This window comes from Grus americana, chromosome 11, assembly GCF_028858705.1.
Source record: "Grus americana isolate bGruAme1 chromosome 11, bGruAme1.mat, whole genome shotgun sequence".
NCBI classification, from domain to species: Eukaryota; Metazoa; Chordata; class Aves; order Gruiformes; family Gruidae; genus Grus; species Grus americana.
Window position 1 is genome coordinate 11827685 of NC_072862.1, and position 138813 is coordinate 11966497.

At 41.5% G+C, this 138813-nt stretch overlaps 4 protein-coding genes and 1 long non-coding RNA gene across 9 annotated transcripts; 3 read left to right on the forward strand and 2 right to left on the reverse strand.

Moving 5' to 3' along the window:
• Positions 1 to 2883: 2883 nt before the first annotated feature.
• On the reverse strand, positions 2884 to 56929 carry LOC129211560 (netrin-4-like). 3 transcript variants are annotated; one of them, XR_008578863.1, is made up of 11 exons: positions 55808 to 56929; positions 48399 to 48940; positions 35919 to 36182; positions 20194 to 20320; positions 19470 to 19658; positions 11546 to 11759; positions 10634 to 10770; positions 9558 to 9626; positions 8239 to 8409; positions 7645 to 7753; positions 5591 to 5623 (listed from the first exon to the last, which is right to left on the reverse strand). XR_008578863.1 is itself a non-coding variant. In XM_054838839.1 (10 exons), exons 1-10 carry the CDS (start codon positions 55872 to 55874, stop codon positions 5083 to 5085), a joined length of 1917 nt encoding a protein of 638 aa, XP_054694814.1. In that variant the 5' UTR covers positions 55875 to 56925; the 3' UTR covers positions 2884 to 5082. The 3 variants fall into 3 exon arrangements, 2 of the variants coding, with proteins under 2 accessions (XP_054694814.1, XP_054694815.1); XM_054838839.1 differs by lacking the exons at positions 5591 to 5623; positions 7645 to 7753 and adding an exon at positions 2884 to 5219 and having other exon boundaries at positions 55808 to 56925; XM_054838840.1 differs by lacking the exon at positions 5591 to 5623 and having other exon boundaries at positions 7234 to 7753.
• Positions 56930 to 57071: 142 nt separating this feature from the next.
• Positions 57072 to 58664, forward strand: LOC129211561 (uncharacterized). Of its 2 annotated transcripts, none has more exons than XR_008578864.1 (3): positions 57072 to 57240; positions 57583 to 57720; positions 58495 to 58664. It is a non-coding gene; the product is annotated as an uncharacterized LOC129211561 (long non-coding RNA). The 2 variants fall into 2 exon arrangements; XR_008578865.1 differs by having other exon boundaries at positions 58532 to 58633.
• A 690-nt stretch (positions 58665 to 59354) lies between these two features.
• On the forward strand, positions 59355 to 102645 carry UROC1 (urocanate hydratase 1). Its single transcript, XM_054837624.1, has 20 exons — positions 59355 to 59648; positions 66388 to 66518; positions 69235 to 69328; positions 70431 to 70490; positions 73618 to 73746; positions 74414 to 74475; positions 75435 to 75501; positions 76098 to 76241; positions 79997 to 80085; positions 80568 to 80630; positions 81329 to 81508; positions 82994 to 83091; positions 83346 to 83418; positions 84695 to 84816; positions 89416 to 89486; positions 90422 to 90520; positions 92233 to 92332; positions 95205 to 95286; positions 100257 to 100356; positions 102398 to 102645. The coding sequence occupies exons 1-20, from the start codon at positions 59523 to 59525 to the stop codon at positions 102536 to 102538; spliced, it is 2031 nt and encodes a 676-aa protein (XP_054693599.1). The 5' UTR covers positions 59355 to 59522; the 3' UTR covers positions 102539 to 102645.
• A 3259-nt stretch (positions 102646 to 105904) lies between these two features.
• ZXDC (ZXD family zinc finger C) lies at positions 105905 to 119805 on the forward strand. The gene is given in 12 exon segments (XM_054837620.1): positions 105905 to 107367; positions 107369 to 107600; positions 107603 to 108202; positions 108719 to 108871; positions 109832 to 109910; positions 110019 to 110149; positions 111079 to 111249; positions 111807 to 112492; positions 113192 to 113276; positions 115012 to 115184; positions 116459 to 116560; positions 117612 to 119805. Coding segments are annotated over 12 exon segments (2757 nt in total). The 5' UTR covers positions 105905 to 107109; the 3' UTR covers positions 117699 to 119805.
• A 154-nt stretch (positions 119806 to 119959) lies between these two features.
• On the reverse strand, positions 119960 to 134499 carry CFAP100 (cilia and flagella associated protein 100). 2 transcript variants are annotated; one of them, XM_054837623.1, is made up of 15 exons: positions 134119 to 134499; positions 131785 to 131871; positions 131312 to 131418; positions 129745 to 129937; positions 129034 to 129101; positions 128254 to 128417; positions 127538 to 127618; positions 126729 to 126910; positions 126488 to 126650; positions 125292 to 125340; positions 124568 to 124719; positions 123617 to 123752; positions 122936 to 123138; positions 121314 to 121407; positions 119960 to 120498 (listed from the first exon to the last, which is right to left on the reverse strand). In XM_054837623.1, exons 1-15 carry the CDS (start codon positions 134300 to 134302, stop codon positions 120385 to 120387), a joined length of 1977 nt encoding a protein of 658 aa, XP_054693598.1. In that variant the 5' UTR covers positions 134303 to 134499; the 3' UTR covers positions 119960 to 120384. The 2 variants fall into 2 exon arrangements, with proteins under 2 accessions (XP_054693598.1, XP_054693596.1); XM_054837621.1 differs by having other exon boundaries at positions 126488 to 126910.
• Positions 134500 to 138813: the final 4314 nt, after the last annotated feature.

The window sequence follows — 138813 nt, forward strand, 5'->3', positions numbered from 1 at the left end:
CTGTATCTGATGACAGGTCCAGTTGATTTGTTTATTTCTGAATGTGACAAGTTCCTTATGCCTCCCTGGAAGGTGAAAGCATCCCCTCATAATGCACTCATTCCCTTCATAGGGTGCTATGTGGGAGAGGGGCGTTTGGTTTCTACATCTGTGGTTTCTGACCTTTTTCTTACTGTTATCAGTGTTGCTGCCTCCATCCTGTTCCTTTTCCTTTCTATTTTGTCCCCTTCTCATATGCCCCCAAATACTAGTATTGCTTCCTTTTCCCCTACAGCCAGTCATGTTTCTCCTTACAGGTATTGGCTCTCTTCCCTTACCTGGCCCAAGGTGCTGTTTTTCTTTCTCCTTGCAGCATAAAGAACCTAAACTAATTAACTAGGTTGGATCCAGCTGATTTTCTTCCAATTTGGCCCTGCATAGAACAAGCAAAGGTTGGCAGAATTGTACAGTTGGATGCTATGCTTGTTAGCATTTCCCATGCTGTGTGTGAAGCTGCTGATTTAGAATTAGTCCAGTTGATAACCATTATGTTTTTATATTGGGAGTGTGTACAGGTGTTATTAGTGCGTGTTACCTGCACAGTTAACAATTGAAATATCCTCAGTGCTTGTGATTTTTCTCATAAAGGTCACGATACAAATGAATTGGAGTTAACATTTTCTGAGCTAGACTCATGATTTTTCAAATGCAGAAGAGCCGAGGGCCTGAGAATCTGGGCTAGAAGAACTTGTACTGTACATTGTCCTATGTTACTTGTCATGAAAACACATAAAGCTACTATCTAGTACCAATATACAGGGACAGTTTTTAAGACTCAGACCAGTGCATTTGAAAGTGGTACATCATCATGTTTCTTATCAGTAGAAAAATAACATTTATCATGGTTGCCTTATTAGCTAAATGCTTTTCTCCATTTGCCTGACTCTGTGCTAACACTATCAAAGCAATAACCTGATGTTTGGAATGTTTGTGGTTTATTAACTTAAAAAGACTTAATGTGCATGTGGTTTGAGGATTGCATGGTTTACATTTTTAAAAGTAGATCCCAAACCTCACATCAATATAAATGTCTGAGTATTTTTAATTGAAGTTTTAAGTACAAAAAAAGTGCTACAACACGTAACAACACACTAACTTTTCTGGATCTGGGGGACTTGAAGGAGCACATCATGTGAATTATATCAATTCAAAGAAAGCTTACTTCAAGCAGCATGGAAAAATTATGAGACATGGTAAATGCTACAGAGAGAGAAAACTTATTCTTCATAGCAGTGAGCCACTCTCAGAAGAGCAGTGCACAAAGGTTGTGCATAGGTACGTTTTCCTTCTTAGCTGCTTGCCAAGAGCAGAAGCTGGAGAAGCATTAGTAGCAGTATGTTGGTACACTGGAGTTAGGGCTCACAATGGCTGTTTAATGAACTACTTTAATGCTTTAAGGGTCCACATTGCCAGAATGATCATGTATTAATGGGCACATGTGCTGCACAGCTGTTAGAGCTACTTTGACTCCAGCAATCCTGAGTTTGCTGCTATATCTGTGAAAAGTTACATGTGCTTCTGCTTCAAACTATCACCTGCCCTATTACATATTTTCCACAGTTTTCCAGGCTTCTTCTCCTATGGGTAAAGGCTTTTATTTCATCCTTATGCAGGATTTCCAAGTGATACATCCTTGCTACTGCTTGTAGCACTTTATCTGTTTGGGTGCTGTAGGGTTGTTCATGTGGCCATTTTAGACAGGTCCCATTTTAGACACACTAAAAGAAGTTGTCCAGCCACTTCTGTACTGGGCAAATGCATACTTTTTTCCATGTTTGTATTCTTTGTATTGCTGTGCTACCTAAGACACACAGTCACAGAGAGGATCACAAGGTATGTGATATTGTACACAGGACTATAAAACAACTCTTTTTTGGTACAGGAATACTGTACCTTCTGTGGTAGTTCTTTTAATTTACTATGTATGACCTTGTTTGCTTGTTCTGAGGAATATGTAACAGCTTCTACTAGGAAGACGGTCGTCATCTTGCACTGTCTCATGCTTATCTTCATTTCAGATACCAGTACACAAGAAAATAACTTTTTTCCTTTCCAAAGTTTCATGGTGATCAGTTTAAACTTTCTGATCTCTTCTTTAATCAATAGTTGTTCTATCTATGCAGTTCATTTCTATTTAGATAGATAGAATTTATTTTCAGACTGGCTACCTGGATTGTAGCTCTGCAGAACAAAGATACTGCACATAGTAGCACTGCATGAGTTGGAACTCTTATTTTTCTTTGTGAACTCAGAGATACCTGATTAGCAGAAGTAGTGATACTAATAAAAAGTCAACTTGCAGTGTTAACTCACCCTAACGTGTTTTCATTTTTCACTTTCAAATTAAATACCTGCTACTCTGTAGACCAAAACCATTGAATGCAAGCTAGTAGTAGGAACAAAATGTGCAATGTTTTGAGCTAATGGAGTGAAGTAAACTTAGCTATACTGGTACCAGCGAGTAAATTAGAGATTCAAAAAGAATAGGAAATTAGGAGGAAGAGAAGAAATTAGCTGTGTAGTGCAAGCTCCACATGTATTACATACATACACTTCAGAGAAAAGTGTATCACCTACTTCTGAGATATCTGAAATGTGTGATATATCGATGACTATCTTGTTTGCATACAACAGTGTTTGCATTTGGTAGTCATTAATCACTGTATTATAGTAGGCCCCAAAAGAACACACCAGGATATCAATATTCTTGTTGCAAATAGTATTTCTACTAGTAGCAGCTAGAAATGCTTATAAATGACCATGTTAAAAAATAACTTTCATCCACAGAAAGGAACTATGCAGACGTTTACCCTCCCCATAAAATCACCAATCTGGTACAAAAAGTGGAATATGGGAGTTTGCTTTAATACAGTACTAACTATAAACCAAAATGGAATATGATTACCATTAAATAAGATTGCCTGCAGGTAAAATGGCCTCAGTTGAAAAGCATGTGCCTTAGCTTAGTTCTAAACCTACACTTGATTTTTCATTTATTGAGAGGCCCTTTGAGAACAGACTGTAAATTCATGTACACATCTTTATTGATATTTGAAAGAGAACTAGTCAATCTTTTTGTTGTGAGATGATTTCTGGAGACAGTAAAGAAAGCAGTTGCTATGCTCCTAATTTCTGTAAGCTGACATTTCAAATTAAGCCAAATTCCTTGGTTAGAAAGTGTTTTATTGCATTAATTAAGTGGCTTGTTGGAGATGCCACACTGTTGGATACCACTTTAGGTAACAGCAAATAAATAATGAAGTGAAAGAGGGAAAGCAATGACAATGGAGGAGGGGAGACTTCCTGAAACTGGGAGAGGAAGAAACACTGTTTATGCACTGTTGGGAGAAAAGTGAGGCTTTTATTTTGTAAATACCTGCCTGTCATCCATTTCCAAATGAGCTGAGGATTTTTCTGCTGTTAAAACCAATATGAAGTTAAAAGGAAAACAGCAACAAATGGAATGAAAGAAGCTGGTTTTTCAGGTTCCCAGTGATAAAGAGAACAAACTGATGGCCAAGGCTGTAAACTGGGACTTCCATCATTCTGCATTTAGTATTAGTTTTTTCTAGATACTCCATGTACCAGTAAGACAGTGCTAAATGAAGATATCTCCCCTTTCCTGAGACCATTAAAAATTATAAAATATACAGAAATATGCAAAAGTAGCATGTGTGCATGTTTTTCTCTGTAACCCCCGAAAGAGTGGACTGACTCAGTATAATTTTTGCTTTACTTGAAGAGGGAATGTGCTCCAACCAGCTTCATTTGATTGTGAGCCCTTAAAAGGGGGATGCAGCTCTTAAGTTACAATTTCCTTAAAATGCGTTAGGGAATGATTTAAGTAGCTACCTCAATTATTGTAGGGTAAAATTGATTTAGAAAGAATGCTTTTGCAGATCAGATTTATTTTTATCTAGAGTGCAGATTTTATAACTCCTCTACTTCTCTGGAGGGAAAAATAAACCTCAGGCACAATGGGAAGGAAGCCTAGCTTCAGTATCTTCACCTGAAGTGTGACTGAGAGAAATAAAGCAGAATCAAAGCACTAAGTGCAATCAAATGCCCATGGTTTTAGGCACAGTTCAAATAGCCAGGTTGCTTTCACAGGAACTAAAGCTACCTCATTTAATACACAGTCCAGCCAATCCATTTACCCTCTCCTGCTTCTGCCTTGTAGCTTTTGTAGTGTTACAATCTCAGCATTAGAGCTGCTGCTAGTTGCTCACATGTATTGGCTCTTTCCTAGCAATAAGGCTTTTTAGTGGTAATTGCTGTGAAGCCTTTATGGTGTTACAGATTCAAGTACTACAGCAAAGCGCAAAATGACCTTGGAGAGCAAGGGTTGGATTTGGAATCAAGTTTGAGCCAATGTGATTTCTGCAGGAGACCTCAGTGCTAAGTATTGATGATAGCAACAGACATCTATAAAGGCCCTTGTCCCAACATAAGTCACGATAGTTGGTTTCTGTTCAGCAATGGGATAATGCTGCCTTCTAGGAAGCAACCCATTGTATTGACACAATTGCAGTCTGATGTTAAATCAATCTGAGCTCTTTTAAATAAGTATTATTTGTCATGCTTGTTTAGTATTATGCCACTTGTAAAGCTGAAAGAAATTGCTGCCTGTTAGTAGTCACTTATAAAGAAAACTACACCCAAGTAATGAATGCATTATGTAAGCAGCTTATACATATTAATATCAGGCTCTGACCTTAAGTATGGAAACACTAATCCATACCTTTAGTTTTGCCTTGCAAAATGATTCTCTGGATGTGTGGAATCAGGCTCAAATGAAGAACTGACTTGTAACCTATGTATGATGCACTAGTTAATTTGTATGATAAGGTTGTGCATTTTTTGAGGAAAAAGTAGTCGTGTCCCAAGTTTCCTGTCTAAGCACATGAAAGGAAAAAGGATAGTAAGTCTGCTCTCAGCACTCCAGCTAGGAGCATGTTGAATGGAAATGCATGAACTAACTACACCTTTCACTGCAGTGTTACTAAAAGGTGAAGTTTAGCACTGTAACTTCTGAAGCAGAAATTATTTGCACCCAGTTCGAAGAATATCTGATACTTGTTTTCCCAAATACGCTTTCCAGGGTTTCACCAGGCTGTTCATGTTCACAAGGAGTTTGCTGGTCCTAGAGTCCTCCTGGCCTGCTATAAGATAGTCAGTGCCTAGTTTAAAAAAAAAAAGAAAAAAAAAAAAAAAGGAAAAACTTCAGTCAAATAGAAGAAAACAGAATTTAATGTGTAATTTCTCTATTTCATAAGTATCTGGCATGTAGCATCTTAGCCAGCTTCATCCAGTTTATGCATGTGCCATCTTCTGTGTATACATACTTCCAGTGTGACTCCTGGGCACACAGGTTCAATGCTGTCATATGATTATGCTCAGGAATTACAACTACAAATTGATTTAGTTCCAGTGGCCTTACCACTTACAAATTCAACACCTCCATGTGCAGATCACCAGGTTTGAGTCTGCTCTGTCTGACCTTTGTTTTAAGCCATTGTAACTCCGTGAGCTTCAGTAGCATTAATCCTGGCTTGTGTAGGTATGATGAGTAGCAGAATTCAACCTGAACAGATGTGGAAGCTGGTATTCATATATGAAAGTAGTAAGCCAGATTTCCTAGATTATATTCTTAAGATACAGGTAGCAGGGCCTCAAAAATGAGGTCTGTTAACAAACAAGTGAGTAACTACATGTGGAAACAAGAAACAAGCACTATGAATAAAATCTTGTCATTGCCTTAGTAGATGTATAAATACTCTTTGTATTGTATTAACTGTAATAAGTAAAATTCCCTCATTGATCAGAATAGAGATACATACAATAGAGATAGAGAAACAGAGAGGCACCCATGGCAAGTTGTGTAAGGTTCTGCACACAGATCCGCAAGGATCTAGTGGCTGCTACTTATGCCTTTGTCCCCTCCTTCTTGAAAATTGTGTGCTGGGAAGCGACTGCTAATGCTTGTATAGAAAGGAGGGTAAAGGTGAGTGTAAAAGCCCCAAGAAGAGAGAAAAAGTAAGGTTTCCACCATGAGTCAGGGCATACTGTGATCTTTGGGCGGGGGTTCTGTCAAGCAATATGTTGAAATCTGCAGAACTACAGTAACTGGGACCAGTCCATAGCTTTAATTTATATCAAGGCAATGGCATAACATCTATATCTCTAACATCTAAATTTCCGAGCCGTATGTCTTCAGCCCTATGTTTCTGAAGAGGTGCAATGTAAAGATAGGAGGTACAAAGAAGGATAAAAATGTCCTGTGATATTTTCCCTTGTCAAATATCTGTGGGATCAGATGTACTCTCATAATATTTAAGCAATATGTTTTATTCACATCTGATTCAGGGCTCCCAGAGTTTTGCAGGGAGCACTGGTAAATAATTATGCACAACTGTGCCACTGGAGTTTAAAGTAAAGGAAAACACCTTATTCATTTGAACTACATTAAGGCAAAAAATTTGTGTGAATTCAAGAACTACCCCCAAAAAGAGAGCTGAGGATCCATATTATGCTTCAATGCAAATTCAGATGCAACTCTTTCACTTGATACAGACAATGGAAGACAAAATTCATTTCTGAGACAGTATGGGTCATTTTGCCGTAACAGGAAAAATTCATACTGAGTTTAATTTGACACAGCCTTTCCTAAAACAGCTGTCTCTTCTATGTGGCTAATATCAGCTGAGAACTCATCTTAAAGGTTAGAGTAAACCTTACATTTTAAGTGAAGCACAAGGAATTCCTTTCACTCTGGATATTTTTTAATCTATTCAGAGGAAAAAAACCTGGGGTAATTTTTCTATCAGATGCTGCTTTTAGAATGATGACAAGTCACCATTTTCTGTGGCATAGGGTTGAATAGTGAAACATGATTCCCAGCATACACTACCGGTCACCCTAATGACATCCTAAGTCTTTGTCTTATTGGGATTTGATCCCAGGACATGGTCCCAAAGACTTGGAACTTCCAGTGATATGAAGAAAAACTATGAGTAATCAAAATCTGTCAGAATTAGACACCCAGCATCTACTTAGTGATATGGTTTAGCAGTGGACTTGGCAGTGTTAGGTTTACAGTTGGACTCCATGATCTTAAAGGTCTTTTCCAACCTAAATGATTCTATGATTCTACTTGAAAAAAAAAATAGAATCCAGGCTCAAATTTGCAGGATTCTGAGATTTACCCAGAGATTTTAGCTGTTGTTCGAGGAAACTTACTTCTCTCTATGGTCCACTGAGTTGTATTGCAGGACAGGCAGCAATAGGGAGGGTTGAATTGAGGAATGTATCTGCTCAGCCACTGACATTACTCAGCACTAGTATGGAAGCTTTGCAGTCTACAGTGTGATGTTCCTGCCTGCAACAGAGCTGGGGAGAAAGCTGCTGCTGCTTTCCACTACCCTACTTCTCCACTCCACTGCTGCATGGAGATTCCCATCATTAAAAATGAAGAAACGTGGATCATTCTGATAGAATGTGGTTAGGGAGCAAACCTAGAGACGTATCCTAAACTGGTTATAAAAAGAGGGGCTTTATTTACTTAAAAGATGATTTCTCTAATTATTAAAGATTTTCCTGTCTTACTTGGTTTGAAGTTAAATTCATTTGGGTTTATGCCCTCCACTCTTGATTGGTTTCCAGTATGCTGCAGGTTGTCAGCTTTAGTCTCTGATGAAACAAACCATTGAGTGCACTAGAATTTCCAGTAGAAGAAAGAAGGAAGTCTTACTTTTCAATATTTGAAACCATTACAAAGGCACAGAAGTAGTTAGATTCCCTCCACTTTTCAAAATTTTTATAATAATGTCTAGTTTTTCCAAAAAGAAGTAAAGCATGATATGAGAATACAGAGTAAGGAAGAAAACACTTTGAACATAAAAATACAGGATTTTTTTTTTTCCTTGCAAATATTCTTCTAGTCACAAATATTCTGGAAAAGTCACTGAAAGTAAAACATTTCCAGGAGGTTTGGGCTTTTTGGTAAAACTTTGTTCTCTCATAAGAAAATGCTTTTTACTGCAGCTGTCTATTGACTCCCTCTTTGGTATGGACGAATCAAAGGACTCTGCTCCAGAAAGACTGATGGGAAGCGTTCAGTAGCCATAGCTAATGTTCGTAATGAATTGTCAGCACTGTTTACAGGGGAAGGAAAATACCTGGTAAGCATTTTGTCCTTACCAGGATTGAGAATAGGACATGTACATCCCCTGTTGGTCCAGGATTCTGGGTAAATGCTTCTGTTGCTCCGAGCAATTTTCACCTTGCCCGATTTCAGGACCTTCTTCACTTTCACAACTACTTCTGCGTGGGTCCCTTTGTCGTGAGCTGATAGGATTCTTGCTTTTATCACTGCCAGAAAACATATCAAGATAGAGACCAACAATGAATTTCTAAATGAAATTTGTTTTATGCTGCTATAAGGTAGAATTTTAACACCTTGAAAGAAGACATGAAAAAACACTGCAGTTGTACAGAAAGTGTATTCCAATGCTTGTCCACTTCAGTCATGGTTCTTCTAAATAAATTTGGAGAAGAAAAACTAGATTTTTCTATTGAAGTAGTTAACTGATCCTTTCACCATGTTATTTAGCAACTACTTTTTAATGGGCTGATGTCAAACGCTTGGAAATCATAGGAAGCACTTGTGTATATGCACAGGAAAGGTAGAAAAAGCAGATCAGCAGCTAACAGTCTGACTTTAAGTGCACTGATTCTAGGCTTTATATTTTGCAGTTTGAAAACTTGTGTTGAGCTTTAACATTGGCCTCTCAAAAATTTTGTTTGGTGGGAAGGGACTGTCTGCTCTACAGGAAGGAAGTCAGGAAGTTTCCCATCAGACTGCAGGCATGTCACATGGCTAAAATTCCATGATTGCACAACAAACCAGAAAAAAGCATTTTTGTTTTGTGGCCCAACATCTGGTTGCCATGATAAATTTCTGTTCCTTTAATTTAATAGGATCCTGTAACTTTTTGGCAGGGTAGTCTCATCTAGATTGGTCCCACAAGCAGGCTTTGTTGTGTCGTGACACAAGCACATCAAACCTTTGGATCCCAGAGCTTTCCTTTCTTGCATCATGTGATGGCATGAACTAGTTGTTCATAAATAACAATATTAAATACATTCTTGGTAAACAAGTATGGCCATTTGAACCTGCATAATGAGTGCAAAACCAGTGGTGGTTTAGACGCAAGGTTTTTATCATTTATTCGTGATGTAGAGGCCAGCCATTCCACTGAGTTACAATTCTAGCACACTCTGCTGTAAACAGGGAAGCTAACTGGGTGGGAAGGAGACACCACGGAACCTTGCATGAAAAATGCTATTCAGTTCTGATCAGAAGTTGGACATGTCACTAGACGAAAAAAGCAGAAGAAATCCTACCTCTTATTTCATGACTTAGCCAGTCCTGTCATTCTTCATAGCTATCAGCTAATAACTTGCATAGGGAGAACATTGTGAAATTATCATACCTTGAGGGCATGTTCCCCACTTACCATAAGCATATTTCATTTGGCAGAAGTCAGTGACGCTTCCAAGCACCTTTTCTTTGCACACACACTTTTCTAGCAGGGGAACCGCAGAACACAAGGGGTTGGAGAAAAGCCAGGACACGAGAGACAAAAGAAAAGAAAATGATACTCAGTTATAAAGTTATACGTATATAGCTCCCATAATCTGGATACTCCTTAAGAGTAAGTTTGAGAGTGAGCTCAGTTTCTTGAAATCTGTTTCTTGTTAGATGATACAATAATTGTCTGAAATCTGATCAGTACTGTCAAGTAAAATGCAGTCCTCATGGGGTCTATTGTACAGTTAATAAACTAACAAAGAGATTTGTAAGAATCAGATCCAGGTGTAAATCATGTAAGTAATAATACCCTTGTTTGATCCCATAAGCTAAGAAATGTTGATCCTTGCTGGTATTAAGGTAATATCCCCCTCAGAAAAGTCAAGATATGCAATAGGTGGCACTATTACCTCTGGGTCTTACAAAGCCATTGCTGCTGGTAAGCGCTGGCCTTCATACACGGCAAGCAAACCTGAGAACTATTTAAGTATTAAAGGCTCCACCTCATTCCATAAGCCTACTTACTTTGTAACTTTACCTGGATACAGTATACTTTCCTTTCTCTCCTGAGCTGTTGTGCCAGGAGGAATATCTTACTCCTAAAATCACTTGCATTCCACCCCAGAGGTGATGCATTTCTGTGATGGCTGACATGATCTTTTCACAGATAGCATTTGAGGTTCTGAACAGCAACTGAATGCTTGAGAAGGAGCTGTGTAAAATCATAAGCATTGTGACTATAATTACGACAACAAAAGGAGAGTATTTTTTCCACACAATCTTATTCAAACTTGCCAATTTCCAAACCCAAAGTTGGATGGTACAGTTGGTTTGAAAAATAATAATGTACGTGTAATGATAACCTATATAGTTCAGATTAGCAGGTGTTGCCAGCAGATGAGGGACAGACAGAGATGAGTGGGGGAATTTAAGTCAGGGTGGAGAGAAGAAAGAACTGGCACTGATTGAAGTTACTAAATGTTCCCAGACTCTGGGCTGTACCTGGGTGCCTCAGTGCAGAAAATCCCTGCTCATGGTCATTCCATTTCCACTCCTCTTCGCTCTCGTTGGTTGGCATTTGCACAAGGTCAGGGATTCGTCCCCCAATGGGGATGTTAAAGAAAGGCTCATTGTCATAGCTGGGGGATACATAAAACAAAAGACTCTGTTAGGACACGAGATGGGTGGGAAGCAGGTGTTTGTAGCATGGGGCTGTTTCCAGACAGATGAGCTTGCTTTCTCCAGGTTGGGAATGCAAATAAGAGCAAGACGTGCCATATAGAGAGATCACAAGACCTAGGCTTTTATTTAGGCATTAACACTGCTGACTTAGTGTTTTTAAGTAACTATGTATTGGGCCTTTTTTGCTTTTGTTTGTTTGTTTTTACTGAATTAAGTAACTCAAAGTTAGTGACCACTTTTTGACATCACTAGGAACTGAGGACCCTTGCAGGACCCATAAAACTGCAAATCACTCAGCAAATCATAGGATTTCTGTACTGATTAATGCACACTTGGGGTACAGATGCCTGCCCTCTAGAAACAAGAGGGAGACCTTGTAATGTACCCTGGGCACAGATGAGAGGCAAGCTCTCCAAAATCTTCCATCTATTTCCAAGGCAAACAGGTATATTCAAACATGCTGTACATATTTCCACAGAGTTGTAGAGTTGCCTATTATTACTGCAAAAAGTCATCGTGTCAAGATTGCCTTGGATAATAGAATGGGCTTAAAAGTGTGTCAGCCACCAAATGGAATCTAAGAAACCTTTTATGATTTACAGCCACCTTTTCAAACAATCATGCACCCTCCAGCATCCTCCAATTACTGTCATTGCTGCAGTATTTCAGTTAATCTTTGTTTCATTTCACAGAATCCCATCTCAAAATGAACCCAAAGGAGGGCTTCTTTACCCATTGAAACAGTTTCCAGTACGTTGGTCGCAGTCTCTGGCACAGTCACAAGGGCGACAGCCATTTTCTCCAAAGCCCCAGTAGCCCATGAGACATCTATCGCAGTTGGGGCCCGCCACACCTGGCTTGCAGTAGCAGAATCCCGTCTTGGGGTGGCATCGCCAGCTTCTGCTGAAAGTTGCGTTGGCTGAACCCATTGGCTGGCAGGCGCAAGCTATGGAGATACGTTAAGAGGTGACTGAGATTATGTGCCCAGGGGTCATTGGGTTAAGTGACATTTTTGCAAGGCTGATAGACTTGTGCTCTCTTCTTTATGCTCAGTAGTTTTAAGTCAGAACTGGTAAACATTGCATTGTCAGCCTACACCTGCAATATTCTTTTTGTTTCTTTTTAACTTATTAAGCACAGCAAAACAAGTAGAACTGGGACCCACTTAATTGTGAAAGTCAGTTCTCGCTACTACACAAATCTTGACCATACAGGGTTTTGAAGTGGTGGCAGAAAACCTCCACTGTGTGTTTATTTTTAAAGGGGCTTGCAGGTGATTCACTTTTAAAGTGTTTTGCAAAAAGATTCACTAGCATGGACGAGGGAAAAAGTTATAGCTATTGCCTACATTGTCTTTCCTGTGAAAACAGAGATCACAAACCTACTGTTTCCTCTGGGGCTAGATGTGGCTTGTGCAGGTGGTTCAGATGACCTGAAACATTTTTTTGATTTCTGCCTCCAGAGAGTCCACAAATTTCCTTCAGTGTGAGTTCTAAGGGACACATCTCACCATGCAGTACTGTATGTATGTAAGGAAGCTGATGAAATTTTTGTACAAATACATGAGCAGATTTGTTTTAAGGAAGCGGACTGAATGAGAGAAAATCTCTAACCTCAATAGACATATTTTACATGTAGATGGAGATGAGCAAATAGGAGGAAAACCCCCCAGATCTTTCTCATGCTATTGCCAGTTTGACACCAGCCTGGCTACTCAAGGCAACGTGGCAGTAACACAGTTATAGCTCCTGTGGACAACTCTGCCTTCACAGACAATAAATTGTCATAATCCCACACCACCAGTACATTCCCAATGTGACAGCATCAGAGAGTGAGGCAGAAAGTAATATACCGATAGTGCAAAGCCAACACAGTTGACTCCTCTCCATCAGGGCAGAGGCTAGCTGAGATGGCCAAGCCTTGTGCCAACAGCTCTGCAGAGGTAAAATACAAGCAATAAACTTATCCACTCATTTCTGATATTCAAACAAGTTTGATTAAAGTAGGAACTGAGCTGAACTCCAAGCCTTCATATTTCAGCTCTTTTTTGCATCAACAAAGCAGCGTGCCCTGGCTTTTGCTTGTAGCAGAGACTGAAAAGGAAATGCATCACTACATCCATCTGGAAGAGGGCAGAAATTAAAATCTTGTGGCTAAGACCTGCTTTAACAGAGATTTTCAGTTAAATGTTGAACACCCAAGGTGTTTAGATAGCTTGGATCAGAGGCCAGCCTTTTGGATCCTTATCTGAACTGAACATGATCTCCAAAGCTTTTGAAGTTTGCCCATCATTGCTTCTAATCAAACTACTTTTCTTCATGAGCTCACAGATAAGAGACCAAATGAACACTCTGATTCCACACATCATTTCCAAGGGAAGGGGCAAGTATATGACTATGAAGAGTATTAACTATAGCAAGGACAGATTCACATTCATCTGCAACCTCATATTTGGTGCTCAAGAAAAGAAAATATCTTTCGAAAATAGTACGAGAAAAAGGGTGAGCTATTTTGTTTAAAGGGCATTTCTCTTATGATCTGCTTACTACATAGTTATTTTTTTCACCATGCTCTGTGTTCTTTATGCCAATATTTTTAATAATATTATTACACTCTGCTGTAGACACATCTCAGTCCGTTGTTTTCAAGGGACACTAGCACAATAGCCTAAGGACAGAAAATAAGCGTGCTGTCATGGGCAATGTACTCAACACAATGAGCTGGTTGGCGGATGGCAGCAGGCTCGCCTGTTTGCCACAAAGCAGTCTTGACTTTGGGAGCAAACCCAGGGATTTTGCTGTCAGTTCTGGAGAGCAGGTGTAACAATGAAGTGCTCATTAGCACTGACAGTTTCAAAGGCAAGTTCTGATTTGTTGCTGCTCAACTTGAATTATTTTTGCCCAGATTTTTTCAGGGCTGACTACATCACCCTAAAAGAAAAGACACTTAGTTCCACCCATCACTGGAAAAAAAAAAAGGGATGTCAGATTTGGGGATAAGGAGGGGAAACACATGTTTCCTCTACTGCAGACAGGTTTGAGCCACAAGTAGTAAGTTGCCAACATCTGGGTTGGCTTGAATCCAGGTTTCTGATTTCACTGTAATATCTCTGTATATAGGATCTACCTGTGGAGTTTTCACCTTAAATTTCTTATATTTCTGCAACTGCTGGGTCCGTCTTTATTCCTATCTTATTTCTGGTTTTCAGGTTTCCTCAGTTAGGGTCACAGAACAGATGGGTAAATCACTAACATCATTAAACTACCTATCACCAACTGAGACTAGATTCTGATTCAGGAAGGTGGGACTTTCTCCCATCCTATCCCTAAGGGAAAGTATGACAGGACAGTGAGTGACAGCATTGGCAGAAGCTGATGAGGAAGTAGGAAAAAAGTCCTTTTTTTTTTTTTCTTCTTCTTTCTCCATTTTGGGGCTACAGTTCAAGAAAACTAATGTTCCCAAATGAGAAACTGGGACAGCTTCTGGTAGATCAGAAAGCAAGCTGAACCAATAAACGTACAACACTTTCAGATGAGTTATACAAGTGGTTTGCAAATGCTTTACTCAGTCTGTGTTTATTTAGCATTTCAGCTTGGGTGTGTACATTGTCTGGCTTCCAGAGTATTATGGCCAAAATCCCAGATGTGCATCTAAGGTAACTCCCAAAATAAGAGCCCACATGTCACATGCTGAAGGGGCAGCTGTTGATGACTGGGTTTTATCTGTTTAATAGTACTACAGATCTGCAGATAAACCTCACAATTAAAGAAACATAAAAACAAGTTTCCAAAACCTCACCTTTTTACATTTCCCAATATTTGACAACACAGCATCTTTCCCTGCTGATTTTTGCTTCTTTTCTCTTGGCAAACCTAGTTTTCTCTCCATCCGCCTCCCTGTCTAACAAAACAGCAGCCGACATGACAATGGCCTTGTTTGTCAAAGGCATCGTCAATTATGTTAGGGACGGTGTGCAGACAGTTCTGGCTCAGAGATGGCTGGTTTATTTGGGTTCTCCCCTTGACAGCAGCGTAATGAAAAATTTCATCATGGTACTTTAGAATTGGCTATCAGTCATAATGTATCACAAAGCATCCTTTTGTCTTTTAGTCTCACTCCTATACTAAGTTGGTTTTGTCAGAAACTACCGTAAAAAGGAGTAGACAAGGAATAATGAAAAATGAATAATTCATACAGCAGTCTTCACTCAAGTCCCCAGTAAATCTGTCTGCCCTCAGCACAGCTGTCTCTCCCATGTAATTAGACACAGATGTAAAATATAATACTGGTTGTAACAGTATGGTCCCAACTTATAGGAAAATAGCAAGTCCTCCAAGTAATTCAGTAGACTTTGAGGTATCTTGCCTTAAACTTATGTCTAATAATACTGCATAAGATATAGCTATGAGCAGACTCTGGCTATTTGATGAAAAACAGGCAAATGAAAAAAAATCAGAGACTGTTGAATCTGAAATATACATGTGCATCTTCAGAGCATATGACCAAATCAGGGCAATTTTTAAAGCGTGTCAGATGTGGGGATTGACTCAGGCAATGATGTTTCTTAAATGAAGGAAGTAAGATAGACAGCTGCGTGTGTGGTCAGGGCTGATTAAGACAGACTTTGAACCAAGATGTGATCAGGCCTTTGTGATATTACAATTAAAAGTTCACTCCCTCTGCTCAGAAGTAAAAGGATGAGAAGCAGAGCTTTTCAGAGTATGGGGGGGATGTATGCGCATCTGGGCACATTTTAATTTTCAACCCTTGTGCTTAGAGTAAAAAAGCTTGTTTTCCTGGAGACCCTTTTTAATGGGTCTACATGCCTGCATTTTTTTTAAGCTGACCAAAGGGTGAATACAAAAGATGGTGCCATTTCACAAGGATCCCTTAAGCCTCCAAATAAGCCACAGGAAAGAGCCAAGGATACAGCAGCTTTTCCAACCATTGGTTAGCAAACGATTAGGCTTCCGAGTCAAAGCTCCCATACATGTCTATATCCAAACTACTTAATCCTGTGTTGTCACCCCAAATAACAGGCAGGTGTGTGCCTTGCTCTGGGGCTCTTTACCACCCCACTTTTTTTTCTTTTTACATATAGATCTAAGCAGTGTCAAAACAAGGTTCTGCAGACTACCTGGCTTTCATTCATCCCCAGCTGCTAGGAACAGGAGAAGCAAAAAGATCAGAGGCTGGCTACCTCTGAGACAAAAAGGAATAGCAGATTCACACTTTCATGTCAAATCTCAACAGATTTTTTTTTTTCAAGGGAATGTCTTTGCAGTCTCACATTGGAGCGTCAGCAAAGGGTGGTTTGGATAGTGCCAGGACATCCAATTGTTATACAACTTTTTTCTCCTAGCAGTGATTAAGAGAGAATGCTGTTCATTATTATGACTAATGCTTAAAGACTCTTTCTGGGCCTGGGCAGTGTCCTGTTAATTTTCTGGGAGCCTGAGGGGGATGTCACAGCTGAACCTAGACTTTGCTCTGGATGGCAGAGCACTCTTCAAGCGTGCTTTTTCAAAGGGATTAGTACAGCATTTCATTCAGCTTTTTCATCAGATTTCCTTTCCCAGCTCAGTATCTACTGTACACAAGGGTCAAGTTTTGATCTCCCATTGAGGGTTGTGTCGTCCCCTCCTCCCGCCCCTGAGTTCAAAATGGGAAGCTGAAGACCAGGTTGCTCTCACCAAAATCATCCACTAAGTCTGCTGTTTGCAGTTTATTACTGCTTTTCAGCACTAGCCCAGTGGGTGGGTTTTTCATTTAGTGTTGTTAGTCTGGCACTCTTTGCATGGTTTTCTCAAAGTGAGATGATGCCTTGGAATTGGTACATTTAAATCCTCACAAACATGCTAATCCAGAAGTGGCAGCTCTTCAATTTATGATCAGTAGGCTGAGGTATGAAAGTAATGTACCTGGTGGTCTAATTGTCTAATTTCTTACATATTAGCAATGCTCAAAACAGTAAGTGTTTTTTACTGAGTAACCAGAGCTGTTTTTAGGGTTGTGCAACCTGAACATTTGCTCAGACCACACCAGATTAAGTTTAATAGCAAATACAAGTTTTGCAACCTGAAGGATGGAGAAGAGGGCTTCTATCTTACATCCTGCATGAGGCCTTTCAGTTTAATATCAGCTCTAGGCACAAAGAGCTGATGATGGTCCTGGAGGTGAAATCTTCCTTCTATCAAACTGAGTCTGTTCTAACCAAAACAACTCTGCCTGTCTGCACTGCTGTTTCTGGTTTTGCTGTCACTGATATCCAAAGTAATGAGATGTTCCCTGAAAATTCTCTGCAGACGTACCACATAACATGAAGGCACTTATACACTGCCTGCAAACCACATAGGGAGGTGTTTGAGGATAGGTTCTTTCATCATACAAAACACTACCCTATTAAGGTAATTTGTTAAGTGTCATTGTGGAAATTCTCCTCCTCACCTTAAATAAAAGGGAAAAGGCACAAACTAACCACCCCCTTCCCATGTTTCTCTTAACTCTGTAGTTATATCTGCAGTGTCCCTTCTATTTTCATACAGGTACAAGCATCGTGCACACATCAGTCTGCTGTAAAAGCTGAGGCTCTCTAGCGTGAGCTGCAACACCCTTTCCTTATATCTTGATATGACAAGCGTTCATGCATGCCTTTACATGCTTGTAAAAGGTCCCATTGACTTGAATCATGCAAGGCTTACCTATTTGCAATAATGCTGAATCAAACCCATTAGATTTTTCTCAACCAACAGAAACTCTAGTGCAGGCTAGTGATCCAGAATTCCTCTTAAGTCAAGGAAGAGAAATAGATATCCTCTAGAGGGCAATTCAGCTCATCTGTCTCAGGCATCTATGTTAGACTGCAACAAATCATTCCCTAGAGGTCTCACTGTTTCTCCACTGGCTGTACAGGGAGCCTAGAAAAGACATACAACTTTCCAGTGGCTAAAGCAGGATGAGAGCTATCTAGGCCTAAGCATGCAAGTCAGAGTGGAAACAATTGCATTTGGGAGGCCTTCTGCTGACAGCAGCATGTTCCCAGGTGATAAGAACATTATTGTGCTTGACTGGCACGATAGGAATAAAGCTCTTTCAGCAAGGTAAATTTCTGAACAGTTTTTCTTTTCCTATGCAGAACATTGGCAGGAGGTACTGAAAGGCCTGTAACCAGACCAGACAAAAGAGGCAGAGGTAGACTCAAGGTCTGATTTCATCCAGGCAGACTGTTCTAGGGTTTCCGCACAGATAGGCTGTATTTTCAAACAATGATTTTTCCTTTTCACTGCTCTCCAGTGCTCCTTGACTTTTGTGGTTATCTAATATTACACACGATGTTGGTGACCATCACCCTGCTGTTAAATACAAGAGTTTATACACAGATTCTTTCAGGTACTATGAGATTGAAAACTAATCTTCTGGCACAACAATTTATTCTCATTACAATATTTCCCTGTAGCAAATCTGCTCAGAGTAGAGACAGGACTAGAAAGGGGCCACCGTAGAACACAATGGGATACATGGTGAGTTAGATAAGCTCACTCCCAGCCCTGTCTGCTGATCAGTGTTCTGTGATGAACGTTGCGAAATCAAAAAGGAGTTGTGTGGAAGCAGTCTGCGATGGCACTAAGATCCAGTGGAAAGAATACAAAAAGAGCAAAACCATAAGATGTGTTGTGCACAGAAAGTTTAAGCAATATCAGAGGCCATACAGTCCTAGGGAGAAGAGCGTTTGTGAGGAATCTTGATGAAGACGATCAAAGGGTCAGTAAAGTTTCAAAAGCACATGATGCCAATAGGCATGAGTATAGATGACAGAGGATGAAGTTCTCTCTGCTGTCAACTGATGTCTGAGCTATGGGGAAGGAAAACTATCCAAAGGGAGAAATGAAATTATGTACGTTGTTGGAAACAGCAACCTCCCAAACAGATGCCAGATGGAATCAGATGTGTGAAGCCTGGCAGGACACTTAGGAAATGTTTACACTAAGCAAGGGAGATTTGGACTACGTTCCAGACTGGCTGGGTGCAAGCTACCATGATCCAGAGGTTGTACACCCGTATTAGTGCCTCTTCCTAACACATCCTGCTGAAGTGTTAATGAGGGAATTAATTTGGGCAGAGCACCTCATAATACAGCTGTAGAATCCAGAGATAAGTCTGAGTGAGCTCTGATCTATTTGTTCTAAGTGAATATGCATGGTCTCATGCTTCCTACGCCTCCTGCAGCCATTATTTTATATATATTTATGTGCACAAACGTTGCACAATCAAATGGAATTCAACAATAGCTTACGCACAGGCACACAGTCTTGAGAGATGCAGAAAAAACACAGCTAAATAAAGTGTGCCTCAAGAAAAAAAGGAACCATATTATTTCAAATGCAAGTACAAAAAGAATGTACCTTTCCCCAGAAGGCAATGCACTTGGAGAACTGTAGCAGTTATCACAAAAAAGTGTGATACCAGGGGGAGAAACAGGCACAGAAAATCAGGAAGATGACCTTTGATCAGAAAGCTGTAGGTTAGGAACAGAATACAAAGAAAGGACAGTAGTACTCATGAGTTACTTCTACAGGAGTTAGATTTCTTTCTTTTAATCATTTTTTAATGCTTCTTCCACCATTTGTCTTCAATACACATAACAATGGTCACTTACGTTTGCAGACCTCTGTAGAAGACATGGGCTTCCCTCTGTCTCGGTAATACCCTGGTTTGCACCTTTGACACCGATGTCCCTCTGTGTTGTGCTTGCAGTTGTCACAGACTCCACCACTGCGCTTTCCTGATGCCAGCCAAACACTCAGGTCAAAATGGCAGCTGTCAGCATGGCTGTGACAGCGGCACTCTGGTGGGAAACAGGAGAATATATTTCAGGCTTATATAAATGATATGGCAATGCTATTCAAATGGTATCATTTTCCTACTGTGAATCAGAGGAAACACCCGAATGTAACACATTTCGTCTGCCTGTAATCCTTGATTTTCATAAAAACTAGAAATTGCAACACAGAGTGAGGGTCCCAGCAGGGTCCGAGAATCTTGGGTGGTTGTGAGCTGTGTGGTGTTCTTACAGTAACACAAACCAATCTGATGGTATCGGAAGCCCTGCACAAAACCCTGGCATGCTAAAACACGAGGGGACAGAGCTGCACGAAGAACAGATTTCTGCCATGTAAATTCCACTTCCCAAAAGCCAAAATGGGTCAGCTGCAGTAAAACACACATACCGAAGTTTTCCATCAATGACCAGCAGTTTATCCCCAGTTTCTGTAATGGCATCATTAGTGCAAATCAACAGAAGTCTTTGTTAGGGAACTTTGCCCACTGCATGGTGAGCGCTCATCCTGGAAGCCTGGATCAGTAAACTCCCTTCCACTTACTTCTGCATTCATTTGGTGCCCCTGTTTTTCCATCTCCTGGCTTCCAAGGCTGATCATTGTATAGCGGTGCACATTTCTCACAGTGCTCCCCTGCTGTGTTGTGTCTACACACACACGTCCCATGGACCTGTCAGGGGAAAGAGAATACATTCAAATAGCTACAAGCAAGAACACAGCAAAGTGCCCAACAGCCTCACGAGGAGCTGGGACTTCTCCTGCATGACTCCCACACAGCTGCCTGGCTCTCTTAGGAAACCCACAGAGCCTGGAGCTGAAAGCATAGCCCCATCTCTTCACATAGTCACTAATGATGTAGATTTTTCCTATCTTCCAGTTTAAACATATGTGGCAACAATATCTTTTTAATTCTCTACTTGCCTATTTTACTACTACGTTAATCAACAGCCTCTAGGCTATTTAAATGGGTACACCAACACAGCTTACTTTGCTTTACAAGTTCAGGGCAAGAGCACGCAAAGAGCCTGAGCGGGCAGCGTCAAATACACTCCCAGCTAGCAGAGTTGAGTCACAGGACAGCACAGTCTAACAGAGGATGCTAGACCCTGTCTTATTTGACATTAACAGCAGTCTGGAAGGGAGAATAAATTTAGGCCAATGAAACCACCATGAGTTACTAAGTTATAAATTGTTAAAAGAATGAGCAAGTAATCCTGGACCTCCTAGCACAGTTTAAAATGTAGAAAAATATTAAACCAGGAAAAATACTAACCAGCATACCCACAGAAAAACAATCCAAACCACACATTCTGTGAAAGGAAAGCACAGATGTTTGAAGAGACTTAGATGCAGTAGGCACCAACCTACCAACTCACATATGAATATGCAAGGAATGGGTTAGCAGAAAAGGCCCAGTAAAAATTTGGACTGCATAACTAAGACCATTGTAACTCCAAGTGGATGGGAAAATGTAGTTGCAATACTGTGTTAAGTTTTGAACATCTTATTACCAGATAAATAAGAAATTGGAAGATGTTCAACAAAAATGAGCAAAAGCTGGCATGGCTGACGAATGGGGCTGATCTACAAGCACTAAGCATATAAACCCACCTAAGCTAGGAAAAAACAGTTTATGAAATATTTGAGGGGGAAAAAATGTGCAAAATCTTGACTAAAACTGGCTGAATAGTAGAGTTCTCTGTGATTGTTTGCTTGAAAAATTACTTGAGAAAAAGAACTTGCCTCCTTTGTACTTATCTGCCTTCATTGGAACACAATAACAAATTTTAATCATGAAAATATTCTGTTCTCAAGTCAGTTCGCACACCAGAAATATAATAGCCAGTTCCACCATAGGCTAATTTGGTGCACAAGATTCTGTCATATCAAGCTAGATCCAAGAAGTGCTTTACAGGAGCTGTTTTGTTGGTGGGTTTTTTGTTGGTTTGGGTTGGTTTTGTAGGGTTTGTTTGTGGGTTTTGGGGGTGGTTTTTTTTACTAAGAAAAAGGATTCCAGTATCTGTTTGCAATGCCTCTGAGAAAGGATTCCCCTGAGAAATTCAGCATAGAGAATAGGATGCACAGAAATCAGGGACTAGACCCCTCTCCCTCTGTGCACTGTTGAGGATGCTAAGCTCTGTAACCACGGTCACAGCTCTTGTCCACTGCATGTTATACAAAAAGCAGAGGCTGAGATTTCATTTTGACTGCGGTGTGAATTGAATCTAATCCTTTAATCTCACCACTAATGTGCGTTATGTTTCTCCATAGTCTTTCCTGAAAGTCAGACTCCCCCTTTGCTGTCCCTCCCTTCCCCCATCTCACATCACAGGTAGCTTGGAATTGAGAGAAATGTTCAGAAGACCAGTTGCATGAATGCACTCCCCTGCCCCCAAACCCATCTCCCTGCAGCAATTTGCTCTCCACTCTTCTGATTTCTAATCCTCCCAGAGCAGATATGTCATGTTGCTAGCAAAGGGGATAGGCTGCAGCTGATGCCATTACCCCTCTACAGCCAGCTGGCAGATTTGCTGCTGCACAGAGCAGTTGGCTGCCTCCTCACGGAAGACTGAACACAGACTTCAGGGTATGCATTTCTGTCAGAGCTCAGCACCAGTAAACCTCAGGAGGATACAGCACGTAGCACATTATGTGATGCCTCTCCAGACCCTTGTACAAGAAAGTTGTCTGTGTTCAAAGCACTAAATAGGATGACAAATGACAGAAACAAAGACAACAATACTAATAAGCAACAGTGTCGAGCTTCTCTCTATTGATGTTTGGCTCTTCAGGCTTTAAGTTCCCCCCTGTGGACACAGGGACTGCTTTTCAGAAGCCATAGAACAGAGAAAAGGACTAGGGAAAGACAACATGAGCCTGACCCAGAACTGTAGATTTTAGTGTCCCCAAACTTTAGACTAGCTGAACTTTACAGCTCATTCCAAAATGAATCAGAAGCAAAATCTTGAATTCATGCTTAGGAAAATGCTGATGTATTTCAATGCAAAATTTGTAAGTTGGCCCATTGGGTTGTGTAGAAATATACACAAACTGTGCATTCATTATATTAAAAAATTACATGAAAGAAATGCTGAGATTGTACAGTTGGGAAATGGCAGGATTAAACCATGCAATCTTGATTTAGCCTTGAATGACATGATCAAATATTCTCTATTCCACAGGACCCTGTGCTTACAGCACACAGCACAGATGGTGTGAACACTCATGAACAATTATTCATAAAGTAAACAGAAAAATTCAGCAAGAAAAGAAGAGTCCGGTTGTTCTTTGGAGATAAGTAGATGTGTTAGTTTGCTCATCGCCCACTGGTTTGTTGCAAACTGTAGTTTGTGGAGGCTATCTAGGAATGGCATGTTGTGAGTAGGACAGAGGCATAAAGGAAGCTTCCTGCCTGTGATCCCTGCTATTGAACATTTTACCAAATATATGTGGAAGGATGACTGGCTTAGACAAAGAGTTGAAAAGCCAAGCAGTCAGCAGACAGGAGAGCCACTGAGCAGGGAGAAGTAAACAGTGGAGCTGGCACGGAACTTTTTTAGGAAGTGTTAGGTCTGAGCAACATTTTTTGTATAGGTTTAAGAACAAGAAGAGAATTGATGAGTGTTGAGGCAAAGGTAAAGTATAATGGAAGAGAAAGTAAGTCTGCCATGTGTTACCTGTGGATGGTTCTCATGGAAGATTTTCTCAGACAGCATTCATACTGAAAACAGCTAAGAGGAGTGCAACATGAGGTGACATTGAAGTACAGAAAGGAGTTGCATAGGAGAAGAGAGCAAACAGCTTAAACAGAACACACACAAGAACGGTGATTCATGGATATAAGCGGTAATTGCAGAAAGACTGGTTAACACAGGAGAAACTGAGCTGTGAAAGAGACCTGTTACACCTAAGTGTGAGTTAAAATAAGGGTAGGTGAGGTGGCTGCAAGTAACAAGAGAAAAAACAATTTGATCTGTTAGAGAGGAAGAAATAGGAGAGGCAGTCAGAGACCAAAGACTAGGAAGGAACAAGAATGAAATACAGGAAGCTGTCAGATAAAATAGGAGATGATAGGATATCTGCTTAGGGAAGGGAATATGTGAGAGTCACACCCAACAAGGAGAGCAGGCATGTCCCTGACTTGTTATTCGCTGCTGGAGTAAGTCCACATCTCTCCCACAAGAGTAGGTCCAAAAAAAGGTAGAAGATCATGCTCTCTACCAAATCCAAGACCTCAGGATGCACTAGATCTCACTGGAACACAAAGATAAATATGCAAACATAGAGAAAATAATCAGAAGAGTACAGATTCAGGGGAACTACATCAATATTTTTCCATGCCCTAGAAAACAAAGTCAGAGTTGCAAGGCAATGATGATTAAGGAGACAATTGTCAGGGACCAATTGCTCACTAAGGGGGCACCATCCTGAGCACAGTAGACAGATAACAGAGCTGGTACCATAGTCCTTTGATAGCCCCAGACACAGCAAGGGGATGAACCAGCAAGAGACAGGCCCAGAAACAAGCCTGTGATATGAATTCAAAGTCCATCCAGGAGGCACAATAGGAGACAAGGTACAACACCTGTGAGGGGATCCACCAGGAGGGAAGTTACCTACAGCATAAGCCCAAGGTCCATCCAGGAGGCACAGCCAGAGGCATGTCTACAGGAGAGCTCAAATAAAGGCTGATAACCCAGGGCTGTGCTTAAATGGAGCCCCCCAGCCAATGGATGGAGGAGTAGGAGTCCCAGGTGGGGCTGGTCAAGGCTGTTAAAGTCCTTTTAGTGCCTTCAGGACCCTGATAATAATTCTCTGATTGGCACTGGATTAATGTAATTGGAAGCTTTAGGATATCTGACTACTATGAGGCATCTAAGGAAAAAATACTCCAGCTTTCTAGATTTGGAGCTGGCAATCCAGGTGGAGGGAGCTTGAAAGTAAGGTGCGAGGAACAGAGGCTTACATGAGATTTATGCTATCAATTGGGAAACCTAGCCAGCTTTCAGCTAAAGCCTGATTAGTTTATGACAGGCATTTATATGAATACATATAAATGTATTGTTACAGCAGGAGAAAGATTGAGATCCAGTAGATTTCTGTCTCACATCTCTCATATTTCACTTTATCCTCAATGTTCAATATGTGACACTGCATCACTCGACATATACTGATCCTTAGATTCAAAAGTATTTAGGCCTGTACGGGCTTTTCCACAGTGCTCATTGCTGCAATAACTGAGTACTTCTGAAATATTAAGGAATTTATTTTTATGACACCTCCCTTCACCTGCTTCTCCTCATTACTGTGATAACTCTAGTTTTCTCCAAGGATCATTCCCATTCATTGGAGCATCATTGTATTGAGAGTTCAGTTACTCTGACAACTTTTTTTGAAACTGGATGGTGCCTTCCAAAGTTATGGTGGGGAATGGATTGGAGAAATAGATGCACTGGCAGGCAAGCAGACTGTGTGATCATATAAACCTCCCCATTTCATAAAACCTGTCTGAAGTACTATGTGTATAACCTGTAATAGTTTGTATTCTTGTGGTCCTGCTTTCTGAGTGCATTCAGTCAGGGTTACTCATTTCACTAATGCATGCTATGAGCTTTGAAAGATGAAAACTGTTACTTTAAATACTGACATTCTGTCTGCATCAGGCTTCCAGTTTTCTAATCAGCTTTTGCAAAGCCTATAGGCTGGCATACTTGCTGGTAGAGGATATTGTTAGTCCGGGAAAGGAACAAAAATGTTATGCTATACTCTCAATCACCATCATACTGGCTTTAATGGCCACTTGAAAGCAAGCTCTGCTTTTGTGTTTTGGTATAGCAGCTATATTCTCAGGCTGTGGTCTCATGATATAACATCTTTGGGGGCAATCTGGATTTGAGACATTTCTGCTTTCCTTACTACTCCTTTCTATGTTATCACCTTCTGCATCATGCCCTGAGTCATGTGTAAATCAGGCTGTGAAACAAAACCATGTTAAAAAAAAGTTAAAACCGCTTTCTTTGTCCCTTGGCACTAGTATTTTTAATCTGGATTAATTCCCTCATCTGCCTCACAGTATAGTCGTGCTGTTACAAGTCTGGTATTGCTGCCAAAAGCTTTGATTTGTACATATACCACCTGAGCAGCTTTGAATCAGGACATAGAGGAGGTTATAGGGATTTTAATGCCAGGATGATCAGTTCCAATCATTTAGCTTGACCTGCTACACTAAGCCATGAATTTCATCCAGTAGTTCTTTGACAGAGCTCAGTAACTTCTGGTTGATTTATTGCAAACTGTGTAGAACTATGTCCTGCTTTTATACAACGGCACCAAGAAATTGCATGATACTTATTTGCCTTTGCACAATGTTGCTTCACCTGAATTCTCATCTGCGGCTGAGAGAGACAGTGGACATCTTCCATCTGTGTGTCCCGCAATTTTTTGATTTTTTTAAACTCTGTTCAGTTTTGTGTAATACCTGAAGCCTCTTGCTTTCTCTTTGCCCATTTACTTTCTTTTACCTTTTGTCCTTTCAGTAAATGTTGTGGTTGTTGCTCTTTCTCCTGCGCTATTCTCAGTCTGTTTTGGGGCTTTTTTCCTAATGAATGAAGGTTAAATTTGGAAGCCTTCCAGAACAGAGCAACTGTTGCTGATTCGGAGAAAATGTTTGTCTTTGGGCTCTGTATTCACTTTGTAACGTCGCCAGAGAAATTTTGGACAGAGCAGTTTGCAATGACATCACAGGCTAGTCCCTTACCTGCTTTTAGTAAAATGACTCTTTCTGTGTCATTTTGAGTGGTTAAATACAAAAGTGTCTCCTGTTCGCCTTTGTTTCTCTTACAGTTCAAATGGGCTCTGTTGTCTCTCCAAATGAAGAGATGTATCCATGCAGATTTACAATAAATCCTTCAATATCAGGTCCTGAGGAGAGCGCATGTGACTTTTAAGAGGCCAAATAAAAAATGTCCTTCAATTTTTTCAACTTTGCAAAGACCTAAAAGAATGGGTGGCTTTGGAGTGAGTCCCACATTACAGTGTCTGCTATGAGTGGATTGACAGTTCAAACTCCTGCTCTAATCAGGAATGAAAAAAGCCATTATTTTCCTATGTCACTTGCTGATTTCTGGGAAAAGGTCTAATAAGTGTATATGTCTGAAAACCAGTACACATATGGGTGTTTTCTGAGGGAACTGAATTTCTGGCTCATTCTTGGTCACTTTGGTAAATTAAGTCTGAGGGAGCTTGGCAGGGATAAGTAGAGCTGGGGCACTTGTGGCAAGGCCACCTGAGCCCATACAGGTTTTGATCTCCATAGCAGTGAGTGAATGAGCTGCCACTGGTTCCAAGTTCACTAAATAGGTAATGGTGAAGAAAAATCAGTGATAGTGTTCAGTTGGATATTCAGACTGGCATCACTAAGCCCCCTTTTGAACAGTAACAAAAGAACAGGATAAATAGACAGGAAGAGGTACAAAATTCATCCTTCATGTGAGGGAATATAACTCAGCCTGTGACAGTTTCAAGACACAACTCCATCCTCTGCCTGAATTCACCTCCATCAGTCTTTACACACATGCCTGGCTGTGCCTTTGCCCACATTTCATTCTGCTTTCTTATTGTTTTCTCTCTGAATGCTAGCTTGATTTTTATTCATTTTAGGCTAAGCTGTCCTCTTATTTTTACCTACAGTGCCAACAACTCCATTATCGATCTGTAACAAACTGCATACAAGTAACAGCTGTCACACTGAAATGCAGCCCGAGTTACAGCAGGTCACCAGCTCTTGGTGAGTGTCTGAAGAACGGAGGAAGCAGAAAGGGGAGTGAGGCTCGGTGTTTTAATAGGTGAATGCCTGAATCACAGCATAACGAGTAAATACCACCATTCAAATCTCCTGAAAGTGAATGGCACAAGTGAATTTGGTCTTGTTCAAGGCTTTGTTCCTGATGCCACTGAACAGTCTGGCCTGACTGCCAACCTTTGCTGTAGAAAGACCCAGAATTAGTTTTTGGGGTAGGAAGAAATGGGAGAAGCTCTAGATTCTGATATATGGACAAGGATTTGTGGATTTACAGGTCAGGCATAATGGGTTAGCACACTGTGGACAGCTCAGAGAAGTTTGGACATGACTTGTTCATTCAACAGGGAAAATAATTCTGTCATTTACTTTGTAATAAGTCTGGCTAACTCTAGCAACTGTCTCGACTTAGCTGGGTTTCTACTGGTTAATCCACAGTGGCTCTAGGTGTCTGTGATTGAAAATCCACTCCCAAAGTGGGCCTGTGAACTCTTCTCTGAATTTTTACCTCTGTATTGAGTGAACTTGGCAGCATGCATAGCTCCAATTCAAGTGAAATTATGTTGAGTAATGGAGTAGATAAAGCCAAGAGAAAAATAGTTTTCTGCAATTTCTCTGCAGATGGCTGCAACTTGGAGAGCGGGGGAAGGGCAGGCCTGAAGAAGGTGCAGGGCCAGCCAGATTTATAAGGAATCTGGGAAGGGACAAAAAGGGCAAGAAAGTCCATGATTTAGCAGAAAACTTGCACAGCAAGGAAAGGATTCTAAACACCTAAAGGGTGCAAAGCTAATCCCCAGGACCCTTCCAGCACAGTAAGTGAACCAAGGCAAGGAAATATATGTAGAATTTTATAACTTTTGCACTGAGTAATATGGAATTTATTTATAAACCTGTGCAAAATTTCTTCATATTTTGTGTGCACCTGCTGCCAAAGTGTTACAATACAAACTCCATGCACCCACAAGATACAACTCTAGAAAGATTTGCTTGTAGTACTGGGAGATCTATTGGAGATGAGTGAACTGGCTGAAAGGCTTTGACAAGCCTTGGTAAAAGACTGAAAACTTTTGTTCTGGTAGCATGTAGGTGAGCTGAGGACAGAAATGACATAGCTGTCTATTCAGTCCCAAGGGAGCTTAAAAACACAAGAACTTAATGTATGAGGCCAAACACAGCAGCTCTATGATGGTCACATCACAGCACTTCCTAGTGTTGGTGGCTGTATTAAATTCCACTCAGAGAGACAGAACAGTATATGTTGCATGGAGCTTAAATGAAAGAACCTCAGAAATATGCTGTACTGTGGGACATGAGAGAGGTATTGGTAGCAAGTGGTGGCTGATAGCTGTGAGATGAAGCAATTATTTCTCTCTCTCAAACACACATACACATACACTCTTGTAGCTTTAATGTGAAAAGCAATCTTTCTTAAAAGAACTATGAGGCATATTTTACCAGCCCTAAAATATATTTACAAGTGTTTCCAATCAAATGTTTCTGCTAACAGGGTTATTATGGTTCTTTCACAGAGATGAAAGTAGCAGAGAACATCAATTAAGTGATTAAAACAACAAAAACCACTATTAATAACAGCAATTAAGCAATAAAATTAAAATATGTTTAAATATCTCACCCATAGCCATAGCTTTTAAGAAAACCTGTGTTTAAAGGATAATAATATCAGATAGGAAATTGTTTGCTGAAACCATCCCACAAATAAAAGATGGTTTCCTACAAGATGAGTGTCTGCATGGGTGGATCTACACTGAGCCCCGATTCAGGAAAGCATTTAGGCATGTTTTTAAACACCATTCCTGAATAGGCATGTTTTCCTGATTTGGACTTCAGTAGTAGTAAAAGACATTTCCACAATAATAATAAAATGTAGGAAAAATTTGTTGACTTTATAATTGCAGAATTCCTGCTGACTGAACCACTATATGGATCGTGCCATCAAAATTGTGGTTGTTCTCTAAACCATAGATACTCAAAACATCATGTTAATGGTATGAATGCCAGATGCTCTGGCTGCAAACCACAGGTTCTCAGCAGACCTCATGGAGAACCTGCATGGATATGAAGTTAAACACACTGATTATAATCAGAAGAGGGTAGAAGCACAGCCTACACACCCTATGTGCAACAAGGAAATTAAAGATGCGGTATGGCATGGTATATGGTCAGGGTACACCACAGTAACCAAATTAGCCATCTTTCATAAGATGAAATAGTAGTCACAGACTAATTTAATTTCGGAGCTCGACAGAAGGCAGGGTATGTCCCCTCTAAGAGGCAGCCCACAGAAGTTCTCCTGCTCTTGCCTGCACTTCAGTGGGCAGTGCTAAGTGGAAAGGCAGCGGATGGGAAGAACCTTCTACTAAACCACCTAGAAATGGTCTCTGGAACCATTTTAGACCTAACGTTACCTGAACCTTACCTGAATGTCAATTCAGAACTGCGTGAACTACTGCTTACCTGTGTCCCTGCTATTCCAGCTGAAATGGCTATAATGCAAAGTAGTGCTGATTCTGTTGGGAGGGGAGGACTATCTTGTTAAAGTTTGAGTCTAGCGTTGAAGAGCCAGCAAAACTAGAAATGTTCACAAAAACTGTGGAGAGGAACCCAGATTACAGAGCCTACATCTGTACTAAACAAGACATAACTTTAAGAACTGTTCATCAGGACTACTACTGCAGGTTTTGTGCAATTCTAGGAGATAGCTGATGTAGCATCTGAGTCAAAACTATAAGAAACCTAATCAGAATTAATAAATTTTTTGAAAGGAAACATTCCAGACACCAACGCAGAGGTGTGCTTGAATTTGGAGGATACAATCTATTTAAAATAAAGAGGGAAAATGTACCATATTTTCACTTGGATTCAAATTTTTAACAGCTCAGAAGGACAGGGGTGTTTATTTTTAGGTTGGCCAAGAACCAGCTCCTGAGAGTAATGGAGGCATTACTTTAACGTGCCGTTCTTCCTCACAGTCACTCTGAACCAGCAAGAGAAGCATGGGATGTATAGGAAATATCCTTTTTAGATTTATTTAGGTATTCTTCAGTTAAGGTTTCTGGTGGCTTTTGTGAGAATGTGATAAAATAGTATCTTCTGGATGGGACCTACAAGACAAGTCTGAATATCCTTTTCAAGTTTTATCTAAGTAATTGTTTGAGAACTTAACTCATTTAGAGTCATGGTTTTGAAGCCCATTTTTCCCCTAGGAAACTAGGAACTCACTAAATCCACTAAAATTGAAGAGAACCTTTCCATGATGTCAGCTTCTTTGTCATCTCTGAACACAAATATCTGAAACTGTCTCATCCACCTGCATGTTGCCACAAGGATTCCTGTGAAATGCTTTGGTCCACTGTGGGTAGCAAAGGTGTCAGCAGCACCACTTTCTTTTCATGTAGTTGATGTGATTCATGACTACTTTTTGCTCCATAATTTATGTGATCTTCTATGTTTTCAGATCATTATGGGCAGAGCTTGAAGTCCATATTCAGTTTTAATTTTTGGTAAAAAAAATCAGCATAGGGATCTGTTTCTAGAATTTATTCTGATGTGATCTAGAAGCTCTTGTAATCTTTTTTTTCTTTTTTATTTTTAAGCATTCCTGATGCTACTCACATAGTTGATGTACACAGAGTAACTTTTTCTTAAACAAAACCTACTCTTTGAGTTGCCAACTACACCAGAGAGCACCTCCTGCATCTCTGAGTGCTGGACATCATACAGACTGGCACAGCTTGGATCAGATAATGTGAAAACTTAGCTGGGGATTATCAGCAGAACTGCCCAAGATATTTGAAGAGGAGGTGATATTTGCAAGGGATACGACAGCCAAGTCACCTAGAAAATTGCTGTAGAAAAACAAGTTTTACCTTATGTAACCTCCATTATGCCAAACAAGGAATCTTACTTGGGACCAGATCCTGCTCCCTTTGAAGTAAGTGGAAAACTTTCTATTTGTTTCATTGGGGAGGATCAGACCCACAGGGAGAGACTGTTTGTCTCTGTAAACAGGATAAAGAAGCAAAAGAAACATCCGAGGCAACTTGTAAGAATTTCCTGGCAGTGTAGGTACCAATAATTCACAACTAAAAAAACCCTAATGCTTTATACAAAAACATTTTAATCCACATTCGCTTTCCTCTGTCCATACTTACTTCTCATGGACTAGAAAGAGGATTGTGAAATGTCTGGCAAACAGAAAGGACATTGGTCTAGATTCTGTATTCTGTCCATGCGTGCTTTCTGCTTTGTAAACTTTGTTCTGGAAGCACCTCTGGACTCAGCTAAAATGTGTCATCAAAGCAGATCCTAAACATGACAGCTCATACTAACTTTGTTGGAGTTTAATAAATAAATAATTTACTGTAGAGCAACATGTAACTTTGTACATCCTGCAATAGTAATACCTGGGACAGGATTACGTTCCATTGCATCCAGTCGTAGAAGAAGAATAGGTGTATTCAGGTGGCCAGGTCCTGGCAGTTGTTTCCCTTGTAACAGCATATTAATGCCCTCTATTTAAAAGAAAATGCTTCTCTGTAGTTTCTGTGGCAAAATGCAATCTCAATAATTTCCCTTGCCATCAAGGGAGCTACTTATAAGAGTTTGAATAATACAGGCTGTGAAAATCAGAAAGGAGAATTTTGTCCTTAGTTATCATAAGAAGATATTTAAGTTGGGTATCACATCTCTGTGTCTCTTTTTTTTGGTCTGAGGAAAGAAATAGAAAACAAGAAAACACCACTGTCAATAGCAACAAACCCCAAATTCAAGATATGTTTGTCCATAAGTTTCTTGCCTATTGTTTACAGTTCCCATGTTTATTTCTTGAAGTTTTTCTCCTGTCTGACATAATAGTCTCAGTAGTTAATAAGGGAAGTGTGAACTAGGTAAATTGTGTTGAGGTGGGTGCATGGCTTGTTAAAAAAAAAAAAAAAGCCACATTGAAAGAGTAAATATTACTGGTTGGCTGCCAGAACAAGAAGTCATTTCCATTGGATCCTGTGGAATTCTTTGAACCTTGCTGTACTCAGTATTTTCACAAATGACTTACAACCAGAGAGAACATGCATGAAACTATCTAGGAATTCAAGCCATGAGGAATGATGTACCATTCAGAGGTTGGCTTTAAAACTTGCAGTTTTCTTCTATCCACTCATTTCTATGACACTGTGGTGTCTGTGACATTACTTCTCATAGAGCTGCATTTCTTATTGGTAGCTTCAGTGGAGAAGCCAGAAGCTGAATGGGTTTGTCATGACTGAACTGACAGATCCACAGATAAATTGATCATTGATAGATCATCTAGTAGTCATAGATCATCTAGTCCGTCCAAAATGGTGTTGGAAAGTGTTGGTTCAAAAGTCTCAAGAAATTTGCTTTAGTTTTCTCCCTTATTTAGCCCCCATATAGTATCAGTCTAGCAGTGTTAGTAGTATTACAAATGGAACAGATTTCTCTCAAGAAAGAGTAAGAAGAACAGATTACAAGTTAGCACAATTATGTCTCTTCCAAGACCTAAGTGCAGAATGATCTCAGGTTTTGGGCCTATCCCATGGCAAACAATTACAGTTGTTTTCTACATGGACTTGCTTTTGTTTTGGTTAACTACAGAAAATAAATACATTGTAGGAGGACTCTGAACTCTTAAGAGATTGAAACTCCTATTACTTAAGCCTTTCTGTGGAGGTCTGTATTTTTCCATCGTTTTATTTAATTACTTGACAGCAGCCCAGGAAACATGAAGCTGCTCTGCCTTCATGCTGTGATATCACCCACGCTAGCCACGCTACAAAATAGTGTGTCTTGAGACTTGCTCTGCCCATGCGTTCATGGGCAGATGCGGCCAGTGGAATGAATCAGATTGTTTCTGGACATGCAATGTTTGTTTATAACATCTCTTTTCCCCATCCTGTTTTAGTCATCATGTGACTGAAAGTAGAGCACCTTCTCTGTCTCTGCCAAGAAATTGCAAGATGGCAAAGATTTTTGTTGCAATGTAGTTTGGCTGATACGAAATGTATTACTGGTGTTCACCACTCAACAAAGACGTAGACCTTTTCCTTCTGCACATAGGCAAGGAGATTACCATACTGTAAGATGCAAAGATATACACTTATATAAACTTCCTCATGCCAATTATGTAAACCAAATCCTGAGATCTGTACCTATGTGAACTCTCCCTTCACTACTACAATATCATCATTGGTAAGTATCAGATAAAAAGTAAAAGAATCCAGGAACCTGGCTCTTCCAGGAGTGGATTTTCATTTGAGAAAGAGATAGAGTGTAATGACTAAGGCACAGAAAAGAGGAGCAAAATAGCATGATCATCTTTACTCCAGACTTTTATGACCTGGGAGCAGAATTTTAAATTTTGACCACTGAAGATTTCACACTTCTCTGGTTAGTACAAAAACCCAAAAACTAAGGAAGGATACAGTAAGAATCTTCCAATTATATCTGCAGAATGAGGATCAACTGCTCTCCATGAGCAGAGGAGAGGGGGAGAGGGGGGAGGGGGAGAGGGGACAAGAAAGAATCTCCTTAATTTGCAGCAGAGATTATTTAGGCAGACACTAAAGAAGAGCTTTCAAAATGTCAAAATGGGAACAGCTACTGAGGGTTGCTGTTGAATCTCCTTCATGAGAGATTTTCAAAAAATGTTCAAGATGCATTCATGGCTTAGGTATGCTAGACCATGCCTTTATGTGAGGACTCAGACCAGCTCACGTATGGTCTTTTCCAGCTCTCATCTAGGATTCTAGAGATAGTTAAAGCTCTGGAAGATTTTTCTCACTTTTCCCACTGCTGCATTTGAATCCCTGTTTAGGCAAAGACTTGCTAATATCTGTGCCTGTGTGAATGATGTGATGCATCCACCCTCTTGTCTCCAGGGACATGAGTCACTCATGAAGTGCATTTCATCAAAACTATTTCCCCTTTTGCCCCATGAAGTCATTGATGGCACAAAAAGATTCTATTCCCTTGTGAATAGTGGGAAAAAAATCCAGTCATAGTTTACAATGGTTATGCCAGTAATATACACAATATTGTGTTTTCCTTTTCTGATGGGCAGAGTGTTTATTCTTCTACCAGCTGTATTCATTTAGCATGTTATTCATCTATTTGGTTTCACTATGTGTATATTTAACAGTTTGTAATAAACAGCTTTTCTCCACACAGTTATGTATTAAGTGAGCCTATGTTTATAGTTAACGGAATCTGATCATATCACCTAGTGCTGGAATACTGTAGCTGAATCTTACATTTATACCACAGATGGAACTGATTCAGAAATTATTTTGCAAATATTGTGAAACTCATACAGTTCTAATTATCTTACAGTATCTACCTCTGAACCTAGAAAAGTTGAAAGGAAGTCAAGGAATACACATTCCAGAAGAATATAAACCAAAATGTCAAGGGTACCATATATCTGAAGGGACAGAAATTAGCTGAGGATGTATTTCTTGAGTCTGTTATGTCAGAATTCATCAAGGATTAAAGTTATAAGGGTTATTTTGGTGTTCAAAACCCATTACAGAGACAGACAGCCTTCTGGAACCAGTGGAGCCATTGAATAGTTTAAAGTGACTTGAATTCTGTCTGTGATGTATGTGTTTAGATGTACCTGGATATTTGGTTAGCAACATTTCCCTGTGACTGTTATTGAGTTCTTCTATATAATACTTGCAGCTAAATCAAAATGGAGAGAGCAGTCATTCCCCCTGAATACTTCTGAGTATGCATACAAACACAACTCACATCTGCACATCCAGGGTCAAATGCAGATAAAAGACTGAAAAGGGAGGGGCTAGTCATAGTACTACAGAATAATCTTCCTACAAGGTTTGGCTTTTAAAAAACCCCTATTCTAACTTATTTAAGCTGAATGGGTAAAAGAGGGGGGAAGTGGAAATTATTTTCACATCCTGAACACTGCTATCTATGCAGTGAAAGCAACAAACACACAGAAGGCTGAAAAAGTAAAGGCTGAAACCCTAAGTATGACAGAACTGCTTATGTCTCACAAACTCAGAAAATCTGAGATTCAAGATCTGATGCTGAAATTCTGGTCCGGGCAGACTTTGCATCAAAGATATTAGTTCAGTTCTGTGCAGGCATATAGGTAGGAGATTTCATTCACAATATTTGGGATCGGATCTCTGTTCCAATTATAAAGCCCCTTCACAATTTACAGGTATTTTGAGGTCCAGACTTTTTAGAAGGACCCATCTCTAGCAATGCAATTAATACATATGGAACTGCAGCAAGGGTTATAGGAAATCTTTTCCCAGAGTGGTTTAGGTTTCATGAATGTGGATTGACACTGCTGCCCTTTTTTAGATAGTCTTAGGGAGACTTGGACAGGATCACACACAAAATGCGTGGTTAGGCTGAGAAAGCACAAGCAGGTAACAAGTCTAGTTAGTGAATGTCTAGAACTCACCATGTTCTCCATGACTCCTGTGCTGTTGGCAAGCTCGCATTTCTCTGCATGCCCATTGCAAAAGCAGCTTCCCCGGATGATCAGGTCATAAATAGCATAGTGGGCAAATCTCTGAGGTTTCTCTACCAATTCCGAACCATGGCATGGACATTCCTGTCTTTTTAACAAAAGGAGGCGGAGGTTGGTGAGTTTCAGGAGATCTTGAGCCTCAGGACTATAGGGGTCTTCGATCTTGTTAGCTGGACTTAAGGCACGATAAATCACCTGAAAGACAGAAGATACACATCCAAGCATAGATACAGGACTCTGCATACACAGCAAACATTCCAAGGCAATGTTCAGGAAGAAGTAATAGTTCCTATTTAGAAGACTCTGCATAAGCAGTTGTGGGGCTGTGACTGATCCCAGAACATCACAGCTGAGTTACCACAAGCTGGCCAAGCCACAGCAAGTGACTGTGTACCTGCTTTCATCCCATTTCAGATGTGAGATAGGAAATGCCTTAGTTTAAACATCTCTCCCTGGGGTTACTGAGCCCAGTCACTTCTTGCAGTTAAGACAATATGTCATAACTTGTCAAGCGCTAGTTACTTCCTTGTGTTTCTGAGCCAAGTGACAACAGTGTCACTTAGAGAAATCCAAGTTTTATTGGCATAAATGCAGTATTAATGCCATCCAAATTTCGCAAAGCATTTTAGGAACGTGGCTTTAGCATGAGTTCTAGAGTCTGGTAAACTAAGGGACTGAGGGGATCTGTGAAAGAAGTGGAAACTGTGATGAGATTTTTGGCTTGGTCACTTGAACTATGTGCTAGAAAACACAGCTTGGCTTAGGGTGAGTAAGCATTGAGAGAACCCTGTCTTCAAAAAAAGCCAGACGGTTTATTAATTCGGGGAAGAAAGTAGCTACACTGCAGTGAGCTCGCAGGACCAAAGGCACTTTGCGCCTACTGACTGACTGCGGCTTGTTACTCTTCTGTCACAGCTTTTATGCTGTTTGATAGTTCTCCAGAGCAGCAACAGTTTGGTTTTGAGTATCACAGTTCTAATTTGATGTTTAACATTGACTAAAGGGACATGTTGTATTTTAGCTCATGCACTGCTCTACCCTTCTGTATCTCTCAGGGTGTGTTTGTTTCTGTTGCTTTTGGGGAGAGGTTGACAATGGAGGGCTGTACCACAGTCCATGCCAGTGACCTACAAAGCTGGTTGCATTCGTTCCCAGGCTTAGATGTTCTCTACGGATATGCTAACTCCAATTTGAGAGCTATTTTCTCCTCTGCTCGAGTTTTTCCATCATAGAAGAGGGACTTGCCCTCAGGGTTCTTTGGCCCTGCTTTATAAGTGGTGACGGTGTCTGTCTGGCTAACTCTGTTAGAGGAGTGAAAGGTTTGTTTCCATAGGGATTCCCTCTTTATCTCTCTCTGTGTGTTTTTCTTTCTTTCTAGTGAACCGACCAATTTAAATACTTGCAGCATGTAAAATACTTTTGCTCCTTTTGCTTGCAGGAGCCAGAAAAGAGCTTGTGGTACGTGCCTGGAAGATAATTCTGTTACGTGTCGATGGCACATTGGGAGATAAACTCTCTTAAACTAACAGAATCAGCTGCCAGGCTTCACACAGAGCTACACCTGGCAGTACCACAGCAAAGGCAGTGGTACACTTCCCACCTGTCCGCAGAATTTTCTGTTTGGTTAGCTGTGTTCTTTTTTCTTTTAATTCCCTTGCCTTATACTGTCAGCTACTTACAAAGCTGCAAACAGCCCTGTTTGGTGAGATCAGAAGTGCCCATATTTCCTTGTTCGATAGAGCTATGGGCAGATTGCCCAGGCTGTGCAATGCAGGTGCCTACATTCCCCTGACCAATGAAGCCATGACAAAATAGCCCAGGCCTTTCCACCCCAATGTCTACATTCCCCCAGTCAATTGAGCCATAAGCAAATGGCCCATTCTGTTTTGTCCAGGTGCCCAGCATTCCCCTTATTGATGGAGTCACAGGACAAAGACCAAATCTCCTCTGTCCAGTTCCTCTAATCTAGGATGGTCTGATCCTTTTAGTGGAAACCAGTTTTACAAACCCTCTCTCCTTCTTCCTAGTCCCCTGTGGACCACACAGAGGTGGAGTAGTTTCTCAGAGTCCTGAGCACCTGGCTGTGTACAGACACACACATCTTACTCCCACGTGGTCAATTAATCTGACACCAAGGCAGTAAACTGGATGGAATTGTTCTGCAGAGCCTGCTAAACTCAGAGATCTCAAAGTAGGGTTAAAAACTAACTACTGGGATATTAATGCTTAAAAGTCCTTGTGAAACCGTTTTAAATTGGCAGAAAACAGAGAAGCCAAGGGTAAAGCAGTCTGTTCAGTTACTGGTTTTTACAAACTCCATTCTCACATAGCTTTCTTGTCTGTGGCTTCTCTAATATATATGGTATCTCCTTTCAGGATTGCTCTCCAGAGGATACCTAACAGATCACTGGCTTGAGAACATAAATGCTAGAGGTACTTTGCTCCAGGACAAGACATCTGAAAAAAGGTAATCAATATGTCATTAGCTTCTGCAAGATCTGCACTGGTCCTGCCAGTGACCTCCTTATACAAGGCTGGGCAAGAGGCTTAATGTCCCTGCGCCCCAGAGATCCCAGTTGTAAACAGCTACGGATTGACTCACAGGAGACAGAGAGGAAGGGTGAATGAGGTGAAGAACAAGAGTTTTTACTGGGCCTCTCTGAAAGAAATTACTAGATAATGGCTAAAGTGCTTCTTTTTACTCTATGTCTCTGGCATTATACTTCTGCTTGATGACAATAGTCTTGCATTGTGCTATGTTAACTGTGAAGGAAATCTTGTGTATTGTAGTGCACTACTAGAAACCTATTTTGTATACAGTATGATAAGTTTAAAGAGATGGATTCATGTTTTGGGATCTCAAGTCAATTATCCGTCCTCCCCTTGTCTTAATTGGCATCCAGATAACACTGAGTTCTTTAGGCAAAAGAACAGCTGCTGGGTGCTCTTCTCTCAGCATAGAGCCATTTGCTTTCACGAAGCTGTATTGGTTTTTGTTTATTTGCTTGACAGCTTGGAAAAAGGTTTGGTTCCCTGTGGGTTTATTGTTTTGCAAATATTTTCATTTCTGGCCTTGCATTTCTTGAGGTCTTTGGCATTTTCCATATCCCCTTAGAACTCTGAACATTATTTTTGAGTAGAGATGTTAATAGCTCGGATGTCCCATAGGGATTGTGGCATCCTTTTAAGAAAAAATGGTATTCCATTCCAGTTGAGGTACAAGATTTTGCTTGTATGATTAATTCATGACACATTTCTGTCCGGAATAAGCTCAGTGGAGAGACTGGATTTGTTTGTCCTTATCTCTCCCAAGGCAAGACTTGTTAAGTGTTAAAGATCTGATTTGGGTGACATAACACTAGTGAAGTCTTTTGGGAGTGGCATTTATATGTTCTTGGATTCAACAACCACTGAGGAATTAGCCTTCCTTAACTTTGAAAAAATCAAAGATATGGAGGACTTATTTAAACAAAGACATTTTGTATCAGCAGTCAAAACAGAGATGTTGTGCCAATATAAGTAGGTTTAGGTGAGCTGCCTTTTGCACAGAGGTAGCAAAGTTCTATTTTGTATTTAAATCAGTTTAGCAGCATTATTTTATATATGCATAAAACTGGAAAATGGAATTTTCTTCTCTCTTCCCTTCTGGAGGACACATTCTTCTTGAAATATTGGTGGTTAAAACCCTTGGGCACAAGGAAGAGTATAATGTAATCACCATCTCTTGGCTCATTTTTAATATTTGATTGGATATTTCTTCTCACATTAAAGTGCCAGTCATTAGATCTCCCTTAACATATGTGTCGCCCTACTGTCAAGAGCAGTATGTTAAAATCCCTAAGTTACACTTATTAGTCTACTATGTGTATTGATTCAAATAATTGTAGAGTGGGATGAATTTTTAAAACAGATCTACATGCCCTGAATTATTTTTCCATAAATGCATAATTTACCTAAAAAAAAACCAAAATCAAACCACTAAACATTTTTCTGTGCTCAAAATACATGATTATATTTTAAATGACTGTATTTGGGTTTATGGTTCCCTAAGAAAAAATGAATCCAAATTAGGAGACAGATTGGTGGTGGTTGTATATATAGGTTGATAATTCTATACAGTACAGGGAAGAATTTTATTTCTGTAAAAAAGAAAGAGATGTCACTGTGATCAAAATACAGAGTTGAGAATGCAACTATTTGTTCAAAGCCCCAGCGCAATTGTTCGGTATAACATTCAGCAAGTAACTTAAGCCTTATGCTGTTCTGGATTGCCAGTGAATTCAGTAGGAATAGAAGTCTGTTGAATGTCCTGCTTACTTTTTTTTTTTTTAAATAGGATACAGGTATTCAAGTACTTCATGGAATGGGAAGAAGATTAATAAATTTATATCTGTAAAATTCTCTGAGAATCCCTAGAGATGGATTTTCAATACATGTAATTTAAATAATAATAGGTAAAAGATAAGACTTTGGCAGCCTCAACTATTTCTGTATAAATGTTTTAAACATTAGATTAGAAATGGATCTAAGTATTAGTGAAGTCCTAGATTCATGAGCTAGGGAAGAGATACTCCATCTTTTCCCTGTGTTATTTGTTCCTTTTTTTTTAGTTCACAAGGTTTGTGTTTCTGAAGCCTATGAAGCATATTCCTTCTATACAGATCATGGAATCACAGAATGGTAGGGGTTGGAAGGGACCTCTGGAGATCATCTAGGCCAACCCCTCTGCTGAAGCAGGATCACCTCAAGCAGGTTGCACGGGATCGCATGCAGGCGGGTTTTGAATATCTCCAGAGACGGAGACTCCACAGCCTCTCTGGGCAGCCTGTTCCAGTGCTTTATCTTCCTCAGAGTGAAGAAGTTTTTCCTCATACTGAGATGGAACTTCGTGTGTTCCCATTTGTGCCTGTTGCCCCTTGTCCTGTCGCTGGGCACCACTGAAAAGAGTCTGGCCCCATCCTCTTGACACCCACCCTTTAGATATTTATAAGCATTGATAGATGTTTGATTTCTGCCTTTTGCAGAAAGGCAGAAATAGGATTCATTTTTCATTTCCCAGAGGTACTGTGCAAATTTGCAGTTTTCCATTATAGTAATGTAAAAGACATGAAGAGAGTGGAATGAAGAAGTGTGTTGTTATAATTAAGATGCAAGCTCTGAAAAGAGGTTCCCATGATGTTCACTGTAAAGCTATTTGTCATCTAATCTCTATCTGGTATCAAGCTCTGTGGAAGCTCTGTTCTTTTTTTGCTGTAACAGACTGCTCTGAAATCTCTCACTTGTTTCTCTAAACATCAGTGTGCAGCTTTCATAAAAGTAGCGTATGCACAGCTGCAGAAGAAAATCTGATGGCAATTAAGTCTGGTAAGGGACACCTTAGAAATCTTTCTGCTTCCATTGGATTGGGTGGAAGTCGAGGGTATTCAGCACCTCTATAGTCTCAACTCTTTGCGGAAATACATATTAGATCCTGAGTTTCCCTCATAATCAGGAACTGACACTGGAGCTGAATGCTGAGTAGGACATTCATGCTTATCTGCATATCTGCTATCAAGCGCATATTTGTCATTCTCATTTTCAAAAGTCAGTCAGCTGCGCCTCAAAAAGATGGTCACTACTCTGTCCTCTCCTGACTTTTCTAAGAGCAAGGAAGTCTGGAGAATGCTGTAAGTGTGCAAAGCTAAAGAAGGTAGCTACTCTTAGAGGAATGGTTTTGCTGTACACAAGTTGGCACAGCTTCACAGGGGGTGATGTTTTATCACCAGTCAAGAGATCATCTTCATTCCAGAGACAGCGTCTCAGATTTTTGATTTCTTGCCATATGTTTTGCTTCTCCATTCTTGATGCAGATAATTCTGTTTTCTTAACCTGATCTTCCAGCCAGTATTAGTCAGAAAAGATGTGGACAAAACAAAGGTTCCCCCTTGCAAACTCATAGCCTAAGGTCAAGGAATGAGTCATAAATGGATGGCAGTGCCAATGCATGGCCTCCTACAAAAGAAGATCCTTGTGCAGAACAAGAATTTGATGTTACAAATCATCCTTAAGCTATGTTGATCATGTTGCACACAATCAGGTTAATGAGATCAAAAATGTCTGTGTGCTTACACTAGGCCCATCAGAAGGAAGCTGCAATGAAAACTCTCATCAGTCCTAAATCCTCTTCATTAAGAGATTTTCATGCGAGTTGATTTCATTCTTAAAGGAATAGTAAACAATTGTCTCAGAAAATATCTTCTGATTTATTTGATGGAGGCCCTTGACTAAAATTAATTCTTCCACATGGTGGTACAATAGCCTTTACTAAGAAGTCTTTTTCCTGTTTTGCAATACTTTCAGAGCATGAAGAAAGTCTAGCTACTCCTTTAGCTATTAGAAGGCCCATTCTGACGATTCACGGAACACTGTTTTTTAGTCAAGATCCATTGCTTTTCTGTCCTTCTGGAGAATAAAACTTATAAGCCAGTATAGAATATTATAGTTTGTTAAAGAAATAATGATGCATTTGATTTTTTAAAATTTCTCTGATCCGGGTAAACTCAGCTACTACCAAGACAGTGGCATCTTGAATTCATTCTGTGTTTTCCAAAACAGAAAGGGTCAATGTCCCTTCAATTTGCATTTGCTTTGAGGTTATTCCAGTAATCCAGTCAGTGTGACATTAATATTAATATTTGGCATTGCTGCCAATATGATGATGGGGAAAGACTGCACAATCGAAGCTAGAGGCAGACAAATCTGAGGAGACATGCAGACTTTTGACAAAATGCATTCTGTAGGTTCAGGTTATCCGCAGATATAAATCTCTACATCTGTGTAGAAAGGCAAGGTTTGTATCTTCTATCAAGCCAGGTAATGTAGTTGGAATACAAAATCTAGACTATTGGGCACAAAACCCCTTCAGTTTGCAGTCTGTATACAGGGAATGGACAAAATTCCTTCTTCCTTACGTGAGGATGTGAGAACATTTCCATGCTCCCACAAAGTGCAGCGTCCTTTTTTATTATGAGGAATGATACTTGCTCTGAAATGGCAAAGGGCTGCATAAGGAGTTCTGTAATGCAGACAGCCCAACTAGGAACTGGATTGAGAACAAGGAGACTCATTTCACTCTGTCTGCTGAATTGTCAGGGAAAGTTAAAACAACCCATCACTGTCAATATCAACCAATGTCAACGAAGCTGTATTCTCATGGGAGAGCATCCATTTCTTACAAGTGGAGCCACTTACATCTCTAGGTGTTGGCTGAAATCTTACACATGAACAGACTTAGCTAAGTGTATAGTCTTACCATGACAGTGATGTGTGGACAACTGCAGAGCAAGCAGTTAAGTGTTCTTTTGCCTGGAGTTTGAAAATTACAGCAATGAATCTCTAAGATTCATAGCGTTTTAGACAAGAATTTTTTTCTCTGCTGAGACTTGGAAAAAGAAAAGTCATGGCTCCAACTCCACTAAAGTTTTATAAAACAGGGTGAGAAGAAAAATTCATTTGGTATCTGCTGCCTTGTATGTTCAGGAAATGCAGAAGCAATGCTCAGAAAAACTCTACTGTGTCTTTCTGGCTGGTTTATGAGGTTCCAAATGCCTCTGAAATGGCTCATTACAAACCGGGTCAGAGTAGGACACTTGGTGACCTCCTGAAGTTCACTTGCCAGGGATGGGAATGCTGGATTGGTCTCGTCAGTTCAAATTCCCTTCAGAGACAAATCCTTGAGCCCCTTAATTCTTCCTCCAGGGAAGCAGGGCCTGGCAGTGCTATCTGCTTGTTTACACTGCTGGTGTTAACTGCTTCCTCTCAACTTGCCTCTGCATTCTGTCTCCTCTACAGTTCATATTAAACGAAATGCTGAACAGACAGCCCTAGTCATAACATTCGTGCACTTACCTTCACTAGTGACTAATCCCTCCTGGAATCCTTTCCGGCTGGAAGCCAGCATAACCCAAGCATCACGCAACTTTGAGAGGCCAGTCCTGATGACTGTTGTACAATTCACTGCAATGCAAGACCCTGCCCTTGCATCTTAGCTACTAGGAATTCAACCTTGTGATATGCTGACCATGTTTCTTTTCAGTGACCCCACTGCCATATGAGATCAGACCTTTAAGAAGCCACTGAAGCCTCAGTGGTCACCTCTTGAATTATTGACGTTGCCACTTAATGAGGTATGTGTGTGTGTGCGGGGGATCCTTCTTTGTTTATCAAAAGGTTTGGCATGAATACAGAAAAAGAAAAGCTTGAGAAAAGACAGAAAAAAATGTAGGTCCTTAGAACAGGATCACATACATTCCACACAGACCCCTGGCCTGGCTTGGTTTCTGCATGCAAGTGGTCCCTTGCTGCCATAACTGTTGGTCAGGCAGTTCCTGTAGATGGAGAAAGGCATCAGAGGTCTTCAGTGTCAGTGCACAGGAAAAGGCCTTCCACTGGGTTGGCTGTGGCTTCTATCTGAAAAACCTGGTGGCTTTTGAAGCAGACAGAACTGCATCCCATCACAAGATGTCTTGATCTGGCATTCACAGAGTGAATGAGGAGTGATTAAAAGTCTTTTAGCTACCAAGCGAGTCCACTCATCTTTGACAAAAGGCACTGCTGGGGACTTGTGTCCCTAAAGAGGTCACCACAGGATCCAAAACGTAGAATGAACAGGTCTTCTGCGCAAGGCACACTTAACATGTTGCCATAGAAACCAGTTACTTAATTCAGGCATACACAATTCTTCCAGCCCCCAGTGAATTCCAGTAATGGGTTTATTATATCACACTTCATTGGTGTCATCTGTCACACAGACACTCACATAAATGAACCAGCCTTTGATTCAAAACTCCTTTCCACTAGCTAGACCCAACAGGGGAAGGGTCTCCTTTTGGGTCTGGTGGTTATAAGCAGGTCAGTGTTCTAACTCACTTTGCATGCTAATGTCTTCCTTTCATGCAAACATCATCTTTGATGGAGGAGAACATTTGTTTTCATTTCCCAATATTCTAGTTTATTAAAAATGTGCTTTTAATCTCTCAGATCCTTGAGTGCAGGTTGAAACATTTGGGTCCCTGTTTCCCCCATATGATGTTTGAATTGTAAGTCACACTAATGTCTGATACAACATTGCGGTAATTTCTCCTTTTGTTTGGGCCAGAGTTTTGATTTATACTAGCTAACCTGAAGGCTCCTTTTAGGCTCCATGGCTATGTAGTAGAGTGTTTTTAAATTAGAAAAGCAGATGGATGGACAAGAAGGTAAAAAAAGGTCTCAGTTGATGCATAAGACTCCATGCAAGCATTGCCTGTAGATGCACTTACAGTAGATGAACAAACCTTAAAAAGGCGGGGTTGGTTTTAGTTCATGATATTATGTTGGAGGTTGGTGTACCGAAGCTGATGAGCATAGGAGTAACTATTCTCCCTTAAAAATAGGATAAAGATTAGAAGTACTTGTTTCCCATTTAATATATAATTTCTTATAATGATAGAAGTCAACAGGCAAAACATAGGGTACTTAACAGGCCAGGCAGGACTTAAGACATGTTGGTGGAGGATTTTCACTGATAAGTGTTTTTAAGTATAGGAAGTTAGGTGTTGATTTTGTGGTGCTTCATATGATATGTAGGCAATTGGCAGGGAATAAATTGCTTCTCCTCCTAGACCAGAAATCATAAATAAAGCAACTTTATTGCCAGAAGAATTAAGATGGGGGGATCTAGGATCTCAGACAGATAGATTCTAGCTGCAGAAATACTCTGGATCTGAACAGGAGTAAGGGATTCAGTAAATGCTGGAGTAAAAGAAAACTGCAAAAGAGACATTATGAAGATTCCTTTTGTGCCCTGTTAAAAAGGACTTTGTGTCTCTTCTCCAAGTGAATAGGACAACGCCCAAGAAAAACCTGAGCGTCATGCAGTGCTTCAGCCCCCTCAGTAGAGAAAATTGGCATTTATCTTAGAGCATTAATTAACATTTAAGTTGGAATGGTTTTGATCATTTCAGAAATGTTGTCAGCTTGTGATGTGAGCTCCTCAGCAATCCAAGGCTTAGCCAGAATCAGTAATTGGATAGGTCAGGGTGGAGGGGAAAAAGCAGCAGAGAAGACTGCAGAAAGTAGTAGTGGGGATTCCATCAGCTTCCTTCCAAGTCAGTTGTGAGTCAGTGCTTGAGGGGATGCCCTGCTGACATTTGTGACATCTTTAAAATAAGGTGTAAAATTGCAGTTCTGAGGTACGTTGGCAAAGCTCCTGTGAGACTTGTAGTAAGAGTAGCAGTGTCACTCAGGCAAATCTGATCAGGTGTCACTTAAAATAACTACACTCTGCCTTCCTTTATTTTCATTCACAAAAGAATCTGCTGCATCATATTGCTGACCTGAAAAGCCTGATGCTTTTGCACCCTTGCCATAGTGACATTTCATGGGTTGATTAAGAGATCTCTGTAAAGTCTGTTTGGACCTTCAGAATCCTTTGGGGTTAATGTGCTGTGAAATAGTATTTGTCTTGTTCTCTGTTAAGTCGCCATACATATGCCTGTGTGCTGCTTTAAAGCTTCAGCTCTCTGTCCTGTGGAGGAAGTGACCTCTGTATGTATTCAATTCAGGTAACAGTTCATGAAAATATTTGGTATCTGCAAGGGTATGACCTGTAAATATATGACTGTATTGTTTTCTATCTGCTACCACAGTGTAGATTGATTAAGCATACACATTTTCAGTGTAGTTGCTGCCCAAGTTGACAGAATCATTTTGATATTTGTAATACAAAGACTTGTGTTGGATGAATGTTTTATTATCTGATTTTCTGCCATCCACTTGTCAGATTTGTTGTAGCAGCAACACATGGTCTTAATGATATTCCCCAAGGTTAAGTAAGCACAAAAGTCAACATAGTGCAGGGCAATGGGGGATACTATACTAGAGAAGGAAGAGTTGTTTTGCATTTAAAGCCAAGGCATTTTCCTCAGACCCTATATTCTGTTCCTTACTCAACCAGAATTGTCCTGTTTTACCACAAAACACTTCACCTTTTTGTGCTGCTCTTTCCCTGTCTGTGAAATGGCAACAGGACCCCTGTATGTGTGCTGAAGATCATTCAATGGATCTTGCAAAGTACTTCCAGATTTTTGATTGGAAGGCACACAAGAGTGGAAAACTGTATTAGTTGCCTAGATTCTGTATTGACGTGGCAAACTGTAATCTCTCTACAGAAGACATTTGGATGTATTTGACTTAAATGTATCATGATAACTGACCAGCAGAATTACTACTCCAGGAACAAGACAGTTTCGTAGTCAGATGATCTGCTCCAGATTTCCAGTATGCAGATATTTTCCAGCCTGTTGTGCAAAGATGAACTCAGTCTCTCCTTACTGCTGTTCCCCTTCCTCAAGTATAGTACACTAGTTTATTTTCTCTCAAGTGCATTCTGAAGTGCACTGCTGAAACCACTGTGGGTTTTGAAGCCTATCTGGACCATTCACCTCACTCCTGAGCTTAATTTGCAGCAAAGTATTACTGCCAAACCTGCCAAGACAGGGAAACCAAGAGCATTGTGACTTCTCTAAGGAAGAGAGAAGAAAGTGAAAGGACTCCAGCCTCTGTCGTGACTATAGGAATGTCTTATAATCTCCCTTTGTGCCTCTCCTCTATAAAATGATACCAATGATATTTACCATCTTTCCCATCTAAACTGTTTCAAGATTGATGAATGAAAAGGGTTATAACTAAGTATCTGATTACTAAGCAGTTGTTAATGTTGTCAGAGGAATTTATCAGAGCAATTGTACATTTGTTTTAAAAGAAAGCCTTCTGCATATGTTTAACAGCACATCAGAACGTTCACACCAAGGGAGGTCCTTTTCCCACTGCTGACTACCAAAACTTGGCTGCTCACTTCCACTTCCTGTTTCTAAACAGTTTCATTTCTGGAGCCCACAGCCTGATACAACCAGAGGGGTCACCCACAGCAAGAAAAGTTATATTAAACTTATGGGAAGGATGTATTTAAAAGTCATCCAATCATCTAGGACTTTTTATATGGTGAAGAAAAAGAAAGACCATGCAGTTCATGTCATCCTAAAGTAGGAAAACAATTTGGATAAATCAGACTCTACAAATGTGTATTTCCCTACTTCTATTTTGTTGGAATTCTAGTTCAGTTATTGGCATCTGCAATGTAAAATTAGGCAATGTTAATCCTATCCTGTGCAATTCTCATAAAAGAAATTTGTTAAAGCATTTCCATACATTTTCATCGGTATATAATTTCTCTTCTTCTTCCCCTTTATTTTCTTAACACAAAGCCTTTGGGGATGGGATATCTTTCTTAATTTATATGCACAGTATCTCTTTGAGCACATACTCTCTGATTTTCAGCCAGTCTTCAGTTGTTTGACATTAAACTTAGTCCAAACCTCAGTTATTGCTTACCTCTCCTCTGGTGCAGGGCACTGCATCTGAATACCTGGAAGTGCACATGGAGCCCTCCTCAATGACATCATCCTGGAGCCCAAAAGTCGCTGTACAGTTGACAGAGAAATACTTGTAGGGCCTCCAAGTCTGCCCATAGTCCTGGGATCTTTCCAACACCATCGCAGCTGGGCGAGGTGATTTGAACACAGCAATGACATGGGTCAGGTAGAATTCTGTTTCAAAGTCCAGTCTGATTTCTTCCCTGTGTACCCCTTGGGCAGACTGCCACCAGGAGATGGGGTTTGCAAAGAAATCGTCTGTCATGTCAGCAGGGAGATGGGAGTTATCAGGCTGGTTGGCATTACATTTGGTGCAGCGAGGATGCCCGCAGCCATGGGAGACCTGATGGAGGAGATTCTGGTCTGGGTAGAAGCAGTACAGTTCTGTACTGTTCTGGCCACACGTAGTGAGAGTGACTGGTGTCCTCCCTGTTGCAAGGTTTCCCACCGGAGGGTTGCAAGAACGGCCATTACAACGGAAGGCTCGTAGCCTCGTGGGATCTGAAAGACAGGCAAAAGAAACACAACTAAGTCTAATTTTGTCTAATAGTTCTCAGGCTGTAACACAGGTGAACATGCAAATGTTTGGAGTTCTCATCTGGGGATTGACATCCAAGAGGACTCCTTCTAAGGAAAGCTACTTCATCTTTTCACACAAAGTTTGGAGGGAGTTTCTAAATAAATGTAGCCCTTGTTTTTGGTGCCTAACTCAGAAACTGAGGTCTTTCAAAAACTCATGCTTATGGCGCTTAATTTTGATCTCTGTTGAAAATGCAGTTGTGTTGGTCTATTGAATTTTATGTTTAACCACAGAAATCTTGTGTTTTCTTATTTTCAATCTACTAAAGCTCTGTATGTGAGGACTGAATCTATTCTATGCATTTATTTTCACTGTTACCAGAAAGCAAAGTCAAACTGTACTATACACTCTAGATACATTAAGAAAAGACATGATTCCTGCCTAACAAATTACAGACACAAATTACACATACAAACACATAAAGAAAGCATATATTTCTGTAGTTATGCATTACTGGCATAATTTTGAGGTGTGTTGAGTTTCTGCTGCTCCTATTGAGATCAGTTGGAGTTGTTAATACTTAGCAGAACTGAAAATCAAGTCTTTCTGTTTAAATACCTTGACGTGGAGGCAGACGACTATATTCTGTTTGCCAAGTTTGCAAACACTGGCAAATTTTTGTTATCTTCAATGCATGTATCTACTTATTTCTAAATTAAGAAAAGGTAGGGATAACTATTGTTTGGCAATCAGTAGTGTCTTGTGACACTGGAATTGAAGATCATTCCAAAATCTTATTAGCATACTGGAGAAAACTGCTTTTCTAATGACATACAGTGTCTTCTTTCCAATTTAACAGCCTAGAAGGAGTTAAAGACTGACCTTGCAAGGTCATAAATCTAATCCAAGAGGTCACAAGTCAGATGACTAGATGTAAGTCCTACAGGAAATGACCCTTCCAATGAAACATAGGATGACTGTAAACTCTGGGTAATCTAGGAGCAATTCAAAGGTCAGCTATTAGTTCAACATTCTAGGTCAAATTTTAAAATCCCTACTTGGTTTATATTCAGCCTTTCCTCAGGCAAAATTAGTTTTAAAATCAAGTTAGGTCAATAAAAAGACTGTCTAATTCAGCCTTATAAAAATATTCAAATTGTAAATGTAGTTGGATGAACCTCTTTCCAAAAGGAATGTTTAAGATGAAAAAATGTGTCTAGCATGCATGGTTTTGCCTCTGAGTTGCTTCTGTCCTTAGTTCCTTAGTGACATTTCTGCACAGGCCAGAAGAGAAAGGTCAGAGGTGGACGTTGTTTTGGAAAACACTTCATGCATTTTGCTTCCTAGGATTAGGACACGAAACAAAGTTGCTGTGTGTCCACTGAATCCCATTGACCAATGGTGTGCATAAGGTAGCCTTAAACTTCAGATAGCAAGGAAGTAGATCGTCCAAAAATACTCTTGACTACTCTTAGAAACAGGTGGAAGTCACTTTCAAAGGAACTTGGACTTAATGTGTGTTTGCCTTACAGGCATTGTAAGCAGCAGCCTCAAAGAAAGAGGGGGTCTCTGGAGACACAGTAGGTTTCTTCCTGATGGAGGTTGTCTTCCACCAGTGGCTGGAATGGGCTGGCCAAGATTTTTTTTAATATCCCAGTGAAGTCCTAGGAAATTGGCAGAGCTTAGAGGGCAGCAGTGCCTGAATTACATGTGCACCTAATAGTCCTCAGATCAAAGGAATGAAAGCTGCCCCTCCTCAGTCCCACCACCACTCCCTGTGCCAGCACAGAGATGAATTTTCATGAGAGAGCAGGAGTTGCAGAAGACAGCTGGAGAGGAAAGGAGAGAAGATGGGGATGTTTGTCTCTATCGGTTCTGTTCTTTGCTCCCTAACTTCAACAGAGCAGGTGATTCTTAGCACTACTGGTAATCCTCCACCAAGCCCTCACACTATCCTGACTGCTTGATGAACATTTCCATGTATTTTCTTTCTGATTATGAACTTCTTATTCCATCTGAGCCTAGTGCAGTTACAGGGGAACACCAGGAGCTTCAGAGATTTTATCTGGGAGGTTCCTTGCAATTTCTCTGAGTCTTTTTGTCAGGTTTCCACAAAAGTTGTGTAGAGCTTCCTCCTTTTTGCGTAGCATCTGAAATTCCAAATTTTTGTCTGCTCTGGAGGGTGAATTTCACTGAGTCATGCAGAATTCTTGAAATAAAGATAAATCTATCCTTGCAGGTCAGCAAAAATATAATGAACTATAACTGCATGCCTCAAGAATGTCTTTGCAAGTGGCATTTACGTTCACGTTCATGTCCAAGCTGTTACGTAAAAATTACTGGAAATAAGGAAAGCACAGCAATTTCTGTGTTTAAAGTAGATTGGATATTAACTGATTTTGCTCAGTGCTGCAGAAAGGTGTCATCTTTGCCTCCAGAAGAATTTAAGTGGAACTGGTTTTACGACTGAGCTTTGACTGGTCTTACAACTGAGCTTTGAACAAGCATTAGGTCTAAGAGTCAGGTTACTTAGTTTTGATTAAGAATGAGTCCATGTTACAAATGCTATTGGATTATGGATAAATACACCATGTAATTAAAAGAAAGTCCATCTCCGTTGGTGGATCACACCACTGAAGCTTTCATAGAGGAAATGGCGTGCTGGAGTTCTAAATTTAGGGAGTTACATAGAGGAAGCTTTGCAGACAAGAATATGAGAAAGTAAAAAAGGAAACATTTTTTAAAGGGAATGGCTTCTTTTTATATTTCCCATAAATGGGCTATTAGTCTTGTATTAAGTTTTTCAGCTGCTTTTATCTGAACCTGGAAAAGGAAGAAAAACATGGTTGTTCTCCTGAACAACATTCACAAGAAGGTTTATCTGCTCTGCCTGCTAATGCAGCCACATCAATAAACAGTTCCTGTCTAAACTGCTGTGTCATTAGGAAAATGGGAGAAGAACAAAGTGCAAATTAGCAGAAGGGAGTTTGAGAGGAGAGAGATTGGAAAACAGAATCTGCAGTCGATTAAAAGCTTTGCATTTAAAGAAATCAATTGGCAGAACATTGCTTGGCCACAAGGATAGCACAGCCTGTCCATCACTCACTGATTCTGTGGAAACAACGTGAAATGTTGAATCTGGACAGCGAGGGGGGACCGCTGCAGAAGAGAAAGAGCAGCCAGGCGAACAAACAACTTACCCAACTGCCAGGAGGACTCATTGAATAATTCATAAAGAACTAAACAGTTTGATTGTGCATGAGCACTGCATATTGCTATGAAGTTGATTAGCTTTTACTCCATGGAGGATGGCTTGGCTCCATAAATGGTATGATTAATTTATTTGTTTGTTTTCTGGTCCCTCAGAGCTGTGCCACAAAGTGGCAGGTCAATGGCACATGCCTGGCACATGTTATAACGATGGTGTTATCCAATGATTAGGGAATCATACAGTTCAAGGGAGGTCATACTATTGATATTCCTGGGACACCATTTGAAGCAGAGATCTCCTACTTCAGAACTTTGTAATGCAACAGAACATTATAGACATTAACTAAAAACAGGTTCCATTTTTTTAAGGGTTTTTTTTCACCCTCCATTGGATACTTGACAGAAGAAAGGTCATATGGCAACTCAGTCAAAGCCTGCTGATGTGACAGGAAAGATACCTAATATTTTCTGAGTGATTTGAATTGGAGTTTTTATTTCTTTTCCATATGCAAATTTGTGATTTTGTGTGTTTTCAAGTCTCCTACAGTAAGACAAGAGAGTGAACTTCACAGTTCTGAGCAACAGGTAAACACTAAAACCTTTGGGCATCTTCTGCTATGTTTTTGATGGAGCAGTTTCAGCATGTATGTCCAACCTGGATTGCACTTGTTCTATATCTGTTTAACTTTTTTCTTAATAATCAAAAACTTTTAAATGTTCTTTGAAAGCTAACCACTCTGGGGATGTGAGTTGCTCAAGTTTTTATTAATCAGACCTAGAACTTTACTCCTTAGTGCTGGTTACAAGAGAAGTGCTATACAACCCTTTGGTTTGTGTGGGGCCAAGTTTGGCAAGTCTTCATCCATTTATGAGTAGCCTGATGTATTTCTGCACTAAAATATTCCTGATAACTGGAGCTAATGATCCAGCCTTCATAAATACTCAGGTGAAGTTCTGAATATGCTACGAAATCAAGCTGCCTCCATGACCTGAGGCATGGACAGAAGAGTAAGATCCCAGGTCTGGGCTCTCTTCCATTGCGGCCAGTTGCAGTCTGCCTGCCCGCACTCCTTCTGGAGCAACAGTGAGCTCCAACACCTACAGCTTCATTTGCAGATGAGCTGAATAACCCCAGACCAGAAGAAACCAAACCCTGCTGATAATCAGGTCCTGCAATTGATTTTAAGCTTGGGGCTAGAAATGGCCAGTTTTGACCAGATCACGCCCCCCTTTGGAGGGCTGCCGAGAGGAGAGCTGGCCCAGGCACTGTTCCCCAGGGTGCTGCTCGGCTGGGCAGGTCCGGGGCTGAAGCAAGAGCCCAAGCTGTTGTTAGTCCCATTAACTGTCCCAATATTCAAGGGTTTTCAGACCATTGCAGAGTTTTGGGGGGGAATAACACTCTTCACCTGCCTAAGACTAGAGGAAGGATCACCCAGATGTCACATCTCATGATATAAAACCTAGATGACTCCTCCAGCAAAACCACTAAGTTTTTTTTCCCTTGGCATTGCATCTAAAGATCTAAGGAGCCAGTCTTGACAACCCTGACTGTCTTCTCTGCACAGAGATGGCAGAAGACAAATATTGTACTCCCCACAAATATTGTGCTCCTCACAAATATTGTACTCCCCACAAATATTGTACTCCATGTACTCCCCACACAACTGCCCCATCCATTTGTTTCACTTCTGACCAGGAGGGACCAACTATAGGGCTGAAAAAGTTTACTGTATAGGCTACTAAAGTATGTCAAAAGCATACTTCTCTGTACACCTCTCTGCTCAGGAAAAGGCTGAGACTTCTAAATCATTTTACACAAATGGGCTAAGCACTGTCCGAACCAGCCTTAGTCTGAGCAGTACTGACCCTGCCTGTAACAGGACCTGTAAAGGTTCAAGGTTAATTCAAGATTTTTATATTGCTTCTAGGGGGGAAAACAAACAAACAAACAAAAAACCAAACACAAAAAACCCCATCAAATAAACAAACACCACCACCACCCCCAAAAAAAATGAACAGGTAACCCTTGTGCTTTCATAGGCTGATGGTTTGTGCAACCTTTTGACCAAGCAATGTATATTAATTTAAAGTGACATTGAATCCTTAGTGTCATCACCTTCAATATCCAATTATTTTGCTGTTATTCACTGTGTCCTACACCATTATTCTGAGTGTGTTTAGCTCCATTCAGAACAGACTCCCTCCCCTCAAATTCATTTTTCCAAGCCGTCAGCTGTGGGCTGCATTTCCTTGAAGATTCATTTTCACTTTGTGAATTGAATGCAGAGCAAATTTAGGGTAGTTTATAACAAGCTTTCTGCAACAGTATCAGCAACTTTACAAGACATCTCTGTAACCCTTCTGTGCTGTGTGTCAACATACATATCCTATAGGGAGAGTCCTAGCACGGGAAACTAGTGAATGCCCAAGACAGTAAGAGGACTAAGGTACATGTCCTCCTTCCACTCATTTCCTGTCATGTTGTGATAGGCAGCCTTTTTCCAAATGAGTCATTGGATACTATGACAGGATTGTAAATTTATGAGCTGTTTTCAGTTTTTAAGAAAATATCTCTTGCAGTTAGGAAATCTGATGTCTATGTTATCAGAAAGGTTCTAGCTAGGGAATGATCTGAGCTGAAGCCACCAGATCTGCCTTTGACTTTACTGGAGCATGCAGGGTAGCTGTTCCTGTCCTAATACTCTGAGCACACAGGTGAAATTTAAACCACTGCTACGCTTTCCTGTACAGAAAGAGAGATCCCAAGCCAGTATCTCAAAGGAAAAGTCACCAAGGATGTATTGTTGTTTTAGCAATAATTATTTTTATTTTTCTGACCTGATCTGCATAATTCATCTCTTTTAAATTTAAAGATGTATTAAACCATCACAGGAAAAAAAAATCTGCTTTGGTTCCTTTCCCTTAAGGAATTTATCTCCATCATAATCCAAGTATTTTTAGGACCCTATGTAAATACCATTACAGCTGTATCATTTCTATATATGCTTATTTGTACACCCACCTATACACACACAACTAATCAACTCATCTTTCTGTCCTAATCCATTTTTCCTCTAATTCTAATTTAATCTTGTCCACTGCATGTTAAATATTAATTCAGGGAATACACTGAATGAATGGACTGTCTTGCATAAATAGTAATTCCTAAACAGTGTCTCTGACTTTTAATGATGCAAAATGAAGTTAACAGACAGTAATTCAGATTCCTACAGTGAAGCTGTCCAAGGATGTTGTTTCACTCTTGTCCTGCTACGAAGGCAGTGTTTCATCCTCAAAACAAATACCCCAGCTTATCTCAATCCATCTACCTCTTTCTTTCTCTCTTACCTTTCTTTCATTCACAAAAATAATACACTTTTTTCTTTTAAGGAGGTATAAAACTGTACATCCTATTATAAGTCTTTAGGAGGACACTGAGCTATAAAGCTGTGTATTGCAGGGAATAAGAAGCATTTGTATATACTGACTAACCCAGATTCCTTGTAATAATCCAATCTAAAATAAAGATGTTGACATGCATTTTTTTTAACAAACAGATCTGATTTCTATTCCCTTTTCCCTTGCTAAACTTAGGATGAATGGTTTCATGAATGACAATATTGATATATTTTGCTTACCTGCTTCCCCATGGCCAGAAATAAAATATTCCAAGAACACAATCAGCATGATGCCTTTATGCTGCATGGCTGTCAGTAAAATATCTGTCCTCAGTGAAGCAAAAAGAGCTGCAGTAATCTACAGGTTTGGTGCTTGCATGGCTTCTCTGTATTTTCTTTCTTTCTTTCTGCTCACCTTCCTCTCAGTGTAGGGGTCAAGGCTGCTGTCTCATTCTTCTTGTTGTCATTTGGGTCCAGAGGTGGGTTGGTTTTTTTTCAGGGCTCAGATGCCTTCTGGGTGTCACCCATACATTGCTTCCAATAAATAAATAAATAACAAGGATTTTCTGTGTCTTCACCCCTCTCCATGCAGCGGGCCAGGGACATTCACATCCCTGAGGCAGCCCCTTGAATGCACCATCGAAAGCTGATGCGATGCAGAGAGCTCTGTTCTGTCCGGTCCTTTGCAGTTCTTTGGATGCTATTTCGAAACTTTCATTTCTACTTGTTTTCGGTAGAGCTTCGTTTTGGCTTTGCCTGGGTTCCCCCTGGCAACCTTCCCTACCCCCTCGCACCTCCCGCAGCCTCCTGCTAACCGGGGTAGCGATGGGGTCTGGGCAGCGTGAACCCTGCTTTGTTAGGAGGTCTACCCCAGTACCTTCTTTCCCTTTGCTCCCTGCAGCAGAGGGTCATAAGAAGAACAGAGTTGGCTTTTCTCCCTGAGAGATGATGAGAAGCAAGTGCTTTCTTGGCTCTTCTTTTTATTTTTTTTTTTTAAATTTTATTTCCCTCCTCCCTTCGCTGTCACGGAAGCCACTTCTCCCCCACTTCCAAAGGATTTGCTTCACACAGCGAGCACCAGGGGATAAGAGTAAAAAACAAACCCAACGCCAGCTCGCCGGTGCCGGTGCCCGGGAAATCCCTTCCCGTCTCTGCTGCTGGACCGCGGCTTCTGGCCGCGATTTAGGGGCTGCGGTTCACGGGGAGGGGCAGCAGGGCAGGCTGGGGCAGGGGGCTGCTCTCCTGGGGTGGAGGTGCAATGCGCAGCGCCCAGGCGAAAGGGGAAAAAAAAGGGGGGGGGGGGGGGCTGGAGGATCCTTCCTCCCTCCTGCTACAGCAAGGCTTAGGGCTGGGGGTTTCCTTCCCTCCCGAGGGCTGGTTAGTTATCGTCAAGTTTTGTCTCTGCCTCCCTCTCAGCCCCTAGCACATCTCTCAGTCCTAACTGGGCAGTTCTCCTCTCTGGTCCTGTCTGGCTGCAAAGGGGATTATTATAACATGTGATCTTCTTCCTGTTCTTTATATGTGCCTTTTTTTTTTTCTTTTTTTTTTTTTTTTTTCCCCAGGGTGGAGGAGGAGGATGGGTCGGTTCCGCACCTCCTCGTCGGCTGGGCTGGTCCTTGTTGAGCTCAGATGCAGGCGTTGTTTTCCAGCCGCATCGTCTCCTCCAGCAGCCGGTGCGTGCGTCTGCTTGTGTGTTTACGCGTGCGTGTGCGTGTGCGTGTGTGTGCGTGTGTGTGTGTGTGTGTGTGCAGGGCGGGGGCAGCCTGCGCAGCCCGGCTGGTGCCTGCTGTCCCTGCAGCACCCTCTGCCAGGCCGCCCGGCACATGACACCTGCCCTGCAGCGGGGCACTGCCCGGCGCCCCGGGACGCAGCCCCCGCCCAGGCACCCCACAGGGCAGCCCCAGGGCGGGGGGATGGGGGGGAGGCTTTGGGGTTTGGTTTAGGTATGGCTCACACCGTGTACAAACGGGCGCATGCATCTTTTTCTTTTTTTTTTTTTTTTTTTTTCCCCATAGTCACAGACATGAGCTGGGGTGAGCCAGGCAGCGAGGGGACTTGTGACTTCCCGGAGAGGCTGGGGTGTCTGCTCTGGCACCACCAACACACATGGGTGCCCCAACACTGGGCATGACCCTGAAGTCAGATTTGCTCAGGTAACCCCAACACAAAGCTCCCAGGGACCCAGAGAGGCTCCAGCATGTAGTGACCGGGGGATGAAAGTGCTCAGCCCTACAAATAATTTTAATTCAGGGAGTGAGTTCCCCCCACCCAGCTTCATTCTCTCTTTCTTCAGCTTTTATGACGGTGTAACACGGTTAACTTCTGCTTGATGCCACCAAGGGAAGCAGGTCTGATGGGAGTCCAAATGTAGATGAGGTTATTCTTGTGCCCATGTGTGTGCAGGATCAGACCTTAGAGGGATTTGGAGAATGTGGGTCATACAAAGAAGAATAAGGAAAGATTTATTTCCCTTTGGGGTGGGAATGTTTATGTAAGGCAGGGTTATTTAACTAGGTTTTGGGGTAGAATTTTCTGACCTTAGCCTTGTTTTCCTTTTTCATATGTTTTTAATAAGAAAACCAAATAGAAAATTTTAAAATCAGAAGGAGGCTTTTTCCTCTCCTTTTGTCTTTGCCTTTTGTTTGAAAACAGCTAAAATACTGTATAATTACAAAACAAAATTATCCTTCCATAAATGTCAGTTAGTATCCTTCAGAGGGTTTGAGTCTGCTGTGCGCTCAGCTCCCCTGGGATGTTCTGAGTTCTTTCAACTCAAGCATCTTCTGTGGGAGCTGGGGATGTGCAGTACGTCCTAGAGCTAAAGCCAATGTGACATTAATGAGATGCTGTCATTTAATAATTGTGCTTTGTTGTCATAGTTTGTTGATTGCTGCCTTTGTGGGAAAATGCAGTATTTTTTTTCCTAGGTTTTAGGCTCATTCCTACCTGAAATGTTTCTCCCAGTTAATTTCACCAGGCTTAAATTGTGGCACTTGAGAAAATTCCGTGGCCATGAGTTGTAGTTCCATGGGTGTAATAAAGGTCAAGAAACTCCTGTATAATTTAAAGAACAGCTCAAAATGGAGAGCAAAGTTCATGTTGCACTGTAAGTGGAAAATCAAAGTTAAGTATATTCATTTACCTATGATGTCTGGATGGCAGTACCATTAAGACTTTCTAGCTGTTGTTCACTGTAGTGTATACAAATGACTTAGAACTGAAAGCCTTAATTCTTCCTCCCAATTATTGCCTGTCTTGAGAAAACCATTACCAGTGCTAATGAGTACATTTCCAGTTAAATACTACTAAAATCCATTCATGCCTGTGAGCTAAGAGGAGCTAACACCTAAGGGGGATATTTTTCCGTTATCATTGACAATTGCTGTTGTCTAGAAGACAAATTGATGAGATCAGAGGAACAGGCCATACCTAGAGGTGTCAAACAGAGAACACCCATCTTAGCTGAACAGTGCGTATGAAGTGACATGAATAATAATGATTAACTTTAGTCAGTTCCTAAATTATAGAAATGTAAATGCACAATCCTTGAGGTCTCAGGCAAGGTTCATGCTCCAGACCATAACTCTCACTAGGACATTGGGGGAATCAGATGATTTGGAAAGTGACTGAGTTTGCTCTAGTGGCTTAGCACAGCACCAGCTTACAAAGCACCCAGAGAATAAACAGCAAAACTGTGAATCATTCATTTTGGGGGAGGAGGGAAGAGCCAATGGCATGGCACAGAGGGGGGAGGTGTGTCACCTGTGCCGTCTGCCCTCTCTGCTTGACAGGCCTGTCTGCAAAAGCCAGAGGACAGGCTGTCCTCTTCGAGATCACCCCAGAGTGGTGGTGCATCTCAATTGCTTAACATCTTGCTTGCCTGCACCCTTTGTTCCCCATTTCTTATACCTCTCTGGTTTGCCTTGTCTTTTCTCCTCGTATTTCCTCAGCAGCTATGACCAGCCTGAAGGAAATCTGTCGTGGCCTTCCTCTAAACCCTTTGCCTGAAAACAGAGGTCGAAGGAAAGGAATACCCCATGCACCCGTGAGAACCCCTAATCTCACTGCTCAGGAGAAAAAGGTAACATGGGGTTTCACAGGGCCTCGCTTCTCTTCCTTTCAGATAAATGCAGCTCGGGGCAGCAGACCTGATTGCCTCAAATGCTTTTCTGAGTGTGCACCTAACTTTACGGCAAATGTATTTCCTTGGTGTTATAATTTCAGTGGGTAATGGCACAAAGTACTGGAAACTCTTCTGCTTGCTTCCTTTCTTCCTCCCCCAGAGATAAGCAGGGTGATAGGAGGGATATTTGCTGCACACCAGCTTCTGTGACTTTAAATGGCTAAGTAAGAGGCATTAGACTTCAATGCTGTCAATCCAGCATTGTTCCTTGGAGATGAAATTATGAATGCTGTTGCAAAAACACTGCATATTTATGGGAGTGAAAGCTAACCTCTCAAATATAATAAACATCAAGTGTGGTGAACCAACATCACGGTACAAGCTACACATCTGTATATTTGCATAAAAGATCCAAAGATAATTTATTTTAACCAGCAGTCTGAAGTGTCCTGGAATTTAGGCAAGTTTGTAGGGAGTTGAGTTAATTATTTGTCTTTAGTTGTGTAATTCTTTTCCTGTCTTTTTTTGTTTGAATAGTCTACGTGCATACTAAAGTAATCATTGCATTATTTCATGTTAGAGATTTAAAAAAAATCATCAGCAGAAAGTAATGGTCAATGAGTGGACATCCTTAGGAATTTGTGTTGGAGAGGATAAGGTGGGTTCCTTAGTTTGAAAGTCTGTGCTTCATCACATGTAACATCACTTATAATGTGACATTCTGGTCAGAACACAGAAGTTCCTTCCCCACTAACAAGTTGCACACAACTTCCTTGCCTTTGTGGGAGTTCCCCACTGGCATCAGCAGCCAAATTCTTTCAAACTCCACTTCCACAAGCAGAGGAGAGCCTAGTCAAAGGGTAGAAAGAGGAACAGCTGTGAAATATCCAAAGAGGATATACTTCAATGTCAGGAACATTGACAGCTGAGGCGTCCTGTCTGTGCCTGGGACAGCTCAGACACATGGAAGCGTGGCTACTAGGTGTGCAGAAGGGGGCTGTGGTGTGTGGTGATGGCTGTGAGATAAAGGAGCAGGGAGTGAGTTTCACTGGATGTCAGAACATCGCCCAAAATCTCCGGTTTATCCCTTGCCTTTGCTAAATCAATTTCCCTATGAGAAATCTGCCATAGCATGAAGGATCCCATGTTGCAGGAGAGAAGATGGTATCTTCCAAAAGGATGCCAAACCTTACTCTCTACCTGGGGAGAGAAAGGTAATGACAAAGTCCTCACTTCCTGTATAGAAACTGGAATAGTTTCCTCCCTCCTTTAAGTGTTGCAGGGAGATGGCAGTAGACTGATTTTCTGGTCCCAGTCTACTGTCTAACATCCTACCCTCATCTCTCCCTCTTATCTACCACATGTGGTAAGTGGTCATGCTAGTTGGGTGTTTTATTAGACTGTTAAAGATTTTAAAGCTTTCTTTCCAATTTATTTTACTCTGAATCTTCCACCTTAAACTCTTAACAGAGTTAGAGGCTCAGCTGGTATTTATTTTATATCTGAAAGATCAAATCTGTTTTTTTAAGAGGTGTTCCGTGCTTACAAAAGCATGTAGACAGACAACTATAGTTTTTCTGTCTACAAGGTGGTTTTTAAGTTTTGAGACAAGCTTCCAGATTTTGTTGGCAGTGAGTAATGCTGAGCATATTGCAAGGCTTGTCTTTATGTATGACACTGTGTTCATTTTCTAATTGAAGTATTCAGGGGAAGCTTTGACAGAAGTGAAGTTAATAATGCTCTGCTAATTTCCTCAGGACTTGTCCTTCCCTTCATATGCCTTCATTCCAGTTTTAACCCTTTCTACAATAATAAACCTTAGCATTGCCAATGTTTTATTTTCCTCAGCCTCCTTTTGTGGTTATAATAGAAATCCTCTAAGTGAGATTTATAAAGTTCTGTGTGTTTGGGGGCTTGCTAAAGAGGTATATGATTCTTCCTATCATACCAGCTTTAATCTTCTTGAATAAATCAAGCCATTTCTCAGGACTGATTCTGTTTATATGTTTCCTGAGTTCTGTTCCTTTGGTATTCTTTGCCTGAGGCCTGAAACAGCCACATCCTCTCTCTTTCTCTCCACAGCTAAGGAAACCCTAGCTTTCTGTTTGTCAGCATCTGTATCTTAATGTAAATATGCTACAAAGAAACTACTCCTAAAATCTTATGCATGGTGTGTCCTTTGTGGCATGAGGATGTTGCATGCTCAATCTCATTGACATGCCAGTAAAGCTGGAGTAACTTGGGAAGAATGTGCACGTCTCAGTGTTGCTCAGAATCAGAAAAAAAATGGTACGTCTTCATCCATGCAGCAGTTCCTTTACATATCTTAGAGCCAAATCACGTTACAGTCTTCCTGCTACCCTAGCATGATCATCTGTCACCCGATTGCAGTATCACTTCTGTCTGTCATAGGGCCCTGAGGTCAGTAATGGGCCTTGATGACCTTGACAAGCCTCATCTGACATCTCCACCCACGCCCTCTGCCCATAGGCTTAGGGGCGCCATTTAAGCTCAGGCCTGGGAGTTCAATCTCAGTTATGTTGGAGATGTGTCTGTCTCTAGTTCTGTCAGTGTATCCCAGTGCCCAGCCATGGATCTCATTGATCTGGTCTCCAACCTGTGAGCTGACTTGCCACTATGAACCTTCCTGATGATTTCTGGGCCCTGTCTCTCTGTGGTAACCGCCACCAGACCTGATTCTGACTTGCATTCCTGGCTCGGCCCCAGACCTGCACATCACCATGGTCTTGCCTGATGACCTGAACTCCTGGTGGAACCTGGCTATCATCCCTGGGATGCCCTGCTCGCCTCTCAGGTACTATGAGGCTGGACCCTGGCTGGTGAGGTGCCTGTCTTGCTGGCTGTGTTACTCTGACTCCATATCCCTCATGGAGCAGCTGGGTCTTGCTGCCTCATGACATCCTAGTACAAAGAGCTGAAAACCAGAGCCTGTGAAGTTGCATAGCACCTGAAGTTCTTGTTGAACTTTCTGGAAAAGCAGCAGGACATTTGAACTTAATGGTTGCTCTGCGCATCCAGAAATGAGGCCACTTTTAAGAGTTTATATGTGGATTGGGAAGGCCAACTTGTTCCCTCCTGTTTTGGAACATCTGGATAATAAAGAACTTGGTTAAACTTGCACAGCCTGTAGGGTGTTTATAGCCATGGCCGGTCTGAAATTGCCATGTTTACTTCCCAACTGAGCTGATCTAAACTGGGACCTGTCAGGAAGAAATACATGAAACAATAATCTTACTTTTACAGTTGCTGTTTAGAGAATAGTGCCACCAAAGATTCTGGGCCTGGATATCATCAGGCAGAAGATGAAGGTGGGAGGCAAGCAACATCTCAACTGGAAAGGGGGCAGAACTAAAAATGAAACTGTTGTAGAGTAAGGTAGTCACTTCTCATGCTTCCCTTCCCCTCAGTAAACAGGGAGACTGCAAATGTTAGTGTTTGAGAGGCTCAAGATCCTTAAATTGGAAGTCCTGATGATCTTGTTAGAAAATGGAAATGAATGACATCCCTTCTGAAGAGGCACTGGCTATTCAAAAAACACCAATTAACAAAGAGGCTGGTATACGTGAATTCTCAAGAGAATCCCCCAGAAAAGATACTTACAGCTGATTGATTGGAGCAGGATTTCATGGGTTCTTTTGACTGCATTTTGTTGACATTGAGAGATCTGAATCTTGATTAAATAGCAGCAGGATCATGTTTTACTGTATAAATGCCAGTGAATACAAAAAAAGACACCCTACTAGTGACTATAGCTTAAACACAAGAATCAAATGTTAGATCCAGCTGACAGACCTAAGAGGAAAACTTTGCATTTGATGCTTGCATTGCACTGAACCGAATCAGTAACTCGGCAAATTCAGAGCAGGTTTTTCAAAACAGCCTATGAGGCTCAGCAGTCTAAGTGCAATTGATTTTTTGATTATTTTTTTTAAGACACCAGTGAACTCTGGACCTGTTTTTTCAGATGTGCTGAGCACGTGCAGCTTAAGCTTCTGTCAGTGGAAGTTATGAACAGGAAGAACAGCTAAATATCAAATGCACAATGTCTACTATTCAGAATGCAATGTGTCAGTTATAGGTAAATCAGTCCTACTTAAAGGTCAGAATAATGTTTTATATGGTGCTTTAATGAAATGTAAGGAATAATGACCTTGTATTGCCTTTCCACAAAAGCATGATGATCAGCCTATTTGAATTTGCTCCTTGAGTGCCTTTCTTAGGTTATTCAGTTTATGACTCAATCATGAATATGCAAAATTCTTCCTGATGAACATGGCAATTGTGCTTTCATAAAGCAGTCAGGCTTCATCTAAGCAATTTTAAGTGCCCCACGTCTCCTATTGAGAGACTGTTTCAGAATCTCTTATATTTAAATTCTTCTGATTTCAAGACTACATTTTTATGGCTAATTCACAGCTATTTATTCCTCTTCCACATTTCCCTGAAGCTCCTTCTTGCTTTGACATTTATCCTGCAGTAAGACAGCAATCGAATGTCACCTTTGTTCAGTTAAGCTAAACAAGCCACAGTCTTAGTCCTCTTTTATAAGATCTGCTCTCTATTGTCTGTGAAACCAAGGCATCCTTCCCACCCTTCGTGTAACATCCAAGTTCATGATTCATTAATGTTTGCATCATCAAAATTCAAGCTTCTGCTAATGCGTAACATTAATAGGATAGAGGCTCAGTCTAAGTGAATTTATTTGAAAATCCGAACAGATTTTGCTTGCTTGTATTTTTAGGGCAAAGGAAAATATTTGCCTATCAGCTTCATTGTAATACAAATAATATATTGATCAAAGACTGGGTGATCCTTGCCAGACTGGAAGCAAAACGCTCATCCTTATAGTTCTCTGTAGTTCTCATAGGCAGCCAAAATGCCAAATGAATCAATGTTTTCCTCTTGATTTTGTTGTTGTAAAAGGTGTAGGTGATTTTTATTCTTACTTTAGAAATTTCTTAGATCTAAAAGCCACTGTGATGGCTGCTTGACGTTGGGATTGACTTTGAAAATCCCTGTATATTTTGTCATGGTGTGGATATAGCTGGGATTTTTGTGTTTATTAATAAGATGCCCATGAAAAATGACTACTTATATAACTGAAGAAGAATAAGGTGGTATTTGAAGATGGAATTTGCATTTTATCACCTGGTAAATAGGTTTCCCCCCTGTGTGGAACAGCAAATTTAATTTGTAGGGTTTTACTGGTCTGGTCCTCAGCTGGTGTAAATCAGTATAGCTTCACTGATCTGAAAGGGTCTGACTTGTATGCCTGTTCAGTAGTAAGTATGCCAACAAAAGCCTCTCTTAGTATGGGACATTTTTAGATTTAGAACTATTATTCTTTCAGTGTGCTCTAAGGTATGAGACCAATCTGCTCCGATGAAGGGGCTGGAGAGCGCTAGCCGTAAGAGCCAGACCATAGTCATGTTGAATGAGGAGGTTTATTACTGAGCTGAGGGCTTCATAGAGCTTTTCAGGACTTCTTACCAGGATGGATGGTGATGATACCTAGACTGGATGGTTCTAGATGCCCACCCCTTCAATTTCTCCAGAAAATACTTGCTTCCATAACTCTTTGAAGTGCCAACAGCAGGTGTCACAAATGTGGGGTATCCTTGCTATACTCAGCCCTCTCCAAAACTGGGCTTTCCTGGTTGTTTTGTAGACTGTAACAAGATTTGGAAGCAAGCTTTATGCCTTCCATAGCCAATAAAAATCAGCCTAATGAAGATGTGAAATTCCATATGATTTGTGAATCTCTTCGACTAAAAGTCATTTGGATAGTGTCACCATTTGTCAGGGAACTTACAAGATCTTTTAGTGTGAAATTGGCTTTTTAAAGATTACAAAATCTTTCCTCTTGTTATGGTTTTAATCAGTTGGAACAAGGAATACAGAGACATGACTTAATAGACTGTTACTAAAGATAGTGATTTATTTATGGTTTCTTTCATCTAAAAGCACATACTGTACTTTGCAAACCATGGGTAATGTGTTTGAAGGCAATAGGGAGTATAAGCCACGTAGTATCATCTGCAGAATTTAATTCAGTGCTTTGTAATCACTTTAGCTAATTTGGAAGTGATACATGTAGCATCAGTAAAATAATGTAAACCACCACCCTCTGCAATACATTATGATGCTAAATGTAGTGAATCTTTAATAAAACTTAGCCCAAGAACATCTTAATCTGAGAGTATGTCACATAACTCAGGGCTAAGATCCCTTTTTTGAATGGAAATACGGTAGGGTGTTCAGTGTCTCTAGGAGTTCAGGGTCTCAAGTCTAAGGATTTCTGAACAATGTTTTCCTTGGTAGTTCAGTGCCCCCTAGCATTGTGAGAGGGAATTCGTCCATGCCTGATATCAATAGGATTGAGCACTACTTAACAAATCTCCAGGGTCTGTCCATGTGGATTTGGGGGTGGTGGTGGAAAGGGGATGGGTAGTTGCATACAGCAATTGAATCTACAAGAAAAGATGCAGGTGGAAACACTTCAACAGGGAACCAAGAATGGAGCTCCCCTGCTGTGAGCTTGGCCTTTTAAATATATCATCCTTGTGATAGCTTAGGCAGGCTTCCAGCTGAGTCTGATTAAAGTTCAGGGCCACCCACTTACCTCCATTTCTCTTTTACCTCGATTTTTGTCTCGATTTTTTGTTTTTTTTGGCAGCTGGCTTTGCGCAATGCCTTGCGTTATTTCCCACCTGAAATACAAAAGAAGCTGGCACTGGAATTTGCTGAAGAACTCAGGCTGTATGGCCATATTTATATGTACAGATTTTTTCCAGATATTGAGATGAGGTAAGGATGGGATGGTTCACATTGCATTTCATTGCTATTTGCTTTACCAGCTTTCACTTGTGGAACTGACCTTTAAATAGTAGCATTGCTTTGTTCTAATTTACCTCTTGTAGAAGTCATGACATAACATGTTAATTAAGTGCATCATCTGAATAAATGGAATGATCTGTGTGTCATTAGATAGCAGTGGTTTCATTTCTAATGAGTGATACTGTATGTTTTGGGATGCTGTTCTCTAAAGCTGCATAACAGCAATCCCTTACCTCCAGCTTTCATCCTGTTCTCTGTCCTCATGAAAGTCCCATGGGACTTGTAGGAAGACAGCGTGCAACCGTCTGGATAGGCTGTGGCAGGGCCAGGACAGTCTCGCTGCTGGAAAGCTCAGCACCACTCAACACAGGGAAGGAATTGTGTAAGGTTGTGTGCTTGGTAATGCCAGCTTTACCACACAGAGATATCCCAAATGCTCTGCCCCATTGCAAGTCTTAGTTTCTAAGGGTCAGTCATGACTCAGAGACCTCTAATTGCAACCTGGACAGAAAACTTGCAATAGTCCTGATCTGCTGCAAGTCAAGTTTCAATTGAACCAAAAGGTAAGATCAGATGAGTGGATGGCCTGGGACCTGCTATGAGTGGGTGGTGGTTTCCCGGTTCCACAGAGAAGGTTTTCTGGGCTTAAAAGAAAGACAGTACATTTTTCCATTGCTGGAATCTGTATCTGACCCTGGTTTGTAATATGCTGTGCCTGTTGATCTTGGAGCATCACTTCATTCTAGGGCTGATGGGGCTAAAGTTTGTGAAGCAGAACAGTTTTGGAGAGGGCTGCCAGGGGCTAGCAGCTTTTTTTTTAGACTGATTGATTCTTTTTTGCATCCAGCAGGGGCCTGGTTAATATCTATACAGAAATCTGAATAAAGCAAGCAACTAGAAAGCACTCTGATTTCCACAGACATCCACAGTTCTGTGCTGTCCATACTAGTCTGGGGTCAGCTCTTGCAGAATTCAACTAAGGGGAAGACAACTGGAAGACTGTCTGAAAGATTTTGCAGAGCTGGACTTCAGAGGGCCCTAGTCCCAGACTACAGATGAGGACACCTTCCAAGTAGGCTTGGATGAGACAGTCCACCAGTCTGTTTCTATTGCTGGCATCAGTGACTCTGATAGCTTCAAATATTTTTTTTCTTTGTGACCATTTCACTGGTCACTCTTTCTAATAGACTCTTACAGTCTCAGATTAAGAAAATGCCTTTGTTCTTTTTAGTCTGATAGTATTTGATTTTTTTTTTTGTTCTGTGTGTCCCAGGGAGCACAGTTCAACTTGGTTCTGTTCCATTTAACACCCATGTTCTCAGGCTTAGCTGATATCTGAACTTTGGGGTTTTTATATTCTGAGAAATATTAGGTGGAAATATCTCCTCTTGATGAATTGATATCATTCTACAGAAATCCTGGGGTTTTTAATCACATCAAGCTTAGAAAAGCAGAAAACACTAATAAAGTATTGTGGAAAAGCTCAAATGCTTTCCTTCCTGCTTTGGCAATGACTACAAGGCATTTGTTTTAGTATCCTGATGTAAAAAGTTAGGATAAAGTGCATATGATCATGGGAGGAGCCCATTCGCTAAATCTGTAGAATATGCATTCCAGACCTTGGCTCATGAGCTGGTCAGTGGAAGTCCAATGTTTTTTTTGTATTGGCCCTCTTTAGCCTAACCTTTTCAGTGTAAATGTCTTCCCTGCACAAAGCAAGTGTCCAGCCACTGAAGATCGATAGTCCAATAAAAGGAAGATCATTTAGAAACTATGTCAAATGATCCTATCTACCTTCAGGAATTTCCAGCATTTGTAATGGTGTTGCCTATAGAAAGGGAAAGAGCAAAATTCTTGATCAGTCGTTATACTTCCTTTTGGTATCATACCTTAGAGGCCTCAGCACAATTGTACTGAGAACTGTGCAAACACAGCAGAGGAACTGTCCCTGCCATGAAGAGCTACAGTATGAATCTAGGACTAGAAGTTTTAGAGCAATTTGATATGATGAACAGATGGTGAAGGAGAAGATAACAGTGAGATGATCGCAGCAGTTGGCACTGAAGCACATTAGTGCTAGGAAGCCTGACTCAGAATACCTTTGTGAGGGTTTTCCATACCTCACCTCTCAACTTTCTGGATGAAATGATCCTCATTCAGTAAAAAGGCCCATATTTCTCTGAACTAGTTCAGTTTTTGAGAGCTTCTTTGTGACTGAAATTCAGGCTGGGTGTTTTTTCTTAGATAGCATCTTAAATAACAAGGGCTGATGAGCCTGAAGGCAACTTCCACTGATGCAGTTTTCCTTGGCATTGTGGGACTTTAGCAGCTTGGCCCAGCATCTGCATTACAGAGGCCAGTTCCAGCATCCCAAAAATAATCCAGTTAAAAAGCAATGAGAGCTCTTGGCCACTGTATTTATAACCAATTGTGATCAACTGATTCAGCAAATTATAAGCTGAATACAATTTTTTTTTGCTTAGTTCTGATAACAGTTAAAACCTGATTTGTGTGTTAAGACACATATGTCATTTCAGATCTGCGCTTTCTCCTTTTTTTCTTCCCACCTGAATAAAACCTTGCAACTCAAATGAATGTGTTGGCATGCAGGATATCTGTGCGGTATGTTGTTGTGGTTGCCCTTGTGAGTTAGAGTGTCTCTAAATTTTTGTGACTACCATTTCAGAGCGTATCCCATAGGAGAATATCCTTGCAAGACCAAATCAGCTGCTGCCATTATGTTGATGATCATGAATAATCTGGATCCGTCAGTGGCTCAGGTAAGGTGCAGTGAAAATAAGGAAGCTGGATTGATAGGGCAGCAGCAAATCTGCAAGTTATTTTCTGTATGTGCTGTCACATAAGAACTGAAGATTTTAGGCATGTAGGTAAAAATAATCCTTGTGTAGATGATTCTCCTTCAATGGAGTGAATAGAATTTTAATTGTTCATAGGCCTTTTGCTGGTACTGTGCTCCAAGGTATATGCCAGCCCCTGTATGCGTAGAGCTGCTGCTGTGTGTTAGCTAAGCAGGCCAAGTTCAGTGGTGTCAAGGCGGCCTCCTTACGGGTTGATGTGCTGGAGTGCCCGTTTCTACAAGGCCAAGCCTGCAAGAGACTAAAGGTGATTCTATTCTTTTCTTGTGGTTATGTTTTGATTCCTGGGATTTGAGGTCTTTTATATTAAGTTCTTTAGTTTCCTGCTTTGTGCAGTTCTTAATTCTGGTCCTAATGCAGACCTCTGAGGCTTCCTACAACACCAACAAGGCTTGTGCCAGTTCCTGCCATGTGCAGGAGCTTGGTCGCTGTCTGTGAGATAGGTAGAGCTCAGCTCTTAGTACAGTGCTTCTACAACTTATGTTGAAAAATTAGTGCTGGTTCTTCCTGTATGTTTGAAAGCTCGTCCCTCAAGGACAGACTTCCTAGAGGATTACAGGACCACAGTCCATCCTAACAAGCACTACCCAGTGTAATGCACCTTTTTGCAAAGGGAAGGGGAGAGGCCATGCAACTATGCCCTGCCAGTGGTAGACTCTTCCAGCTGTAAATGCCAGTGGCAACCAGACTGTAAGCTCGCCCAGCCCCTCTCTAAGGGAGTTTATTGGGATGTCTGTCTGATACAGAAACTGCAATCAAGGAATCACTTTGTAGCATTCTGCATCCAAAATGGCATTGTAACAATAACAAACACCTCATTTTGAAAAAGAATTTTTTTCTTAAATTATCACTTTTGTGATAGTATTTTCTGATTTCAAGAATATAGATTGTTGATGCAATAAGCTCTAGAAAAGACTTATTACTGAAATTAAAAAGATAGCTTGGAGATACAGTGAAACATTTCAGAAAACTGCTTGCCTTATTATTGTTAAATTGCCTTTTTCAGTTTCCCCAGGAGCTTGTCACTTATGGAGGAAATGGGCAGGTCTTCAGCAATTGGGCACAGGTAGGACATTGCTGCCTTTGCAACTTGGTTCACAAAGCCAGTTTCACCCTCCCCCACGCACATTCTGCTTCGGCAGTTTGTGATAATTCTTGGCAGTCGTTGTCTCAAAATACTCCAGGACATCCTGTCTGGATAGAGGAATGCTCAGTTATGAACTGCATAGATGGGGAGAGCTTTATTTAGTAAGGAGAGCACAGACAGCCGAATAGAAATGCTAAACATAATACCATAAACATACCAAGTTGTATGATGATGTAAAGACCAGTTCTTCATCTTTCTCTGATGCATTTGTATGTGCCTGTGTATTTTGTAGAGTTAATTTTAGCGTCAAAATGAATTCTAGGAAACCAAAAAGGTGTATCTTTTGCTTGCTTGCTTCTGGTACTTCTGCAACATTTTTCACAACTACTGGAATAAAAAAAAGGGCTTTGATTAAAGAAAGTGTAATCCTGAGTCTTTTTCTAAGCAAATCAGATTAGCTGTAAATATTTACATGCTAGCTGGCCAGATCATAGTGCACTTTACTGTCAGGCCTAGCAACATTATCTCTGATCTTCTGAGAATAATGGCAGGTGGGTAAAAGCCTGCCTAAAATCGGAGCTGGGATGTTTAAGGTGTGGTTGTATAATGTCTGTTCTCCTTCTCTATCAAAAAATGGCAATAAATACACTTGTTCTAATCCAAGTACTGCAAAATGCACATGGGAAACATTTTCAGGACATCTTTGACACCAGCAACATATTTAGACTTATGTTTTGTATGAGCTCAGTTTATTCTCTCAAGGCAAAAAAAAAATGCTCTGGGTCTGAATGCTCTACAGGTGTGTGGTCGCAGGAGGAACATTTAATGAACAGCCATCTGAGTGTCTGTGGATAGGCACAAATGTGGTTACCATGAATGCCAAAGCCACATCATCCCTGCAGCCTCTGGTATGCCCCAAAGCCACAGAGTGGGGACAGGCGGAGATGTGACAATGAGTTTTGCAGTGCAGATAAGGCAAGCACATGAAGCTACATAATGCTGAAGGGCAGCATTGCTCCCGAAGGCTGGGAAGATCTTTATTTCTGACTCTGTAGCTTACATAAGCAAAAGCTGACTTAAGGAGCGAACTTCTGTCATAAAGGATCATGTATGCACCTTGTTGTGGCTTTACCCCAATCTGGCCTCTTTTTTATTAAAAATCCAAGCGAAACTAACATGTAAATGAAGTTCCTAGTTAGGGGACAGAAATGGATTCTTCACTGTAGCATGGAACTGAGAGACCTGGGTTTTCTTCCCAGTTTGACTGTGATTTTTCATTTGTGGCTGAGAGAAAACTCATGCTTCAGTTTCCTAATCTGGTAAATAGGAGTTAAGTAGAAGTCTTAGGCAGCTTTTGAGGCAAGACTGTTCTGACTTTAAAAAGAAAGGCACCACGGCAGTGCACACCATTTCTTTATGCTGTGTATTAATTAGTAAATGCCAGTTAACTAATTCCTGTTAACTACCTGAGTTTTGCAGCATTTCTGATGTGAGCAGTTTATATAGTAACCTTTATTGGACTGACATCCCTTAGGCAGATGCTGGGCTTGCAATGTGAAGTAGAAGCACTGCCAAAGTCAGAAATATTCTCTTTTCTCTTGTTCTTATCCAAGACAGAGCTATGACCTGCAGTTGTTTCACAGCAGAACAAACAAAACCTTTTTGATTTTGCTTACTTAGAGTAGGAATCACATGAATGATTCAATTATGACAGAACATTTTGTTCTGTTTGTGGCTGGAAAACAACATGCTTTTTGGAAATCTGTCATTGCAAAGTTCCTGGTGAAAGGTTCAGTTTGGTTTATATCATCCACGCAGACCTGTGCTTTCTTCTGAATAATTTTAAAAGAATGAACCATGTCCACAGCTAACTTTACAAGCCTGCAGACAACAGAACTGTTCGCTAGGAAAGGCTTTTGCCACCTCCTTACTAGTTGTGCCTTTCAATGAAAAAAAATATATCTTTCAGCTTCTAGTTTTATAACAATGTTTTTCCCAGCGTGCTAAAGAGAGTTCAGCTAGTTACCTGTTCTGTCCTAGGACCAGCATTTGATTATTCAACATTTTTCATGAAACAAAACCAAAACGTAAAAAGCAAGACTAACTGTAGTAACTCTTGCCTGCTCAACTTAACTTGCAGCTTGGAAATTGGCTGGGTTAGAAGAGACTGGCTTCAAATTTGTACCATTTTTAATTCAGATCAAAGACACAGAGAGGTGAAGTGCCCATGACAACTGATACTGCTGTCTCTTTGATCAGCAGCTCCTTTTTTTTTTTTTTCTCCCCTCAAAACTTTGTCTCTGTGTCCCTACAGAAACTCTAGTTTCAGGCTATTGTTGAATTCTGGTATTTCATGGGAAAGCTCCTCTCAGACCTAGTTGTCATATACTAAAAGTCCTGTGGAATATAATAGGCTTTGTGATAGACAATGATGGAAGCGAGTCAAATCTATAGGCAGCTTAGAGGGTCAAAGCCCATTTTTTGGCACACATCAAGACTAACTATTGAATTATGCAGACAAAGTTGAGATGCATTTATTTGGATACTCCTGAGTGCCTCAAGGACTTTCTTCACTGCCCACAATGAAAGTTGAAATTGTTTTTAAGAAGAAAAATTATTTCATTTTTAAGTGCACATTGTAATATCCATTCGTTGAAAAGATAGCAAGCACCAGAAGATGCTGAATTATCCATTTCAGGTTAGGATCAACAATATGCATGGGTATTTTAATCACTTTTATAGGGAAAATTTTGCAGTTTGGCTTTGGAAAGATTGCCAGAAAAGTGCCAGATCCAAATGGTTAACCTCAAGATAAAATTAGAACAGCTTTAAAAATGAAGGATTTCTGGGGTTTGTGCTGGAGAAATTATACTGGAACTTACTCAGTCTTTTGCTAGTTGGTGATTTATGTTTCCTGGTGAGTGATGTTTCTTAATGGACTTTATTAAAAGCAAGAATGTGTTGAGAGCTCTGGCTGTTACTCCATATGCGAATGCACCTCGTTATCTCCATAGCTGCCTTCATACTCCAAATTTAGTAGCTTCACAAAGAAACATAAATGTAGGATGGAAACAGATTCCTTCACTTTGCTTGCTTTTCCTTTCAGTTCTGGTTGGTAATGTACTATTTGTCAGAGATGACTGAAGAGCAAACACTAGTAATGTACAGTGGACATCCTCTGGGACTCTTTCCCAGCCATAAGTATGCTCCTCGATTAATCATTACTAATGGCATGGTAGGTATGAGCATCTTGTTTTCACTTTTTTCTCCTCTTCTGTTTAGTTTTCAAGTGTTTGCTAAATTAAAATATTATTTATACTACCTGAACTTACAACAGCACACAGGAGAATCTGGGGTCCAAATTCTGCAGCATTTATTCCAGTACAGTCCCTCTCACCTCACGTGTGCTGATCTGCAGTGATGGAGGGAACAATCTTCTTATTAGATGACTTCTGTTCTGAGCCTAAACTGTACATGTTCTTACCCAAAACAGTTCAGCCTAGCTCAGTTTGGAAGAATTAAAAGCCCTCAATAGGCAAACAGATGACTATTCACCAGATCCTCAGATATCTGGACCGCTTTGCTTGGAAGGCAAGCTGGACAAGTGAACATACTGGTTCACTGCCAGTCTTTTGAGACATTCAATATCTATTTCTCCACAGCCTAGTTTTGTGGCTAGAGAACTACTTTCCTTAAAACTTGCATGACAGCCACGCTGCCAGAAAGGCCAGACATCTTTTTGCTAATACTAGAATGCATGGAATAAAACACTTGAATTACTCTTCCTGGTTTTCACTGTTTTTCTGTGTGTGTGACCATAGTTGGAGAAATGTAGACTGTTAAAAAGATCTGCTTAAATCTCTAATTTGCTTATCTGGGTTTTCTTTTGATTGTTTTCCTAGGTTATTCCCAACTATTCCACCAGAGATGAATACGAGAAGATGTTTGCTTTGGGAGTAACAATGTAAGATACTTCACTGTTAAAGTATATCAAATACTTAACTAAAATGTAATTCAGACATCAAGCAGTGGCTCGTTAAAATTTCTAATGCAGATGGATTTCAACTGTGCTGCATAAAGTCCTGATGCTGCAAAGCATTAATGCACACTTAAGTGGAATTACTTAGGAGTTTATGTTCAGCCACATATATAAGGATGTAATTAAGGTCTGCTAGGAATTAGTATTAGGTTTGTGGGGGATTTGGCTGAATTACAGTCTGAAGCCTTAATCATAACCTACTTACAGCACTGGCTAGTTCCACTTTGCAGTGGTTGTTTTGCAATCTACAGAAAACACAAGTTAAGAAACATTCCTTCTCACTAATTGAAAGCTCTGAAGTAGAAAGTTATCAATTTTTTTAATGATTATTTACCTACTTTTTTTTGCTGCTTATCTAGTTGATGAGCAGGATTGTTATTCTGTTGTGTACCATGGAGGGAATAAACTAAAACCACTGGAGAACTGAGTGTGTACAGATAAGGAAGCTGGAAAGAGCATGAATAGAGAATGTCCATTGCCACTTTCCTGGGAATTTCATAGGAATGTAGACAACCATTTTGGGCTAACAACTTCAAAAGTAACCACTGAAAACCAATGGCATAAAGATGCCAACAATGTGAAAAGGAGCATCCTTGTGTCCTAGTCACTATGCTAAATGCCAAAACAAGTTTACAACTCAGTTTTTTGATCCATGCATTTTTGAACTCAATTTAAAGAGCTAAATGATCCTCTGAAAACATGTTGGTGCATTGCTAATGAAGAAACTCAATTAAGTTGTGAATTTGATGATAGCAGATCTTTAACAACAAATCGAAGCACAGAGATTTTTTTTTTTTGTTATATTGGAAACATATGTAGACATGTACAGAATTAATTTCAGCCTGAATAGCATGTGCTATCATTGTGTTTGTTGCTATTGCTAGGTATGGTCAGATGACTGCAGGGAGCTACTGCTACATTGGGCCTCAGGGAATAGTCCATGGGACTGTGGTAAGAAACTGGGGAAAGGTCTATTTGTTGATACCTATTGGAAGAGGGTATTTACTGTAGTGGCTAGTGACTGCAGCGGAATGGATTGCTGTGAGAGGATGTTCTGGCTACCAAAGAAATTGTCATTGCCTGCTCCTTAAAAAAATCAGTGTCCTTCCACTCCTATAGTCCATGGCATCTTATCCAGAACACAGACCTAAGGGAATCTGCAATCAGGATCTCAATCTGAGCTCATATCTAGCTACAATAAGTGAAGTATGAATTGACCAAATGTGTTAGGCAAAAACATTTTCTTAGCTTGTTTTCTTAGCTGTTTTCCTCAGCTCTCTTTTGCAGCCATCTTGATTAAGTCTCTCTACCTCAAGAGCAGCATGTTGGGTACCACTGATTATTCTATTTCATGGTGAGAGAAATATACATAATCAGGATAGATGGTTTCATAACATCACTTTGTAACATGTTTCCTTCTTAAAAGATTAAAACAGTTTCATGACCCTCAAGTTTCAAACTGTTTGCAAAAGGGACAGAAGATCTTTAAATTTCAGGGACTCTAGGAAATAGAGCTCCTGATAATTGCCGTATTGTGTTGTGTGCAGCTCACAGTGCTCAATGCAGGCCGTCGCTACTTGAAGGCAGAAGACTTGTCTGGAAAGGTGTTTGTTACTTCTGGTCTTGGAGGGATGAGTGGGGCTCAAGCAAAGGCTGCAGTCATTGCTGGGTGTGTGGGGGTCATTGCAGAGGTGAGAGCATTGCTTCTTTCATTTTGTTGTCTCTCCTTCATGTGCTGAATCAGAACCCTCATTCTCCTCATCTGACATGTTCCTCAAGTAACCCTGACAAGCCAAACTCAAAAGAAAGATGCTCTTTCTAAGATCTGTCTGTCCTTTTCATTGCTGAGAATTTTTACTGCTATTCTACCTTCTATTTGTTCACTTACTAGGTCAGACTGTAAGGATATGGAGTGTAATTTCTTATGATTGCTTCACAAATAATGCAGAATGATGCTGTCAGATGAGCCATTCTCAGTGCTTGAGCTACCGTCATTTCATGTGTAAAAGGATGTAATTTCCACGGGCAATTCCCATGGGAACTGCACCCTCTGATGCCAAAAAAGTCTATGTTAAGAAGGTGTTAGTTACATTAGAATTAATCCTTAATGCCTTTGGCACCCTTATTAGGTGCAATGGAAAGTACCTGTTAAAAATGTTGGTATGATTCACTCATCAAGGTTGGGACTAATGAAGTTGCTTGGTGTTGTGATTCTTTGAAGTCAATGGGATTTTGTAAAACTTGAAGTTTTAAAGTCAGCTTCAGTATGAAGATGGTGAGGCTAATTACAAGCATTTAGGAGAATTCCAGTTTGTAGACAATGAAGGTAAGTTCTGCCAAGGGAAAATGCTGATGGGGGAGAAGTTCTGTAGTACCATTTTCCCTGTTCCCTGAAGCTTGCCCGCAGCATATATTCTTTGTAGAGAGTCTGTCATCCTGATGTAATGTTTCTCTGTTCCAAATGTGTTAAAATAGCCCAGCTATTTCCTCCCATAAACAAAGAGAATCTAATAACAATCTGTGATTCAAAGGCTGCTAATGTCCAAGCAATAACAATAGTGTATGATAGGATTCACTGGATTCACGGATATCCTTAAGTATCATATATTATGCAGAACACCAACATCATAATCTTGGTAAGTATATATGCCTGTAAGTTTTAAGTGAAATATGTGCTCATATAAAAAAGTAACATTAGGTTCTCCTAACACCTGCATTTTTCAGCTATTTTGATTATCATAGGACTCTATTCTAACAAATCAGATGGAAGGATGGACTACAAAAACACTGCAACAATTTTTAACAGAAAATGTTACTCTACAATTCTGTGAAAATGGTAGTGAATATCTTTAATGATATTGACTATTGAAAACCAATAAACATTTCCACGCATTCCTTTCCTCATTACTACCTTTGCATTCAGTACACTGGGGAAACATTCTTGGAGCAGATATAGGACTCACCAAAATGCATTGAGCTCTTTATCTGTAGGTGATGAGCTCTTGTTACTGCTCAGATGAAGAGAGATTTTTGAGAACCAAACTCCAGCCAGAGCTGACTTGAGTGAGTGTTTAGCCTTCTCTGTTAGTCATTTACAGAGAGAATTAGCTGGCAGACCTCTGCTATGGGCATGTCACTTGCTGCAATGAAAAGGGTAAGAATATTGCAATCTGAGCCATGGTAATTATAATTAAACTTGAAACATAATGGGTCAGACTGCCCACGTGGCATGCAGTGAATCTGACCTGCTCTGGCTTGCTCAGGTCTTATTCAGGGAAGGTTATGGTTTCATCTGTTTTACAATGATGGTGTAAAAATATTTTTATTAGCACATGAGCTTTGCATGTATTTGAGATCTCATCAGGTACTCCCTGCAGATGAAATAAATTTATTCAATTTGTTATCGAATAAATTATCTTTATTCAGACTTCTACTCTGTCATTATGATCTTTCAAATGCTAGAATACAAAGGAAAGATTCCAGTGAAAGCTATTCAAGGCAGCCCTTTGTCCTTTTCATCTCTACGGCTGCAGATGATTTTGTTCAGGAGACTGAATATCGCCTGGTTTTTATCTCCTGTGAGATATCCTTGTCGGATATGAGTCTCAGGAGCACATGTGGATAGCTATATATATGTACATATTATTTATTTAAGGAACTATTTATGCAAATGACATTGATGAATTGTGCAAGAGATGTCATTTTGTCAGCCAGGGCTTCCGAAGCTCAGACAGAAGGGATTAATGGTGCAAGTCTTTTACCTCTTCTGTTTGACATGAAGCAGATTGTAATTTTATGAAATAATTGTGTGGAAGGCCCGACTATCTCTCTGAGCTGCATTAAGCTCTCTAGGGTTACACTGGAGGTGACATTAGCTCATCATGTTTGCAATTTTTTAAACTACTGAGATGCTGATCAAAAAATGAGCGTATTTTTGAACATGTGGTTCAAAGGAAACTAGTTTTCTTGAGTATGCTAGCAAGCCTGTAAAACACTGAGACTGTCAGAGAGGGCTGAAGTAAAACATGTAGGATGTGGTAACAGATTTAAATAGATCTGATCTGTGTTATGCTGAGCTTTAAATGAACCCAATTCCTGTAATTCATATGGACCATTTAATATCTTTCCTTCTGTGCTGATTTAAATAATTCCCAGAGAAGCTGTCCCCCATGGCACCTGACTTTACTGAGTAATTCCATTGGCAGTGACACTGATATTATCATAATCTGGGGTTTTGGAAGGATAGTCTTTATTACTGATGTGGGAAATGACGGAAGGTTTGTCATGCTAAGAATAATTAGGAAAGAAAAGGTTTCCTGGTGTTCAAGCAACTCTTGAATACAGAACTTATTTAATTTACATATAAATACTTTGTTAATGGGAAATAGTAGAATGAAAATGATGGGGGTAGGTTATAGAGAAGTAAAAATACTTTAATTAAATACTAGAAGATACTCAGGTTATGTGTTCTTATGCACATGCACCACTGTGGGTCTTTAAGTCTGTTGCTACCACAGAAAATTGGCTTGAAATAATTTTGCCACTTGCTTTATGCCACTGATAGCTCATTATAAAAGTATTAATGATGTGCAAGTTTGTACATCGAACCATTGATACCGACTCTGTGCCAAAGCCTCTGCAGTTTGTCTATCCATTTATATTTTTATCCAGCTGTCTCTTCTGCATATACACACTGACACACACAGAAGCTGAGCCCAGAAGAGAGTACAGATTTGGGATTGAGCTTGTTTAGAGCTTCAAAGTTCAAGCAAGAGGGAATTAAAGACGTAGTTTTGTTTTGATCCATTCCATTTTTCAGAGGCATTAGCCAGCTGGGACAAGAAAATGCTTTCCTCTTTTCTTTTCCATATTTGGTTGAGATTTTCAACCAGCAGTCAAAGAACAAAAGTGAGGGTCAATTTTATTCAGCAAACCATTGCTTCATCCTGGGCAGACTGGCAGAAATGTCTATCTTTGAGCTGATCAAAAAAAATATTTCCTTAATTAAATAGAAATTTTATTTTCAAAGAAAATGGCTAGATTTGAAAAATAAATTTGAAACATTTGGCTTTAATTTTTTCCAGTATAATAATGAAAAGAAACAATAAGAATAATTAAAATTAGTGAAAAAATATTACCTCTTGTACAATTTTAATGATAATTTTTTGCTTGTAAAATATTTCGGGAAATGATGTATCAAAAAATCTTTTTTTTCTTGCTTAAATCCTGTAGTAAAAAAGAACAGAAAGTGTAAAAAAAAAAAACAAAAATCAGAGGTGAAAAATAAGTATTTGAACAATCACTATATTCTTTATTCTTAAGGCCAATGCAGGGCTATTTCCTTTACCTATTTGCTACTCTGTCTTACAGACTAATTGAAAAACTAAAGGTAAAAGTGACTGATTAGGGGAAACAGGAGTTTTAAGATCTCTGCTATTTCTCTTAGGTTGATGAAGCAGCACTTTTGAAACGTCACAAGCAGGGATGGCTGATGGAAATCTCTAACAACCTGGACCATTGCATTGCTCGCCTTAGGTATGACTTGTAACAGAATTCAGTGAGTTTCTCTCTGCCTCCTAATCCTCACTTCACATCTTTCTGCACTGTACTATTTTAGTGTGCATATAGAAGGGGTTGCAGGACACCTTCTTATTCCAGGTCTGGTTTTGAATGTGAATCCATCCTTCCAAGCAGCAGCAGTCGTCATTAGTGACTAGCAACGTTTACTGCAAGCCACTACCAATGCTTCAAATATTTTATATATGTTAAATGTGTCTTCATACAGTTTCATGAATATGCATAGGGCAATTACAAATAATGTTACACTTGAAGCATCACTCAAGCTTGCTGGAATCAGTGATTAATAATTACATAAAGGTTGAAAAATCTGTTGCCTAGAGGAGTGTTGGAAAACACAGACTTTTTTGCTGGGATTCACTCTGTACATTTGTACATTGCAAGATGGAATTATTACATGAGATGCATTTTCTTCAACCAATCTTTTTAATCTATTCTAGAGATGCAAGAAAGAATAAAGTTGCCCTTAGTTTGGGTTACCATGGGAATGTAGTAGATCTATGGTAAGTAGTATATATGGCTAATGGATATATTAATCCTCTAGCTTGTTAGTCAACCTGGAATTAGTTCTCAAACTTGGAAAAGAAGAGGCATTAAACCTAGTGCTGAGTTCATTACTGTAAATGCTCATGAAAAACTGTATTGTCAAAAGAGGGGTCTTCATCCTTGTGTTCTTTTTCCCAGTTGCTTCCCATGCACCTTCTCCTTTCCGTATGGAACAATGAATTTCTTAGGGAAAGAAGTCCCTAAGATTCTTCCTTGGATGAAAAAAGAATTCATCCCTTATAACCTTTCTAACCAAAATGCCTTTGACTTCAGTGAAGAATAGAAGTATTGAGGTATTGATTGAATAAAAATAATCAGATGATGGATTCTGGCACTCTTGAGGCTTTATTCAGTCGTAAATCTTGCTGTCACATCATATACCAAGGGCTGAGACTGACCAATAAGACTGGTATGTCATACTGGTATCTGACGACTCTATCAGCATTCCTGCACAGCTAAATGTGAAGTATAAAAGTTGCACCTAAATCTTTGTCACCATCATTTCCCACCTCCTGACTGCTAAAACAAAGACTTAGCCTGCCAAGGGCATACCTTTATAAACAACCTCTTGGAGTGGAAGAAGTTCACCTGAAAGAGGAGCTAGAATGTGAAACAACAGCTTCTGTTCAAACACTCCATTCATTGTCTTCCCCAGGGAGAGGCTAGTATATGAGCTGGACACAACAGGAGAGCTGCTAGTTGATCTGGGGTCTGACCAAACTTCGTGTCATAACCCATTCAGTGGTGGATACTATCCAGTACAGCTTGGCTTTGAGGAAGCAAAGCAGCTCCTTTCCACCAATCCGGGGAAGTTCCGGACCCTGGTACAAGAGAGGTAATTATTTTGGTGACACGTCTTTAACCTTTAAGTTTAATTGCTCTGCAGGTGATCAGATCTTTGTCTTTCTCACATGAAGTTTCTGTTCTTTGGTATTTCAGTAGAAATCTGGGGTAGAGCTACAGTTCTAATAACTCCCAACTTTGTACTTATACAGCTGTCACTCAGAATCTGGCAGACATCACTTACCCACCATTTTAGGAGTAGTCTCTAGTGTATACGTTCAGAGCTTTGAACACTAATGATTTATTTCACTTCTATAAATTCCTAGGTTTTAAAAATCTAGGACAATAAGTACAATTCCATGTAGTGTACTAGTTGGTTTAGGTTCACTGAATATAGCTTAAAAACCCAATGGGTAAGCCAGAAAGTCCATCTAGCCTACCATGCTTCCAGCTGTGGCCAGTAATGCTTTTTTAGGGAAGGATAAGGATGGGGACAAACCCCCACCATCACTCCTCCCAAATTCCTGCTACTGTAAGTTTTGTTTAGCATCTTGATTTTGGGGAGTTATTTCTGCTTTACAAGTTTGCAAGTGAAATTGGAACTGGACATTATAAAGGGATTAATTTGGCATAATTTATATATATGTAAAGAACTGTGGTACAGAGGCAGCAAGCTGTACTGTTGGTCTCAACTGTACTTTCAAGACTATTGCTCCCACTCTGGTTTTGTTCACCTTGAACATTCCCACTGGAGACCTTTTTCCAGCGGAAGGTAGGATATGGGCATATAATATATTTGACTTTGGATGAGGGAGCTACAAGAACCTTTCCAGTTTCCCAATCCTGTATCATACTACTAAGACAAAGGTAACAGAAAGGTAAATTTCTGGGAGGGACTCATTTCTAACAAGCTAAGTATGATCTAAACAAATACAATTTCATTTGTTAGGCATTGATTTACCTCTCTAGAGTTCCAAGAGGTTACACCTATGCATGTACAACTCCATATGCAACTATGCATTGAGATTAGAACTGGATGATATTAAGTGGAAATGTTATCACAGAGGGCAGTCCTGTGGTATGGTCCACCATTGGAAACCAAGGGAAAATTGGGCTGTTTTGGCCAAAGGAGAAGCCAGAACAGTGATGTTTAGCCATTTTCAGTTTTTCTGTCTCTGCTCGCTTTCTCTCTGAACTTCTTAAACTGTTTTGCAGTTTTGTGTAGGCTGTTTTTTTGTGATTACCTTCCATCCTCAGAGCTGGCTGCATTTCTTTGCTGAAAGGCATGACCCCTCTCTGCTGATCAATGACGTTCCCTTAATGACTGTAAATCACTTCAAGATTTGGGGATAACAGGTTTTACAGAGATTGAAAGCATCTCAATTGATATTTTATGGGTTTATGTCTGAATTTCTCTGGGGTCTTTCAGTTCCATCTGTCTCCCCCTACTCCAATGCCTTTAATGAGTTCATGATATTATTCTTTTTGATATTTTATCAATCTCAGGAATAACTGTTTGTTTCCTTCTTTATTTCAGTCTGAAAAGACATGTGGCTGCTATTAACAGACTAGCTGATAAGGGCATGTTTTTTTGGGATTATGGCAATGCTTTTCTCTTGGAAGCTCAAAGGGCTGGTGAGTAGATCCTGGAGTTGTTAGGTGGAAACAAGGACAACCCTGTATGCATCTTCCCAGCTGTATATTTTGGTAGGATAGGGTTGGCCACTGTGTTATGCTAACTCTTTAGTCTCTCTCTTTCTCTCATTCTCCCAGACCCCTGACCATCTCTGTGGCTGAGATAAAGCCTTCATGGGAACCTGGGTGCAATCTGGTTTCACATTTTATAGTTTTTCTTCATCAAGTCACTGACTATTAAAATTATTTTATAGGTGCTGATGTTGAGAAAAGAGGAGCCAATAAAACAGAATTTCGATATCCTTCCTACGTTCAGCACATCATGGGGTATGTTGGGGAGTTTGGAATAAAGCACTCAAGTGCTTTCTTATTTTTCTCCACTCTGGAGTAATGTCCAGTGTGGTTTTGGAAGATGTCCTGTTGGCTGTAAGCATCATGCTCATATTTGCTATTGGCTTCCTTAGAGTTACTCCTTGCATTCTCCTGTGTACAGGGGAAAAGAAGAACCAGACCTGGGGGGGACATGTTGTATGTGATTAACATAAGTATATTCTGACAGCAGAGGTTTTGCTAATATTTTGTCCTGAAAAGTATGGCATGTCTCAATAATTTGGTGTAATAGCTTTATCCTTTTTAGGATTAAAAAGTCTTATGAAAGCAGGCACCAGATGTGTGAACAGTAAACTAAAACATTGCCAAATCAAAACTCTTCACTCCTTTACATCAATAGCTGCATTTTCTCTTTTGTTGCATTAATTTTTCTTAAGCAGTTCTGCTCAAGAGAATAGCCAAGTCACAGCCTTAAACTATAACTATATGCAACTTCACTTCTAGGTGCTAAAAATTAAGAGCTTGTCTCTTTGGAGCAGTAGAGCTCAATTCCAAATCATTAAAGCCTATGTCCACATAGTTAAAGACGTTAAAAGCACTTCTGAAATAGGACATTCTTCTGCCCATGTCACCAACTGTACCTCTTACCCAAGCTGTGCATACGGCTTGTAGAAAAAGCTGAGCTCAGAGATCTGTTGAGGGACTGGGTTTATAACACCTTTTGCCTCTGACTTATGCTTAGCTTCCCCATACCATGTGAATAAGAGCTTGAACATAGAGTAACACACCAAATGGATTAGATCTCCTCTGGAACTCAACTGAAGTGTGTCTTACTATTGTATATAAACAATGTGGACAGCAAATGAGTCTGGAGTCAGGCACTTGTTCAGAATCTACACTTGTCTGATAGCGTAGATGCACTCTACATCTTTTAGCCTGGGTTAAGGATGAAAGGACTAGGCAGCAAGGAGAGTATATTTGATGAAACAAAAGAAAAAGTACAATTCATCTGATGATGCACTTGTTTGAACTGCCCAACATTCCTATAAAAATTTTGGCCTGACTGTGTTTTTATACACCAGTCGATGGTTGCATGAAACAGCACTGTTTAATTTCTCAATTAATGGTTTCTGATGCTTCTGTTTAGATTAGTTCATTGAAAATGTTTCAAATTCTTCTCTGTCCAGCTAATGAAAGAAAAGCACTGCTAGCAGCCAGGATAAATAAGGAAAGAATTTCAACTATCTCTTAATGAAACATGTTCTCTTCCCAGAGACATTTTTTCCCTGGGATTTGGGCCATTCCGCTGGGTTTGTACCTCAGGTGACCCACAGGATCTTGCTACCACTGACTCAATTGCCATGTCTGTGCTGGAAGACTCTATACGTCAGGGAGGTAAGACACCATCCCATGCTCCCATCACTGGGCATGCTTCTGGGGAGAAAAGGAACCGGAGTTGTACAATGTTTGATAGCTTTTGGCTGAAACTGTAGAAAGCACTCTTTTGCCTGTTCCTTGGGGGCAGGAAATCTTACTGCTCTCCAAACTCCTATAAGGAGCGTAACCAGTAGGTAATATATAAAAATACCGTGTAGAGACGTTATTGATCTCAAAACTATTGTTGCAGTTTTGGCTAAGAGCATTTCTTTTCATTTGTTACAGATTTTCCTGTGCTTTGCCACCTTGAAACTTTAAGGCAAACAGTATCTTTCATCAATAGGTCTCCAAGAGTGTGTGGTTTTGGTTTTGGTGGTTTGGGTTTTTTTAAGGAGTCAAATTGCTTTGCCACTGTCTCACAGGTGAATGAGGCATGGGAATTTAGGGAGGTTCGTAAGAGGCAGGAAACCCAAGTTTCATGGGTGTGGTGCTCCATCCAGTGTCATTTATTTGTGATTACAATTTTGAGATCTTTTTCCTTCTTTTTTGTCATTTGTTAATAAATTGACAGATGTTTCTTCTCACTGATGAAAACAATTTGGAATATATGCATGGCTCTGTATGCTACTCCAGAATCTAGGAATTGCATGGTCTTTCACTTCTCCATATCCCCAAAGGTGGGCTATTACTATTACCCCCTGCTTATGAATGGGAACTGAGACAAAGCTAATTTTGTGCCAACACACATGAATCCTAATCTCTCAGGTTGCAGTGGAAGGCCCTACTCCTTTCCCTTCTTTTGTCTGCTTCTACAGTAGCTGGACAGCAGGCTTGAAGATGTGTCATTGTCCCCTAGCACTGAAGTCCTCAGCTCTTCCATTTCCAGAGGGGAGCTTTGTGCTTCTCAGAATCAAGGAAGGGATCAGAAGGAAATGGATCACAAATCCAAAGTGTATTTTATGGGTAGGAGAGCATAATATTTTTATCTGGTAATATTGAAATATTTGTTGCTTCTTTCATGAAAGACATCATTGGAATATGAATAGAAGTGTGAAAATTTTGAATGCTCTCCTATTTGTTCTGGAACAGTTGTGAGGATCTAGGGTGGTATTTCTGAAAGATATACCACATTCAGATATGTCTCATTTGAAACAAAACTACTGTTGTCTTCCTGTAATGTAAGGCTGGTGTCCAGCCTCCTTTTCCTCCCAATAGGTGAATTATTGATAGAGTGGGTCTGACTCTGCAAGGTCCTTAGTTCTGTCTATTCTCCTAAATTTTCTTTAGGAGTCATCTTAGAGAAATAGCACTGGCACATGAAGTGTTTTTAATGCAATGACCCAGAAGTACCTACCCTGTTCTACGGATATTGAAACTTTCATGTTTTTAAACTTGGTCCCTCAGCTTAATTGAAGGGAGAGTGAAATCCCATACTTTAGTGCTGGATTTATCTTCAAAAATTTGCGGTAATCTTTCTGCGATGTACTACAATCTTCAGTCATCTCTCAGGATTGAACTGATGCACGACCTTTGGATGGTTTGCATTGCAAGACTAGGAAATTAATCAGTTACTGTGTGTACAATAGTATGTGGGTGTTTATATAGATGGTAATATAAAGCTGGAGAGAGAAGTCTCTTCCACAGACAAAAAGCATTGAACTATTGCATGTATATTCTTAATTTAAATGAAAAATGACATTTAAAAAATCCTAACAGGTGAAAACAGGCTTAAGGGCAAGGCTATTATTGAATTTGCTGTTGAATTTGGCAGGACAATGGGAATAGGATTTCAAAGAGAAATGAAAAAATAATTTGGCCAGAAAATAAGTAGCCATTCATGGATTCATGTTTTTGAGTATTCCACTTGCTGTCGATTTCCTATGGGACCTGGGCTGGGACCAAATTCCAAGGTCTGGATATCCTCACACACATATACATCTAAAATCTGAACCTGCCTTTGAATTTTATAAAAGAATCTGTTATGAAGGCTGAGTAAAAACTCCGCAAAGCTGAAGTCTGTTGCATTCCAAGTCTAAACTTTTGACCTGGCCTTGAGTCTGATGTTAACAATTCTTCTCCTTTTGTGGAGATGAATTTTTGTGCTTAAACCTCACAAACTGTGGAAAAAATCCTATGTAGTTTTATTATCTGCTTCCACTCCTAAGGTACTCAGTCTTTTAAGTTAGCCTTTGCATGAGAGATGCAGCACTGATGACTGGAGTGTAAATTTGGTTTATGATCTCTGTGGTAGTTTGAAGGCTGAGCTGATGCGTAACAACAATACAAATCTCCCAAGACCAAAGAGACCCAATCTCTGTTGATGAGGACTATTCCTCTGAGTACACAATGCTTCCTAGTATCTTTTAAACACTAAATAAGTACAAGAGCCTATGAAATACCAGAAACAACACAGTAGTTTGCCTGACTTCAAAACATATTCTTGTTGGAATGGGGAGGTGGGGGCAGCAGTTTTGCAAATGAGACACACAGAGCTACTCTAAATGTAAGGTCTTTCTAGAAAGAACTGTAGGATTTTTTCAATTGCAAGAAGTAAGACTAAATAAAAGGGAGAATTCTTCACTTCCCCTGGGATAATTGATGAAATCCAACTTTGGACACACCACAGTTTAGGACAGAATATGACTTTATTGGAGCTGGTTGAGAGGGACAAATGTACTGTGTTGAGATATGTCCTTGTAGCCAGTATTCTCATCTGGCTTCTCTTCTGGATATGTTCTATAGTATTAACAGACAGCAAGATCTTTTCTATAAGTTTGTGCACTGTGAAGTATAAAATATAGTAAGTACTCTTCTGAGATACCTTATAATAGTGATAGAAAGGAACTCATTCTCTATTTAGTTTTCTAGAGTAACTTCTGTAAACTCTCATTAAATATCTATAATAACCTAAGTGAATACGGCCCATTACCTTCTAGAAGATGTTTCCTTAAAGCTTATGAATGACAGCACAATTCTCCTAGGACAGCACTAGCAGATGTTTCATCTTTCACTCCCTGTGAAGCTAAGAGCTGACACGCTAATCCTCATTGCAGAGTTTAGCAACTATCACTTGGAGCCAACCCCTAAACCACTGACAGGTCTTTTTAGGATCGTTAAAGCTCTCTGTATGGAAGGCCTGCCTCTGCAGGAATGAGCATATTTTACATTCCCCTTTAACAATGTGTTTAACCTGCATTAAATATGAATATCTTTCCTTTTCCTAGTTTTACTATGCATATCTGCTGACATATTGCCTAGTGGAAAGACAGTAGTCTAAACACTCTTCTCAGTTACCAGGGACAATTTCAAGTTAGCAGCGTGCAGTTTCTCCAGTTTGACTGACTTCCAAACATAAGTCATATGTATATTATAACTTGACTTGAAAATGAGTGAGAACTGGAAAGTGATGGGGAACATGCTATCTTGGCCTCTGCAGAAATGATTATAACTTGAAGCTCCAATGCATGAGCAAGCCACTTTGGCTTAGCATGTTGCCACATGCCAGCTGAGCCCTGGTAGCTGACCGTGTCTCTCAGGACAAGGTGATGTGACGTAGCTTAGCCCATACAAAAAGAGCCTACAGGCAGTAACTTCTCCAGCCACTGTAACCTCATCTGAGCTCCCACTCAGCCTGTGTGGAAAGGCATAGTTGCAAAAGCCCCAAAAATTAAGATAGTAAGACAATGCTTCTGTCCCGTTCCATACTCCCTCTCCCTTTCATTACTCACATGCTACAGATGGTGCCATGCCTTTGGAGGCAGCTGATTATACTGTGTATCTGATATGTGCCATATTTCACTGTCTTTCACTTCAAATGTCTTTATTCTTACTCCTCTTTGGTTTGGCTGATTGAGATGGAATGGCACAGATATAAATGAGAGGAGAAGCTGGAAAATATAAAACCATTATGTATAATTCTCTTCTTAGATAACAGCATATATATCTAAACAAGGTGTAGGGTGGATTTACACATAAAGTAGCTACTCCATAATAAGTTTTTCTGTGCAGTTTGTGCTCCATAGTAATGCAAGGCAGCATACCTCTGTTTGTAGGACAAGGGACCTCAGTTTTATCTTGGGATAAAAACATTCATGTGGGTCATTTAGTACAGAGCAATTGCTGTGCTACAAATTTATATCACTGCATTGGTGTAACTTATCCTCAAGTATGTATTGCCAGCTGCTTCTAAGAATTTCTGCTGGCTGACTCAAAGGATTTATTTACTACCTGATGCAAATCTGGACTGTAGTACCCAATGTCACGGAGTTTGCTAAAGCTACTAAATTTAGCAAGGGATTGGGCATTTAGTAGGCATCAAGCCAAAAATGGGACGTGTAACCCATATTTCAACATTTCAACGTTTAACTTGGTTTGCTAAAGATCTCAATGGGAGTTATTGTTCCAGCTGTCTCCTGGACAACATCTCATACCTTCCTCTAAAGATATGGTACCAGTTACTGCATCAGCTGCAGAGGATTCTATATAGCATTTCCTATATGCGTGCTTGTATCTGAGAGTAGAATTTGACTTCCTAGTGCTGTCAGATGAATTAAATTAAATTTAGAGCATATTGCATTCATTTTCAAAACTTTTTTTTTTCTTGCTTTGTCTTGCAAGTGAGCACATCTGTGAAGCAGCAGTACCATGACAACATCCACTGGATTCGGGAGGCTGGCAGGCACAGCTTGGTAAGTGCACAACTTCCTTCAGCACATGTGACCACTCCTGGTCTAGAATGCAGTTTTTGAATGCTGGAGTGAAAAGCAGGACTGGGTATGAATGAAAACACTGGCTGAAACTCCCAGGGCTGTTAAATTAAACCTCTCTCCACAGCAGGGTTTTAGGGTGAGCTGAAGCAGTTCTTTCCCTCCACTTCCTCATCTGGAAATGTTCAAATAATCCAGCAATATCTAGTCTTATATCTGGAGTGAAACACATCAATGATTCTCCCTCCATCTCACCTTTCTTTCAGACCACTATTCAAAGTGTCCTTCTCAGCATTGATTTGGCCCAACCTCTTCATGCCTGCGGTTCCCAGTACCCTTTTCAAAACAGGTGATGAGGCCAAAGAACTGCCATCCTTTTGCACTGTGGGAAGCAGGATGCCAGTGAGGCATCCTTTGTTTTTCCTTTAGGGCAGGATCTCACTGTGAAGCTAACTGGTAACACTGTGGGGTTCATGTGCTGTCCTCAGCTGGAAGCCAGGTTGGTCTGTGGGGTAAAAGCTGGAGAGGAGCATAGCTCTACCATTCTTTGTCTCCATATTTCTCCTTCCTTCCAGCCCACCATTGCCACTTCCAAATCTCTGCTTCTCCGCTGTTGATAACGGATTTGTTGATAGGGGGATTATAGCCTAGCAATCAGGTTGATTTTAAAAGTAGGATTTATTGGACAGTAGCAGCTGAATACAGAAATACATCTCACTGATTGTGTGAGTGGAGATAAAACTCAGTTCAAAGAGGGACTTTAATTTCTTTTTTTTTGTGGAAGCTGGATGTTGACGGAGAAATAATCGACACTTTTGCCTACAGAAGGGATCAATGCTGTGACTTCATTTATCTGGGGCCTGAAGATAAGCCAGTTGCACGGAGAACCTTATCGCTATGGCATTTTTATTTTCCAGGTTGTTGGCTCTCAAGCTAGAATCTTATATTCTGATCAGAGGGGTCGTGTGTCTATAGCCATGGCTATTAATCGAGCGATTTCTGAAGGAAGGATTAAGGTTTGTCTTTTTTGTCTTGATATGGTCCAGTAATTGTGTTTAATACCTGAAACTGGGGTGGCAGGTGGGAAAGGAGAAAGTTTCAACCAGTGAGAGCAGAAGTGCCTGCTGTTTACATGGGACCAGTATTCTGTTAGCATGTATCAGAGCTCAGCCCTCCTCTCTGCTTGTCACCACTATTGTGTTATGTGATAGGAGAGAGATGGGTTTCTAAACTCTCTGATATACACTACCTTTTATTTCATATTGGGAATATTTTCTCTTTGGGCATCTATAAGCACAACATATCCTGCTGTGATTTGCTGAAAACACAAGGCCCCAAACATTAAAAGTAACAAGACTGTGCCACTGCTCAGTGCTTCTTACCCTCTGTCCCTCACTTTCAGCCATATTACGGCTACAGCCAGCTCTGCAGTCAATTTTCATTTGCATTGCATATGTGAATGAAGAAAATAGTGCACTATGCCACTCTAGTGCGTAATGAGTAATATCTTACTCATCTGGGTAAAATCCCACTGACCATAGGTTGTGGTGGTAAAAGTACATACTGCAGGCAAGATTGTATAGGGATTTTCCAAGTTTTTCATGAGTATTGTAGGTAGATGTACAATGTGACATCCTTGGGGGGACCAAAATCCTGAAGCCACCACTCAGTAATTATACCCATTACTTGCTGTGTGTACAGCAGCATCAGACCAAGGCATTGTCACTCGTTCATCTCCATCTTTTTTATAACTGAATTACAATTACCCTTTTTAAAAGGGTAAACTCAAATAGAACTTCAAATGGATTCCAGCTAGGAAAGGTCTGGTTTTTGTTACTCAGAAAATGTTTGTTAAAATATTTCAAACACTGTTGACCTTCTCAGGATTCACAGTGAATGTCACTGCAAGATAGTCTCAAAAACTAAACCTGACCAGACAGAGCACTCCCTTGGAGCTGTGACTGACAGGGTCAGACTCCCAGGCCCTTCAGATTTTGTTGCGTCCTTTTTTTATTTCTGCAAATCTTCATTCCTCCTCTTGCAAGCTGGGTGCTCACGTCTGTTTTCATGAGAAAGATTTTTCTCATTCACTGCCAGCATAAGAGAGCCAGCTAATTCCATGCTATACCATGCCAAGAGTGAATTATTCTTAGATAAACCCTGTGCATGGCAAATGATAATGAAGACCTGCAAGCTGATCTAGATTCATACTGTCAGTTAAATTCCAGATCAAGAATGGACTTGTTTGAGCTGTATGAAAACAGATTTTCATTGCTAACTTATTTTCAGTCTTGAAGTCTTCCAAAAGAATGAAAAAGTGTAAAATTTCTTGCTGTTAGTTTTCATTTTCAGCAGCAAACAAGAACTATTTTTGAGTGAAGATTTTTGCATACTGAAATGTCTTTGAAATTTCAGGAAAGAAATGTTCAGATGAAATAACCATACTGCTTCCCCTCTTCTCCCTGCCCTCCTTTGAGGATGCCATTGGCATAAAAACAAGCTCTTGTTCTTAGTGATGAAAGGATGGTGGCTTTCATGAACAGTACATGAACTGTTTTATAATAGTTTTATAATAAATTCTAGCAGGCAGAGAAGGTGTTTCTGGGGGTTTAGGAGAGGGGACGAAGCTGAGGTTTGAAATGACAGAAGTGAATTCAGCAAATGATGATCCTTGGTAGCATTGGCAGTCCATGAAGAATTCCATTTTCTTGTCCTTGGCTGTTTGCAGGCTCCAGTAGTCCTAAGCAGAGATCACCATGATGTGAGTGGGACCGACAGTCCTTACAGAGAAACGTCAAACATTTATGATGGATCAGCGTTTTGCGCAGGTCAGCAGAGCAGCTGAGGCTTTTCTGTCTGGGCAAACAAGGAAATTGCTTTAGAAGAGAAATTGGATTTTTTTGCAACATTTTAAAAATGTTTTTGTTTAACCCTTTCATCCCAATTAATCAGATTTCCTGAGAAGCTTTGTGTGATTTAAGTGATACAGACATGAATGTGGAGCTAGTTAAATAGGAGAGGTCCAGAACAATGCTGAAAATTCAGTGAAGATGCATCAAATTTACCTGAATGTAAATGGAGAGCAGTCTATCTCTGAGGACTGTATCTTTTGTTTGATTTTAATTTTGCACCTCACTGTTTCAAAGAGGTGATCTGAGCAGAATTACAGCCCTGCTTCCCTGGGATTCACAAGATCAAAATCAGGTCTTTAAAACAAAAAGATTCAGAGCTGTGTTCATTTCATTGCCTGAGGACTCAAGAAAACAAATCTGGAGTTTCTGAAGGAAACTTTTCTGGTCATAAGGGAACATACTTTGATAGTAAAAGCATAAAAATGGAAGTCAGCCATGTTCTGGATTAGACTCCAAGCCTTATTGTTCACTTACAGTGTGACCGGGCAAATCATGTAGGTTTGCTATACAAAAGGAGCCTTTAATTCTGCACACCTGACCTGAGATAACCAGACTCAGCTTTTAAGTTTGTGAAATGGTGCTTTAGAAAAATACACCCAAGAAATATCAGATTGGAGACCTGAAAAAAAATGAGTGAAGCACTAAGCAATTTTTAACCTAAATCTTCCTCCATTTTCCATCCATAAAGTGGAAATTACGCTAATAGCTTTAGCCCAGTAGCGTTTCTGCATGTCATGAACTGACAATCACAAAGTGGCTTTAGATTGGAGGATACAAGCTGCTAGAGAAGGAGAAATTATGATAGAAGTAGCTAAGTGTATTGAATTACTTCCATTATAGGAATTCATAATAGAACCAAATTATGGTTCAATTTTAAGGAGAAAAGTTCCCTGCTATCTTAACTGGATTTCCTGATGAAATGAGACTTTTAGCTGTGTCTATCAGTCCCACTTCAACGCTGTTTGACTGTGTTGGCTAGTTCTAATAGGCCAGATGGATAGATGCCTCAAATAATGTTTGGTTCTGACAAGCTGTAAAAAAATGGTGCAGCTGCACAGAGAAGAGTGATCCAAAGTAATGTCTCCACCAAAGGGCTTAGCAACGTAAGTAAACCTCTGGCAATGCCCTCAGAAGAGGGCAATAGAAACAAGGCTTGCTAAAACCTCATTGCTCTTCATGCTATGTGTTTTTTCTTTGCATTTTGTGATTTACATGAACTATTTGCCTTCTCCAAGGGCTTATCTAAAGGCTGTTGACCACTGATTTCCCTGGTCTTTGAAACCAGGCCTAACTTTTACCAGATGAGCCTCTGGAGGTAATAAAAGAACATCTTGGGTCTTCTCTCTCCCTTCCTTCCTGTTGTTTTAACTCCACATTTGAGCTGGTTCAGGTGAAATTGGCTCCTCTTTAGCACACAGGAATTTTTTAGAAGTGTTTGCCCATCTCATTTTGTTTTACAGTAAGTACCTGGGCCTGATCCTTGGCAAACATGGGTCATTGCTGTTCGGCAAAGTATTTCAGCACAGACATTTGCAGTTAGTGACCTTTATTGAAGCCAAGAGGCAGCAAATTATTACATTGTTAGTCCACTTGCCATGCTTCTTGCCCAACCTTCACTCTTATCAAGCTAGTGGCTGAGGAAGAAATCTGTACATTTTAGAATATGGGGATTTTGATCTCTCCCATTCCCTCTTGACAGCACTGTAATTATGATAATTGGGTTATTAAAGTGACATAATGCTGGATAAAAGATGCCATAATGGGGCTTTTGACATGGTTTAACATAGATTAGTGCTCGAGTAAACTCATTTTTCTATCAGACACCTAACAACTGTGGGTCTGCAAATGTGGCTGGTGGGCATATTGCTGTTTGTGTCTCTCTTTTTTTTTTTTTTTTTGCTATTAAAAGCAGAGCAAATAATCTATTAAATCTGTCCTGAATTAAATCTGGACAAATGTTTTCAGTAAATTTTACTGTTATCCTCTGTGTGTACCTCTTTCCACCTCTCTGCGTATGTGCTTTAGAAGAAATTGTAGTGAACATACAAAATTATAGTGAACACTTCAGTGGAAATCATGCATTTGACATTAGTCAAATTACATTTGTCTGCTACATTATTTTTCTTCATTTTTTAAATAAAAGAAACCTCCTGTGTGATTTCAGCAGTTCATATTCAGGGTAAAATTCCCAGATGTCCAGAGAATTGGGGCCAATATCACTTTCACTCCAACTTTGTCCCCAAAATGCAACTCCTTAGCTTTAGACTAGCTTTCTGCACAGGGCTGAATTAACTCTGCAGTCTAATCTGAAAATACTTTAGGCTTTTGAGATCTGCAAGGCGTGTAGTTTTCCAGGTGCCTCCCCATTTTGAAACCCTCCACACAGATGTGTCCAGCCTGTTCTTCCATGACTTGAGGCATACCAAAGGAGAGGATTGTATTTCTCTCCACCTTGAGGAGGTGTCTCCCAGCTGAGGAGTGGCAGGTTCTTCAACTGCTTGAATTGGATCACAAATGCAGAAAGCACCAGGATCCTCACAAACTAGTGTGAAACTGGCATTTGCTTTCTCCAGCGTAGAGGGAAAGAGTGGCAGGAAAATCTCTCTTGTCTGTTCCTCTCAAGAATGAGACATTCACTGTATATCTGTGAGAGAAGCTGTGAGTAAACCCTGCCTTCAACACTGCCTTCACATAGCCAAAATCAAGGTATTAGTGGAAGGAGTGAGCAGTGCAACAAAAAACCCAAATGCAGCATGTCAGAGCTGTAACACCTTTCCTCTCCTCCTAGACATGGCGGTACAAAATTTTGTAGGAGATGCGTTCAGAGGAGCAACTTGGGTCGCATTGCACAACGGTGGTGGAGTTGGCTGGTAAGAACTCGTTTGTTTCTAAAGCTGGACTCTGAATCCCATTTCCACTGCTGGGTATGCGTGTGGGCAGAAGAGACAGGAGGGGAATTGCATGAAAGATCTATGTATTATTGGAGTAATATAAGGTAAAGTGTGGTGTTGTATGAGGATTTTTTAATTAATGCCCGCATGTCTAGAAAAAGTGTTTTGGACATTGGCCACAGCACAATTTGGAGAACTTAATTTGCCAAACAAGGACAGTCTGCTGTGGTCTTTTTGAACAGATTCTACTTCCAAAGTTGTCTTCACACATGCACAGCCAGAGTGTTAGTGGATGGATTATGTTTAGATTTCCCCTTAAGCTGTATTTAAATCTGTGACCTTAGGACCCCAATATAAATGCCCATGTGCTAAAGTGCAATGAGGGGTTATTGATACAAAACAGCCCAGGTGCCAGCAAACCCCCACGGTCTTCTTTCTCCCCTTGCTCGTGCCTGGTAGATAAAAGACCACAGCTAAGTAAGGACTGGATTAAACACCTCCTTCACATAAGATGCAGGACTAAAATTCCTAAACTAGGAAGCAGAATGAAAGCAATATCATGTAGGGAGAGGGAAACTGATCTCCACCATATGCCACTGAAAGGTTACTCTGGATTGACAGAGGTATAGGGAAAAGGAGAGCCTGGTCATGCTGCAGAATCTTTAGTTCTGGTTTGTTCTTTCCAGCATAGTCCAGCAAAGCCTCTCCTATTTACAGTCATGTCTTCATTTTGTGATATTGCCAGTCAAAAGGGGCACAATCCTCTATGCAATACTGTAGTGAACCCTCCCACTTCCCTGTTCCATCCAGCTCTGGAATATGCCAACAGCAGCAAGCCAAAGAACTTGCAGCAGATGTTATCCTCAGAGACATTTGATGATACTTAATTATTACTCATCTGGATGAGATGAATCTAGAAAATATTCCTTTGTCAGATGGAGAATTCCCTCTCCTGTACTCTAATTCCTTTCATTTCAGTCAAGTAACTACTGAATAGAAGGTACATGAGAGCAAAACTGAACAATGGGATAAGAAAGCTTTCTGAGGGCTTAGACACATAGAGTAAAAATCTGCCTTTACTGACTTCAGTGATAACAACCACCATGGCCAAGATTTTAGTCACAACTTCTATAACTCTGAATGGAAAATGTGTGCCAGAATATCTTCTTACTCTGGTCATCTCAGACTCCAGAGCTAGCAGCAGACTAGATCTGTCTGAATTGTCTTAGCTGAGTTGAACCTTTTAAAATATCTGCTTATGAAATACAAGCAAAGAAAATAACTTTCCACTACATGTTGTCCAAAATATTTTGAATATTATCATAATTATAATTATTAGAATTGCTAAAATAGTTGCTTATGCCATGAGTGTTCTGTGCATTGATGATGCTTAATTCAAAGGATACACTTTATCATATTCCCTATCTCTCTGGCCTCTGTAAGGCCAGTCCCTCCTGCACACTTCTAGCTCTCTGAGCAATTCAAAGAGATTGGCTGAATGGTGAGCCTGCCCTTACTTCTGGAAAACTGGCATTGATCATGCTGCAATTTCAGTTGTATTGTTTTAGTTGTTTCTTAAGCGGAGTTACATCTTTAGAAGGAAGCTCTTCCCCAAGGCAGGGCAGAGGTGCTGTCATTTATGTAATGTGTCAGAAAATTAGTGTGTGTCTATTCACTGAAATCAAAATATCGATGGAAAACCAGGGTTTGGTTATCCTTTTTGACGTTTCCTATGGCTGCTTAGTGGCTTGTCATTGTGGAACATTATCTGCTCACCTTGTTCCCAGGAGCAGTCATAGCCCTCTGTGATTAAATTACTGTGCTTCAGTGAAGAATGCGAAGCCTGAAAATTAGGCCTGTCTCTGCATGAGCCTTAATAAGCCACCATGCTGAGACTCAGATGTGGTAACAATGTCGTGTCATCAGATGCTGTGGTCTGGAGAGCCCCCGAAAGCCACAGCACGACAGGTGGTTCTGCTCGGCTTACCTAATCATGGCACCACCCTGGCTAGTTAAAGCACTGCACTCCTTTGCCTTCTAATGAGAAAGACAGGAATAATTTAAAGGTTGTAAGAGAAGCAAAATCAACCCCCAACCATAACAAATTATTTTCTTTGCCTGGAAGAGACAGATGCCTTTAGTTTGTAGGACCCTGTTTTTCTTTTTCTCTGGAGAGCTAAAAATTCATCTGACTTTGGCATAAAGAAATCTCCACGTGCCTGATAAAATCCTCTTGTCATCAGCTGATTCGGAAATGTGAAAGTACAAGTGGAAGCTTATATATATATATTTATAAACAAATATGCATATGATTAGAGAGAAATCAAGTTTTCATTGGGAAGTTTCTGTTCAAGGAGTTGAGAAATGGCAATTGCACTGTGTTCAGCTCCCAGTCCTCTCTGCAGAGGCTGGGCTTGTCTGGAACTGCTACACATCTGAGACTAGAGAAGTGCCTTTGACCTGCTTTGATTTTTCTGTGCTATAGCCTTGTGGGACAAACAGAAAAAGCAGGATTAATATTTATTTAGCTGGAATCTGCATCACATGTGCTGTTTGAAAGACTTAAGATTAACATAGTCTTGACTATAATTACAGCAAATGAATGTTATTCATTTCTTGCTGCCTGTTTATTTGCAGGAGAATGTATATTAGTACAGAGCCTGAGTAACCTGTAGTAACAAAAAGGCAGAAGCAATTTAAGAATCAAACTGCACTGTTGACAGTGTGACATCTTGATTGTGAGAGAGGCCTTGTTTTCTTTGATCACCTTAGAAGGAGACGTCTGGAAATTATAGGAGGTAGTTTAGGTCAAAATGCCACATGTTTCTTTAATTAGCTGAAAATGTGATCCAATGCTAATGAAGGCAGAGAGCTCCCCTTTAAAAGTGAGAGGTTTTGCTAGAAAATCCATCCTAACAAACATTGGCGCTTAATTTATGAGTGATTTTTAGACAGTAGGATGGATTCTGATGAGTGATTCTGATTTACACTGGAGTAACTCCATGGAAATTGATGGAGAGGCTCTAAATTTATGGAGTGCAAGTGAGATCAGACACTCACTGTTCATGCCTAAGCTTCAAAGGATGCTCTTTGGGATACTGGGCACAGAGGGGATCTTCACCACTGAAAGATCATCTTCCCATATGGAATATCTTTATAAAGCACTGCTCCAGAGGTCTGATTTTCTTATTGTCTGATATTGCCAATAGGCTGTCTTGAGGTGTGCTCGTACCGTGATCCCAATTACATTGCAATAGCATCAGTGGTGTTCGTAAGTGTACTCTAGCTTGGTACTTTGACAGTATAGTGCTAACTTGGTCTCTGTACACAGAAGCAGCAGAGTATGGCGAGGAAACTGGCCCTGATCTTGATATAATTACATTTGTAATGTCATCCAGTCTGGTCCCCTCTTTTGGAGAAGACAGTAACAACATGAGCTATTCAAAAAGTAGAATTTGCAAGAAATGCAGGTGTTTGGATGTTTGTTTTCATCCCAAAATGAGACTTAGAGCAGAACTAATGAAAGATTTCACCCAGTAAAAAGATCCTGGGAATTAAATTCCAGGCTGAAAAATGTTGACAGTGTCAATCAAAAAGAAACATTTTATTTTGAAGAGTCAGAGCTTACAATATTCAAACATCTCAATTGAAAACATGACTTTGTTTCAAATTTTCCTGTTAAAGATAAACTGATTTATTCACTGATATTCTGCTGTGAGAACTGTCAGTTTCAAGAAAACTGTGCCTTTCAATAGAAAATGTATTTGTAATAATCATATATCTAATAATGGTAAAGTGGAGGGAATTCACAGAATGGTACTGTGATGGTGAGATGTGGAGCTCTAAGTTCCTTGCTCAGCTGTGTGATAGGGTCCTACTTAGCACACAGGTAGTGTGTATAACTAGTGAAAGGGAATTAACATCACATAAGTATTACATTGAAAAGGAGAAAATGTGAGTTCTAGTTTCAGGAAGTAGATCTCAGGTCTGTGCGGCTCCAGTATAGCCTCATTTCCCGAGAAGCTCAAGTTACTGCTGGAAAATATACAGCAAGAAACAATTCCTTCCTACACGGGAAGACATCTAACTCCTGTTTAATTCATGGATATGTCTGATGTTATTCTATGTAAATTTTGTAGACTTTTTCATTATATTAACTATAAAACACAGAGGACAAAATCCTGCCTCCAGGGATTTCCATTAGTAGTCTCTCATATCATGTGTTGTTGTATGATATGCCCTGTCCCTCAGGTATTGCTGATGCTGAGCTATAGTGCCAGAACTCTCATAGATTTACAGCAACAGATAATTATCCAACTGCATTCACCACTATTCACCATATGCAACAAAACGGGAACTTGAGCAGGCCAGACTCTGAAGTCAAACAAGATGTTTTGCTCTACGTGTTTTCCCTGTCCTTTTAAAACCAGACTGGTATTTCTCCCAAGTATAATCTGTTAGTTTTAACATATTTCTGTTCTTCTTCTGCCAATAAGTCTGCTTCCTGAAAAGTTGGCACTGATGTATTTAAACATCTATGTATCTCATACAAAATGAATGACTGTTTTTGAAATGATCCAGGCAGATGTGCATTAAGTGGTGGTTAACGCTTTTTTAATAAAATACTGAAGCGCTCTCATTTGTCCCGAGAGAATATAAATAGATCCATCTGTCTGCTTCAATAAGTACACAGTCTTCCTCATGATCCTATCTATATGGCAGACTCTAGTGTAGCAAACATGAACAGCTTAACCTTTAAAACTACCCTGAGATAGGTAACTTCTATTTTTTTCTTTGTAAGTATAAAAGGTCACTGATGGTGTCTCTTATTCAGCACCATTTATATGTTCTCATCCTTCTTCCAGTACAACTGAACAAATTCCCTCCTATGACTTTTCTGGGATTGGTTTGAATTTTCATTTAATTCTCCTACATTTATATTTTTTTAGGGGTGAAGTGATCAATGGAGGATTTGGCCTGGTTTTGGATGGGTCCACAGAAGCTGAAGAACGGGCTAAGATGATGCTCAGCTGGGATGTTTCCAATGGAGTAAGCAAAACTCATATGTTCACTTTACTATCTTCCTTCCTCCAGGACTATGTATGCTTAGGTACTCAAGTTCCAGTGCTCCTTTTCTTTTTAACTGAATGGGAGCATGAATACTCAGGCAGGAGTTTTTGGGTTCTGGCTTTTTATATGCCAGGAATAGTCCTAATGGGCCAAGTGACTAATTCTATTCACTGCTTGTAATATGGGTGGTTATGAGTGTGATTTCTCTAGAGTCAACAGGATGTTTGGTTGGTTTTTTTCCCCTCCAACCAACTTCAACAGACTTTAAGTCAATAAAAGAGGCTGAATAATTCTTTGGTAATGTGTTGGGACCGCCCCTTCTGACTTCACAACATATTGGAACCCGATAGTTTCCACGTATCTCAGTGCATGTTTTTTTGGTGGTTTTTTTTTTAAGCAGAAAGGGAAGCATGCCTACGATAATTTTGTTAGACATGGTGGCATTGTTGTTTGCCTACATAATCCAATTGACAACTATGTGAACTTTAGTCTTGTCTGTTCCTAACTTCTTGATCTAGGTATCTTGCCATTTAAGTGCCAGCTCATCCAGCCCTTGCTACCGTTAGAGTTTTTGTATTCTGTTAGTGTCCAGATAAATTCTGTCTGGGTTTAAGACTAGGATCTCATCTCTGAACTGGCAGAGAACTTTTGATTCAATACTTGCAGGGAATGAAATCAACAGGACATAGTGATGCACAGTCCAATTAAAGGCCAACCTGTTGCGTTTCAGTCACGTAACCTCACAAGGACCTGACGTATTGAGGGAGCTCCTTGCCAATGCTGACATCTGTTCTGTTTTACTTCTCAAGAGAATTGCAGAATTCCTTCTTGCCTTAGACCTAAACATTTTTTTTTCTTTCCCTTAAGACCTGGCATGACTGGGGGTTGAAGAGGAGGAGGAACAATTTGCACATATTCCCTGTCCCAGATCTGAAATAACACATTAGTAAACTATTAAGGAAGAAGGAGGAGGACAATTATATTAATTTGTAGATTAGAGTAATGAAGACAAACCCTTAACAAGCACTGTGTATCCGAGACAGCCTATTAAAAACCCAATAAATCTTTTGCTGCTCTGATTTATTGCAAGCAAAAGTTCCACTCCTCCACACACATGTTGAAAAAGGACAATCCGAGAATGCTACCCATATTATATACAAGACTGGAAAGAAACTGGAGTGTACCCTTGAAAATATACAGCCAGGAATAACCATACATGAGTGGCAAAAATTGAGTTGTTGGCTTGAAAGCTCATTTCTAGCTGTTATTGGTATGATCCTGGGAACTTTTATTAGCTTTACATTAAATTGGAACCTAAGTGTTTTCTTTCTTGAGCAATTTTGAGTCTGAATATGTCAGACACTGATTTGCAATTCATAAGAGATTTGTAAGGCATTGAATACAGGGAAGGACTTAATTCCTTTGTGCCAAATTTTAACTTTTCTTTTCATCTGGGGAATCTTGCTTGTACACAGATCAAAACACAGAGCTTTGCTGTTGGAAGAGGGGTTTACCAGTTCCCTGGCTGTCCATGGAGTTTCATCCTTACATTCTGGCAGACAATTTGGCTCCTTCATTTCACAGCTTGAAAATGCATTGAGCAACATTTTCCTTTTTAAAATTTTTTAAAATTTTAAAGTATTTATCCCACTACAAAAACATCAATTGCTTAAATCATACTGTTATCTAAAGCAAGTGCTGTAGTTTTACAGAGTGCACAATTATTTTTAGTGAGGGAATTTTGTAAAGTTTATAAGGTACCTGGCTCTACCAGTGTTACATGCCCAATAATATGTTTCTGCATGAAAATGTACCAAGTCCATCCAAATACTACTCATAAAAATAAAGTAGGTATTACAAAAATGACTTTGAAAATACGTAAGGAAACTAGAAACTAGCAGAGGGTTAAAGATTTGTTGCAATTAAATTGGGTACCAGTGTTTGTGCAAATGTTGTGTAAGATGGATGTGGCAAGAGAAATGTACGATTTTTGCACCCATTGATTTTTCTGGTCTGACAGGTCGCCAGACGCTGCTGGTCAGGTAATGACTATGCTTATGAAACAATCTGCCAAGCAATGAAAGACAATGCCACACTGAAGGTGACTCTCCCTCACAAGGTGGTGGACGAGAACATCTTGGAGCAAGCCCTGAAACGTTAGTGGCATTCCAAGTGCAATGTTGTCCTTGCAGATACATTTGAAGTTGCTTTCTTGATATCCTATTTTGCTCTCTGGCCAAATGATAAAAGTCTTACAAATGTCTCTTCCATGCGAGTTCTTTTTTTCCCCTTTAAGTTGTTAATGGGGTGAACCTGTACCTGTCTGACAGGTCCACTGATGTCGGGAACAGTCTTTTCATTAGCATATTTGGAACAATGTTTGCAATAAGAAACTATTCATTGTAAGGAAAGGAACTGGAATTTTGTCCCTGAAAATTCAGTTAAAAAAAAATCCACTTATTCCTGATAATTGATAAGTTAAGGAGTCTTAGGTCTGGCATATCAAATGTGGAATGGGAATTGGAACTCTTCTTTCTAGTTCAGAGTCTGCTGCTGTCAGCAAATAGCCATGAAATCCAGTAGCTAAACATGTGAGTGTGTAAACAAACTTATTCTTCAGCTGGTAGTGATATCACATGTGCTAGACTCAAGCTTTTCTATATTGCCATAAAAGTGTTTGGTGATCACAACAGAAAGTGACAGATAAACTAGCTGGTTAGCACAGCTAGCCTGCATGTGTCTTTGGTCTTTTCCCTGAAATTTTCACCCAAGATTCTCACCACCAGCAGGCACAGAATGCAGCACCAGAAAGTGGGTGCAAAAGCATGAGGATGGTAAGTACCAGGCCATTTCCAAACATCTTACAGCAAGGCCAGAAAAATATGGAACAACTCATGATAAATTAGTGTGAGCCAAATTCTGTATCAGCCTGAGATGGTGCCATTCTGCTGAATCAGGTATGTGTGCTTTGATGCCTCACAACAAGTAGTTTGTTCTTTTGTGTCCATTGCACTTGAGCAGCTTCTAAGTGGATGGAAATCTCTAGCAAATCTGTATCTTTAGTGTTGGCTGCTGCTTTTTAATGAAAAAACATGGGCTACTCACCCATTTGGAGATGAGCAGTGCAATTAGTAAAGCACTGTAACAAACTGATCATATCGACTTTCCTTCTGAAATAAAACACAATTGATGTGAAACAAACTAAAGCACCAAATACAAGACAGTGTGGGCTTCCTTCACAGAGAAGTTGCCTATAAAGTAAACCAGAGATGGAAAGGTCTTTTTAGTCTTCCCTCTTCCCAGGAAGAGTTAGGAAGGCACAAGCCCAGTATGCCTAGATGCAACTGAAAGAATGCATATTTTGTACCTGAACCTACTATTATATTTGTGTCAACAGTAACTCACTGAAGTATTTTGTTCTAATCAGCTGTGATGCTGAACCAAAAATTGAGGCTTACTTTGAAGCCCCTATACACACATATTGACAGATACATACATGTATTTACAGAAACATATTTTATATACACATCTATATATGTGTGAGTACAAAAATAATTAGCTATCATGTCTCGCCCTTGCATATGGGCCTCAGACATGAACACGGAGTGTCAGCAATTCCTGCCCAGTGCACACGGGGTACTGGACTTGATCTGGCCTGTCACTCGGTCTCCTTGGTGCTGTATCCCCTGCCCCTTGGAAGGGAAAGGGCTTATACAGGCAACCTGCGTTGGCTGCTGCAGACAAGGTGTGATGAGCTGCAGTCCTCAGACTGTGGGGTCTCAAGAAATGATACAACTGTTCGACCCTGTAGTACTTGCTTGGTGAGCACGCTCTGCAACTCTGTATTGCCTCTGGTGCCAAGTAGAGGAAACTGTTTATTTTGAATCACAAATCAGCTCTTTACTCTGTTCACGTACTGTATACGTCTCCAGATGAATAGTGAGAGTCTGGCATCTGCTTGTAACAGAACCTTCTGTGAAGTGCAATCTGCAGTTGATCGGAATTGCTTTATATTATGGAAAAAACCGCCCACATTGCCAAGTTATACGATTGAGATGTGAGTAGTTGTCAGCCAGATTTGACAGCCTTCGCTTTGACATATGTTATGCATTACCTATTATTAACCACACTGGACTGGGTCCAAAGTTAGTATCTTGGTATTGTATAAAACCACTCTAGTCTTCACTGCCCAAAAGCACAAGAGTAGTGTTTTGTCATGAGGAACAACCAGAAAATACACTGGCTTTTCTGAACTAAGGAATGTAGAGCTGCGCCATAGATTCATCTTAATTCTGAGGTGAAAATTCACCAAAGACAAAATGTTGAAGAAATATTTATTATGAATTCTTCACATTTGTATTGTTTAGTACTGGGGTACCTGCCAGAGTGCCCACCTTCACATCCCAGACAAAAAAGGAACCTTCATTTCATCCTTGTAACTTTATTGACCAGAGGTCATAACCTTGCAAGTATACCCAATGCCACTCAAGTCCTTGGGAGTTTATGCCTCTGGACTACATGTAGGGAGACACAATCTGAATGTATGAGTGCTATGCAAGAGCTACTAGTTGAAGTTCAGATTGTAAAGTCTTTATTAATGAGGTAGCATGAGTTACAGAAAGGCAGTGAACTGATGAGCAATTATTAAATATTTATGACTATTCACTGTTGTTTATTCATGCAGTATATATTGTTATGTGTATACATTTAAATCTACTTTGGTCTTTTAACTGCTTATCTCAGGTACTTAACAGATGTGAACTGACTGAAGTTTACAATACCTTTGGGAGGGCACAGGAACACAGTAACCTGTTACTGCCTGGGATGAAATACCAGGTGGTTTCCGGCAAACAGAAACCATAACCAAGCCCAGCGTGAAGATTCCCTTCTTGAGCTCTGCTGAGCCTCGTTTTATCTGTTCTTTACTTGTTTGCAGAGAAGCTGGGACTGCGAATGGGCTATTGTTCTGTGGGGATGCTGATGTCATTTTTAGGTAGCTGACCTCACTGCTGGACAAACCCAATACAGGGAGAGCAGTCTTCAAGCCGTGCATCTGTAGGCATTGCATCAGATCACATCCAGACAGGGGATGTAGAGGTTGTGAATTTCTGGAGTGAAGTCTCCAGCCTGCCACAGGCTGAAGCATCCTTCCTATGAATCCTAGTACCTTAATGCTTTCCTCAAAACACAGACACTTGTCCCAAAAACCTTGTGCCTGGTTGCAGATAGAGGCAAGAGCTTAGTTACAAAAGATAATTCATGCAGGTCACTTGTATGTCTGTAACTACAGGGGGTTTTTAAAGGTAAAAGCTGTTAGCTTTCCTAGTTCAGGTCTTGTTGCATCTCTCCAGGCTGTGGCAAACATAAGGGATTTGTGGTCTGATTTTTTTTTTTCTTTTCTCCTTCAGGTTTGACATCCTTCATCCAGGGATGTACTTATGTGTTAAGAAATAAACTCCTGAGCAGACCTTTCTTTTCCTACGACCATGAAGGAAGGTACTGCAAAGCCCTCCACAGAGAGATCAGGGGGGCCAGGGGCAGCCAAGAACAGGAATGACCCAGACCCAGTGACACTCAGCAGTGGGGTAAGGGGGATTTCAGAGGAGGCCGAGCTCAGGTACCCAGGGACTTCAGACTCTGCACAGATGGCTGCGAAGGTGCACAGCAGAGCTCTGGGTGTGCCTACAGCTCTATGGCAAGAAGCACCAGCTCTCCTGGAGCTGAGTGTGCCTGGCCAGCAGTATCCCATCCTTGCTTTTGGAGATTTGATAATAAATTGCACAGGGGGAAAAAAAAGAAATAATTTGCCCAATGGAAGGATCACAGCACCATCTGCTGGGACTGCTCCTTGGTCCTGCAGCAGGAGGGGGCTTGTGTCATTTCCATGGCAAATACAGGAAAATTTTCCCTTTTCCTTAAGTATGGTAGAGCCAGAAGGCAGCTGAACGTTCCTCCAAAGAAAGCTTTGCCCAAGAATGAAAAAAAACCTTTTATGCATTAGCTGAATTTGTAGGGGGATTTTGCCTGGGTTCAACTGACTTCAGCACCAGCATGTCAATTAGGAGCCTCTTTCCCACCCTCAATCTTTCCTGTCAGTGTTTGTCCCTTTTCCCTCTGTCCTTCACAGCATGTTCCCTCTGCACAGCACCGCAGCACTGCTTATTGCCCTCCTTCGCTCAGGTCCGCGTCTGCTAGCGTGACTGGAGGGGCACGGCCACGCTTTGAGCAGGAAATCTGCATCGCTCTAGGCCGGTTCATAATACTATTGTCATAATTCCACCGAAGGTGCACAGGCTATTTTGCTAAACTATTTACCTATTACCTAAGCTTAGCAACGCTCTGCTCTGGCCCTGCTTCTTCCTTGCTCTTAACAGGAATAAATGGATACCAGAGCAATCCCCAAATACTGACAGAATTCCACCTTGGCTATCGAGTGGAATTAAAGGTACAAGCTGCTGTGCAGCAGCTCGCTAGTGTATGACAGCCACCAGGACAGCCTTCCCCTGGGAGAGGGGAGGCCGACGGGGGCGAGCGGCCCCGGGTAGCCCCTGCCCGCCCGCAGTAGCCCCGCCGGGCCCCGCTCCGCCCCGTCCGCGACTCCGCGCTCCGGGTTTCCCCCGCGCCTCCTGCGCCGCGCCCGCTCCGTAACGCCACGCTCCGGGTTTCCCCGCTGGCCCGCGCAGGCCCCGCCCCGCGGCTCCGGTTTCAGCCGCTGCTACAGGGACCCCCAAGATGGAAACGCAGGGGCTGCCCGCCGCGGAGGCGGCCCGGGCCCGGCCCGGCGCCCAACATGGCGGCCCTACCGTGCCGCCCGCCGCCCCGCGCCGCCCGCCGCCGCCGCCCGACTGGGAACCGGCGGCCGCCGCCGCCTCCTCCTCCCCCGTCGCCAGCACCGCCGCGTCGGGCCTCTACGTGAGCTTCCCGGTGCTGTTGGTAGAGGAGAAGCCGGAGCCCGGCGCCAGCCCGGCGCCCAGCCCCTGCGCGCCGCCGGGGGGGGCCCGCGCCCGACAATGACGGGCTCCTGCTCGTCTTCAACGTGGTGCGCGGCGCGGCCGAGGCCGGCCCGGGCGGCGGCGAAGCGGGGCGCGCCCAGCCCGGCCCGCCGCCCGCCGAGCCACCGGAGGAGGCCCCCGGCTCGGCGGCGCCGCCGCCGCCGCCTCCTCCCCCGCCGCCGCCGCTGCCCCCCGCTGGCGGCGATGGCGGCGGCGGAGCGGAGGACGGCTCCTCTCGGGGACCATCACCATCAACAACCAGAGCCTGGTGGTGCGCATCGAGAACGGCGTCCTGACGCTGGGGCCTGGCGCCGAGCAGGCCGTGGGCGCCGCGCCGCCCGTCCCGCCGCCTCCGCCCGCCGCCGCCAGCCCCGCCGAGCCGCCGAGCGGGCCGCGGCCGCGCTCGCCGCCGGCCTTCCCCTGCCCGGAGCCGCGCTGCGGCCAGGCCTTCCCCCGCAAGCAGCAGCTGCGGCTGCACCGTCTCTCGGCGCACGGCGGCGGCGGGGAGGACGGCCGGGGGACGGCGGGGGCGGCGGCGCGGCCCTTCAGCTGCCCGGTGCCAGGCTGTGCCTGGTCCTTCGCCACGGCCTACAAGCTGCGGCGGCACCTGCACTCGCACGACAAGCTGCGGCCCTTCGCCTGCGCGGCGCCGGGCTGCGCCAAGCGCTTCACCACCGTGTACAACCTGCGGGCCCACAGCCGCGCCCACGAGCAGGAGGCGGCGCACAAGTGCGAGGCGTGCGGGCAGCGCTTCCCCAGCGCCGCCCGCCTCGCCGCCCACCGCCGCCGCAGCCACCTGGAGCCCGAGCGGCCCTACCGCTGCGACTTCCCCGGTAAGCCGGGCCTCTGGGGCTTGGTTCCCTTCCCTCCCCTTCCCAAAGAAAAAATAGCTCGCCCGGGTAAGGATGGGATCCCTTCCGTGAGCCTGTGCTGCGGCTCAGGTCGCTTTCCCTCCCTGCCGCCCCTCGTTCCCCTTCGGATCGCCCCCAGAGTCTCGAGGAAGGCCCTTGCTCCGTGCCACCTCGGTTACCGAGAGGGAAAGTTTGGGAGCTGGAGGATGCTGTGCCTTCGCTGGTCAGCCTGCGTGTGGCTTTGTGCTGGCGTGGTGAAACGTTTGAAGTCATAGCACAGGTCTTCAAACCGGGCTGTATGTGTTTTGACTGCCCGCCTTGGCTAAATAATTGTAATCCCTGGGATTGTGCTGTTTGGTTTTCCTGTGTGCCAGGAAGTAATATCCTGGAAAAAGGATCATGAAGGGCCCTCGCTAAAAGTTGGGAGGGAGAAAAGAATGCAGTTTGCCTGATTCAGTTTTGTATCAAGCTGATGCACTGTTTCCCTTCTCTCCCCAGGCTGTGAAAGAACATTTATCACAGTGAGTGCGTTATTCTCCCATAATCGAGCCCACTTTAGAGAGCAAGAGCAGTTCTCCTGTTCGTTCCCTGGCTGTAACAAGCAGTATGACAAAGCCTGCCGACTGAAAATCCACATGAGGAGTCACACAGGTATTCACGGGAGAGAATATGTGGAGAGTGGACTTCAGTTTGCTGGAAAAACTGAAAGTCATAAAAGGAGAAAGGGTGACATGAGTTACTTGGAGTCAGTGGAAACATTTGATTCTTGGCCTTCTGGGGGGTAGGAGGCTGGTGAATGAACTTGCCAAATGTGAAGTAGCTATGGATGCGCAAAGCTGTGGCTTTTCGCATGTGAACTCTGTTCAGAAAAACTATCCTAGCTCTATTCCCAAGTTCGTAGACATTTGGAACGTTATGTAAATTCTAATCTCCGTCAAAACAAATGGCTAAAAAACTCTCAGAACATGTGGAATGTATGTACCAAGGTTTGGAACAGCAAGAAGATAAAATTTCAACCCAAGCAAGCACTCCTGACTTGCGAGGGCCACTGCTAAGCTGAAATCCAGCCTCTTAAGTTTTAAAGGCAATTGTGTGTACTGTCTACTGTCTTCTGTTTTCCTGGTCTCATGGCTTAACAGTGTGGGGTTTGGTTTTTTGGGTTTTTTAAAGTGTCACTTTTGTTAAGTGAAAGTTCATAGATGTGATAGAAACCAATTTCACATACTTCACTGTAATATAAAGTCAGCATATAGTCACAGGTTATGAAAGCAGAAAAAAACATTTCAGCTGTGTTCCTGTTTTGAATAATGCTATTATTGGTTATTGAAGCACCTTCAAGATAGCTCGGATTAATATGAGATGGATTGATAATTATCTGTGCTCCCTGATGCATAGGGAAAGATGCAGTGGCCTTGAGTTAAAGATGACTCAGATTGTACGAGTGGGAAGGGGCATCACAGTGCTCCGCAGGGAATTGCAGGAGAGAGTAGTTGAGTCTTCTTGTCTGAAATTAATTCAACTTAAGCAGCTCTTCAGATTTTCTAGTAGCAGTGTGTATTTCCATGTTAGATTATTAATGTAGATTATTAATGTAACCTTTCTTTGCTTAAGGTGAAAGGCCTTTTGTCTGCGACTTTGAAGGTTGTGGCTGGTCTTTCACCAGTATGTCCAAGCTGCTGAGGCATAAAAGGTAGCCTTTTCTGATTATACTGTCTGAAATCACTTGTTATTTGTTTTTCTTCAGTACTTAAGCAGCAGTGGATTTAATCATGCCAGTGGCAATTTCCTTCCCTTGTAGGAAACACGAAGATGACAGGAGATTTATGTGCCCAGTAGAAGGCTGTGGGAAGTCCTTCACAAGAGCAGAACACTTGAAAGGCCACAGTATAACTCACCTTGGTACAAAACCATTTGAGTGTCCAGTAGAAGGTATTGTTCAACTCTTGCATGTGTTAACTGGTAATCGGCGTGTATATTGCCTAAAGACTGTGTGCTTTTTCCCCAAGTGCAAGCTTGTTACAGAATTGGAACAGTTTAGAGTGAGTCTTCTAAAAGAGTTTGAAGAGGTAAAACTAAAGAGAAGATATGTAACTGAACGAGTTACATCAAATTTATGGGTTGTGGAGGAAACATTGGTTCATGCTCTAGCTTGATTTTTTATTTCTTTATTTTCTTTATGGTGAACAGGACTACTTTATTCTGAAAAATCCTACTTCTGATATTCAGTTTCTGTAGCTCAGCTTTTTCACAATTCATCAGAAGTAGTGAAAAGCGGTCCTGTGGCCATGTTTTGCTGTTGTGACATGTCATCTCAAGTGTTCAGTGGTTGCACTGTGGTACTCAGCTGCTGGGACGGCGGATGGCTGTGTGAGTGGTATCTGTTGTAGTCATACGGGAGCCTCACTGCTGCTCCGTTGGTTTCTTAGCACTACCTCTGTTGCTTCATTAGGACTCCAGGAACAAAGATTTTGGGTCTGATCTGGAATATTCTGCTTCATAAAGTAAGGCAGCTCTACTTGGTGATTGTTTCTCCTTTTAATGGTTTTGCCAGCAGTCGTCGTGAAGAGTTTACATTTAAGATGCCATAGCAGGGAAAGGTGGTGCATTACACTTAATGACTTAAGAGTTTCTTGTTGTCAGAAACAGGTTGTTGAACTGTCCTACCTACTGAGATGTCCTTGATGTAAACTGAGGAAATGTATATTTGGCTTTCTGATTCCTCTGAATGTATGCACAGGCGCTGCAAAATAGCAAATAGAGTTCTGCAGAGCTACTCTGATTTGTTTTGTTAAGATGCTAAATATGAACATTAAATTGAAACTAGATGAAACTTTAAAGCCTTGTATATCTTCTTGCAGGCTGTTGTGCAAAATTTTCAGCACGAAGTAGTCTGTATATTCACTCCAAAAAACATCTTCAGGATGTGGACTCATTAAAGACTCGTTGCCCTGTATCGAGTTGTAATAAATTGTTCACTTCCAAACACAGTATGAAGACACACATGGTAAAACAGCATAACTTCAGCCCAGGTATAGTATTTCTTTCAAACTATAGGAGGGAGCAGTGAAAAAGCTAAATGTTTTATTAAGGAAAATGTGTATTTACTGATGTTGAAATCGGAGCCCCATTGCTATGAATGGCAGAATCTTCACCGAGACAGGAGTTGGTTTTCTCCCCTAAAATTTTCAGTGGGACCTGTAACTGAGTGTCAGAAAGTGAGACTTGAGCTTGACCTGTGTGAAACTGTGAGAAATTACAGTTTTTTTGAATGAAGTAGACCTTGTCCTTCTCCATGCCATCTGTAAAATATGAGTAATGACTAAAAGCAGTTCTTTTTGCACTCCTCTTTCTGCTCCTCTACAACCTAACTTAGTTTGGCAAGTGCTTTTGTAACTAAAATTTCTCAGTGAAGGAGCGAACTTATTTCAGTAAGCTTCTTTTCCTTAAATCTGCTTTCAGGAAAGTTGGGAAGTGTTTTAGTAGGCTGAGAATCTAAAGTTTTAAGCTTCCTCCTTTGATCATTCATATTTTTCCTCCCCATTGTCTGATGAAAGGTCCGTCTTATAACCAAACCCTTCTCTTCCAGATCTCCTAACTCAGCTCGAAGCAACCAGCTCCCTCACACCCAGCAGCGAACTCACTAGTCCAGGACAGAGCGATCTCAGCAACATAGACCTCGTATCCCTGTTCTCCAACGTGTCTAGTAACAATTCTGGAATTGCAACAGACATGGCGCTAGTGAACTCTGGAATTGTCACAATTGATGTTGCTTCAGTGGGCTCAACGCTTGGAGGAAACCTGCCTGTCAGTAACAATTCTTTAAGCCAGGCAGTTGATCCGTTGATACTGGTGGCTAGCAGCGATATGCCACAGAGCCTGGACAGTTCTCTCTTGCTGGGAACCAGTGCAACAGTTCTACAGCAAAGCACTTTAAATTTGGATGATGTACAGACTGTCAATGCAGAAGCCTTGGGTTCATTAGCATCTCTGTCAGTGAGGAATTCCAGTCAAGATGTGCACGGTTTGACATCCAGCAATAATTTAACAATTGACACAGCCACTTTGACTCCTTCTAGTAGCCTCAGCAGTACCAATGTGCCTGAGTTACTAACACCAACTAAAGTTGAACGGAATTTGCTTCCTAGCTCGGACGTTGTTAGTCAACAAGAGGGCAGCAAAGTAGTGACGCAGTTTGTCTTCTCCAACCCGCCAGGGAGCTACAGTGCACAGAAGGAAATGGATCTTGGCACAGTGACTGGCAGCTCATTTTTGGTATGCAGTAACTATATTCGTTTTACCCCTAGGTGACTGATATACAATGGATATCCCCAAAGTCATGGTTACTTACACCTTATAGGGAGACCTTTCTCTCAGATTTTGCAGATCACAAGTTTTGGCTTTTTTGGTGAAGGATTTACAACATTATGTTGAATAATGTGTTGTCAGAAGTAGATTTAGTGCGGTGATAACTTCTCTTAAGAAATACTGGAATTCTGGTGGGGAGAGTTAAGGAGAACCTTTCAAAATAAGGGATTAAAAAATAAGTGGCCATCTGTCTGAGGGTGAAATGGATTTTAGGAGAATACACAAAAATGTGCATTTCATTTCAGAGAAAGGTTTGGGCTGGGAGAGTAACTGCAACATTTTCATCTCATTCTGGTTTTAAGTACTTCTTCCCTTTCTTTCCCTGTGTTACTGTAGACTTAACTGTTTATTTACATTACAAAGTAAATGTTTGCCCTGTTAAAATCTGAACACTTAAAAATGTGGAGCTACCTTCCTTTTGTGTTGAACTCCAGAGATTTAGTATATACAGGGAATTTATTGAAACGCTAATCAGAAGAGCATGGGAGACTAGAACTCAGTGTATAACTGCAACTGAGAACTCATTAGTCTGTGTTCATTGTCTTGGTTTGTTCTTGAATTCAAAAACCTTTGCATCTCTTGGCTTTTTTTTTTTTCTTTTTCCAGGAGAGCAGTGGGTCTGCGAGAACAGACTACAGAGCCATTCAGTTAGCTAAGAAAAGAAAACAAAAAGGGAATGGGAGCAGCACAGGTGAGAAGCCATTAATTTTGTTAAATTTACTAAATACAGTTAGGGTTTTTAGCAGTGAAATGGGAGCAGGTATCTGAGTACATTCTTAAACATCCCATCCGGTTTATTGCTAGTTAAAATAATTATGCATGTGGTGTACCATCTGTTACTCAGGATAATCACATTCTGTGGAATATCAAATTCACAGTAAGTTTACAAAGAAATCTGTACCATATGTTTCATGGTTGTTAACAAGACACTATCCCTCCATCTCTTCATCTGCTTTTTATTTTCTTATTAAAAAGTTAAGGTCACATTGCTTTCTGTTGTTTATGCTTTTAGTCTTACCTAGCGGCTTCTCTTTTGCTCAGTACAGACAATGAAAACATCAGCTGAATTTTTTCTGTTTCTGTGTTTCACTTAACACTGCGTACACAGTTATTAAGGAATTTATTTCTTAATTATCTAGAAATACTCAAACCTTTCTCTTGCATTTTAGCCGTGTAGAGAGTTCTTGTGCAGGGTGAGGTTTAGGTCATGATTTCAGATGTATCCTCTTTCTCTTAAACTGTGGTTTGACTCAAAGCTGTCTGATGTGAATTATATGCCATTACTTTGTCAGATCAAACATGGTCCATGGCTCACTAGTTTTGCATGAGCTCAGATGTTTGAGTTGTGTCTAGCCTTGGGGCCGGGGTGGAACATCACATATATGTACGGCTTAGTAGAACATCATATATAATTTAGTTCTTCCTTGCTGTCTCTTAATACCTTCTGCCTCTCAACACTGTATCCATAAAAGGCATACGTGCATAAATTCTATATGGTTCAGTGAACCATCACACAGAAGGATAACTGCTTTACAAAGCTAGTTCTAAGTGTGCTTGTATCATCAAACATGTCTTTTAGACATTAGTTTAAAAAGATGATTGCACTTAATCTGCATGTGTCATAAAATGACCTCAGAAAATTCCTATTTCTGTTCGTACTCAAGACTCCCATAGTCCACTTTTCACCACATGTTGCCTTAGTGCTACTATGTGCTTCTCAAAGTGATCTAGAGCCTTGTATTTCTAATTGGTTTAGGTAGGTTGAATAAACACTGTAGAGGGAAGCTGAGTGTTTAAAAAGAAGTCATCCAAGCCTTTTATTTATTATAGATTTTAAAAACAAAACAAACCCTGAAACAGCTGACAGGATGTTATACTTACATTTATTTTGATGAGGTTTTTGGTTTTCAGCTTGTGATACAAGCAGCTGGTTCATCTTGTTTTAAACTGGTTGTGATAGTTATACTTCTGTAGCCTGTTCTACCTAATAGTCCTTGAAATCTTTCTGGAAATAGATGAGCTTCACTATGCACTTTTTACAGTTTCAAGAAATGATGTCCATGACTTCTCAGGAAATTAGTTGCAAAATTAAAAATAAAAAACTGCAATTCCTCTTCCTAATTCCTTTCTATAACTCCACAAATATGCCGGTATTTCTTTGCTACCACAGGGGTGAGCCCTAAGCTTAGCAGTTTGTGTTGTGGTTTTAATGGCATTCATGTAAAAAGATGCTCAGTCAGCAGTTGGAGTTCATCAGCTGATTGCTGTCTGGCCTTTTAGCAGTTATCAGATGGTGCTTAATTATATTGCATTGCTCCTGGCATTTGCTGTGTAGTGTAAATAACTGCCTAAAATTGAAAAATACTGGCAGGAAACTTTGGCAAATTGCTTCTGACCATCTAAATATGAAAATTGCTCTCTCTTAGGGGCATCTGGCTCTGGTCAGAGGAAAAGCAAGGGTGGTAAGGTGAGCCCTACCAACTTTTCGTCATCCACTCCTGGCAGTCGACTGGGTGGCAACATAGTTCTGCCAAACGGAGGGCTGACCATAAGGGACCCTGCCACTGGAGCCCAGTATGTGCAAATCCAGCTTCTTCAGGTAAGAGCTGAGGATGAAAATCATTCTCATCTTCTCTGCTACCCAAACTGGCACATATATGGAAGAATCTGACTATCTGTGAACTCGGGTACTACTGCCCCTAGGCGGGATTTGGAGGTCTGCAGTATGTACCATGTCCATTAGGGCATTTGCCCACAAGAAGCACTTTCCTGGGAAGTGTATATGAAATGGGCTTTACAGAGGCCTAGAAATGCCTGACAACAGAGCTGGTTCAATCATACAACTGCTGGGGGGCCAAACGGATGCATTGTGTGTTTTCATGTGGTTTAATACTAATATTCAGTCCAGCCTGGAACACACGGGCACTGTAACTGTAGGGAACATCCTGTTCAGCTTCTTAGGCTGGATACACTTGGTGCAGAAAACACTGTGATGGAACTAAGACTTTTAGCAAACTTCTGTTTTGCATGTGAGAGTTCTGATCCTTCAAGGGCTTAGGGTTTTCCCAGTTTGGACAGGCAGTTACGAGAGCAGCAAAACAGATGCTACAATCCTGTCCCAAAGTATGGGGTAATTCCTCTTCCAAAAGGAGAAGATTACTAGCATGTGTTACCTTAGGGGATTCATGGGAGTATGACTTTTTCCTCCAGTCTTCTTCTTTGTTGACGCCCCCCCCCCCAAATTCTTGCGTTACTCCACCTCTTTCTCATTTACAAGGTAAATGAGACTGACATAAAAAGATTCCCGCAAAATGAAGTTTCAGCCTAAACTATCATTTCTCTAAACTGTTGAAATAAAGATTACAATTTTTTTCTAAATACACCTGGTAATCTGTGTGGGCTGATTAGTGGAGCATGGTGGGTAATACATTTAGGCCAGATGTATGTTTGTGTAGTATCCAGAGAGAGGGTAAGTTCATTCCACTTTATTCCTAACAACATATGGTATGGAGGAAGCTATGGACAGAGTTCGCCCTCTGTCTAGTTTTCTGACGGGTGTAAATGTTTATAACTTCTATGTTAAGTATCAGCTTCACACAATATGATGAAACTTGTCGCATGTTTTCAAGTCTTATGTTTGTTGGAAGATGAACCGTTCTTTCCTTCCTTTTCAGATCTTGCCAATTTTCCGAGTTGATTATGATAGTATAATAGGTTGTACGCTGAGCTAGGTTCAGATTTAAGTGGCAGTTAGCTTTCCATGTATCTTTGTGGATCTAAGCCTTACTAGTACAGTGAGGCTGAGTGAAATTTGTGCTAATGTGCTGAGATGCTTGGGGGTCTTGTAATTATATTGTGTTTCTGTGTTCACAGGATGATTCCCCGGGAGAGGGAGATTTGCCCTTTCAACTGAGCTCTCAGTCCTCCTCGTCACATTCTCAGCTTACTGTGGATTTACCTGTTCACATACTTCAGGTACTACATGTCAGAGTCATTGGGTTTTATTGCCTAGCTTGAAAGTGAAGACAGTTTACTGTGAACACTGGTGTTCTGTCTAATGAAAATACCTTGTTTTCCATTGGGAGTTTAATTTCACTTACAAGAGGCAGTAAGCAGAGACCTGCACTGGAAGATTTATCTTGTGTATGTCACCAACCTTTGACGCATCATAGGTGGATGTTTTTCTTCCTCAGTTACCGAGTAATGAATAACTAAATGTTACTCATTTATTACTTAAGTGCCCTGTCCTTGTTTTCCTGATCCTACCCTGCAGATTTTAAGTGGGTCAAGAAAGCGGTTCAGAATTGATATGCAACAGGCTACGGGAAAGGTGGAAGGTGGGACATAAAATATTGAGCCTAGATTTCAGAGCAGTGTCCATATGGGACTGGCAGTTAGATTAAAGGCTGCTTCCTTCCACAGACTTTGGTTTCACTGCTTGCCTTTGTTAACTACTGAGTTTCAGTGTTGTTTGAATGCAGAAAGCTTTGTATAGCTTCTTGCATAAACGTTTTGTTATCTGCTGTTCCAGTAAACTGTGCGTTAGTGAGTAAGAGCAGCTGAGAACTGAACAACAATGAATGACTAGCTTGTACATAAATCACATTTTCTACTTGACCATGAGGGGCTTTGGTTTTGATAAACTCTGCAATGCAGTTGTTCTTACCAAGCGTGCATCTCCTGGATAAAAAATAAAGCTTTTGTATTTGAGAGGAGCACTTTACTGTGATAAACCTAGAAGTACTAGGATCATTGGCCATGGTAGACAGTTAATAGAGGAAAAGCAAATAGTCAATGATTTTAAATTTATCTCCATCAGTAATGCTCCTCTGAAGTGTTCCAAACTAAAACTGGAGCAGCACTGTTTGAGTGGGTCCCTAAAGTAGGAAAGCTTTGGGTTTCCTCTAAACTGTTCAAAGCATTTCTCTGGTCTTGGATAAATGTCAAGATAATCTTACTGACAAACATTAAAAGCATCTAGAGGTGAAAGCACTGAACTCTTCATGCTGTCTGTTTGCTTTAACAGGAGCCACACAATTCCACTGAAGATGATGCAGGTTCTGATAACTCTCAGTTCACTGGAAGCACAATAAACTTACAGGATCTGGAGTAACCATTACTAAGAACAGTTACTCGAAAATGAATCGGGCTGTCATGTCTTGCCAGAGTGAGATAACTGTGTGGGTCTTTTTCCAAGGAAAATACGAAGACTAAGAGTACTGGATTATGGCTGCACTCTTTGCAATTTGCTAAGGACAGTTGCAGCTGAAAGATTCTCTTAAAAAAATGTAAATCCCACTTGATGTGCCTGTGTTAAATGCGCTGTCTGCCTTGTGGCTGGAGAGACTGAGGCAGACTGCTGTACAGTGTTGTTTCAGGGAGAAGTACTGTATTAAACTTCAAACTGAGGTAATATTTACTGTTTTCACAGGAAAGCAAGTATTCTACAGCTAACAAGTACAAATTTATAATCCTGCCTATGACAGTTAAAACTTTCCTTCCATTGGTCTCCTCATGGAGCCAGTGGCATCGAGGAATTAAGAGTTAAAATTTGCAAGTGTTTTTCACACACACAAAAAAATAATTTTCGGCCCCTGTGTTTTGGCAGAAAACTTGGAATAAAGTGTCACATGTAACAAAATTAATGTCCTATGCCATGAAAATGAGATGCTCTAAAATCTTTGTTTTAGAAAGCTAGATTCTAAATGTTAACTTAGCTGTGAATCAGTTTGTAGCTCATGTTGAGTTTCTCCCTTTCCTTGCTCCTGCGTCCCAAATACTTTGCTGAATTCTTCCAGCAAAACTTGAAAAAGAAAACTGCAATAGAACTGTACTCACTGTAAGTGATAAGCTAAGAGTCCAACAGCATCTGAGAGAGGTTCATTTTATCTTTGTGTTCCCTTTTTTGGGAGGAATGTTGACCGTCACATAAATTTAAGCACCTTGATTTTATCTCATCTATAAACTGCTGCCAAGTTACCTGTAAACTGGCCACTATCTTTCTATTTTGGGTTTTGTTTGGGTTTTGGGTTTTGGGGTTTTTTTTAATTGAACACTGTTAACACTTGTTCTTTATTGATATCGCAGAGTGTCACATGCACGTGGAGCTTCTGGCTGGTTTACAGAACATGCAGTTGTCAGAGTATTTTATGAGGGGAAAAGAACTGTTACCTGGGAAGATTTGCCCCACTGAAAAACTGCAGTTTCTCTTGGGGGCGGGGGGAGAGGTTGTACGTACTGTACTTATCTGGATTGCAGACACCTAAATATGTATAGGGTTGTATAGAAAAAAAAACCAACCCTTTGGTTACATTTTAAGGTAGTAATTTAAATGTTTCTTATGGTGATGTACTGAATGCCTATAAAATTATGTATAGGAGTTTGATAAAAGGGTGTATGTACTGTTTTTTATTCTCAATGAGGTGTGTGTATGCACGTATGTGTATTTTTTTTACGAAATAAGATATGTCATGCAGAACATTGTGATCTTTCTAATCTTGCACATATTTATTTATTTTACAGTTATACTGATGTTGAATTCGCACGAGGTCATTCAGAAATGCTTTTACTTCCTGTGCCTTTTGAACTATGTATGTGTCCAGATAAATGCATTTTTGGTTGAAGACTTGGGGAGAAAATGAAGTATACAGGTTACATTCAACTTCAGATCCTGACTTGTAGGCAGTATTTTATCCTCTGGTTGAACCAGTTTTATTTTTTTTTATCTTTAGCTTAACTGAGCATAGAGGTCTCGCTGTTCCTCTCATCCTGAGTTTACAGTGTGTGCCCAGGGAATCTCTTAATCCCCTCAGGTTGGGTTTCCAAACCAAACTGTGGTAGATGAGATCTTCTACCTGCACGGAGTCCACTCCTGAGAGGTAGAAAGGTTGAGGAGGGGGACTACTGGGTCTTGTGCTAGCAGTCACCATGCTCTCCCTGGAAGCTGAGACACCTCGAGCTCCCAATGCCTGCATTTTCCTGTTCTCAAGGACCATACCAGTTCTTAATCTATTAAAATGGCCAAGGAACACTCCATCTTTTTATGGGACTTGCAACCGAATCTTTCTACTTCTGAAAATGTACCTCACTCAGCTTTGTAAGTGAATGTAAAGTGCTAACCTCTTGGGGCAGAAAATTGGATCACTTGGCTTGAACTCCATTGCTGGCAATGGATACCTGAACAACTGCTGGTGCAAAAGGGTTAATAAAGCTTTTTTTATGGTCAGTTTGTCACTGGGTATTGTTCTTTGTATGGATGCATCTGACATCAAGCTAATTGTTAGCATCTTGATTTCTGCAGAGCTGCTGTTTTTCCTTCAATTGTGTCTTCTCCACACTAGTGGGCTGGAGTCCATAATGAAACCCATCCTTTGGATTAAAGTGTAGCCTTTGATTTTTATAGTCCTGCCAACAGATTTGTGATTATAATAAATGTCTGGTAGGTGCCTGGCTTAGTCGTGCCGTAACAAAGATTGTTACCCAGGACTGCAATAAATCTCACTGGTCAGGTTTGTAGGGATAGTGCTATTTGCGTCAAAAACTGAATGAGAAAAGCATTGTTTCCAGCAGGACCCTGAGAAGCAGGAGGAGAGAATTTTAATTTATTTTCTTAGGCAGAAGATCAATGGGAGGGGAGAGTGGTTGCCTCACAACAGCTTTCCCTGGGATCTTGGAGTAGAAGACAGGGAATTTCATGGGACCGTGAAGTTCATCAACTGACCAAAGACAAACAGATTGTAGATCTATGAAAAAGTGTTCTAGCAGCATCAGCCCTCCGTGCTGTGGTTAAGGCTGTGCTGTCAAGTGAAATAATAGAGTTGTTCCTCCTTCTCCTTATCCGTTTGTTCTTGGCTTTGCTTTTTCTTCTCTTTCCTGGCAGGTGGGTTGGAACGAAACACCAGCCTCCTGCCGCTCTGCAGAGGAAGAAGAGGCGCATGTGTCAGGGCTGTGTCAGAGTAGCGTACCTGAATTGTGCAGCTGCTGTTAAAGCTGCTTCATGCTACTGGGCTCTCCTGCTGCGAGGGCTGCGGCCCCTTGCTGTTTTCTAGGCAGGTTTCAGTGTGCCTATTAAGTGTGGTTTTTCTGTTAAAAAATGAGTGTCGAGCACCTGAAGACAGTGCTGTGCTAGTGCTTCCACTTCTACAAAGTACTATTCCACCTGCAACTGTTCTGCGACTAATTGTATGACCTCAAGAGGATGGGAGGTTGGAAGCGTGTGACTGAGCACCAGGCTGCCCTCGCTGTCCTGTTAACCTGTGGAATGTGCGGCAGGAGGCACGTGTAACGCAGAACGTGCCAAGAGAGGTATGGTTTGGTGGTGTGGCTGAGCTCATCTAGGGGCTTGCTGCTGCGGGGAGCGTCCTGCTGCTGCATGGTTCCTCACTTGCTGATTTTTGTGCTCTCTTTTAATACTGTCAAGTTAACAAGTTGAAATGACCTTAATGAGAACATTGGTGTAATGGAGGGGCCATGTGGTCAAGACACAGGGACAGGAGAAGGAAGGACACTGAGCTGGAATAACTCGCAGCATAACTGACTTCCCAGCAGTTGCTTAAGTTGCATCAGTGCTGTAAATTGGAATTGGGCTACACCTGATGTGGGTGCCATCCCCACCCAGCTGTGGAGGCCCCAGTAACACTCTTCCCTTAAATGCTCGACGTTCAAGTACCCCCAGCTTCTCGGCGCTGGGCTGTTGCGGTGAGGTGTTGCTATGGATTACTGCACTTGCCTTTTTTTTTGTAGTTGCCTGTGATCTTTCCAGGGCCCGTTGCAGTCTTTCCTCTTGCTGCTGCTTCTGTTGTCTGACCTTTTCCTCTCTGAGCCTTTTGAAGGGAGCAAATAAAGGATGGGTTAAATGCAGTGTGCAGCTACGCTGAATACGCTTTTGATGCGCAGCTCATCTAATGGTGTAAGACCATCAGAGCATGGGGGTTTGGGTATGGCTGATGCTGGAGTTTGTGGCTGTGAAGGTGGTAAGAGGGAAACGCTTGGCGCAGTTGATCCTATTTTCTGGAGTGAGGGGAGGAAAAAGCACATAAGGTTTGCAAATGGAGACGTCAGTTCTGTTCTAGATGTGTTCTGTACCACCTTCAGCAGATGATTTATGCCCCTGCAGTTGACCAGGATGCTCACTGGCTTTGTGGGTGAACGATGCTTATTGTGTCTTAACTTCTCACCAGTGTAACCGAGTCTGTAGGGTACAGAGGGGAGTGAGGGGGTTTTACATCCATGGAGCTACCCTTTGCCTGAAAGGGCACAGCCGAGGCCGATCCCGTTACCTGGCTCCGTTCCCTCCAGCAGTGCGGCACTGGAACAAAAATGGGCTCAAGCTACTGAACGCTGCAGCGGAGAGGAAATGAATTCTTAACCTGGTGATCTTCAGGAAATTTTTAAAGGCTCTTTGAAGGTTTTGTTTGGTTGGTTTTGCTTTTTATTTGGGGGGTGGAGGTGTCACATTCCTTCCTGAATTCTCCTCCATCCCCAGAGCAGAACAAATGGGTGTCTCATCTCTTTTCTAAGTTAAGAGTGCAAAACCATTCACGAACATCGGCAAGAAGCATCACACCCTTTCTACTACAAAGGTGAAGAAAGATGCAGAGAGAGTAAGTAGGAGGGAAATGTCGCTGTTCTGGCTTTAAATCCTCACACTATTATTTTTTTCCTCTGCTGGACCTGATTCACCTGGGGATGGCCAGATACAATCAGCTGTCCAGCTGCATCTTTGCTGTGTGTGAGGGGAAATTTCATGTGCATAGCTGAGCCAAAAGGAACGTGTCTCATTTCAGAACCTAAATTTATTATGTTAATGGCCTGCTATTGAATTTAATAATACAAGTTAACAGTTTTGTAGAAGAAACATCTGAAAGCTGGCATTGCTGACAAGTGCTGTTCTGTACCTACTGAAGTCTGACAAAGTATCGGGGAGTGTCAGACTTCGAGTGTGTTAAATAACTACAGAGGAGTAATTTTCTGTGTAATCAGTTTAAATATTGTTACTGCAAATTGCTGTCTTACAATGAGGATTCTCATAATTGAATCTGCTCAGGAGATTTGTTCTTTTTTTATTTTCTTTTTATTTCTTCATCTTCTAGATTTTGTGTTTTTCTAATGTAGCTTCCAGGTCTTTTCTCACATAACTGTGGGCTGTCTCTCTCTGATCCGGAGATGCAAGTACTGCTATGAATGTGAAACCATTACGCAAGTAAAATGGGATGTATTGGTCACATGGGCTTTCAGATTGCTGGTACGGTGCTTGGGTTGATCTGACAAATTTGGCTTTTTCAGTGGCTTTGCTCTTGACTGTCAACGTTTGAAAACAGGGCCCGTTTCAAAAAGAGAGTCTTGTCTTACCTTATCCTCCGTTCCTTTTTTTTGGCTTTCTCAGCCTGTTCTATCTTTGCTGGTGGGATTCTCTCCAGGTTGTCTAGTAAATCATTGAGCTGTTTTTCTATCACCATTAACATCTGCACTGTCTCCAGGTTTGTCTCATTTTCTCCAGTGCAGTGGCAATAGACTTCCAGTACCTTCTTATTCAGGCTTGTGAGCATTTTATCCTAGAGACGAGAGGAGATACAGTGAGAGGTATGGCTGGGTTCTGCCCAGTAGAACCACATCATCCCTCCAAAAGCAAAGGAAATTAGTACACTTTAATTCCCTCAACAAGACTCAATTGCTTGTTCCCTGGTTTGCTTAGCACCAGTGCCTGGGACAGGTGGCTGTATTGAGCCATTCCTGTGGTGGTCTCATCTTCCCAGCTTTGCTGTGGCCTGGGACAGGTTGCAGCTGCCTGGTTGCCTCTGTGAGCCCTTCTCCCACCTTGTAGCAGCTGCATGGAGTAGACACGTTTGCCCCAGCTTGCCGCCTCAGCAGTGCCCCAAACCTGCCCTTTGCTATAGCTTCATTGCTGAGAAACAGCACTGATCCTTCCCTGGTGCAACCCGCTGTCTGCTTTTTTCCCAGGATGGACATGGCTGATGGAGAGGAACTGGTTTTGCACATGCTAACCCCTCTGGCATTGGTCTCAGGATGTACCTGGTCATCAGCTTTGTATTCTCCAGAGGAAAAGAGGTGGACTTTGAGCTTCAGATCTGCTAGTCTCTTTTCTTCCTTGGCAATGGAGGATTTGAGAGTGACTACCTGCTGTTTCAGCTCTGCTAACTTCTTCTCCCTAGGCCAGAAGAGAAAGGACATTATTTTGAAAAGGGCATCTCTGAAACACATGACTCCTCTGCTGCTTTCCAGCCTGGACCATCCCTCCTGCTGCCGGCAGATGGAGGTAACACTTCATGCCATTTCTGGGGAACTTGCACCCACAGCTCTGCAAGGAAGGGAACTTGTGATTTTTCTGGAGTAAGTCACTGTGCTGGTGTGGGAGGGGGAGAAGTAGCATAGCTAAACATTCCAAATTTTTTAATAAGTCGATGGGGGAAGTAGATCCCATTAAAAAACTTTCACAAAGGGATAAACTGCATTTTAAATGGGAGTATGTGTGTCTACCTGCCATTGAAATACTGTATTGCAATTACACATGGGTTCCCTGCTGGCTTCCTCTAGGAAGGGTTTGAGTTGGAATAGGTGCTGGTCTGGATCACTCCAGGACATGCCTTGTTTCTTCCTTTGATCTTTATTTATGAGAATTACAGGATGCTTCTGGCTTATGTCCACTCCAGGATGCTAAATGCATCAGTTCCCCAGGCTGTGCCTTGAGGACGAAGGAACTAGTCCCAAGCTCAAGTCCTATCTCTGAAATTATGTAGAGGAGACACTTTCCTAGGAGCTCACAAGACAGTGAGTTGGATGGGCTGCAGCTGGGCTCTCAGTATGAGGAAGACACTCTTTGTTATGTGCTGCGTGAACAGCATTACGTGTGGTCTGCAGCATGTGGCCCGATGGCGAGGTGCTAGTGGGGGGAAGAGGGGGTCACTTATGCTTGAAAGCTGGGGCACAGGGACCCCTTCCCCCCACTCTCAGGATCACACTTACATGCTTTCATGTGTGGTGATGCAAGTGTGTTGGAACTTGTCCAAACTTTCCTCAATCTCCTGGGAATTCTGGATGAAGGACAAGTTCTCTTCCTCCATCTCCGTGAAAATAGACAGCAGTTGTTGGGGATCAGTAAAATACAACTCAGGCTCCTGGAATGGAAAACACACGCGACAAGTTTTTGTTCTCTGGTTTCTTTTCCATTGATCTACATGGAGGCTGGTCTGCACCAGCCCTGGTTGTTCAAATGCTCTCCCATGTAAAGAGGTCCATGACTGCCCATGTACAAATGTCTCCCGCCTTTCTGCCATGTGCATAGCTTGATGCTGCCTTAGTAGCTCAACCCCAAAACAAGTTGCATTTTGGGGAGTAAAAAGTGGTGTAAACATCTGTGAGAGGGAAAATTTCAATTTCAAATATAAAATAATTCACTAATTTCCAAATCTCCCATTATATGATGTCATATCTCATTGGGGGATGGCAAGCTTTGAGATGATGGTAGATTTTTCAGAAAGGGGAGGAGGAAAGTTAAAACTAAGGTATTAATAATACGTGTTGCTAAAACATCAACACTTATGAATACAGAAACATGCATTTATAACTACTGGCTCCAGTAACTCCTCAATACCATAATGAATCGTTAGAAGGTGAGAGAAATTAGTAACATCAATAAATGTCACGGGACAAACAGGAAGTGTAAATATTTCAACACAAGATTTCTGACCTCATCTTCGTCCGAGCAGGTTTCACTTTCTGCATCCTCCAATGAACTTCTGAAAAAACATTTTGTGTGTCAGGCCCTTACAGAAACGATAGCCCAAAGGAGACCTTGTTAGAGAATTACGGACACTGGTGTCGTTTGCTCTTGCTGTTTGCTCCTGAACAGCCCTTTGCACATTCTCACGTTTGGCGCCCCGTGGCTGTGGGCTATTTGGGGGGCAGTAGGAGCCAGGGGTCACACAAACGTGCAGCGTGGGAGCTACGCCTGCCCATAAGCAAAGCTGCCTTTTGAGCTGCTCTGGGCTGCGCTGGCCAGCGGGGTCAGGACATGACGCGTGAGCCTGAGCTGAGGGTGTTGATCTAAACCCCTTTAAACTTGATGGGAGGCCCGGCTCTTGGGCAATGAGAAGAGGCAGGAGCCTTGTTAAAAAGGCTCGGGAAGCAGCACGGCAAGTGTAGAGAAAACCTGGTGCTCCGTGTGGGACGTGGTACTGCTCCTAAACAACATGGTGTAGCCACCATAGGAGTCTGCAGTTTTTACCTGCCCTGGGAGAAGGTTGTTGAGTGCTTCTTCCTCTGCACAGCCTACTGCCATTAACCAGCAGCGTGGCCTCTTTCTTCCCTGCTCAGCCCCAGGGACAAGCCAGCACAAGAGCTGGAAGAACAAGGCAAGAGGTGCCTGACAGATGTTGGGAGCAGAGTCTGCTCATCACCTTCACTTGCAGCTGTCACCCAGTGCCATGGAAGGGTAAAAAACCTCCATTTGCATCATCTTAACATCAGCCCCACTTTTGTCCACATTATTGCTACCGCGTGGCAGCAGCCCAGTAATTGCAGTGGCTTCATGAGGGGTGGCACATGGTGGCCCTGCTTGGGGAGGGCACCTGCGATGCTCTGAGTGGAGGCGGAGGAAATGGTCCTGTAAGCAATGACTGAATTCAAACTCTGTTGAGTTTGATCCCCTCTTTGGACAGGCTCACGGCAGAGGATTTGAGGATGGAGCTCTGTTGGAGTAGGTACACAGGTACTGTGTTGCACACCTGATGACTTTCTGCTGGTATTCGGATTTGCTCCAGTAAGACGGAGCTGTTGGTACGCTCACAGTGAAGGTGAGGAGTAGGTTTCCTCTATACTGACTCCCAGACAGTTGAGTGCTCTCTACAGTACTTAAGTCTGTCGTTTGCATTGTCTTGTACTTACAGTTTCCTTGTTGATAGAGGCTTCAGGAAGTTTTTGAGCTGTGACCTGATCTCATGTAATGAGCTGAATTCCAAACTTTTTGAAGACAGCAGGGAACTTGGCACATCCACATAACTGGTGCTGTACGTACTGACAGCATTTGTCCTGGCTGTCGGACCCTGGCCTGGAGACAAGAGGAGACGCGCATTTAGAGTGTGGGGCTGTCCCAGTGAGGAGTGGGTAGCTCTTCCCTGGCACTCACCCTGCTCTGTGGTGGTGGGAGGAGAGGCACTTCCTTCATTAGCTTTGGACGCTGCCTTCAAATCCTTTTCCTTTGCGTGCTTTTTTCCATGTTCCTCCTGCCATTGTTTCGGAGATAGTTGATAGAGGAAGTCCCTGTACATCTTGTACTCCTGCAGAGTATTCTTGAATCTGGATATATCGCTGGGTTCAGAGAAGTGGACAAAGCTGGTTAGCAGGGAGGAAAGCTCCTGTTTGAACAGGTTCTTTCTAACTCTTGATATTCAGCTTCACCCAGAGAGGCGACAAGAGGGCATACGTCTTCATGGACATGCAAAGACACATAGGAACCTGCTCAGTGTGCTCTCTGTGGTTCCTCATGTGGAAGCTGTCTGGTCACATCTCTGTGGCCAGATCCTTGCTACGGCACTGGGCTTGCTAATTTGGAAATTTTTACTTGAAAACACATGAGAAATCCTGCCAGCTCAACTCATAATGGGAATTACAATTATTTTTTTCCTTCTTCTTTCCCCAGGTCACCATTGAAATGTATTACTTAGTTTTGTTTGTTTTTTTTTTTTAATCTGAAACTAGGCATTTAATTTTAGTTTTGGAATATTTCTACTTTTTAAAACTATAATTAAAAAACTGGTTGAGATGTTTTAGAAACATAGCCAGCATCTGGACAATAAAAGCTGGAAAGTTTTGAACTCTTAAAATTGAGCATGCTTAGAAATCTTTCTCCCTGATTCCCCTTTTCCCCAAGGGCTGTGAGGGTATAGTGCTGTAGGGGCTGTTAAAGGCCAGTCAGGCATAGTGCGCAACCGTTACCTTTGGAGGTTCTCTATTTGGGAAGTGATTGCCTGGATCTCAGTTATTTTCTTTGTCTTTGCTGCGGTTTCTTTTTCAGCACTAGGGAAGAATGCATAAACATAAGCCATAAAACAATTTAGCAGTAAGTGGGTAGTGAATTGAGGTGCGTGTAAAACAGAGAAGAAGATGTGCCGAGGAACGCTAGAAGTGTCTTTTATAGATGTACCCCAGGTGATGCTTGGCTGCTGCCTGAAGGCCCTGCTTGCCTTGGCAAAGAGAGTACGGGGTCCCAGCAACTCTTCCAGGCTAGGGCCTCCCTAATTTGGCTGCTGCTGAGCATCAATTACTGCTTTGCCCTTGTGATACCTGTGATGGGGCAAAGTGCTCAACTTGCTTCACTCAGGGGACTCTTCTGCTGTGAGGAGTTGGGCAGAAGCATCTCCCTCTCATAAGGGGGTTGTGAGAAGAACAGAAGTGGTGGGGTCAGCAGCAGGTTCCTTTGCTGCAGCCAAATCAAGGGCATTTGCAATGAGGGGATTCTCCAGCTATCGGTATCCTTCTTCTCTTTCACTGAATGCGTTGGGAGAAAGTGCCACCAGGACTGTAACTGGGAAAACTCAGACACAGAGCATTCGAGGATGGATGCTAGCCAAAACCCTGCAGGGAGGTCTAGAAAAAGACTTCCTGTGTCCAGAACAAAAGAGCACACAGATGGTTTCCTCAACTTCCCTTACATTTTCAGGGCTTGAACAGAGTTTTTATGGTTCTCCTTCAGGAACTCATCAAACATGGCAGCATCCTTCTCCAGGTAGTATTCGGCCTTTTCCAGTTTTCTTTCCTCGTTCTTTGCTATGTTCTCCATCCTTTGAATCTCATCTCGCTTTACTGCCATGGCATACTGCAACGAATCCAAAAGGCAACGTGGTCACATTGGTAGGTTGGTTTTAAAGGTATATTGGTTTAGCTTTGTTCTTGGTTATAGTTGTTGGCAGAGAGGGTAAGGATTTCAAAGCAAGGTATGTATCTTAGTGCAAAATACATACCAGGAGATGTTTTGAAAGTAACACAGCAAATAGTGAAACTAAAGACAGAATCCAGAAGTCCCAGCACTGTGTTAACTCTGCTGACAAAGACTGATTCAGTTGTGTTACAGCAAAGTAGCAGAGATGAATAATGGGGATATTCCAGCACGGCTCCCAGCTATAATTTATGTATGGGACAGCAAGAGCCAGGAGGTTTGTGTATCCACACATCTCACAAATGAAATAGTTGCATGGTTGCTACTTGATGGTGCAAATCACCTGTGTTCACTTCTTTCTTGGTTGAGGGTTGCTGGGCTATGGACTATGAGTGTCTTTAACACAGGACTTGGACAATCAGTTCATGAGGTCTGATGTGTGCCTCCTTGGTGTGATTTCTAGGCAGTGGATCTCAGGAAAAAAGAAAACCAAACCAAAGAAACGCAGGGGAGAATAATTAAATGAACAGAAAGTAACATTCTTAAAGTTAAGTACCTCAAGTAAAAATATCTCTCTTCTGTCATTTATGTAGTCACGGAAGGTCTCCTTTTCTAATGGGTAATCTGAAATTAGGATATAAAGTTGATCAGACTAGAGGGGGAAATATGGCCAAGGCAACACACAGTGAATATGTAGGCTGCTGTGAGCATGGATGTGGTTGGTGTTGGAGCCAGCAGTGCTGATTATTTTATTAAAGTTTTGACCTTGTTTAGGATCAGTTTCATATGGGCTTTTGTGGAGTAAACCCAGGTAGAATGGAGTGGAGAATCTGGTCCTTACAAAAGTCAATGTCCATTGGACATTAATGGCAAAGCTACTACTCGTGTCAGAGGCAGAAAATTTAGGCCCACACCCACTAAAATCCAACTTTAGGTCAGCTAAGTAGAAACGTCTCCATGACACAAGGTTCTGCAAACTCTCAGCTGATTCCCAGCTAATTCCAAGAGCTCCCAGCTACTGTGAAGGCCACGGGGGATGGTGGAACCCGGGCTACTGCAGTGGGGTTAAACATACTCCACGTGTAAATGCATGAGATGGAGATGGCCCAGCCACACAGAGGTTGGCAAGATGCAGCGTGTAACTGTTGTGTCTGCAAGAGCTCACCAAAGTCGGATAGAGCTAACTGCTGCTCCTATCCCTTCCTTGATTTTTGCTTTAGGCTGTTAGGTGAGCAGCACCATTACAAAGGTAGTAACTGTTCCCTACCTTTTTTAATGGCTATATTCCATGAAAGACTCTCCTGAAGAGTTTTCAGTCTCTCTTCATTTGTTGGCTGTTTTCTGGCCTCCTCTTCTTCTTCCTTTTGCAGAGCTTTCCTGAACCCTTTTGGCTTTGCTTTTATTTTAGTGGAGTAAGTCATTTTCTCATGGATTTTCATGGTCTTCATCCTTTCACGTTCCTATGAGGACAAGGCGGTTATGTGGACAGTTTGGTTATCTGCTTTGGTTTTTAAAGACATAGTGGTTATTCACAATCTAGAAATTTGCAGGCTACTGATACCCTGCTGAAGCATGTTCGCCTGGTTTATCTGACTAATCCCAATGATATTCTCTCTTGAGGCAACTGAAACACTTCATTTCTTAGCATTTGTTCTCATTAGTTTGTTGATTTGTATTCTGCATCCACCAGCTGTGCCAGTTTGTACCTACTCAGTGTCCTCATTTTTCCTTCCTGGGAGAGAATGGAAATTTTCAGAGATTCATCCTTCAAGTCCCCTAGTCAGAGGGAACAACAGGACAGCCCACGCTCAATACCGACTCAGTCCAACTTTCACAAAGGCATGTAAACCTTCAAGTTCAGATTGAGAGGATCTATTCAAACCCACTCCAGAGCTTTCTGGAGGGTAAAAGGTTGTTCATGTTCAGTGCTTTCACATGGGATGAAGTGTAATTCATTGCTGTCTGCACAGTTTGGGCACAGGTTAGGCTGAGGACATCACTCAGCAGACATCCTTTATGCACTTCTTCCTAAGCCCTTCCTCATATAGTGACCTTCAACCCGAGCGAAAACCAAACTCTATCAGTCATCAGTGTGAGATGAGGAGGCTTGCTTAAGCTTGTTTGGAGCTCTCCCTTTGTGATTTAGAAACAAAGACCTCTTGCTTCCACTCCACTGCCTGGCTTCTGCAACCACATGCAAAAATTGATCCTCTCAGAGATATGACAACCCCTCCATGACTTCCCACCCCCTTTGGATTGTATGCTCTGAGGAAAGTCCACTGCAGAAACAAGAAAGAAAGAGGCACTCCTAAGATGCAGCTCTCCCGTCTGGTGGGTTGCAATTCCCTATCTTATGGAGAGAAACCTAAGGCATGAAACCCATGTCGTCCTTCTTCCTAGGCATTCATTTCATTGGCAGTTCAGAAGAAGGTCGCATCAAACACTGGAATATAGCTTCCCAAGCAGAAAGCCAAGCCTGTTGATGTGGAAAGCAAGAGATGTTGCACCAAAGCTTTGTGTCGAAATCAATGCTAAAAGCACTGGCAGGTATCTTCTCCAGGAAGAGGAATCAGTGGTGAAGCTACCTTGAAGTGAACAAAGTGACAATATCCAGATTTTGCACTAGCAACCAGCAAGCCTGTGCTCAGATCTGCTCTTGGTAAAATTAATCTCTCATCATGGACTTCAGTGGACTTGAAGCTGATCTGGGGGAATTTCAGCTGAATTTGGCAGCTATTATTTCTCTCATGCACTAAATTTTGGTAGTGTATTTGTTGCTTGCCTGCCCTAGTGAACTGCTTGTATATCCATTGGTCTAAAGCATGTGTACATACCGCCTTAGCCTTTTTTCTTTCCTTGTCCCTTATTGAGAAAATATCAATATCTGGAGGAATTGTAAATGGATTTTTCATTGGGTTTTCTTCATCTTCTTCTGGGCATTCTGCAAAAAAATGGATGAAGATGTAGAAGACACAAGTCAGACTATGAGGACCTAGTGCAAAGGGACTGATCTGCAGCATCACGCCTGAAGGGTGGGCAGCTGTGCTCACAGCTGCGAGTGTCTAACAGTGCTGAATCAAGAGTGGGGACCTGGATTGGGCTTATAAGAAGCCAGTGACATAACTGAGACCTCAGTATTGTTTATGTCGCTTGACCATATCTGCTGATCAGTTCAGGATTTCAGCCGGGGATTTTTGTAAGTCTGGAGCTATTTTACCTATTTCATCTGATCGTGGGCACAAGAATCTGAATACAGGCTTCTCCTTTGACCTAACAACGAAAAGCTGCTGGAGCATCATGACCTTACCTGGCAGCACAAGCTGGGTTTCCATTCCAGGTTTGGAAGAAAGACTTTTAGATGTTGACTCTTTATGTGGAGATGGCATCTTTGACCCTGGCCCAAGGAAAACCATAAACAAATCAATCAGTTGTGACGTGCCAGTAACTGATGCAGTGGGTTTTTCAGCAGTGATGGGCCTAGGGGCTTTCTGGATCTTAACCACTGAGCCTTTTGTGTCTGTAGGAATTAACAAAAAGCTTCAGGACACTGGAAAATATTTGTGTTCTGACCCCAAAAAGGACATGTTCATCCCTGGCTTATGTGAAAGCTGTGTAAAACACAATCCTCCTTACACACACACTGATGGGAAAGCAAAGACAAAACAACTTGGAGATAACAAGCAACTCAAGTCCCTTGCCTCTTGTTCTACCCATGTCTCCGGTTCTGATCCACATCCACACTTTTTCATCCTCCTATCACTGGTTCACAAGCAACATTTTTACTCCCTAAAGCTCTTCCCAGTAATTGCTTCAGCACTGTGGGTTTATTGCGATAAGGCTGAATGATTGTTGGACAGCACAGACGTGCTGTAGGGAACTCTGTCGTGTTTAATTTTAGGCTGGCAAACTGTTACAGGTTATTTTTTTGTTTCTCTGAATCCAGTCTCTTTTTGTAGTCTTTGCTGTGGGTCCTAGGAGAAAAGGCATAATTGTAATGATCTCACTTACAAGGAACAGATACACCATTGTTAAAGTTATCCTTTAATCAACAAAGACAGCAAGCTGGGCCCAGTGAGGTATTAGTTCAATTGATGCAATTCTGCTGCTGGGACCATTCCTGATCTGCACTGGTGTAAGACACAGCAGAAAATATCCTCTTCCGCTTGCACTAGTTTTAAGGCTATTTTAGAGCATCATTTTTTGCTCTGAACAGCCTCCAGTTTTTGTGTATTTTGAGCTAAACTCATCTGGCCTAATTTCCATTATACGTGCTTGGTGCTTTGTGTTTCCTATTGGCTGTGTTTCTGTAGCTGCCCGATTAGTATCTTGTTCTTCAGAGGTGTCAAACTTCACTGTTGATGGGACACAGAAGCTGAGGTAGAATTTAGGCTGTCTGAATACATCCCAAGTGTTTTCTCTCTCCTTTTCACTTCTCGAAGTACCTTTTCCAAAAGCCTCTTTGGTTGCTTAGATATCATGTCTCTCTGAACTTTGCATAACTTAATTATATATAGGGATATTGTTCTCTAGGGGTCCCTCATCTACGTCCTGGAACAACATAACCCCTGGTGATGATGATGTGAGTTTTGGAGAAAACCCCATCAGGGCAGGGGTAGGAAGGCAAAGGCCTGCAGCGTTCCCTTGAATACATTTCATGAAACACGCAGAGCAGTTGCAGCAAAAACCTGGATGTTCAGCCCTCTTAGCCACACCTTGACTGCTGTAATCTAAACCTCGTCTCATAAAAATCTTCTTGTTAATATGGTTGATTCAAATTCCTGCTACAGGGAATGGGAATGAAAAGCAGGAGCAGACAGAGGGTACTGGCACAGGGAAAGTAATTGTCAGCGAAACTCTCGGAGATAAAAAGTGCTTTATAATACAATTTTAGCAAAGTATAGGAATTTGTTTCTAAGGTTAACTTATAAATATTCATTTTATCAAGTTATTTATGGTTTGAGGTTGTTTGTTTGTTTTTAATAGATTGTTTGCACATCACTTTGGAAATAATGCCAAAAGCTAAAGAAGTGCTAGTTGTGCTAATTATAATTATTAAGCTCAATAATGCAAATAAAAAATTGCTTTGTTGCTAGAATTATTTGGCATATATTTCACTGCCTCTGACACTTTTATGTTTCAGTAGCTACATACCTATGGCCAGTAGTATGTGAATCAACAGATAAGGCATTCATGGTTTTAATTTACTGAAACATGTATTCAGTGATTTTCCCTAGCATCAAGCTGCTGTGCAGAAATAATGTGCCACAGTAAACATGCAAACAGTTCTAAAAAAAATACAATAAAATCCATCCACCATGTTCCCAGAGCACTGGATGAGCATATGTTTTACACACTCAAATGATTTAAATGATACTATTGCTTGCAGAGAAGTCTCCTTATGCTTGCTGGGAAACCACTCTAAGTTTTGATCTACAGAGCAGCTCTTCCAGGGACAGATGTGTCCTATTTCCCGATATGTACCCCCCCACTCGTGCGTGGAGAAGGAGCTGGTTAGTGCGTGTGATTTCCCGGTGACACGCCAGCACCTCTGCTTGTCTGAGCGAGACTCTGTATCTGATGGTGAAAACAGAAAAGAAATTGCTGTGGTTGCCCTTGCCCCTTTTATTTTTTGGTTTCTCACCCAAAGGAGAGGTCATCTGGGTTCCTGTCCGTGGGGGATCCGTGGTCAGAGGGGCACGTGGACGTGGCCGCAGCACAGCTCTGCTCAGCTCCGGTCGCCCGTCTCTTGTTTGCACTGCCATGGAAACCTGCGCTCCCGTTGCCAGGCGGCATCCGACCCGCAGGCATGGGAGGGATGCATCCATCGCTCCCTTCTGGCTTTTGGCCTGGGTCCCCCGTGCCCGGACAAGTGCCCCTACCCCGATGGAGCGGGGCTGAGCCAGGCGGGTCCTCCCGGAGCTTCACAAAAATCACCTGCCTGGCTGCAATGCAGGCGCGTTGGCGGGTCTCCTGAGCAGGCAGCTCGCTGAAGTTCAAACCAGATGTCGGGATGGAAAAAGAAGAAAACTTGTGTGGTGTAAGAGGTCTCCCTGGCTTGCTGGGTTCTTTATTCATTATTTCAGTCCACAGGGCCTGGGAATTGGGTATTTAACTCCATATCTGCAGGCAAAGCAGTGGGTTGGGTTGGGGAAATGGGGGCTGGAGCCCCTGATCGTGGAAATGACCATAATTTATCATTTCATAGCCTCTGCCTTGGTCTTTCTGTTTGTAAAGTCTGAACAGTCACAGTCTGGAGACTGTGTGTGATATGAGTGAACAAACTGTCATTTACTGGAGGTTCCCCAAGTCAATAGTGCTATAGAATCCCAAATAGCACCTTCCAAAATATCATATCATTCTAAAGATTATCTGATAAAATATCAGTTGAAAAAAGTAATACATTTTAATGGAGGAAAAGATCCTTAAATCCCATATTTGCTCTTTCCTGCTTCTGAGAAGACCAAATCAGTTCCAAAAGGATTGTGTTCTTCTCTAGACTCTTTAGAATTTCTATTAATACAATTTCAGCTTTCTGAAATATCAGTTTCTTTCATTTACCGATAGGTTTCCAAACAGCTTTCTCCATCTGCATAATTCATGCAATAAATAGGATGATTTTCTGTAAGCTCAAACTCCCATTTGATTGTTATAGTTCTTTTCTGTAATTGCTGATTATCAAGAGACTGGATTCAGGCAACAGAAGGAAAATGCTTATACAGAAAGAAATTTCTCTTTATTCTGCACATGAATGCTTTGATTTTTAGCAGTGATGCAGAAAACTATAATGCTATCTTTAGTATGTTTTGGGAAATTTCCCAAATGTATTGGGGAGTATGTATAAAAAATTAGACTATAGAATAATTTCCATTACCAAAAAAATAATTCAGGAATAAATTGTACTTAAGAAGCATTTTTCTGAAGGCGTAATATCAAATGGTCTTTGTTCAGAAATACCAGTTTATTACAGAATTGCGAATTTGCCGCAGTGGTAACATCACAGAAATAGACAGCAGAAAACTAAGACATTTGAACAGCTATGGCTTTGTCTGGCATAATCTCTGTGTCAATGAATGATACATTTATATATCCGTTGCTCTGTTCTGTGCTATCCTTGCTAAACACTTATTTCCCCAAACTGGAACAGAGATTATTTAGAAGCAGAGATGTATTTCGTGAATTCTTGGAAATGTGCAAGCCCTTCATAGCTCTGGTTCGTTGTTTGTGTCCCACACATGCCATAAGCCACTTGAGCTTTGCATTTCCTTGACAGCAAAGAAGTTTTTAAGGCCAGAAGGACATCTGGGGCCTATCTTAGCCACCATTAACTTGGTTAACGAATGGAATAAATAGCATGTGCAACATGATGGGAAAGTCTGCCTGGTGGTGTAGGCTGTGCAGCTGACCAGTGCTGCAGGTCGTTGGGGATTTCTGGGTTGTGTAATGTCTCTTCAGGGCACCGCACTTTTGGGGCTTATTAAACGTCCAGACAGTGCTTCCTCGGTGCACAGCTGAGAAAGGCAGGCAGTTCGCGTGATAAGAATGGCAGGTTGCTGCTTCCAACAGGATGTCTGCAGATTCGGGGGCTTGTAGGGAATGGTTTTGTTAGGACACGGCATTGGGATTTCAGGATACCATGATTTCTTTGCTCCCTTCATTTCTTTCTTGAAGGGGTCACTTGTCTTCTCCACTCCTGGGTCACCCGGTTTGTGATGTGGGGATGCTGATCCCTACCACTGAGGTGCTGTGAGGGTTAATTAGTGTTGGCAAAATGTTTTGAAATGGCTGATTGAGAAACGCTGCCAGAGATGAAAGCTGAATAAGTTTCTAGATAAATAAATATTCCTTTGTAGTCTTATCATTATGGGGAAACTCCCTGTGTACCCAGGATGCTGCACAGGTCACTGAGCAGTCATCTCCCCATTGCCTGGACTCTTCTTAAGGGGACTCATTTATTTAAGTATTTCACTTTTGTTTCTGCAAAACAAGCCACAATATGTCCCACACAAAGAGCAAAGCCTGGCGGTAACCAGCAAACCAAACGGATTGGCAGTTCTTTATTTCTTTGAAACTCTTGTTCCTGTGTTTCTCAGTGAATCACATGGCTGCAGAACCCAGAGCATCCCAGGAGGGAGAAGGGGAGCCTATTTCCAGGGTTGGACAGAAGGAAGGAGGAGGGATCCTCAAGCAAGTGTCCACAAGACACCACCTACAAGAGCTCTGTTGAAGGCAGTGCAGCCAGCTCCCTGCTTCAGGATGGTCTGTGGTGAGCTGTCGGGAGTTTTTCTGCTGGTGGGTCTCTTTGGGACACTGTTCTCCTGCCTTTCTCCTGCCTGGGGGGAAGCAGCTTCAAAATGGTTATGGAGATCTTATGGGGAATATATGGCTGCTCATATGCTTCTTGCAAGGTCTGCGCACGCTACTGAGCTCTGTAGAGAGGCTGAAAGGGGGAGAAACAGTAACCATGTGGTTCGTCTCTTTGTACTGTACTCACAGTACAAATCCCTGCATCAGCACCACAGCTCGATGAAAGATGCCAAAAGAAACAGTACTGAGGACCGGCATGTCTCTGTTTCCCTGCAGGTCTTCTCCCTTCCCAGCACCAGACCGTTGTGAAGGCCAGGCTGAACAGCCACACGCGTTGACTGCTGCATGTGTGCAGCAAATCCAGGGCCTCTCGACAGCAACAGGGACATTATGGGGCACAAGGAAATGATGGTCTGACAGAAAAAGGATTACTATGGCTTGGGGTGGAGCCATCCCAAACAGGGGCGAGCAGCTAGCGCAGGAGGTAAGCAGGAAACCTCCCGTGAACAGCAAAGCCGTGATACCCATGTGCCATGGCCTCACAGTGTCTAACCACTGGCACTGCTGTTTACCCCCTGCTCCCTCCAGCTGAAGCTCACTTTGAGATTGTTTATCTCAATGCAAAATTTTCCAGCTGGAAAAATGTCCCATAACCTGTGCACGGCCAGAGCCAGCCACGAGATGGCAGCAGCCTTGTACTGCCAGGAGCAGGGGTTCGGTTCAGTGACCCACATTTCCCACTCTTGCTTCTCCATGCTCCTTTTACCTCATAGATGAGGTCTCCAGGCTTGATGAGGCCCAAGAAACCCTGACCCATCCTCTGGGTTGAAGAAGTGCCCCCAGAAGGGATCTTTGCAAGAAGACCTGTGAGCTCAACTCTCATCTTTGCAACAAGCTGATGGAGCAGGACTCAGGGCTTTGTGTCCTACTGCTTATCACCATCCCCCAGAGCGTTCCTGGGCTGTCTCATCCAAAATGAATTTGTGGTATTCCTTCAACTGATCTAATTCAATCTAGTGGATGAAAGCTGCTAAAATCTCTGAAGGGCCACTTGGAAATGACAAGGCAGCCCCGTCATCTGTCCTTTTACTGTGGCTACGCATGGGTGCTGTGTAATGACTTGGACAAAAATGCAGCAAGTGCTCAGTGATTTGTATTTCACACTCGTTCTTGCTGAGAATGCAGACTCTTTCCTGCTGAGAAGAAGAGAAAACATTCTGCAATGTTCATCTTGGGACCCTTGCCAGATCTGGGCCAGTTTCTTTTGCGATGCAAAGCTTATTCTGCTGTGTGCTGCGATGGCAAGGAGTCAGTGACTGTCAGCAGCGCTCTCCTCAGACAACTGCATGCCGATAAGCTGTGTGCTTTGCTCTAGCTCCTGAGCTAAGGCAAACAACGCCATGAAGAGCTGGTTGACTCAGGCTCCCTGACTTCTGGATCAGTCAATGTGAGGACTGGTCAGTTGAGCGGTGGTGGTGTATCAGAGCTTGGTGCAAATGCAGCAGAATCACAGAATAGTGCCATTTGGGAGGGACCACTGGAGGTCTGTAGTCCAGCCTCCTGCTCAAAGCAGGGCTAACTTCAAAGTCATATCAGGGTCCTCAAAGCCTTGCCCAGCTATCCTGAAAACCTCTAAGAATGGAGATTTCCCAAACTCTCCAGATGGTGGAGGGTGAGATCTGGGAGGCTGAGCTTGGGCTCAGCGGGGTGGCCCCACTGGTTTGCTCTGGTAAGGATATAAATAAATTCTATGGTTGCAATTTTGATGCCAGTTCTGAACAACCATTTAGACCTGAGCCCAAACTGAAAACTAACTAGTTCCAGACTTCCCTCAGAGCTCAGTACTTTTGGGACCTAGGAGTTTGCATTTGGCCCATTGTAAAGAGAGACACAAAGCTGCAGCCAAGGAGACTTTCCTAACCAGGGCTATAAATCCAGGCTATTTGCAGGGACAAATGACCCAGGAACCTGAGGTTGCAACTTCATGATTTTGCATTAAGCTCTTAAGGCACTGTTCCAGCCTTTTTCCTGG

Coding starts and splice junctions, on each gene's coding strand:
- LOC129211560 (XM_054838839.1), bottom strand. CDS start 55,874: ATGCAGCATAAAGGCATCATGCTGATTGTGTTCTTGGAATATTTTATT. Junction 48,941..55,807: donor TTCTGGCCATGGGGAAGCAG/GTAAGCAAAATA, acceptor CCTGTCTTTCAG/ATCCCACGAGGCTACGAGCC. Junction 5,220..8,238: donor ATGTCCTATTCTCAATCCTG/GTAAGGACAAAA, acceptor TTTTTAAACTAG/GCACTGACTATCTTATAGCA.
- UROC1 (XM_054837624.1), top strand. CDS start 59,523: ATGACCAGCCTGAAGGAAATCTGTCGTGGCCTTCCTCTAAACCCTTTG. Junction 70,491..73,617: donor TCTTCAGCAATTGGGCACAG/GTAGGACATTGC, acceptor TTTTCCTTTCAG/TTCTGGTTGGTAATGTACTA. Junction 81,509..82,993: donor CGGACCCTGGTACAAGAGAG/GTAATTATTTTG, acceptor TCTTTATTTCAG/TCTGAAAAGACATGTGGCTG.
- CFAP100 (XM_054837621.1), bottom strand. CDS start 134,302: ATGGATGCATCCCTCCCATGCCTGCGGGTCGGATGCCGCCTGGCAACG. Junction 128,418..129,033: donor GAGAGATATTTTTACTTGAG/GTACTTAACTTT, acceptor GATTCGTTGCAG/TATGCCATGGCAGTAAAGCG. Junction 124,720..125,291: donor CCTGCTCGGACGAAGATGAG/GTCAGAAATCTT, acceptor TTTCCATTCCAG/GAGCCTGAGTTGTATTTTAC.